The sequence below is a fragment of the Geotrypetes seraphini genome, chromosome 4, assembly GCF_902459505.1.
Source record: "Geotrypetes seraphini chromosome 4, aGeoSer1.1, whole genome shotgun sequence".
Lineage (NCBI taxonomy): Eukaryota > Metazoa > Chordata > Amphibia > Gymnophiona > Dermophiidae > Geotrypetes > Geotrypetes seraphini.
The window spans coordinates 301,490,126-301,634,304 of NC_047087.1; positions in this window are offsets into that span (position 1 = coordinate 301,490,126).

Sequence of the window (144,179 nt, forward strand, 5' to 3'; positions counted from 1 at the left end):
AAATTTCAGTGCGTCTTATGAAGCAAAGGTAACTTTTTTTTAAACACCCCCCATCCCCCACCCCAGTGTACCTTTTTATAATGACCCACTCCTTGGGGGTACACAGGCTGACTGCTGCCCACCGCTGCTCCTGCTCCATGCTCACCGCCGCTGCTCCCTGTTGGCCGACGCTGTGCCGCAACTAAAAGAAGGGAAAGGAAGGGCAAGCGTGCAGCAATTGCACTTCACTGGCCCACAAGCCTTCCTCTGACGTCAGAACTGACGTCAGTTCTGACATCAGGCGAAGGCTTGTGGGATGGCGATGTACAATCGCTGCATGCTGGCCCTTCCCTTCTTTGAGTTGCAGCGCAGCGGTGGCGGACTGGGGCCAGAAGAGGAGGAATCGACGGATGGTAGGTAGGGTTGAGCATGCAGGGAGGGAGGAAGGCAGTTTCCAGCACAGCGGCGGCAGACCGGGGTCAGAGGAGGAGGAATCAGCAGAGGGTAGGCAGGTTTCAGCGTGCAGGGGGGAGGAAGGCAGTTTCTGGCACAGCAGGGAGGACAAAGGCTGGAAGGCAGTGAGGGCAAGGAGGCAGGAACTCGGGACATGGGAGGGAGGGAGAACGAAGGACAAAGGCTAGAAGGCAGTTAGTGGGAGGGGGCACGAACTTGGGACATAGGAGGGAGGGAATAGAAAGAGACAATTCTTGGGCCTGAGTGAAGAAAGGAAGGAAGGAAGGAGACTCATCAAATCACCAGACAACAAAAGTAGGAAAAATTATTTTATTGTCAGTTTTGATAATTTATATCTGCTTTGTGTATTGTGTGTATATAAAAAATGAAATGAACAGCCTGACAGGGAAGGGGAGACAGGGTGGTATATATTAGTACACAATTTCCTTCAGAATGTTTTTTTTCTGGTTTTCCTACTCTAAATCTAGGGTGCGTCTTATGGTCCAGTGCGTCTTATGGAGCGAAAAATACGGTAAGTGTGAGATCATTTGCAAGACTGGTAGGGTTGGCATACGCGGTGTCTGCTTTGAGAAGTCAGAACCAAGTCTGTTCACAAGCATATCTGGCACTGAATAGCAGAACATACCTTGGCACTATGGATTGCTTTACACAGTACTCTACAGGCAGACAGCTCCTCCTGCTGTACTGACACAGCCTTTTAGAAATTTCAGATCCTGGCACAGTAAACGTGTGCCAGAGCACAAGAAGGCCATCATGAATCTAAAAAGTAATTGTAGATGGTAACACAGGCGACAGGAAAGGTCTCCGATGAAAAGTTCCAAAGACACAGCTAAGGAAAATTTCCCTGTGGATGCCCAGAGCTTGGCTGTCTGATTCAATTTCTGTTCGATACAAAAACATGCTACACGCATTGTAAAACAAAGTCTTTTCCCTTCAGATTTTATTCCAAGTTTTGTACAGCCCATTAAGTTATTGGAACATTAAGCACTGTTCTAAATAATTCAGGTCAAACCAATGATCAACTCAAAACATTTTTCTTTCTCATTTCTGTTCCAATTTTTGTGAAATAAAGGTCTGCTAAAAGTTTATAAAGCTTCTAATTATTTCTCACCTGTAGACATTTTTTTTTTCCTAGGCATAGAATGGCAAAAGTTATTTAGGGATTTGGGTTTACTGTATTCCTGTGACTTTTTGTTATTAAATGCTGGTATTATAAGTAATACAAAATACAATATTGTCCATACAGCAATGTATGATGGAGGACTTAACAGCCTAGGTGACAATTTTATGTTTTATTCTGTCTCAGAGAGTGGTCAATCTAGGTAACACGTACCGAGCAGATCCCAAAAAGTAGATTTTTCCAGGCAGTGGCATACCTAGGGTATGTGACACGGGCCAATCACTTTTTAACATCCACCCCATATAAAAAAGGGATCTGAGGAGCACCCCCTAGGAGCTGTACCCGGGGTGGACCACCCTACCCCCCCCCATGGTATGCCACGACCTGAGGAAGGGTATTTTGGTGTCCAAAAATAGTAAAAAATGTATTAAAATTAGTCCAATAAAAAGATTACCTTATTTCCATTTTCTATTTATAAATGTTTATCAATACAGATAATATTATTTTATTCTTAAGCAACAACAACAAAAAAATTTTTTAGCTTTAGCTATCTCTGGTTTCTGCTTTCCTCATCTTCTCTTCACTCTCAATTCCACCCAGCATCCACCCTTTTTCTCTGTCCCTTCCATTTTACTATCTCCACTCCTTCCTCCTTGCTCTGGCATCTCTCTCTTCTCCTTTCCTTCCCTCCTTCCCACCCCAACTCGCTCCATGGTCAGGCATCTGCTTCCCTTCCTTTCTCTCCCTCCCTTTCTTCCTGATGGTCTGACATCTCAGTCTCCATCCCCTATGCCCTGGCATCTCTCTCCTCTCCTTCCCTTCCATCTATCCCTTCCCCTTCCTGCTCTGGTATTTCCTCTTTCCTTTCCCTCCCTCCCTCTTTTTTCCCTGGTCTGGCATTTCTGACTCCTTCCCTCATATCCTGGCATCTCTTCTTCATGTTACTGTACATCCTGGATTAAAATAAACAAGGCTTTGACTCATACTGCTGGCTCTTGTGAGTTGCTCATTGTCCATTCCCACTGCTTTCTTTGCTGTTCGATGTTTGTGGGATCTTGTCCTGTTGGACTCTTCTTGTGGTATCTCTTCCTTCCCCTCCATGGTCTGGCATCTCCTTTCCTTCCTTCCTTTCCCATGGTCTGGCATCTCTCTTTCCTCTCCTCTCCCTTCCCTGGTCTTCCTTCTCTCTCCCTGTCCCCAATCAGGTTCAGCATTTCTCTCCCCTCCCCTCTCTCCCTCTGCTTGTCACCCCCCAGTCGGAAGCACAATGTTCAGAAGTCGTTGCTTTTCCGGCGTTGGACCTTTCTCTCTGTTTCCAAGAAGACAGGATCCAGCAGAGTGGAAGGCCTGACTCTGGCAGAGCAGAAAATTTTGAATGCTGCCACTGCCAGAAGAAGCTCTCTGAGTCAGACCATGATGCTGGCCCTCACTCGGAGCACTGCCATATAGGCTGCACCCAGGATGGACTGCCCCTCCACCTCCCCCTTCCTTGGTATGACACTGTTTCCAGGGATGGCTTTCCAAAATCTGCACTGGCTAATATTTTTAAAAATGGAAATGAAAAATTGGCATTTGGTACTTGAAGTGATGATATTCATGGATTGGTATTTTTACTATCTGTGTGCTTCTGTCATTAGTGTTTAGTTCTACCGTATTTTCAGATTCCTTCCAGGCGTATGAACTTTTTTCCTGAAAGGAACAGTGCTGTGGACTGAAGGTCTCTATCTACTATATGGTGCTAGGACTTATTAACTTTCATAGGGTTAAGGATACGTATTTTCTGATTTATTGTTATTTATTTATTTTTCTGATCTTTTTGGTCCACATGAATTGAAGATTCAGTTATTTATTTATTTATTCACTTATCATCTGCTCCTTGGTTAGTGGGCTTTTATTAAGCTCTCCGTTTTGAACAATATGAATTGCACTTTATCTTACTAGTCATTTTTTTCTCTATTGAATTGTTTTTCCCTATTTTCAATAACTTGAATTGTTGATGAGCACTTGCACCTTGCATTTTGCAGTCTGTATTATATGTTATATAGTAACATAGTAACAAAGTAGATGACGGCAGATAAAGACCCGAATGGTCCATCCAGTCTGCCCAACCTGATTCAATTTAAATTTTTTTTTTAAATTTTTTCTTCTTAGCTATTTCTGGGCGAGAATCCAAAGCTTTACCCGGTACTGTGCTTGGGTTCCAACTGCCGAAATCTCTGTTAAGACTTACTCCAGCCCATCTACATCATTCCCTCATTATGACTAAATTAGATTATTGCAATTCTCTGCTCATTAATATAACTCAAAAAGAAAAAAGAAGGCTGCAACTCATACAAAACACCGCCGTGAAACTAATTTACAAAGCTAAAAAATATGACCACGTTACTCCGCTGTTGGTTAAATCTCATTGGCTTCCTATAAGCCATCGCTTCACCTTTAAATTGTTGCTTTTGGTGTTCAAAGCTTTAAATTACAATGAACCCCAATTTATTAACAGATGGCTTATCCCATATAGTACAACACGCTCACTTCGTTCATCCTCAACTAATCTTCTTACAGTTCCATCTATTAAAATGATAGGAACCAGAAGACAGGACATGTTCTCAGTTAATGCACCTCAATCGTGGAATCTTTTACCCCAACACATCAGAGAACTAAAAGACCTAACACAGTTTAAAAAAATGCTAAAAACTTTTCTTTTTAAAGATGCGTATGGTTATTATGAGTAGTAAAAATTGATAATCTTATATACATTTTCGGTTTCTTCTTTTTTTTTTTTTTTTATTAAAACAGCCATCTTTCACCCACCTTTTGTTTTTCCCTTTTATGTTTCTTCTTCTCTTCTATCAAAATTGTAACTATTTCCCCATTTAGCCTCACATGTCTTGTATGTTTTACCCTCACATTATTGTGAAATTAAGTTTTTGATCAGTTTGTAAAGTATGTTATATGTTTACACAACAAATTTGTTTTTATGTCATTTTTAACATTGTACTTGTTTCATTTATTAATACATGTCATTTTTATTGTACATCGCCTAGCAAATTATATAGGCGATTCATCAAGACTTAATAAACTTGAAACTTGAAACTTACACCCTCCCAGCCATTGAAGCCCTCCCCAGCCCATCCTCCACCAAATGGCCATATACAGACACACACCATGCAAGTCTGCCCAGTACTGGCCTAGTTCAATATTTAATATTATTTTCTGATTCTAAATCTTCTGTGTTCATCCCACGCTTCTTTGAACTCCGTCACCGTTTTACTCTCCACCACCTCTCTCGGGAGCGCAATTCTTGATTATATTTTTGATTTGCACATTAGATTCAATCCATATGTCATTGTTATACATCACTTTGCACTTTATATTATTATACTATCAAATTGGAGTGTACCATTTTATATTGTATTTATTATTGGGTTGGTTTCTAGGGAGTGTATGTATTTATTGTGCTTTTTTCACATTTTTTCCCCCTGGTGTATAAGTCTGATATAATTTGTTTTTTTTCTGGGAGTGTGATTTGATTCACATGTTTGATAATTTCACAATGGACTATGGGGCAGTTCTCATTGAGACTGCTGTCTGGTGCTGGTCACCGATGAGACAACGCCCGAGCCACAGGTTTTCGTTTGTTTATCAAGGGCTCATACGGACGTCCTTTTATTTAAAGTATTTTTGATTTTTTTCTTTGAATTTTTTTCCCTGTTCAAACTTTCTTTTTTTTTTTTATTTATAATTTTTTTATTGAGCAAACCAGTACATACAGAACTTAACAGAGTAAATGGACATCCATCAATCCAGAAAAAAATCGCCCTACCGGGCATACAGAGAGCAAAGGTCATAAACACAACCAAGATCAGATGTCTCAGGATCAAGAGGTGCTCAATACAATTTTTCATGTAAAACCCTCTGAAAACCCCCCCTGGACAGATCGTAACACCCCAATACTATAACATATATTAGAATACACCGTAGAAAACCGGATCCAAACCAACCCCAACCCCCCACCCACCCCTACTCCCGACCTGTGAAATATATAGATATACGAGATACACAAAATAGACAAAATGGGGTTTAAGTGTGTTAGCCAATTTTTCATTTCCATTTTCAGGACAGTATTGGCTATTATCCAAAGGGTTATATATTTTGTAATATTTTTAAATACACTTTTCCTCCATCGCGTCTAAACTTTGACTGCATCTTCTGACAACAGATTCCACAGCTTAATTAAGGGCTCCTTTTACTAAACCGCAGAAGAGCTTCTTACCATATAGGCCGGTGATGTAAATTCTCCAACGCTCACTCCTACGAGCATTGGAGAATTTACCTTGCTAGCCCAGGGTAAGAAGCTTTTCCACCGTTTAGCATTGTTAGTACAATCATTGGTTCTTGGTCAACTCGGTTATTGCAATATTGCTCATCTTGCTTCGAAGACTGCGTACAACACGCAACGCAACCGTTAGACTGATTTATGACTTGAAGCAATGTGATCACGTTGCCTATTTCTATTGTCAATTGCCTGGGTTGCCGGTTGAGGCGCGGTTTAAGTTTGGCTGTATTGGTTTTAAGGCCATGACAGGTCTTATTCCAGAATATCTTATGGAATCTTTTATTATTACGAATTCCAACCGTTCCAGGAAATCTCATGCACTTTTCTCGTTTCCATCGGCAAAGGGATGTAAATTATAAAAATTCCAGCAGCGTCTGCTGTCTTTTCAAGCAGCTTCATGGGCTAAGGACCTGAATCACATATTTACATCTTCTAACTCTTACCAACAGTTTAGACGTTATTGAATCTTTTGGAAGTTAGATGCCTGTTGCTGTATTCTTCTGTACTTTTTTATTTTTTGTGAATCGTAGCGGCATTTGCAGTATAAGATCATAAGAACATAAGCATTGCCTCTGCCGAGTCAGTCCATCACGCTCCCGCAGCGGCTCTCCAGGTCAATGACTTGTAGTGATCTATTACTCATTATACCCCTGGATCCCCTTTCCCTTCAAGAACTCGTCCAATCCATTTTTGAAACCCAAAACCGTACTCTGCTCAACCACCTCCTCTGGAAGCGCATTCCAGGTGTCCACCACCCTCTGGGTGAAGAAGAACTTCCTAGCATTTGTTCTAAATCTATCTCCCCTCAAATTTTTTGAGTGCCCTCTAGTTTTTGTTGCCCCCGCCAGTCTGAAGAATCTGTCTCTCTCTACCTTCACTATACCCTTCATGATCTTATAAGTTTCTATCATGTCCCCTCTAAGTCTCCGCTTTTCCAGGGAAAAGAGCCCCAGCCTCTCCAGCCTCTCAGCATACGAGAGGTTTTCCATGCCCTTTATCATTTTTGTTGCTCTTCTCTGGACCCTCTCGAGTATCGCCATGTCTTTCTTTAGGTACGGCGACCAGTACTGGACGCAGTATTCCAGATGCGGTCGCACCATTGCCCTGTACAGCGGGAGGATAACTTCCTTGCTTCTGGTAGTGATACCTTTTTTGATAATGCCCAACATTCTGTTTGCCTTTTTTGAGGCCGCTGCGCACTGCGCTGCCGGTTTCATTGTTTTATCCACCAAAATAGAAGTGAGTTTTATGTTATGTTATGTTTAAAACCTAATGTAAATGCTGTGTAAATTAAATTAAAGCTTTCATTCATATCGTCTCAGTCAACTGTTCTCCATAAGGGTGATGCTCTAACTTCTTTATCATTTTTGTCACTCTTCTCTTGACCTTTTCTAGTTCTGGTGAATATGCATGAGATAAATTTGCATATATCACAGACCCAATATATGCAACATTACCGCATGCATTTTCATTCTGGATGCTTTCTATTTATTTGCAGCTTGCCTAAAGTTTTTGACAACAAAAAAAAAAAAAGTAAAAAAAAAATCCTTTCACTATTCTGCGATAAGCACTAATGTGTGCTTACCGGAGCGAGAAAAGGCTTTCTGCCGGGCGTGCTCAGGCATCCCCGTGGTAATTTTGAGAAGAGCACGCGTTATCCATATGCAAAAAAAATGGAGAGTGGACACGTTCTGCGCTAATTGGTACGAACAGCTACATTGTTCCCTGCTAAGCAATCAGTGTGTGATTAGAACATGACGGCAGAAAAGGGCCTCGGCCCATCCAGTCTGCCCACACTAATGGCCCACCCCCTAACTACCTCCATGAAGAGATCCCACATGCCAATCCCATCTTTTCTTAAAATCTGGCACGCTGCTGGCCTCAATTACCTGTTGTGGAAGATTATTCCAGCGACCAACCACCCTTTCGGTGAAGAAATATTTTCTGGTGTCGCCATGAAATTTCCCACCCCTGATTTTCAACGGACGCCCTCTTGTTGCCGTGGGTCCTTTAAGGAAAAAGAGATCCTCTTCCGCCTCGATACGGCCCGTGACATATTTGGACGTCTCGATCGTGTCTCCCCTATCTCTGCGTTCCTCGAGTGAGTCCAGCTGCAACTTACCCAGTCGTTCCTCATACGGGAGATCCTTGAGTCCTGAGACCATCCTGGTGGCCATTCGCTGAACCGACTTAACTCTCCGCACATCTTTTTGATAATGCGGCCTCCAGAATTGTACACAGTATTCCAGATGGGGTCTCACCATGGATCTGTACAACGGCATTATGACCTCGGGCTTACGGCTGACGAAACTTCTACGGATACAGCCCATGATTTGTCTAGCCCTGGATGAAGCTTTCTCCACTTGATTGGCAGTCTTCATGTCTTCGCTAACGATCACCCCCAAGTCACGTTCTGCTACAGTCCTTGCTAGGATCTCACCATTTAGGGTGTACGTCCTGCATGGATTTTTACCGCCAAGGTGCATGACCTTACATTTTTTGGCATTGAAACTTAGTGTATGATCACTGTGATCAAAGGATAAGCATCTTCCTTCGGTTCCTTCCTTAAGGACCATTAATACTCAGTGAAATACGATCTTCTCTGTGACGGCCCCCCCACATATGGAATTCACTGCTGGCTTACTTGAGAGAAGAAACTAAGGCCCTCTTTTACAAAGGTGCGTTAAGCATTATAGCGTGCATTTAGTGCACGCTAAAATCAACACATGCGTCCATAGGATAACATGCACGCATTTAGCGCGCTAAAAAGCATAGCGCACCTTTGTAAAAGAAGGGGTAACAAATAAATTCAAAGGCAAAACTAAAACGTTTTATCTTCAAGGATGCATTTGAAACGTAAAGACACAAGGCCACTAAATTAGATACTGTATTTTTCGGTCTATAAGACGCACCTGATCATAAGACGCACCTACATGTAGAGGAGAAAAAAAACCAAGAAAAAAAAAATTTGGTTCAGAATTTTTTTTTCTTAGTTTTTCCTCCTCTACACCTAGTTGCATCTGGTGGTCTGGGAAGTGCGTCTGGTGCTAGTAAGCACGCAGCCCACAGCCCCCCTCCCCCCGGTACCTTTTCTAAACTGGCGGTGGTCCAGCGCGGTCTCCTGCTGAAAGGCAGACTTTCTCATTGCAGAACGGTACATAATGCAGGAGCGCGACCTCTGCGCTTCCTGCCTGGTCCCGAGCCGCTCCATGATTGGCTGCGTCTTACGGAGCAAAAAAATATGGTATGTCTTAACTTACTGTTAATCCCTATCTCTACGAGGGTAGTGTAGAGGTGATGCCATCAGAGTGAAACCCCTAGGTGGGTAGTTGGGGGAGGGTTAATAGAGTGGGCAGACTTGGTGGGCTATGGCCCTTTTCTGCCGTCATTTTCTATTTTTCTATGTTTCTATATGTTCTCCTTTTTTTTTTTTTTTTTACTTATTGTAGTTCTTCCCACCGCCCTTATGTTTCTGAAATTGTCTATTTGTCCATGTCGAAGGTTTTTTGTTTTGTCTTGTTTTTTCTTTAACTCCTCTACACACTTAGATGCTCATTTCAAAGGTGCACTAAGTTTTTTAGCGTGCGCTAAACACACGCTTAGCACACCTTTGTAAAAGAGGGCCTTAGACACATTTAGACACAAAGTACCATAGGTTTCTGTGGTACTTTGTGTGTCTAAATGCTTTGAAAATGAGCCCCATTTTTAATCTGTACATCGCACTGAAGATGTGATAATGCGATATAATAACAAAATGTAATAAACTTGGAAACGTGGATGAGTCATTTCCACCTTACACGCACTAATGGCCATGCACTAATGGGAAAGTTAGCATGGAATAGTGGAAATAGAAATATCGGCCATTTTACCCCACAGGAAAGTTGCCATTAGCACGCTGGACTGACCAGCATAAGGACACGTTGAAGCCCCTAACTCTGAAGTTGTCTTTTGTAGGAGACACTCCCTAAGGCACCCTGGTGAATCATGGTGGCATATCGGATTGACTCACCTGTGGAGGCTATAGGGCACATTTTAACAAAAGAGATCGACGTCCAAAAGACAGCATAAACCTGCATTTGGACGTCTTATTAGTCAAAACGCCCAGGGAGCGTTTTCAAAACTGACTTTCCAGATGTCTCTCTAGTTGTTTTTTTCTCCAGTGCATCTAAATCTTAAGGGGGGCATGTTAGAGGTGTGTTTTGGTTGGGCCAATTCTTTGGCTGATTCAGAAACAGCGATTGATGTAACAACAAGTTGCATGAAAATGATTTTTGCGGAGATTCGCTGTAATCCCTTCCTATCGGTCACTGTGAGAGCGACTTTGACACATGTTCAGAGACGGTTTGGGGAAGCCCGAACAGCTGAGCGGCAGTAGAAAGCCCCATGTCAGCCTCCTGCCACTCAGCTGGTGAGGCTTTTTTTTCTTTTTTAATGGCATAGATGTTGTACCTATGTTACACATGTACAATATCTATCCCCATTAAAAAAATACCTGGTCTATCTTTGGCCGCTAGAATCTTAGCCGGTTAGTCCTGAATATCAACATGGTTGGCTAAGTTTTTAGTGGCCAAAAATAGACCGGATGTTCAGTTCCAGTCACTGGAAATGAACCAGCATTGAATATCTGGTAACCCTAGCCTGGCTAAATCCCACAGTCTGAATGTCGGCCCCAATATGATTACCTCACCAGTACAGATGTGCGAAGTTCTTTAAATGTTGTTCCTCATATAGCTTGATGAACCGCTGTAAAAGCCACAAGTGGACATCCAACTCAATAAAATTTTTGAACTTAAAAAAAACCGAGGACATCCACTGCAGGTTTAATTATCACACATACTCAAATACAAACCGAGATTTTTATTTTTATTTTTTGGGGGGGGCAAATAAATGGCCCAATAATGTGGGGCCTCCCTGGCTCTGCACTACCCTGCCCCCTCCTGGACCTATTGTGGGCTTACACAAGGCCTACCTTAAGCCCTGGTGTTCCAGCAGTGAGCTGGGACAGGATACAGGAGGGATTGCTTCTGCCCCAGCTCATTGCTGGACCACCAGCAGGGCAGGATTAACCAATAGGCCATGTAGGCACGTGCCTAGGGCCCGAAATGGTCAGGGGGGCCCGATGAAGGAAGGCATCAACATTGTTTTTTCCAAACAGCATCGATCGGCAACGCAGCGCCCCCCCCCCCCCCCGATCGGCAACACGGGCCCCACCCCGATCGGCAACGCGGGCCCCCCCATCGACGGAAAGTAAGGCAAGCAAGCAACGCGGGTAAAAAAGGCAACGGGAACTGTAATTGTGCAAGCGGTGCTGCTTGCCCAAAGCTTCCCTCTGACACAGCTTCCTGTTTCTGCCTGGGCGCATGGTGGGGTGGGGCGAGGCAGGGGGCTCAGTGTACTTGTGTGCCTAGGGGCCCTCGACAAATTAATCCTGCCCTGACCAACAGGGTGTAAGGTAGGCCCCGTGGAGGCCCACAATGGGTTTGGGAGGGGGATGGGGTGATGGAGAGCTGGGGAGGAAGGACAGGACAGGGATGGCAGGAGAGGACACCTCAGGGAAAGCAGGAATGGGGATATCAGGAATGGGGATAGAAGGAGAGAGAGGATAACCAGTACTTGAATATAAACTGGTAGGACCACTTCATTTTCGGAGCAGCAGCTGTAAATCTATGAAGGTATGCGCATATGTATGCATTTATTTTTTACTGGGCCAACTGGGGAAACTCTGATGCCTCTCCTCTGTGAAACTAGGTCAGAATCTGGCATTTGCCACCAGAACTAACTTGTGGCAGGGCAGGAATACAAATTAAACGTCCTTGCTATCTGCTAGAAAAAAAAAAATGTGCTGAATTCTGTGCGGTTTCATGGCGAGAAAGAAATATATATTGAATCATGCTCTGGATGACACCGACTTCATAACCTTATACTGTTTTGCTAACATAATTCATTAAAATGAAATTTGCTAAAGACAGCCAAAATGACTGAAAACATAAAGGGAGGAGCTGAGAAAAATATAAAGAAAAAAAGAAACAAATCTTTTCTCCTTCAAAATCTGTGAGACGAAAAAAAAAAAAAAAAGAAAAGAAAAAAAGCTGAATGATTGTCATTTTATCTGCAATTGGAAGCCCCGCTGTGGAAATGATTTTCCTATTGCTATGCAAATGGTTGGCATGTGAGCTAGAAGACAGGTGATTTAGACAAAGTGCAGACATCCCACATTTAATAAGTATTTCTAAGATGCTTATCCTACAGTCTGTATTGCAAGAAGTTACATTTTGTAACAGTTTAATCTGATATTGTAGTATTTTTTTCCTCTTAGAATAGGACCTTGGAGATGATACAAAAATATATCTTATAAGTTTGATGCTTCTACAGAAGCAGACTTTTTCTATTGATGGGACCTCACACAGGCTTTGAAAGAACGTTATTCTAATTTATTTCATAGTATCATGTACATTTGCATGCGTGTTATTAATGGAACTGATGCTGGGTTTATAAGAGATGTTTCGTACCTTAAACGGATCTGTCCTATCCATCAAAATATTGCATTATTGTAGATAGATTTTTATTTTTTATTTTTTTTAAACAAGGACTTCTTGGAAAACATTCATAGTTTCATGGTTTATTTCAGTTTTGATTAAAAGCTTATCCAAAAGTACAAAGCGTTGTACAAAGTATTATTTTTTTTTTTTTGTAATTCTTTATTCTTTTTCATTTCTTACATCAAGTGAAAAATACATATTAAATACAATTATTTCATATCACTTGAATTACATTCAATTACTCTTATAATATAAAGTAAAGAAACCCCTTTTTATCAGTATTCTAGCTCTAAATACATTAAATTTATTTACCCTCCCTAACCCCCTATATATTCTATCCATGTGCTAAGATATCTGATCATTAGAGAAATTAGCCAATGGTCCCCAATAGCTGGGAGGCGGGCATTTTAGTTCAAAAAGTTTTATTGATTTTATAAAAGAGGCGGGCATTTTAAATTATTACATACATGAACTGATTATTAGACATACCTGAACTAAACAAACATACTTAAGACTTGAAAACAATGGGAAAAGAGGGAAGAACTACAATTTTATAGAAAGAATACATAGAAGGAAAATACAATATCAAAAGGGAAAAAGTTGAAAATTGCTGGAGTAGATACGTGTATAAATATCAGTTATGGGCATCTTTAAATAGCAAGCACTTTAAATTACTTTTGAATTTCTACAAGTTTCGTTCGGCTCTAAGGTATAAAGCAGGGGTAGGGAACTCCGGTCCTCGAGAGCCGTATTCCAGCCGGGTTTTCAGGATTTCCCCAATGAATATGCAGGAGATCTATTTGCACGCACTGCTTTCAATGCATATTCATTGGGGAAATCCTGAAAACCTGACTGGAATACAGCTCTCGAGGACCGCAGTTCCCTACCCCTGGTATAGAGGGAGAGAGTTCCAAATTAAAGGGGCAGTAACTTAAAAAAAGAGGGCACGATGAGTATCAATTACCTTTAAGGATGGGGCATTCAGGGAATGCTGCGAGGTATAATTGTTCTTCTGTGCTCCAATGACATTTAGTGAGGACATCATCTTGCATGTGAGGCCTACAGTGTTTGACTAGATAAGAAACCGCAAAAAAAAACAAACCCAAAGGAGGCAAGATTTATCCTATATAATAAAAGGTTAGTGGCGCATGCGCTTTTAAAAAAGCGTGATTACTGCCGCCCTGGTGTGTGATCCTTGGCCGTGTTCCATTTTAGAACCCGGCCAATGATCACTCTGGCCACTCCCCTCCTCCCGCCCTCACTCACCCTGGAAGCCAGGCAAGCTCTCTTCCTGCCCGCGTCCTCGGCAGGGAACACACCTCGGCCCTCATTCGCCGCCGCCGCCACTGCTGCTGATCCTCCTGTAAAGAGCAGCCTGCGATGGTGGCCGGCTTTAGCGAACCTCGCAGGCCGCTCTCCAACTCGGTAGCACGTTCCCTCTGACGCGATCCCGTGCATCAGAGGGAACGTGCTACCGATGCTTCCCGCGGGAAGGGAAGGGGGAGGGACCGAACGGAGCAGGCCAAATCACATTAAGAGAAGGGAGGGGCCGAACGGAGCAGGACAGCTCACTTAAGAGAAGGGAATTGCTTCACAGGGACCTGGAGGGGAAGGGAAATACGCTGCTGCTTCTGCAAAGGAAAGTGTGTGGGGGGGGGGAGTGAGGGAGACAGAAAGAAATACAGACAGACAAAGGAGGCCAGGGAGAGACAGACAGAAATAAAGACAGACAGACAGACAAAGGGTGCCAGGGAGAGAGAGAGAAAAATAGCAGGAGGGAGAGAGACAGAAAGGAAGGAAGGAAGAAAGAGACAGGAACAGGGAGAGAGACATAAATAAAGAAAGACAGACAGGCGTATATTCTAGCACCCGTTAATGTAACGGGCTTAAACACTAGTAGTCAATAAACTAGCAGACAACAACAGATCTACAAACTAGTAGTCTGATATTAAAAATATTTTTTTATTATTCTAAAAAGTAAACGTCCACATGGTCATTCTTCATACAAGCTGTATCAGGGGCAGTCCAGCAATTTTCTACATTTTTCATTCCGTATTTTTCTGACGGAACAAAGAAAGTGGATAATCACAGGACTAAGGCCCAAATTCTGTAATTGGCGCCTAATGTCAGGCACCTATTTCAGAGGGGCCCAACTAGATAGGTGCCTATCTAAATTGAGTAACAAGCTCAGTTAAGCTTTTTAATCAGCACTAATTGAACCTTAGGCGCCTATCAAGAGCGTTTCTGTAGCAAAGGCGCCTCTAAAAATTTAGGCGGCCTTCAAAAAAATAGGCGCTATGCACGTTCGGCGTGGGCGTGGCTTCGTGTTAGGTGACTTGTTACGGAATCGCTGCTCTTAAGCGTGCTTAAGCGCTCGCATGGGCGCCTAACTTTTAGTTGTGCCTAGAGCTGGCCTATTTCTTGGGCGCCTCCAAAATAGATGCCGCTCAGCGCGATTCACTCAACAGCGCCCAATTTTACTTGAATCACGCTGAACGGTTCTTTTTTTTTTTTTTTTTTTTTGAAGTATCTTTATTAGCAATTGTAATGGGAACATACAACCAATAATGGTGAAAGCATAGAAAAACAGAACGGTTCTTATAGAATTTGCCCTTAAGTGTTTAGCCATCGATGGAGACTGCCCCAACTTTGTTGGCTGGACAGAACTTTTCTTTTTTTTTATTTATTTTATTTATAATTTTATACAATATTCCCAAGCATAAACATCTTGTACAGAAAGATTGTATTAAGACAAATAAAAAGGAAGAAAATAAATTACAATACAGTATAGAAGGTATTAAACATCTTAACATCTTCTCCTTATAAAGACAATCTCTAGTCCACAATTATTGGATCCAAGACTTCAATAGGGTGAGAAAAATCAAAAAGATCATAATAATAATCTTAAACTTAAGAAAATCTAAGTGGATGACATCGCGGGGAGCTTAATCATGAGTTTCAGTTGTTACTTCCATTTTTTCACCTTTCTCAAGATGTTTCAACGCCACAAATTTAGTTACCGTATTTGCTGGCGTATAAGACGACTTTTCAGTACCTTAAAATCCTCCCCAAAGTCGGGGGTCGTCTTATACGCCGGGTACTGTTTTACATGTCCTTACTTTACATTACAGAGCTGCACGGGGACGCCCCTAGGGTCGCGGGGATCCCGTGGGGACGCCCCCTAGGGTCGCGGGGATCCCATGGGGACGCCTCCGAGGGTCGCGGGGCTCCTTCGGGGCTGGATGCTCAGTCTTCTGGATGTACGCGGCTCTTCTTCTCCCTACCTTCTCTGCTTGCAGCACAGAGCCGAACGGAAGTCTTCCCGACGTCAGCGCTGACGTCGGAGGGGAGGGAGGGCTTAAACAAAGCTTAAACAAAGCCCTCCCTCCCTCCGACGTCAGCGCTGACGTCGGGAAGACTTCCGTTCGGCTCTGTGCTGCAGGCATGGCAGGTAAGGAGAAGGAGAGTAGCCTCGCGGTTCGAGTGGCTACCAAGAGAGAGGGGCGGCCGCCCCGCCCCGGTTGCAGCACAGCCGGCCAGGTTCCCTTACTTTTGTGGCACTTCCCCGACCGACCGACAACAGCCCCGGTCCGACAAACCTCCCTGCCCTGTAGCCGCGAATCTAAATACCTTCTTACAGCAGCTGTAAGAAGGTAATTTAGATTCGCGGTTAAGGGCAGGGAGGTTTGTCGGACCGGGGCTGTTGTCGGTCGGTCGGGGAAGTGCCACAAAAGTAAGGGAACCTGGCCGGCTGTGCTGCACCCGGGGCGGTAGAGAAGGTGTGCGGAAGAAGGGGTAGTCTTATACGGCGAGTATAACACAAAACTCTATTTTTTAACTAAAAGTTGGGGGGTCGTCTTATACGCCCAGTCGTCTTATACGCCGGCAAATACGGTAGGTGTGTTGGATCAAAGAAAACATATTTATCTGAACCATAATGAACAATACATTTACAAGGAAATCTTAGGAAAAATTTTCCTTCCACTGAATTTACTCCAGATTTTAATAACAGAAACTGCTTTCTTCGTTTTTGGTAACATCTGGAAAAATTTATACTTTCTGACCCAGGAACTCTTTGGTTCTATTTTTAAAGAACATCTTCATAATCCAGTTCTTATCTGGCATCATTACAACTGTTACCAGCAACGTCGCAGGTTTAACTAATTCCTTCATTGAACTTTCCAGTAGTGTAGTAATGTCCAATTTTGATTCCTGTTGTCCCTCGTTGATCAATTGCTGATCCAATTTTCTATCAGGCAGGTAAAATACTTGTGTAAATGGTGGAATTAATTCTTCTGAAAGTGAGAAAATCTCCAAAAAATATTTCTTTAACATTTCCCTAGGAGACATAGATGAAATCCTGGGGAAATTTAGAAACCGCAAATTATTGGCTCGTTGGCCATTTTCAATCATTTCCAGTTTCATCCTGATATTTGTACTATCTCTAATCACAGTTTCTTGTACTTGTTTAACCCCTACTATTTCACTTTCATTTTTTTCTGAGATGGTTTTAACTGAAGTCATTTCTAATTGCAATTGAGTCAGTTCTTGTTCCTGCTTGTCAATTTTCATTTCCAGTACTTTAATTTGTGGGTTCAATGAGTTTCCTAATTTAACTACTAAGTCCCAAAGAGACTCCATTGTAGTTTCAGTGGGTTTTTCAACCAAAAAAGAGGAAGTCTCACCTGCCAAAGTTGTGGGTATCAAGTCTTGTTGTACCTCCGTTTTCCTTGATGTTCCAGCCGCAGTATCTCTCTCCAGACTCAAAAAGTCTTTTGATAGATCCATAACATAGCTGGCTGATGAACCAGCATCCTGGGCTACCGGCTCTGCCTCTATGGACGTGCCTGGTGCCTGTGGCGAGCTAGTATGCAGCGGTTGGGGGGGGGGGGGAGTGTCTCTTACTTCCGGGCTCAGCGTGACCTCTAGCCCTTGGATCCTAGCGGCGTCACCCCGTACCGCCGAGTCCTGCGGGCGATTCCCCGAAGTTACCGGCTCCCTCTGAAGCCGAGTCAAGAGCCGTTCAATAGTGAGAGGAGGAGGATTTTCAGAGCGCTGCGAGGCTCCGGCGGCACTTCTCCCTCTCCTCTTAGGCATAAAAGGAAATTCTCAGAGCAAGCTGAGTGATTTTGAACAGGTAAATTCCAAAATCTACCGAACGCTCGGGAGACGCTTCCGAAATTCAGCCACTCGCGGCCATCTTGGATGGACAGAACTTTTCAGCGGCCCCTCATACTTCTTTTCAAACAGACACCTCGATTTCATTGCCTGCATTCAACGTCATGGCACATTTCAAAAGAAGATGCCTCTGAAGTACTGATTGATTAGCGTCATTAGTTTTTAATTATGCCTGTTCTGCAGGATGCCCTAAATGTATCTTTAGTTTTATTTTAAACCATTTATCTCAGATAAAATCCAGCAGCACATTTAAGGTGATTGCCTTTCTCAATTCTGCTCTGTCTCCTGCTGTCAAAACAACATATTGCTCTACAAACTTTCCAGAAGTTTCCATCTCACATGGTTCTTTTCACCAGTCTTCAGCTCTATCTCCCTGGCTCAAAAAACTCAGATTGGATTTAGACATCAGTACCAGGTGGATATTTTTGAAAGCTGCTTCTCAAGGTAAAACAGCATTATAACCTACGGAAAGGTAAATGTCCACCCTCTGTGCAGGAACATTTCCAAGCGTCATAATACAACAGGGAGAGCTTTAACGGTATTTTTCAGAGGCAACTCTACGTGTGGTGATAAGTCAGGGGAGCCACCAACATTTGCAATTTTGAAGTTTTAAAACCATGCGCATTTATTTGGATGGAAAAAAGTGTGGCTAGAAAAGCGCAAATCTTTGATGATACTATTCTTGGGGGCAATCAAAGTAAGACTACTCATCGTCTTGTTTTGATTATTGATGCAGGCTCTGCAGGTAAAAAGTGACCACAAGACTTGGACCAATGCAAAAAGTTTGATTAATGCCTTTACAGTTAGCATAAACTAAGTACAGTGACTAAGAGGGCAATTCTATGTGCTTATAAGTGTCAACATTTACATTCTTGTTACATATACAGTATAAGGGGTCCTTTTACTAAGCGCGTTAACTCTGCTAATCGATTTAGAATATAATAGGCACCTTAGCATTTTGCGCATGCTAAATCGGTAAGCGTGCCTAAGTAAAAGGACCTCATAATGGGTGCCTTAGCATTTAGCGATGCCAATCTTTAGCGCGCCTTAGTAAAAGGACCTCATAATGGTTGCCTTAGCGTTTAGTGCATGTCAATATTTAGCGTGCACTAAATCGGTTAGCGCGCCTTAGTAAAAGGACCTCATAATGGGTGCCTTAGCATTTAGCGCATGTCAATCTTTAGTGCACACTAAATCAGTTAGCGCGCCTTAGTAAAAGAACCTCATAATGGGGGCCTTAACATTTAGCGCATGCCTATCTTTAGCGCGCACTAAATCGGTTAGCGCGCCTTAGAAAAAGGACTTCATAATGGGTGCCTTAACATTTAGCGCATGCCAATCTTTAGCGCGCACTAAATTGGTTAGCGCGCCTTAGTAAAAGGACCTCATAATGGGTGCCTTAGCATTTAGCGCATGCCAATCTTTAGCGCACACTAAATCGGTTTGCGCACCTTAGTAAAAGGACCTCATAATGGGTGCCTTAGCATTTAGCGCATGTCAATCTTTAGCGCACACTAAATCGGTTAGTGCGCCTTAGTAAAAGGACCTTATAATGGGGGCCTTAGCATTTAGCGCATGCCAATCTTTAGTGCGCCTTAGTAAAAGGACCTCATAATGGGTGCCTTAATATTAGCGCATGCCAATCTTTAGCGTGCACTAAATCGGTTAGCGCACCTTAGTAAAAGGACCTCATAATAGGTGCCTTAGCATTTAGCGCATGCCAATCTTTAGCGCACACTAAATCGGTTAGCGCACCTTAGTAAAAGGACCTCATAATGGGTGCCTTAGCATTTAGCGCATGCCAATCTTTAGCGCACACTAAATCAGTTAGCGCACCTTAGTAAAAGGACCTCATAATGGGTGCCTTAGCATTTAGCACATGTCAATCTTTAGCGCACACTAAATTGGTTAGCGCGCCTTAGTAAAAGGACCTCATAATAGGGGCCTTAACATTTAGCGCATGCCAATCTTTAGCACGCACTAAATCGGTTAGCGCACCTTAGAAAAAGGACTTCATAATGGGTGCCTTAGCATTTAGCGCATGCCAATCTTTAGCGCGCCTTAGTAAAAGGACCTCATAATGGGTGCCTTAGCATTTAGCGCATGCCAATCTTTAGCGCACACTAAATCAGTTAGCGCACCTTAGTAAAAGGACCTCATAATGGGTGCCTTAGCATTTAGCACATGTCAATCTTTAGCGCACACTAAATTGGTTAGCGCGCCTTAGTAAAAGGACCTCATAATAGGGGCCTTAACATTTAGCGCATGCCAATCTTTAGCACGCACTAAATCGGTTAGCGCACCTTAGAAAAAGGACTTCATAATGGGTGCCTTAGCATTTAGCGCATGCCAATCTTTAGCGCGCCTTAGTAAAAGGACCTCATAATGGGTGCCTTAGCATTTAGCGCATGCCAATCTTTAGCACACACTAAATTGGTTAGCGCGCCTTAGTAAACGGACCTCATAATGTGTGCCTTAACATTTAGCGCATGCCAATCTTTAGCGCGCACTAAAACGGTTAGCGCACCTTAGAAAAAGGACTTCATAATTGGTGCCTTAACATTTAGCGCATGCCAATCTTTAGCGTGCACTAAATCGCTTAGCACGCCTTAGTAAAAGGACCTCATAATTGGTTCCTTAGCATTTAGCGCATGTCAATCTTTAGCGCGCACTAAATCAGTTAGCGTGCCTTAGAAAAAGGACCTCATAATGGGTGCCTTAGAATTTAGCGCATGCCAATCTTTAGCGCGCACTAAATCGGTTAGCGTGCCTTAGTAAAAGGACCTCATAATGGGGGCCTTAACATTTAGCGCATGCCAATCTTTAGCACGCACTAAATTGGTTAGCGCGCCTTAGAAAAAGGACTTCATAATGGGTGCCTTAACATTTAGCGCATGCCAATCTTTAGCGCGCACTAAATTGGTTAGCGCACCTTAGTAAAAGGACCTCATAATGGGTGCCTTAGCATTTAGCGCATGCCAATCTTTAGCTATCACTAAATCAGTTAGCGCGCCTTAGTAAAAGGACCTCATAATGGGTGCCTTAGCATTTAGCATATGCCAATCTTTAGCGCGCACTAAATCAGTTAGCGCACCTTAGTAAAAGGACCTCATAATGGGTGCCTTAGCATTTAGCGCATGCCAATCTTTAGCGCTCACTAAATCAGTTAGCGCGTCTTAGTAAAAGAACCTCATAATGGGTGCCTTAGCATTTAGCGTATGCCAATCTTTAGCGCGCACTAAATCGGTTAGCGTGCCTTAGTAAAAGGACCTCATAATGGGGGCCTTAGCATTTAGCACATGCCAATCTTTAGCACGCACTAAATCGATTAGTGCACCTTAGTAAAAGGACCCCATAAGGGATGCCTTAGCATTTAGCGTGCACTAAATCAGTTAGAGTACGCTAAATCGGTTAGCATGCCTTAGTAAAAAGACCTATAAATGTTTAGAATACATACGTGTGTATCTGCAAATATTTTGCCCAAGCCCTTCCTTTAAATATCATGGAGTGCAGAAAACTAGCCCATTTGGAGGCATTGAGGGGCATAATCGAAAGGAACGTCTGTCCATTTGCGTCTAAGTCGCAAGTCGTCCAAACTGAAAAAACAGTCAAGGACACATTTTCAAAAAATGCGTCCAAAATTTTTTTATTTCGAAAATCGTCTAACTATACGTCCTACCTTGATCGTCCAAGTCACTAAATCTTCCATCTTTATACCACATTTTCGTCCAACTTTTCATCCAAGTCCAAAATGCCTAGAACAAGCCCTGTTGGATGTGGGAGGGGTCTGCAAAGTGATGAACTGAACACCCAGAAATGGTACCTAAGTAGTGGGATACCTTACAGGGCACTGCTGTGAACTTCACAAAAAGGGTGCCATGTCTTCTCCTCCCTACAGCTCCCTTATAGGTGATGGTGAGCCCCCCAAACCACCTCCAGAATCCCTTAGACCCAGTTATGTACCACCCCAATAGCCCTTATGGCTTCAGGAGCCACTTATATGCCAGTACAAAAGGGTTTTGGGGGTGTATAGGGGAGTGCACATGTTTAAGTATCAATGCAGTGATTACAGGGGCTTATGGGCATGGGTTGGGTCCTCCTCTCCATGGGTCCCTAACCTACCCTCATAACGGCTTAAACCGCCTCTGCTGGATAACTAGGCTTTCCTATGCCAGGCGGCCAGGTCATGATGGTCTGGAGGCTGAATTTTAAAAATGTGATTAATATTTTTATGGGGGTGTGGGGGGGGGGGGGGTCGGTGATCACTGGGGTAGTGTGTGGGGGTCTGTTTTATGTGTTTTCAGTGCTTATCTGGTGACTTTAGATGGATTTTTGTGACTTAGACCATGTTTTAAATGGTCTAAGTCACAACGTCCAAGTTTCATCAATCCTGGGCTGTATAACTTTCGGTTATACTTGCTGTACGACTAAATCTAAGCCGGCCCATGTCCCGCCCTCGACACTCCTCCCGAAACGCCCCATTTAGCTTTGATTGTTCAGCGGCACTATGAAGGCCTAGGTCGTTTAGAAATACGTCCAAAACCCGTTTTTATTATCGGTACTTGGATGTATTTGGGAAATGTTCGTCCAAGTGCCGACTTAGGCCGGTTTTTGGACGTTTTTCTCTTTCTATTATGAGCCCCATTGCCTTTGGTAAAATCCAGATGGCTCTTGAAAAGATAGAAAATTAATTTTTGACATCAGAAAAAGGAAATTTCACCCATATTGAAAATAATGAAAAAATTCCAGCAAGTTGCTAAACAGTATTTATTTGCTGGATTTCTTTTCTGCTACTTAAAAATGTTTATGAATGTGAAGATGGTCTTACTGCATTTAGTCTGTCATAATTTACATTTAAAACAGGCGTGCAGGTCTAGTCTTGAGCTTGGGTCTGTTTTATTAATTCACCATGTCTTTCTTTCAACAGTAGATTGCACTGAAATGAACGGAGCTGCCACTTGTCCCTCATTAGCACTGATTAAGGCAGTCTCATTTTGCATGTAAATATGTCACCATCTTTCATCTCCAGCCATTGCTAGTTTTTTTTTTTTTTTGCTTTAATAAATTTTCAAGAGCAATTAAAGTATGCTTCTAATTTCCTTTCTTTTAATGTGTCTCAGTTGAATTTTCAAATGTTGGTGGATTTGCAATGGCATAAATCTTACCAATCCGTTCTCTTGCAAACGAGTTGCTCAGTTCAATTAAAGTGTTTTTGGCGTGAGTAGAAATCGAACTATCTGTCTAGCTCAGGGGTCTCAAAGTCCCCTCTTTGAGGGCCGCAATCCAGTCGGGTTTTCAGGATTTCCCCAATGAATATGCATGAGATCTATGTGCATGCCCTGCTTTCAATGCATATTCATTGGGGAAATCCTGAAAACCCGACTGGATTGCGGCCCTCAAGGAGGGACTTTGAGATCCCTGGTCTAGCTGATTCCGGTAAAGGTGCTGATATACTCCCAAGCATATTTTAAACACTAACTGCCCCATACCCAGCCCTATTCAACCAGACAGAAATGGCACCAGTCCCGTTAAATAGCGCTAAGCTGGCTAATTGTGAATATTAAGTGGGTGATAGCTGACTATCGCTGTTGAATATTCACAATTAGTAGCTAGCCCGATCACCAGCTATGCCGCGAGCATACCCGGTTAGTGCCGATATGTATTGGCTTACCGGCTAAGTTTAATGGTGAGATAGACCTGCATAAATCTTTAGCTGCTATGCTAGTTTCCAAGTTTATTGAAGAATTTACTACTTGGCCCATAAAATAAGCGTCTGAGTTAGAGAGTTGCGCGGGGACAGAAATCCCACCCATCGCTGCCCGTCCCCACCAGGATCCTCTCCATCCCCACCTGATCCCGCCAGGATCCTCTCTGTCCCCACCCGTCCCCGTCAGGATCCTCTCCATCCCCACCTGATCCCGCCAGGATCCTCTCCGTCCCCACCCGTCCCCGTCAGGATCCTCTCCGTCCCCACCGTGAAACTAGCCCTATGTTTCTAGCAGCCCCTCCCCCCCAGATTTTATGAAGACACCAACACGATTCATTCAAAGCTCTCTGACTATCACTGAAGTTTTTTCAACCAGTGCGTTCTAGTCATTGGTTTGTCCCCCGATGAAGGCACCCAAGGATGCCGAAACTGGGCTCCTAGTGGGGACCTTAATCTTCAGTTTTGTGATGTTGAGATTGAAATTTTCATTAATAAACAGTCCCGTTGGTTGAACTTTTGGACATCTCGCTTGCCTTTTTTGGTTTAGAGATAGGACCATGGAGAGACATCAGGTTTTTCTACTTGTAATACCTCATCTGGAATGTTCCCTGGATTCATTTTTGAGGGCGAGGGGGCGGCCTTGCTTGACAAATGTCCCAACTGGGCCAGGTCTACAGTTCCCCCTCCCCTTTATATAACTCTGGCACTCTCATGTCTCCACCCAAGGAGAAAGGATTAAAGGGTAGATTCTCCTCCCATTTCTCTCAGGAACTACTATAAAACTTCACTGAATTCAACTTTCTTGAATTTCTCACAGCTCTGACCTCTTCATATTAACAGAGATCACAGAACTCACTCTCAAAAATCCTTCACCCCTCTGTCGCCTGTGATCTGATCACTAACAGATTTAGTGAAGACCTGTCCGGGTAGTTGCCTAGTCAGGTCTCTTGAGCATGAGACCTGACACACATTTATTAAGTTCAAAATAAACAAGGAAAAACAAGCCCACGGTAGATGTGCAAAGAGTAATAAACTCATTTTTGCTCAAGGTTGACGTATACTGTTCCTTCCCCATGTGCACGCATTACCTTCAAAATTAAGTGGCATTGGCCAGGATTGGAGACATCTACAGGAGGCTGGAAAGACTTTCACACACTTCAGATTTTTACTCCCCCGCCCCCCAAAAATTTGAGTCCACACCACCACAGAATTGCTCTGAATCAATTCTCTTTACTAGATACTTTCAAATAGAGAATGACATGGTGACAAAATTCATCACCGTTCCCGTCCCCGCGGATAACCGCGGGAAACCATCTTCATGTCATTCTTTAAGGAGAGAGGGAAGAATCAGAGTATGAATGGCCACAACCACTGACCCGCAAGCTTTGCTTTGAAGAATGCTGGTGTAGAAGGACTGAGGTTGAGACAGACACTACAGAATGACAGTCTCTGGTATCCAGAGCAGATATTGTGATGTCATAATGCCTCATTCCACCAGTGCCTAAGAGCCAATCACATCAGTGATGTCACAATGTCTTCATTATCCTTGGCTCACATAAGAATCAGAGTATGAATGGCCACAACTACTGACCCGCAAGCTTTGCTTTGAAGAATGCTGGTGTAGAAGGACCGAGGTTGAAATAGACACTAGAAAATGACATGGGATTATTTCCCGCGGTTATCCGCGGGGACGGGGATAGTGATTAATTTTGTCACCGTGTCATTCTCTACTTTCAAATAACTCAAGACAAACAGGGACAATTTTTCAGCAGATGCAGACACTAGATTATATATAAAAATTACTCTTTCCACAGCTTCTCTCTCAACAGAGTTTTTCTCTCTGGTAAGAACAGAGTGTTCTCATTCCTTTCAATACTTAACTTTAGCACTGTTTAAGACAACTTAGATGGAACTGCCTTCCTCCCACTATATTTTTAGATTCTGGGGATTCCTTGCAGATTGATTTCTCCTCTAAGATTTTGGGAATCCTTTTCGATTCCTCTTTCACCTTTAAGGATCAAATAAATTATTTGGGCAAGAAATGTTGTTTTTTTTCAGTTTACGAATGCTGAGGAAGGTTAGATCTCTTTTCCATCAACGCCATTTCTCTGTCTTGGTTCTATCTATGATATTATCTCGGCTAGACTACTGTAATGCTATTTATCTTGGTGTTACAAAGACCTGTCTCCAAAGATTACAGTTGATTCAGAGTACCGCTGCAAAGCTGATTTTTTGGAAAAAACAAATTTGATCATACGACTCCATTGTTGTTGGGCCTTCATTGGCTCCCGGTTTATCTTAGGATTCATTTCAAATGTGCATGCATTACCTTCAAAATTTTACATGGTATTTTCATTCCTCATAAGAACATAAGAAGTGCCTCTGCTGGGTCAGACCAGAGGTCCATCGTGCCCAGCAGTCCGCTCGCGCGGCGGCCCAACAGGTCCAGGACCTGTGTAGTAATCCTCTATCTATACCCCTCTATCCCCTTTTCCTTCAGAAAATTGTCCAATCCCTTCTTGAACCCTAATACCGTACTCTATCCTATCACGCCCTCTGGAAGCGCATTCCAGGTGTCCGCCACCCGTTGGGTGAAGAAAAACTTCCTAGCATTGGTTTTGAATCTGTCTCCTTTCAACTTTGCCAAATGCCCTCTCGTTCTTGTAGTTTTCGAAAGTTTGAAGAATCTGTCCCTCTCTACTTCCTCTGTGCCCTTCATGATCTTGTAACATTTATAGATTTTCCTAGGCTGGAGGTGCTCAACAATTCACATGTTCTCTTCCATCTAAAAAAGGAATTAAAGGAATCAAGAACTTCAGCCTTTCTTTGGTTTTTAAATTTTCTCAATTATGGAACGAACTCCGTTTAGCTTTGAGAAGCCCTAGCCCTTTCTTATTCTTCCATAAATCTTTTTTAAACTTTTTTATTCACTAAACATTTTGGAAATTCATCTTCTTTTAATTTTTCTTGTTTTCTGTTAGGGCTCTTTTTATCAAGCCGCGCTGGCGGTTTAACATGCGTAATAGCGCGCGTTAAACCACCGGCCGTGCTAGCTGCTACCGTGTCCTCTGGCCAATGCGTTCCAGAGCTTAACTATTCTCTGAGTGAGAAACTATTTCATCTTGTTGATTTTAAAAGCATTTCCCTGTAACTTTGAGCGTTCCCTAGTCTTTGTAATTTTTGATGGAGTTAAAAAAAAAATAAAAAATTGATTCACAGGATTTTGTAGACTTCAATCCTATCTCCCCTCGTCCGTCTCATTTCCAAGCTGAAGAGCCCTAACCTCTTTAGTCTTTCCTTATACGAGAGGAGTTCCATCCCTTTTATCATCTTGGTCGCTTTTCTTTGAACCTTTTCTAGTTCCACTACATCTTTTTTGAGCTATGATAACCAGAATTGAGCATAATTCTCAAGGTGAGGTCGCACCATGGAGTGATACAGAGTGATAAAGAGTCATTATAACATTCTTAGTCTAATAACTCCTAGCATCTTGTTAGCATAGGACCTGCAAAAAAATTTATTAAAATGCCCTAAATATGGCCCTATTAGATCTGAGCTTAGCTTGTAGGGAACTCCTACATTAAAACATGTTAAGACCAAATTTTAATGCATTATTTATTTGGGAGGGGGACACGTGAAGGTAAAAAGTAAGGGCTCCTTTTAGCGATATAGCACGCGTAATAGCGCACGCTAAACCGCCGGCCGCGCTAGCCGCTACCGTCTCCTCTTGAGCAGGCGGTAATTTTTTGGCTAGCGCAGGGGTTAGCACGTGATGAAACGTCGTGCGCGCTGAAGCCACCACTGCAGCTTCGTAAAAGGATCCCCAAATGTTTCCCATACACACCACATGGGAAGACGTTTAGGGTTCTTTTTGCAAAGCTGCAGTAGCAAGTCCCAGTGCAACAAATGCAACGCAGCCCATAGGAATTGAGTGGGCTGTGTCGCATTTGCAGTGAGGGAATTGCTACCCTGACTTTGTAAAAGGAGCCCCTAGTGCGAAGTGAAGCTTTAACCAATGTCACACTTTCTTCCTTATGTAAGGCATAAAGCTCACAAAAGCTAGTCACTAATTTATGAAACTAGCACACTAAATAGATATCAACCAAAATCTTTTTTTTCATCTTCTATATTTTGGCACGCTCTTTGGATTAATTGCGCTAAGAATTTTTTGTAACCCATTGAACTGCATCTGAGATGAAAAATAAATAAGCAGATAGAACACAGAAATGTCTTGGGTGACCTTTAAAATGGGTTAACGTGGCATCCACAGTACTAATGCAGTTTCGAAGACGACATATCATGCCCAAAGATTAAATCGGTTGCATCTTCTGGAATAGAAAAAAAGAATAATCTCATAAATATAACACACAAGCAAAAAAGACTTTACAGAACCAGCACTCTGGAGGATTTGTCTGAAAGTACTTAATTTAAGAAATTAATATCCGTGAGGCTTCTTTTTAAACTGTCCCTTATAGTATGGATTGCAAAATTTATAATCACATTTCAAATGCCGTGGAAGCCATTTTAGAAGTCTTGAGTGATTTTTGCATGTTGATAATAGTGCAGGGGTGTCAAAGTCCCTCCTCGAGGGCTGCAATCCAGTCGGGTTTTCAGGATTTCCCCAAAGAATATGCATGAGATCTATTAGCATACAATGAAAGCGGTGCATGCAAAAAGATCTCATGCATATTCATTGGGGAAATCCCGAAAACCCGACTGGATTGCGGCCCACGAGGAGGGACTTTGACATCCCTGATATAGTGCATTCTAATTTGAGCATGTTCACCAGTATTCTATTTTAAGCTGAATTAGGCATGTGTTAGTATCTAACCCAGCTTGGTAAAAGACCCCCTAGAAATCTACTATTTCAGGGGTACACCGACAAATCAGCACAGGACAATTCCGCTCTGACAAATGCACCCCGCCAATTGCACGCATGGACAAGTGTTCACAGGACAATTGCGGCCTGTGAAAGATATCTGAAAGGCCCTGATTTGCTGAGACTCCTCAGGCCCCGTCCCTTGGGAGGGTCTTAAGGCGCCTTAGGTCTAGAGGAAAGAAGGGACAGGGGAGATATGATTCAGACGTTCAAATACTTGAACGGTATTAACATAGAATAAAATCTATTCCAGAAAAAGGAAAATGGTAAAATCAGAGGGCATAATTTGAAGTTGAGGGTTGGTAGATTCAACTGACAAAGATTCAGCTGACAAAGAGGAAGATAAAAGAAACTGGAAACAAAAAATGAAAAATTACAAAAATCTGATAAAAGAAAAGCGTTACAAACACTACGCTCAGAAAATAGGAGCAGCCAAAACAAACAGCAGAGAATTGTTCAAATCAGTGAACAGACTAACAGACACTACACAGATCCTAAAAAATCACAATGAGCAGATACCTCCGGTTAACACCCTCGCCACCTACTTCAGCAAAAAAGTCACAGACCTAAGAGCCACTATACCTGCCCCCTCACCTGACTTCGAATTCCACTTTAGCCCGCAGGAAAGGGAGTCCAGTGTTGATATGATCTGGAATCAATTCGAGCCCCCCAATTGGAACCAGTTCCTCACCTTATTCAATAAATACACCAAATCAAATTGCCTATTAGACGAATGCCCATCCAAGATCATGCAAGTTGCAGAACCTGAATTTAAAAGGGATCTATTCAACTGGGCAACATCCTTTCTTAAAAATGGGACATGCCACGAGTCTATGGGACACATACTGATCACACCCATCCCCAAAGACCAGAAAAACTCTATCACCCTGACGTCTAATTACAGACCCATAGCGAGTACCCCCCCTGTTCACCAAACTGTTGGAAGGGCTGGTCAACCTGGAATTAGTAAACCACCTAGATAAATTCAATCTCCTAAACGAACATCAATCTGGTTTCAGAAAAGGATACAGCACCGAGACAGTCCTAGGCTCTATCCTCAACCACCTATACGATCTCTTTAGTAAATGTACCAGCGTCCTGATCCTACAATTAGACTTTAGTAGTGCTTTTGACCTAGTGGACCATCAAATAATGCTGAATTGCCTAGACGCAATGGGTCTCTCAGGAAGAGTTTGGAACTGGTTTCAAGGCTTTCTAACGAAACATTCTTATCAAGTGGTCTACGATGGGAACTATTCTATCTCCTGAAAAAGCCCTTTGGGAGTACCTCAGGGTTCCCCTCTGTCTCCCACCTTGTTTAACATCTATATCTCTTCTTTAGGTCACCTACTACAAAAGCTAAACCTAACATACTACATATACGCAGATGACATCTCTATTCTAATTCCTGTGACCAACGTGACCAATGCCACCGTAAATCACATCTCCCATATCATGACTGAAATTGAACAATGGACTATCAATTTCAAACTGACTAAAGAAAAGTGACCACGTTAGTCCCTCCTACAGACTGCTGCACTGGTTGCCAATAGAGGCACGTATCCTATACAAGTTCTCCTGCTTCTGCTATAAACTGGTTTGGGGATTGGCCCCCAACTATTTACTGTCTCACTTCAAATTCTACTCCCCCACAAGGACAACCAGAAACCACAGCCTCTTTGCCTTTTTGAAAATCGCTGGTTGCAGATACCGAACCTTTCTGGATAGAACATTCAAGTTTCAAGCTGGTAGGCAGCAAACCGTGGCTAGGCTACCTCATTAATGGCGCCAAATTGACATACGGCGCCTTTCGGAAAGAAATAAAGACCACTCTATTCAATAAATTCATCTCCTAGCCAGACTTCCCCCCCCCTTTTCAAAGCTACCGCTTATTTTACCGATTCCACTCTTCCTCACTAATGACACCCTGTACTCACTGTCTGTTCAATGTTCTCTTCACAATTTGTATCCAGCTTTTCGCTGTTTATTTTACAACCATCTCAATATAAGTTGTCAAAAAAAAAAGTATATCTTTCCTCTTGCCTATTTGACACAGTAATTCACTGTAATCTCTTCTTTATCTGTACACTGTAATTCGCTGATTGTACAGCTAATTTTCACTGTGAACCGCCTAGAAGTCGCAAGATTATGGCGGTATAGAAAAATAAAGTTATTATTATTATTAAGAGTAATGTAAGGAAATTCATCTTTACGGAGAGGGTGGTTGATGCGTGGAATGCGCTCCCGAGGAAGGTGGTGGAGAAGAAAACAGTGACAGCATTCAAACTAGCATGGGATGAACACAGAGGATCTCTAATCGGAAAATAATGGGTATACATTGAAGGAACTAAAGCCTTGCACGGCCTATTTCCCGTATATGTACTATTCAGTTCAGGACAGTCTGGGGAAGGTTTCAATGGCTGGGATGGTTAAGATGGGTTGGAGTGAGCTTTGATGGAGACTCCAATAGATGGAATCTAAGCACACTACTGGCCCAGAAATATCTATGAAAAAGGACCACTTAAACTAAATTAATTTATGGAGCATGTATGGTTAGGCAGACTGGATGGACCACTCGGGTCTTTATCTGCCGTCATTTACTATGCTTTTTTATATGCTGGACGTAAGGGGATCTCAAGCCCCCATATGGCTGAGTTGAAGACCCTTCTACCACCATTGGGCCTCCTCAATCGGTCCTTTAAACAACTCCCGGGGCAACTCCGGAGGAACACCTCCAGGGCACCCCCAACAGAGAGGAGGAAGGGAGTCAGCAGGTCATCCTTCCTCTCTCCACCGGCAATTCCTCCATGCGGCTGAGTCGAGGCCCCTCCCAGAACCATCGGGCCTACTTAATTGGCCTTTCTTGTGGACCAAGAGGACCAGAGGACAGTCCCTAAAATAATTTAAATAACAGATGTTTTCTCTAACTGTGTATGCTAGAATGATTGATTGCTTAGACTTAGAGCAGTGTTCTTCAACCACTGGTCCATGGACCGGTGCCGGTCCACAGAAATTTCCTGCCAGTCCACAGGGCCAGCATTTGCATCAGGCCCAAAACAGAGTTCTTCAACAGCTGGTCCATGGTGCGATCGATGCAGCGTTATCTTCGAGCCAGCTTCCTCTTCCTCACTGATTCAGTGCACAAAGCCACGAGCAGTGGCTCCTATGCGTGTCCTGCGCCTGAACAGGAAGCCTTCTCTCTGACGTTGCAACGTCAGAGGGAAGGCTTCCAGATGAGGCACGGGACGTGCAAGGATCCGCTGCCCAAAGCTTTGTGCACTGCATCAGTGAGGATGAGGGAGCCGGCCTGAAGATAACTCCGGGGGGGGGCGGCATAAAATGTCCAAGCGGGAGCAGGCCAGAAGGTAAGGTATAGCATGGAGGGAGGGAGACAACAAAGGTAGGGGGGAATGCTTTTATTTTTGAATTTAGTGATTGAATTATGTCAATTTTGAGAATTTACATCTGCTGTCAGTGTGCTTTGTGTAGTTTAATGTTGTGGTTAACCATTATGTGTTGTTAATAAGATTATTGCGTATCTGTGAAAAATGAATATAAAAAATAGTGTTACAATTAGTACTATTATGGGGGCGGGGCCTGGGGTGGAGATTGGGTAGAGATGGGCGGGGTCTGGCCCACGACTTAGCCCAGTGTTCTTCAACCGCCGGACCACAGACTGATGCCGGCCCACAGAATAATTCTTTTATTTCTGCCAGTCCATAGGTGTAAAAAGGTTGAAAAACACTGGCTTAGAGTACCCTGTTCTATGAGTAGAAATTGTGTATCTGCTAGAATGATAGATTGAATAGAATACTGGTTTTAAGAGTAGAAGTTGTAACTACAAAAAAACCCAAACCCTGCTGTTAACTGCATGTACCAAAATGAGCGCTAAAAGTAAATATAGTGCTAGTAAAATAAAGGCATGAAAGAATCCTGCACACGTTGTGATAGGCAAGGCGGGCTCCAAGCCTAGGGTTCTCAAGTATATGTAACTGACCAAGCGATTAAGTTGAGGCTGGCAGAAATTTTCATGCGGTGTTCGCTATGATTGTTGCCAGCCATCATTTTGGTATTTTCTAGTGTTTTTATTGCAATACTTGGAGAGGTACAGCCAGAAGGAAAATGGAGGTATTGATGCCCCTGTATAAGACTTTGGTGAGACCCAATTAGAATATCGTGTACAATTCTGGAGGCCGCACCTACAAAAAGATATAAAAAAGATGGAGGAAGACTACCAAAATGGCGCATGGTCTTCGTCATGAGGCGTATGGGGACAGACTTACAGATCCCAATCTATATACTTTGGAGGAAAGGCGGGAGAGGGGAGATAGGATAGAGACGTTGAAATAGGGAATGAAAAAAAGTGCAAAATCACTGGACTATGTGAATAGCACTCAGTGGAGACTGCCAAAACTTTGTTGGTTGAGCCGAGAACTTTTTCTGCGGCCCCTCATATATGTCCAGCATAAGCATCCATTTACAAACTGGAACATCCAAATTATAAACGGAGAAACGAGGGACATAGGACTCTGTGTTGCAGCAGAGGAATGCCCATCTTATAAAATGGTCACAAGGACTTCCAGCAGAGCAAAGGGGGAGTCCAACAGCTAGAACAATAGATTGAAGATCAGTGGACCTAAGTTCAAACCCCACTTCAGCCGTTTGTGATTTTTTTTTTAAATTTGTCTTTTATCTTTATCTTTATTTAAGTTTTTCATTAAACGCTTATCCAAAGTATTTCATTAAACGCTTATCCAAAGCATTGTACAAAATATTTAAAAATAGCTGGAAGATAAATATTTCAACTTATTAGACATACATGAACAATGGGAAAAGGGGGGGAGAACCTCAATTTTTATAGAAAGAATACATAGAAGGAAAACCCAATAGAAGATGGGAAAAGGTTAAAAATTGCTGGAGTAGAAATGGGAAAAAGTTAAAAATTGCTGGAGTAGATACGTGTATGATTGTCAGTTATAGGCATCTTTAAAGAAGAAACACTTTAGACTGCTTTTGAATTTCTGCAAGTTTCGTTCGGCTCTTAGGTATAGAGGGAGAGAGTTCCACATTTGCAAACCCTCTAGATCAGTAGTCTCAAACTCAAACCCTTTGCAGGGCCACATTTTGGATTTGTAGGTGCTTGGAGGGCCTCAGAAAAAAAAAATACTAAATGTCTTATTAAAGAAATGACAATTTTGCATGAGGTCAAACTCATCAAATCTTTCCTTTTAGCTAAGTCTTAATAATAATATTGTCATTTATAGCTAAAGAGACATATGATCAAGATACGGTTTTATTTTACTTTTGTGATTATGATAAACATACCGAGGGCCTCAAAATAGTACCTGGCGGGCCGCATGTGGCCCCCGGGCCACGTGTTTGAGACCACTGCTCTAGATATAGAAAAATACTTATTGTACCCAAATGCAGACCACTTACAGTAAATAACGTTCAGGCTTGTAGGTATCATTTATTCAGGTACAGTAGGTATTGTTTTTTTTGTTCCTGAAGGTCTCACAATTAAAAAAAACAAAAAATCACAAATCTGAATACATTGGTTTTTAGTTTGTTGCACTAATCGTTAAACTTCTCCCAAGATCTGCAGTCAGCTTTCTTAAGTTTCAAGTTTATTAAAAAAAAGTTTATACCGCTTAATCAAATTTCTAGGCATTGTACAGAAATAAAAAGTATCTTAAAAACAAGTTAAAGTTAAAATACTAAACAGAACCAGGTTAGGTTAGTAGACACATACCAAAACATATATATTAAGTACACACAGTTAGGAAAGAACTACAATCTTTGAGAAAAAGAGCACAATTAGGGGAAAAACAATAGGTAAGGGTAAAAAAGCTATAAAGCTTGTTTTTATCCCAAAGCATCTTGGAACAAGAATGTTTTTAATGTTACTTTCAATTGCTTTAGCACGGATTCGATTCGTCAAGGATTAGGCAGCGAATTCCAGAGAGAAGGTGCAGTGACAGCGAAATTGTTGGATCTCAGCGTGTTGATTAATTTTAATGATGGTACGACAAGGAGATTCTGTGACGTAGAACGAAGCGATTGAGTGGGACTATAAGGAATTAGGAGTCTATCAATGAACTCTGGTTGATTGTTTGAGCGAGTTGTAAAAGTCAATACCCAAAGCTACCATAAATCCCAAAATCCCTTAAAGTTTCATATTCAGGAGGAGAGAGAGAGGAGCAACAGCTATTGGAGATGTCTTGCCTTAATCCTTCCAGTGGACAGCTGCTCAATGAAAACACCCTTCTGTAACCTGGATGTGTCAAATGGCAGGTCTACATGTAGACTCTTCCCCTTCTGTGATCAGAGTTGGACATTCATATTTGAGAGTGGCACGTTGACAAAATTCGTCACCGTTCCTGTCCCCGTGGATAATCGCGGGAAATCATCTCCATGTCATTCTTTAAGGAGTGAGGGAAGAATCAGAGTATGAATGGGCCCAGCCACTGCCCCTCGAGCCTTGCACTGAAGAATGCTGGTGTAGAAGGACTGAGGTGGAGATAGACACTAAAGAATGACACCAGATGGTTAGAACATAAGGCCATAAGCGTTGCCATACTGGAACAGACTTAAAGTCCATCAAGCCCAGTATCCTGTTTTCAACAGAGGCTAACCCAGGTCCCAAGTACCTGGCAGAAACCCAAAGAGTAGCAACATTCCAGAGCTGAGATTGTGATGTCATAAAGCCTCATTCCACCAGTGCCTAAGAGCCAACCTCATCAGTGATGTCACAATGGCTTGACTATCCCATACTTGGCTCACATAAAACATAGGAATTGTCAGAAACCCAAAGAGTAGCAACATTCCAGAGCTGAGATTGTGATGTCATAAAGCCTCATTCCACCAATGCCTAAGAGCCAGCCTCATCAGTGATGTCACAATGGCTTGACTATCCCATACTTGGCTCACATAAAACATAGGAATTGTCAGAAACCCAAAGAGTAGCAACATTCCAGAGCTGAGATTGTGATGTCATAAAGCCTCATTCCACCAATGCCTAAGAGCCAGCCTCATCAGTGATGTCACAATGGCTTGACTATCCCATACTTGGCTCACATAAAACATAGGAATTGTCAGAAACCCAAAGAGTAGCAACATTCCAGAGCTGAGATTGTGATGTCATAAAGCCTCATTCCACCAGTGCCTATGAGCCAGCCTCATCAGTGATGTCACAATGGCTTCATTATCCTATACTTGGCTCAAATAAGAATCAGAATGGGCCCAGCCACTGACCCTCAAGTCTTGCACTGAAGAATACTGGTGTAGAAGGATTGAGGTGGAGATAGACACTAAAGAATGACATGGGATGGTTTTCTGCAGTTATCTGTGGGGACGGGAAACGATGATGAATTTTGTCACCGTGTCATTCTCTAATTCATATTTCAATCCCTCCCTAGTCCCACCTAAAACATGGCCATTTGCTATATGATTGTACTCCAGTGTTAGACATCCATATCCTGTCTTTGTAAAACCGTGATCTGGATGTCTTTATACCAGTTTTTTGATGCCAAAATAAGAATAGAGCTTCTAAAATATCACCCTGCGGCCTCTTTTACAAAGGCGCGCTAGCGGATGCGCTGCGCTAACGGCTCCGAAGCCCATAGAGGTATAAAGGGCTTCGGGGCTGTTGCCGCACGGCAGCCGCTAACGCGGCTTTGTAAAAGAGGCCGATAGTATTCTATGAATTGTAAGAGCAATCGTGAAAAATTCTCAGACTTGTTTCTTATATGAAGCATTGCAGATACAGTGGTGCCTCACACAACGAACTTAATTCGTTCCAGGAGCAAGTTTGTTATGCGAAAAGTTCGTTATGTGAAACGCGTTAAGCGCAGTGACTAACGACTGCCTGCAGTGCCTGCGCGGAAGGATGCAATACATCGGCAGCGATCGTGGAAGCTCGGGCGACTTCGTTGTGTGAAACGAAGTTCGTTGTATGAATCATGACATGAAGTTCGTTGTGTGCAGCGTTCGCTGTGCGAGGCGTTCTTTATGCGAGGCACCACTGTATAAGATAATAATAATAATTTTATTCTTGTATACCGCCATACCCAATAAGTTCTAAGCGGTTCACATCCGTTAATTAAGATCCGCGATGACACACGGATTTACAAAATTTTAACAAAGTTACAGGCAACGAAGAGGGGAGCGTGGGAACGCTTTAACAGAGATTAAGCAGAGGTACAAGCAATAAAGAAGGTAGGGTTGGAAGGTATGAGATAACGAGAGAGAGACCAAGTTGGGGGGGGAGGGGAAGTGGGGGAGAAGGAGCGGGGTGAGAGTGGGAAAGGGGAGAAGCAGAGGGAGGGGGGGGGTTAAAGGACCTAAGATAAGACTTAGGCTTTCTTTTACTAAGGTGCGATAAACACTAACGCCTGCATGTTAGTTTATGGACGCGTTAGCTTTTAGCGTGCGCTAATTCGATTAGCGCACCTTAGTAAAAGAAGGGTTAGTCTGCCCATAGATTCCTTGTCAGTAATATAGGCTTCTGACTTTTGTATCCATATCATACCATAACTGCAGAGGTTTCAAATACTAAACCATATATTGAAGACATCCACATTGTATTTACAACTCATGAAAAGTCAGATTGTTGCAGTTCCAACCGCATTTGACCTATGAGTCATAAATAATTTTAATAATTCTGAACATCAAGATCACTATGAATTATGAGTGTTTCATTAGAAGGCATGCAGGATCAATAGATGCTAAGGGGGTCTAGATAAGCACATTTCCTAATTACTGCTCAGAACTCCATAAATCAATTGAACAGCACACTTTTGAAAAGTTTTAAAAATGTATCTTAGAAAAAAATGAGTGTAATTGTATCTCAGTGGAAAGCTCCAGCCTATCTCCTTTCATATAACATCTTAGGAAACTGCAATTCCAACTTCAAAAGGAGTTATAGAAAATATCAGTTTTGCATAACTGGCTTTGACACATTTATTTTTGAAGACCAGATGAATCAATCTCTCTGTTTCCATTCATTTATCATATTTTTTTTTTTTTTTTATTCAAAACTCTCTCCCCGAAATAATCAGGAACGCTAACAATCGACTAATATACTCATATTTCAATATGATCTTCATACTGTAATTCTATCTAACAATGTTAGAAATGGATTTTTAATGTATGGTACATTGGGCTGTTCTTTCAAATTAATTTAATAAACTACTGAACGTGAAAACATAATTTTTTTCTCTAGCAGCCTTTCTCAAATAAGATTTTTTTTTTTTTTTTCCCCAGACTGATTCCCAGTGGATCAGTGCCCACATCCTTCCAAAATAAATAAAAAAAATAAAATCCCAATTTTATTAATTAGCATCTTCATTGGCTGTTTTAGCTAAGGTCATTATTACTTTTCTATAGCGCTGCTAGACATATGCAACGCTGTCCATCAAAACACAGAAAAGAGAGTCCCTGCTCAGAAGAGCTTACGATCTAGTTAAGACTGACAAACTGGGCAGATGATATTTTCTTTCTCAAGGGACCCTCGGCCACAAGAGGGCACCCGCTCAAACTCAGGGGCGGAAAATTTCATGGCGACACCAGAAAGTATTTCTTCACAGAGAGAGTGGTTGATCATTGGAACAAGCTTCCAGTGCAGGTGATCGAGGCAGACAGCGTGCCAGACTTTAAGAATAAATGGGATACCCATGTGGGATCCCTACGAGGGTCAAAATAAGGAAATTGGGTCATTAGGGCATAGACAGGGGGTGGGTAAGCAGAGTGGGCAGACTTGATGGGCTGTAGCCCTTTTCTGCCGTCATCTTCTATGTTTCTATGATGGGTCATTTGGCCTTTATCTGCCATCATGTTTCTATGTTTCTGTAACCAGAAAGTTCTATGACATCACAATGCAGGTGTAAAGAGCCTTAGCCTATAGGAAGAGGAGATGCAAATGTTAAGAGCCTTAGCCAATAGGGAGAGGAGGAGAGAGTGGCTGCTGCAGACACCAGAAAGTATTTCTTCACAGAGAGAGTGGTTGATCATTGGAACAAGCTTCCAGTGCAGGTGATCGAGGCAGACAGCGTGCCAGACTTTAAGAATAAATGGGATACCCATGTGGGATCCCTACGAGGGTCAAGATAAGGAAATTGGGTCATTAGGGCATAGACAGGGGGTGGGTAAGCAGAGTGGGCAGACTTGATGGGCTGTAGCCCTTTCCTGCCGTCATCTTCTATGTTTCTATGTTTCTATCAAAACAGAGTGCTCAGGTGAGGAAATGATAAGACAGATATTAGTGCTTAGCGTATGGGTTGGAGTTTGGTATTGAAAGCGGCTTCAAAGAAGTGGGCTTTGAGTTTGGATATGAATGCTGCCAGAGATGGAGCTTGACATACCGAGTCAGGCAATTTGCCTCACCTGCGTACGTCCCAGTTTAGCAGGAACTTGTCCAGCTTAGTCTTGAAACCCTGGAGAGTGTTTTCCCCTACAACAGACTCCAGAAGAGCGTTCCAGCTCTCCACCACTCTCTGGCTGAAGAAGAACTTCCTTACGTTTCTATAGAATCTATCCCCTTTTAACTTCAGAGTGTGCCCTCTCGTTCTCCCTACCTTGGAGAGGGTGAACAATCTGTCTTTATCTGCTAAGTCTGCCAATCTCTCACTGTACGGCAACTCCTCCAGCCTCTTAACCATTTTAGTCGCTCTTCTCTGGACCCTTTCGAGTAGTACCGTGTCCTTGTTCATGAACGGCGACCAGTGCTGGACGCAGTACTCCAGGTGAGGGCGCATCATGGCCCGGTACAGCGGCATGATAACCTTCCCCGATCTGTTCGTCTGAAATAATATTAAAACATAGAATGCAAATTGGCACGTAATGAAAAAAGATGACATTTTTTTCAGCTACAGTGGCAAAATAAGACTCAGAATTTAGGAAGTTGGTTGGTTGGGCTGAGAACTTTTCAGCACCCCATTGTATGTAATAAAAGTGAGCCAAGTATGGGACAATCAAGCCATTGTGACATCACTGATGAGGTTGGCTCTTAGGCATTGGTGGAATGAGGCATTATGATGTCACAATCTCAGCTCTGGAATGTTGCTACGAGGGGGTGCTGAAAAGTTCTTAGCCCAGCCCAGAAAAGAATGATGTGGATATGGTTCAGTCAGTGATCTCAAACAACGTCAAAACAAAGAATTTTGTCTCTGCAAACTGGCACTTAACGAAATAACACACTTTTCAGCTAAAGTGGCATAATAACACTCAGAATTTAGGAAGATGGTTGGTTGGGCTAAGAACTTTTCAGCACCCCTTCATATGGTGCAGCAAAGTAGAAGGGACAGAGACTGGAGCTGACCATAGAGGAGAAGGGTACAGTTTAATGTAGAGAAAGTTAAGACTGATGATTGAGAGAGCCTTAGCTTACAACAGGATGAATGGCTACAGGTGGTGCAAGTCTGGGATCTTTTTATTTTTATTTTTTAAAAATCTTTATTAATTTTCAAATGTTAACAGTGCCATACAATGAATTTAAACATAAACACTACACAGAACGCACTTTAAATACACAAATAATTGAGAGCTCGGGATCCAAGATGGCGATCTGAGACAGGACGCGCTGAGCTGCGTGTCCCAGGATTGTGCTTTTTCAACTTTTCTAACGGTAATTACTTACCGCGATGCCGAAGAGACGGGGCCGGAGTGCCGCTTCTGCCTCGCGGCGTCCTGGAGCCCCGGGTCTCGGAAATATTCAAGAACTCTTGTGGCGCATGCAGGAGGTCGCAGCGACGTCGGATGGCGGCCCGCGGAGAACACAGGGAGGCGAAACCATCGTGGATGCTCCTGGGCCCGATACCACACTGAGCCCCGACGTTAGGGCACCGCCCCCGCAACCCCAGACGACCAGCTCTCCCAGGGGCGGGGAAACCCCGGATTCACTGGTTTTTCTCCTCTCCAGAGGCAAGGGAAGATTCACTGGAGAGTTTGGAGGCTGGGGCCCACTTTTCCAGGGCCCCTATGGAGGTATCTGGGGGAATATCATCTCAACATGAGGGGGAAGGGCTGAAGACATCCCCCGAAGGACTTCAGAACGGTGAGCACTCTACATTTACACAAACCTCAATTGAATTGATTAAACCTGCAGAAGTGACTTTAGACTCTATCTGGGACTTATTGGCTGGTTTTGTTAAAAAAATTACTCCTACACTTCAACAAATTGAAGGGAAAATTAAGGAACATGATAAGGAATTGAAGGATTTAAGAAAAGAAACAAATACTTCTAACTCATCTGTTCTAAAAATGGAAAATAGAAATTGTATCATTGAAACAAATTCAAGAGGCCTTAGTCAAAGACAATATTAACCTAAGGAAGAAGACTGAAATGCTTGAGAACAATTCACGCAGTAATAACTTAAGGTTAATTAACTTTCCAAGACTTGAGTTAGTAACACCTAGAGATATGCTTAAGAGATATCTAGTAGAGAACTTAGAGATATCCGAAGATTCATTACCACCATTTTCACGGGTTTATTATTTGCCTGATAAAGAACAAACTCAACAACCAGAAGAAAAATCTTCAGATCAAGAACCCTTAAATATATCACAGATTTTAGACACATCTGAGAAGGATTTAGCATCACCAGCCACCATGATTATTACTTTAGCTTTGCCAATTGATAAAACATGGTTGTTAAAACTTTTCTTTAAAAATAGACAAAAAAGCTTCCTTGGGTATAAAATACAAATGTTCCCAGATTTGGCACGGGAGACGCAAAGGCGCCGCCGTGAATTTCTTCTGTTGAAACCTGGGGTTTTATCTTTGGGGGCAACTTTTTATTTGAGACATCCGTGTAAATGTATTGTATATCACCGTACTCTTAAATATGTGTTTTTTGAACCATTACAATTGACAAATTTCGTGGCTATGTCTCGTCTGAATGTTAACAATCCTTGAGCCCTATATTTGGGATATTGTGACCCCATCTCAGTGCTATAGTTCTCAGTTTCTTAATATTATAACTTTCTTTTTTGATAATTTCGCCAATTTTCTTTAATTCTTGGATCTTAATTGTGGACTTGAGCATAAATAGTATATTTGTTTAATTTAGGAATTATATTACTATTGTATTTGATTTCTATTCTATTCTTGCTTTCTGTACAAGTGTTATACTTGAAATTTAAGTTGAAAACAATAAATAAATAATTAAAAAAATAAATAAATACACAAATAATTCAAAAAACAATCATTTTCTCCCCCCCTCCGCCCCCATAATTAATAGAAGAAGTGCATATTTAATTTCAATAATATAGATAATTAAGTATAGCAAACAATAATACATTCCCCTCCCCCACCCACCCTGGATGTGTAAGGAAGTCAAACAAAAGGAAAGATACATGACAGTTATTGTGACTCAATAAATGCAGTCATTGGGCTCAACACCATTTTGAATGCGTTACTATATCCCAAACATTCTGCGTTCATTTTTGTAACTGGAACATAGGTTTGCCCATCAGAAAGTGTAATTCAGTCGATCATAACTCTTCCAGTTACTTGTAACCATCTGGATGGCTATACTCGTCATTATCAAGAAAAGCCGGCTTTTTATTTAATTTAAAATGTTATAATGCTTCTGTATTGCTCCATGGTGAGTCCTCACCTTCAGTATTGCATGCAGTTCTGGTCTCCTTATCTCAAGAAAGAAATAGCGGCGCTAGAAAAAGTTCAAAGAGCGGCCAAGATGGTTTAGGGGATGGAACCCCTCTCGTATGAGGGCAGACTGAGACGGTTAGGGCTCTTCAACTTGGAAAAGAGACGGCTGAGGGGAGATATGATTGAAGTCTACAAAATCCTGAGTGGAGTACAAGTTGATCAATTTTTCACTCCGTCAAAAATTACAAAGACTAGGGGGACACTCGAAGTTACAGGGAAGTACTTTTAAAACCAGTAGGAGGAAATAGTTACATTCGGAATGCGTTACCAGAGGTTGTGGTAAGAGCAGTTAGCATAGCTGGGTTTAAGAAAGGTTTGGATAACGTCCTGGAAGAAAAGTCCATAATCTGAACTTTTGTGAGGCCCCTGCAGATTGTGAGACCCTAAGCTGTAGTTTATTTAGCTTATAGGTAAATCTGGCACTGCGTGTATCAAAAGGCTAAACCACTAAAACCCTATAGACTTAAATGGCCAATACAGTCCAAACGCAATACCAAAAAAAAGAAATTGGCTCACAATAGAAGATCTTCCCAAGAGGGAAAGTTTGAAAGAAAAAATTACAATTAAATGATGTTAATATTAAACGGGCCTTTAATACATGGGCCCCTTACATGTGACGGACATCAGTATGAATAACACATTAATCAATTCTTAGAACTTTTCCTATCATACATACTCTGATTCCTATATAAACATTTTCCACACTATCCAATAAACTTCTTATGTCATTATTAGGTAACTTCCAATCTGTAAACCGTATATACTGATATTCTCCACTATATTCTCTTATCACTTGATTCCCTGATATGTAATTTTCAAAATTGAATCCTCTACCATACCATGTAATGTATAAGAATCACTGTTATGTAATTTATCTAGATAATCTTTATTACGCAATTCTTTTGGTAATGTCCAAATCTCCTATAATTTGTATTCCGCTTTGAACAATATATAATGTAAAATATATTCGAAATTAATTTTCCTATGAACTGTTTTCCTACCTTCTTCTACTCTATGTTTATAACCTAACTAATTTATTTTTCTCAAGTACTTTAGCAAGAATGTGAGCCTTTGGGACAGTCAGGGAACTCTAAGTACTCTCTCTTCATCTTAATTAATCTTACTTATTGCATTTCTTCTGTTTCAACTGTAAACCGCTTAGAACTTCACGGTACAGCGGTATATAAGAAATAAAATTATTATTATTATTATTATGAGCCTTTCGGATGGCACGCAAAGTTTCTTTGGCTCATGGATGACAAGCATCAAGCAGACAGAAGTCTAAATGAGTGCTGCCTCATACATCATATAGTCCTTAATAAACGTGTGAAAAAAAACATAAATAATTTAATACCTTTCAAACGTTCACTCCTGGAAAAAAATAAATATTCTCCCAAGACGTAATAGTATAAAGTGCTGAGGTATAAAGTGCTTCAGGAAAAAAAAATAAAAAACGAATAATAATCCTGGAATAAAGCGCCAGTGCAAACTTTAAAACTGTGTGTCAAAAATTAAATAGAATAACACCCTAAATAATGGCTGAATAATAAAAAAATGAAAAATGCATAAACAATTGTGAATCCATGAGTTACTGCCTGAGCCAAAGAAACTTTGCATGCCATCCAAAAGGCTCATACTGATGTCCAACATATAAGGGGCCCATGTATTAAAGGCCCGTTTAATATCATTTAATATTATTTAATTGTAATTTTTTTCTTTCAAACTTTCCCTCTTGGGAAGATCTTCTATTGTGAGCCAATTTCTTTTTTTGGTACTGCGTGTATCAGTCACACTGCTTCCTGCTAGCAAAGAGCGGCTCTGGAAAAGTGCACGGGTGGAGGAGTTTGGGGAGTTTTTAGCTGGTGGGAATTGGTGTAGGCCTGAGCTCAAAGTAGGTGGGTCTGGGCCCATCCATGGCTAAGCCACTGGTACAGGTTGTCTAAAGTTAAGAACTAGGAAGCTGCAATCTGAGTGTGGAATCTATATTGGCAATTTTACGCATAATTGCAGTTATAGAATGCTAGCTAGGTTGGTATATAGGCACCATTAAGGCACAGCAGCTTACGCCATGTCTATGGTTGGTTTAAATGTCTACAACACAACTCCAAAAGAAGGAGATGGATTAGAAAGGTTTTCGGTCAGGTTTCAGTACCGAAACAGTCATGGCTTCCTTAGTTGATTATTTGCACTCACTATTCAATCAAGGTACAAGCGCTATGATTTTGCAACCTGATCCAAGTAGTGCATTTGATTTGGTCGATCACATCATTCTGCTGGATTGTTTGGAATCCATTGGGATCTCGGGTATTGTCCTGAATTGCTTCCGTGGGTTCCTGGGCAAAAGATCCTATTTAAGGATGATACCCTGTCCTATTGTTGAGACAACTCCTGCGAAGTCCCTCAAGGCTCCCCTCTGTCCCCCACCTTGTTCAACATTTACCTTGTTTCTGTGGGAAATCTTTTACAGAGCTTGAAGCTCAAATTATATATTTATGCAGATGACATTACTATAGTCATCCCACTAACCTGTTTGTCATCTGAGTTTACAAATTTACTAGCAACTATTTTAAAGCAGATCGAATTATGGATGGCTGCTTTTAAGTTGAAATTAAACTCAGAAAAAACAAAATTTTTCTTAGTAACTCCCAATGATAAAATCAAAAATACAATGATACATGTGAATGGGTTGGATTATAATATCGAACAGTCCTTAAAAATATTGGGAGTAACTCTGGACAAACACCTTACTTTGGATAAACATTCCGATTTAATATTTAAGAAAGGCATCTCAGTGCTCTGGAAGCTCCGCACCATCAAGAAGTACTTTGACGAAGCTTCTTTTCGTTTGTTATTCCAATCTTCTATTTTAAGTATTTTAGACTACTGTAACATCATCTATCTGGGTGCTTTCAAAGAAAACCATCAATAAATTGAGAGTTCTTCAGAATATGGCTGTCCGCCTCATTTTCGGTCTAAAAAAATGGGAGCATATCTCCCCCTTTTATCAAAAGCTCCATTGGCTGCCATTTGAATCCAGAGTATTATTCAAGTTCTCATGTATCTGCTTTAACCCCCAGAGACCCAAATATAGAAAAAAACGTAAAAAATTTTTTTCGAACGTTCACATGTTGTTATAGGAGGCTTGTGATCCCTAAATCAGTGTTTTTTTTTTTATTTTGACATTTTAGTAACTTTTGGGGAGGATGTTGTAAAATTGCAACGCTGGGCCTGTAAGGTAGCAGAATTTCAATAGTGTCACTCTCTCTCTGAACACATGTAAGGAATAATTAAAAGTTTATTTGTACTTTACAGCTTATAAAGACCCACCTAAGTTTATGTATATACACAACAACAATAGTATAATAAAGAAAAAAGTAATTTTTATTATCAATTTAATACAAAAAATGAGTATCATATAAAAACGCAAATTTTTCCCTGTGAAGCGCCCATTGACTTCTATCAGCGGTAATCAAGAAATTTCGTGTTTTTGCACAAAAAATTTCATGTTAGCGCAAATACGGGTAAAAACGGCCACGCTATGAAATAGCACTTGTGCTATCTTCATAGCACGGTTTTGTGAATCGAGCCCTATATGTGCATGTTTTATTTGTTCATTTATTCAGTTATGGTAGTTCCAAAAACAGTTATTTTGCTCTGAAAAGCACAGGCGAACATTGCACTTCCTGCAAAGTGTGTTGGTATAGCCTTTTGCACAGTGTCGGCACCGTCCTCTATCGGCTTTGATGGGAAAATGTCCAATCATGTCCTTGCAAACTTCCTTTGGAGGGTGTGCATTTGACTTTTTGGCTGTCATGGCAGCTGAAGAACCTCCATCATCTGTAAACTGCCTCTTTTGGGAAGTCAAGGTGCCCCCTCTTGATGAAACTGGGCTTGCAGATGGTCGCCCTCGCTTTGACACTGACCCAGCCGTTCCGATCAGGATAAGAGAAGATGCCAACTGGGCCTGAAACATTCTCCTGTTTAGCATCTGTTTCTTTGGGATATCCAAAGCTTTGCAGTCCCTTTTGTACAGGAGCCAAGCATTGATCACAGCTAGGTTAATGGTGTGCCAGAAGATGTAAAGGTACCAGCGGTAGGACTTCAGTGGAAACTTGTATTTTGCTGCAAATGAGTCTAACAAATCCACTCCGCCCATGAATTTGTTATAGGCAGCCACGATATAAGGCCTCTCAACTTCAACAAATCTTTTGGCAGTTTTGTCCCAGCGTTGAATCTTCTCCACTGGTTGTGGGCCAGCAAAGGAAGACACAAGTGTAACCTGTCTGTTGTCAAACCATTTCACAGCACAAATGTTGTGATTTGACTCCACTCTGACATCAAAGCTTCCTCTTCCCTTTTTCTTCAAGCTTTTCTCATCCTCAAGATTACAGTTTGGAAGGCGCACTTGTCTGGCTGTTCCTGTGTAATGAATTCCACAATCCAGCAGCCTAACTATCAATGGGATGCTGGTGAAAAAGTTGTCTGCATAGATCTTGTAGTTGTGACTATGTGGAAGTGTGGAAGCAAGTTTCATCACAACATCCCCTGATAGTCCAAGTTCAGATCTTGCCCATATTCCATTCACACTGCCTTGGTACACATCAAAATCACAAAGTATACCAGAGATTCCAGTCCTTGCCCACAGCTTGAACCCCCATGGGTTTGGCTTGCCACGCATGTACTGTTTGATGCTGCTGAATTTCCCCCTGAAAGGGATCATCATTTCATCAACAGAGTTATGTTCTTCAGGGACCACTTTTAGGCATTTCTCTCTGAAAGCATCAAGCCATGGTCTGAGTTTCCAGAGTTTGTCACTTTTTTGTTCCATCTCAGACACGGTTAGATTGTTCACAAAATGTAATGATGTCAACAGAGACTGGAATCTGTTTCGTGACATTACATCAGCGACAGGACTGTATCTTGTGTCTGCTTCCCAGTACATACGGACTCCAGGCATTTGGACAAGACCCATCTTCAGATACATGCCAATCATCTGCTCTATTTCCTTTGTGTTTGTGTTTATAGATGATCCTTTCTTCTGAAAACTGTACTGATTTGTGTTATCTGCCAGAGCGTTGATCATATCTTCTGTCACAAACTTCTGAAAGTACTCCAGTGGTGTGCAGAGGGAATGGACATCATTACTCCAAAGCAGGCAACAGGGTTGTATGACTTCATGGCCAGATAAACAGACCTATTTACACATTCAACCATCCAATGGTGTTGCAGAACTGAACAATAGGTTCTATTAGTAATGTACATGAAGTTTTAAAAAGAAAAAAAATGGGGGAGGGTTTATTTTGTAGCCTTAAATGTGATGTTGTAATATTACAACACTGGGTCTCAGGGGAGTGCAGACAAAACCTTGCTATCACTTTGACCCACTGTTGTAAAATTACAACATAGAAATAACCAGCTCTAAATCTCTTAAAATCAGTATATTCAATGATGTCATAAAATCTGCATGATCTACACATATTAATGATCACATAAAAAAATATTTCAAGCTTTTTACTTACTTTAGTCCTGATGTATCCCGTCCAAAACAACAAGATGATATACTCCAAAGCAGGCAACAGGGTTGTATGACTTCATGGCCAGATAAACAGACCTATTTACACATTCAACCATCCAATGGTGTTGCAGAACTGAACAATAGGTTCTATTAGTAATGTACATGAAGTTTTAAAAAGAAAAAAAATGGGGGAGGGTTTATTTTGTAGCCTTAAATGTGATGTTGTAATATTACAACACTGGGTCTCTGTGAGTTAAAGCAGTTTTTGGTATGCTTCCAGGTTATCTCATACCTCTTTTTACCTTGAGTTATTCTAATAAGAGTTCCCGAAGAGTACACCTGTTCGCACAGCCTTCAATAAAACTCTGTCATTACAAAAGGTTCCTTGAGAGAACCTTTTCCTTTCAGTCGGCCAAAATGAACACATGGCTTGCAAAAATTGTTTCAGAAGCTTCCTCCTATCTTGACTTTAGAAAACAGATAAAAACACATCTATTTAACAGGCCAGAATCTTAATGTTGTTTATTCTCTCTACTAACTTTTACTCTTTGAAATTGTTTCTATTTATTAATATTGTTAGCATTTTGTTATGCAGAATCTTCAGAAGATTTTAAGAACATAACCAATGCCTCCGCTGGGTCAGACCCGAGATCCATCGTGCCCAGCAATCCATTCCCGCCGTGGCCCAACAGGTCCAGGACCTGTGCAGTAATCCTCTATCTTTACCCCTCTATCCCCTTTTCCAGCAGGAAATTGTCCAATCCTTTCTTGAACCCCAATACCTTACTCTGCCCTATTACGCCCTCTGGAAGCGCATTCCAGGTGTCCACCACACATTGGGTAAAGTAGAACTTCCTAGCATTTGTTTTTAATCTGTCCCCTTTCAACTTTTCTGAATGCCCTCTTGTTCTTTTATTTTTCGAAAGTTTGAAGAATCTGTCCCTCTCTACTCTCTCTATGCCCTTCATGATCTTGTAAGTCTCTATCAATGTATGATAATAATAATAATAATAGTTTATTTTTGTATACCGCCACACCATCAGTTCTTGGCAGTTTACACAATAAATTACAAAGTATTTAAAATACAGAGCCAGATAACAGTGTCTTATAAAAGGAAATACAATTCAATAAAAGATAGCAACTGACAAAGTACAACCCTAACTCATTCAAACAAAATATGCACAATACAGATTATTTATACTAAAATAGATAAGCTTCTATAAACCTTATTCCATAAAAATAAGAAAATCCATTTATCAAATTGATATTGATATCTATTAAGTATTGTACTGTTTAAATAGATAGGTCTTAAAATCTTTCCGAAACTGCTGATAAATGAAACCTGGAGTAATAAGAACATTCAAGCATGTATTCATTACTCCTGTTTGAAACGCCAGAGTTCTATCTAAAAATTTCTTAAAACGGCATGCTTTCGCTGAAGGAAAATAAAACCAGCCAGCTCTATGTATATTTTTTTTTGCATATAAAAAATCTAAAATGAGCAACAAGATAAGATGGGGCCAACCCAAATAAGACTTTGTAGCAAATACATCCAAATTGTACGCATTTGTATTGTACGTATGTACTGTGATTGATTGTTGTAAACCGCCTAGAACTCTCAGGTATGGCAGTATATTAAAAAAAATGATTATTATTATTATTATTATTAAAGCTCAATCAACACAATGGCTTCTATTTACAACACACGATAAGTGTTTGTGAATGAGAGGAAAAAGGATCTCAGAAACCTGCTCAGAAACTGACGATATAAACTGGTCTGAGACTTACCCCCCTCTTTAACTAAGGTGCACTATGCTTTTTAGCGTGCGCTAAACACTAACATGTGCATGTTATCCTGTGGGCATATTAGCGTTTAGCGCACGCTAAACACGCACTAAAATGCTTAGAGGGGCATAATCGAAAGGGACGTCTAAGTCCGTTTACGTCCATCTCGCAAGTCGTCCAAAGTTAAAAAGAGCCTAAGACATAAGAACATAAGACTTGCCTCCACTGGGTCAGACCAGAGGTCCATCCTGCCCAGCGGTCCGCTCCCGTGGTGGCCCATCAGGTCCGCGACCTATGAAGTGATTTCTGACCACTTCTATAACCTACCTCAAGTTCTATCTGTACCCCTCTATCCCTTTGTCCTCCAGGAACCTATCCAAAATTCTTTTTTACCCAGAACCCCTGTACAGAGTTCTGGCCTATCACATCCTCCGGAAGCGCGTTCCATGTGTCCACCACCCTCTGGGTAAAAAAGAATTTTCTAGCATTTGTTCTAAACCTGTCCCCTCTCAATTTCTCCGAGTGACCCCTAGTGCTTGTGGCTCCCCACAGTTTGAAGAATCTGTCCTTATTCACTTTCTCTATGCCCTTTAGGATTTTGAAGGTTTCTATCATGTCCCCTCTAAGTCTCCTCTTCTCCAGGGAGAACAGCCCCAGCATTTTTAACCTGTCAGCGTATGGAAAATTTTCCATACCTTTTATCAGCTTAGTCGCCCTCCTCTGCACTCCCTCGAGTACCGCCATGTCCTTCTTGAGGTACGGCGACCAGTATTGAACACAGTACTCCAGGTGCGGGCGCACCATTGCACGATACAGCGGCATGATGACTTCCTTCGTCCGGGTTGTGATACCCTTTTTGATGATGCCCAGCATTCTGTTTGCTTTCTTTGAGGCTGTCGCACATTGCGCCGATGGTTTCAGTGATGTGTCAACCATCACCCCCAGGTCCCTTTCCAGGTTACTCACCCCTAGCAGTGTTCCCCCCATTTTGTAGTTGAACATCGGGTTCTTTTTCCCTACATGCATGACCTTGCATTTCTCCACGTTAAAACTCATTTGCCACTTTTTTGCCCAGTCTTCCAGTCTCGTTAGGTCCCTTTGCAGGTCTTCACAGTCTTCCGTGTTTCTAACCCTGCTGCAGAGTTTGGTGTCATCAGCAAATTTGATAACCTCACATTTTGTCCCCGTCTCCAGATCGCACTGAAGCGACCTCTGATGCGGTGGGGGTGGGCGGAGCTATCTCTCGCCGCTACCCCGATCAGCCTTCCTCCCTTCCTGGCTGCCCTTGCGTCTCTCCTCCCACCCTTCTCAGCCCTGGCTTCCTCCCTTCTGCCTCCCGATCCTGCCCTGTAAGTACAAGAAAAAAAATAAGTAAGAGCAAGTTTGAACGCCGCGGCAGCAGTACAGTACAGATACAGTGCAAAGACACATTTTCAAAAGAGACGTCCAATTTTTTTTTACTTTCAAAAATCATCTAATTATACGTCCTGCCTATCTGATCATCCAAGCAGCTAAATCATCCATCTTTACACCACATTTCCGTCCAACTTTCCGTCCAAGTCCAAAACGCCTAGAACAAGCCCTGTTGGACGTGGGAGGGGTCTGCAAAGTGATGGACTGCATACCCAGACATGCCACCTAAATAGTGGAGTACCTTACAGGGCTTCTCCTCACTACAGCTCCCTTATAGGTGACAGTGAGCCCCCCAAACCACCTCCAGAATCCCCCACTTATCTACCACCCCAATAGTCCTTATGGCTGCAGGAACCACTTATATGCCAGTCAAAAAGGGTTTTGGGGGTGTATAGGGCAGTGCACCATGTTTCAATATCAATGCAGTGATTACAGGGGCTTATGGGCATGGAAACCCTTCTCTATGGGTCCCTAACCCACCCCCAAGATGATCTAAGCTGCCTCTGGGCTGGACGACTAGGCTTTCCTATACCAGGCGGTCAGGTGATGATGGTCTGGAGGCTGGGGGGTTGGTGATTACTGGGGTAGTGTATGGGGGTCTGTATTATGTGTTTCCAGTGCTTATCTGGTGAGTTTAGGTGAGTTTTTGTGACTTAGACCATGTTTTACATGGTCTAAGTCACAACGTCCAAGTTCCGTCTAGGCTCTGTTGTTAAACTTTTGGTTATGCATGCTGTACGACTAAGTCTAAGCCAGCCCACGTCCCGCCCAACTCCCGCCCTCAACACGCCTTCCGAAACGCCCCGTTTATCTTTGGACATTGAGCGGCACTATGAAGGCCTAGGTTGTTTAGAAATACGTCCAAAACCGTTTTATTATCGGTGCTTGGACGTTTTTGAGAAATGTTCATCCAAGTGCCGACTTAGTCCGGTTTTTGGACGTTTTTCTCTTTCGATTATGAGCCCCTTAGTGCACTTTAATAAAAGAGGGCCTTAGTTCCAGATTTCGATCATTGATCATCGGGTAGCTAAGAAGAAAAAATTAAAAAAAAAAAAAAAAAAAATTTAAATTGAATCAGGTTGGGCAGACTGGATGGACCATTCGGGTCTTTATCTGCCGTCATCTACTATGTTACTATGTTATATTAAAAAAAAACCTCTCGTGTATTCATGACACTTTAAAATTTATTTTAACATTTTCTTTTAGCTTTGTAAACCGGTCAGGTGTACGTCGATGGTCGTATATCAAAATTTAATTAAACTTGAAACTTGCTCTTTTTAATTAATATCTTTGTGCTTTTTTAAAATTTTTTTCTGTTTCTTTTTTTTTTTTTTTACTTTTTTTACCTTATATCATTATTAGCATATACCCCCTCCTTCACAAAGCCACGCTAGCATTTTTAGTTCTGGCCGCCGTGGTAACAACTCCAGCACTCATAGTGCTCCTTTTACTAAGCCGCGTTGGAGCATTGCTGTGCGCACTAGATGCTAATGCCAGCATTGAGCTGGCGTTAGTTCTGGCTGTATAGCACAAGGTTAACAAGCGCTAATCTGCTGTGTGCGCTAAAAACTCTAGTACAGCTTAGTAAAAGGAGCCCATAGAATTCCTATGAGCATCCGAGCTGTTACCTCTGCAGCCGACGCTAAAAACGCTAGCACGGCTATGTAAAGGAGGGGAATAGTGCCTATAGATACTAGACACTCATTGTTCTTTCTATGTAACTGACCAATACATTAGCATTGACATAGTTGGGTAACAATAAAGTGCCAGAGAATTCAACCAGAGGGAAGTTTTATACCTGAGGCAATTCGTTTTAAACCTTCAGGAGGGAAATAAAAGCCAGGCTGTTCAAGAAATATGTCCAGGCAAACTCCTGATACAACCAATTATCCTGACTCCATCACAAGACTTCAAATGTTACAGCCAATAGCTTCCTTGTAATCTTCTGTAAATGACCAGAATCTCTTCCTTTTGTAATCCGCTTAGAACCGCAAGGTATTGGCGGAATAAAAGAAACTAATGTAATGTAACCTGAGACCCTGGTTTTACTGCCCTTGTTTATGTATTGCTTGAGCGGTTGCCATTGTTTTCCGTGTTATCTGATTTTTTTCCACTTATCCAACAATAGGTCGGTCTGGTTTACTTTGGATAATTGAGACACTACTGTATATACTGAAATGCTTAGGGTTTTAAAAAAAAATCAATTTTAGGTTTTCTAGTCATCATATCCAGCTTTATTTTATAACACTTTATTGAAGGACTCCAATAAATATACAATAACTAGTCTTTAAGCCCGTTACATTAACAGGTGCTAGAATAGATGTGTGTGTCCATCTTTCTTTCTCTCTCTCTCTCTCCTTGGCCGCTTTTTTTTAGCACACCCCTCCTCCTAAAGCAGCCCCCTTTCCCTCTCTCCCTGGCCCCCTGTTGTGCCATGCCTGTCTGCTCTGTAGAAGAACCCAGCAAACAACACCCAAAATGACTGAAGGATGACAGTTCCACCCCCCTACCCTAAACCCACCAGCTCCCTAAAACCAAACCCACCCCAACCCACTTCCCCCACTGCCAACCCAACCCCCCCTCTTACTCCTCAATACCAACTCTCGCCCCATCCCACCTAGGGCAACGGAGTCACTAATGATGTGAGAAGGGCCCCCAACTTCCCCCCCCCCAGGCTCCCCCCCCCCAGGAAACCATCCCTGGGCCAAGATGAAAAAGTGCATCTATACTTCACCCAACCAAGCATTCCACATACTCATTCACAGTCAGCTGCATGTCCATCGGCAGGGGGAGAGAGGGAGAAGGAACTCCAAACCACTGAATATCCACAAAGGGCTACCAAATCCACCACCGACACACATACCCCTTTGCTCAAATAATAAAATAACATGCTCACCCACACAGGCACTCTCTGAGCTGATGCGCCCGATTGAGCCTGAAAGGTCCCATGGCCGCCGCTAGCGCCGCGAGAGGGAGCAGGGCCTGGGCGGATGAGAGGAGCCGCTGCAGCGTCTAAAGAAACTTTGGCCGGTAGGGCCGTATTGCATGAGGTGGAGAGCACCACAAACTCCACTGAATCTCCAGCCCCAATTCTAAGTATTGCTTTCTGTATCTATCAGCCGCCGCGGCCTCCTCCCGGCAGCTGCCGCTCCGCAATGCCTTGCCGCAGCAGCGTCTAAAGACACTTCAGCTGGTAGGGCCGTATTGTGAGGTGGAGAGCAGGGAAGCTTTTCTGGCGCGCATGCGCACTCGTGCCACCGCGACAGATCAGGGAACACGCGGCGCGAGTGCGCATGCGCGCTTAGCGTTTTATTATATATGATATAATACAATAAAATAATCATTACATTTAAATTCACCATATAAATTTTATCATATGTCTATCATTCCTTCAAAATATATTTCCAGGTTACCCATTACATCTCAATACACCCCCCCCTGTTTCCTTCTCCCTTCCAATACCCCCATACTCCTCTCCCCCCTTCCCCCCATTGTTTTAATAATAATTATAACATTGTAATAAATGAATTAAACAAAAATACAATTCAAATAATTCCACATATAGGGCTTTCATTTACGAAGCCGTGTTAGCGGCTTTATCGCACGCACCTTTTTAGCACGCGCTAACCGAAAAACTACCGCCTGCTCAAGAGGAGGCGGGTAGCGGCTCGCGCGGATGGCAAATTAGCGCGCGCTATTACGGGCGTTAAACCGCTAACGCGGCTTCGTAAACGGAGCCCTTAGTTTTCAGTTTGCATTTGAATTTTACGGAAGGGTAGTCAAATTTGCATGTTCATCTCTGTGATATGATTAACAAGTTGCACGGCCTACATTATTCTCGATGGAAAGCAGATGTATTGGCCTGGAACTTGTTACTGCACAATTAGAAAATTGATTGTCCTACAGCTGACCAGCTCCCTGACTGAGCTGAGTGTGCTTGTTGACAGTCAATTAATGGGAATATTTTTTTAAAAAAGACTAATTTTGGCTATAAAACAAACGGGGCATCTAACCAGTCTGCTGGTTGGATTGACAGTGTCTGAAAAGCTCTGTGTTTCCCTTGGTAGGCTGTAGTCAAAAAAAGGAAAATTATGTAAAAGCTATACTGATCTTAAAAGAGAAAATAAAAGGAAAAAACATGACTCATAATTAGAAGAAAAAATGGAAAGCAGATGGGGCTATCATATTTTGGGGGGGGGGGGGGAGGAATGTGGATCAGACTGTCCCTAGCTATTATGTATCTTATATCGCATGCCTTATATATTACACATTTATTCTACTGTGCAAGATGTGCAATCAGGGGACAATTTTAAGGGTTAGCAACCAGGAACTTTTAAATGTTTGTCATTTCTCATGTTGTTTCTGGGACTGTTTGTGTTTTCCGTTAAATTATCATGGGAGCAATGTCATTAAGATTGTGCACTCTTCCAAAATTATCAGGAAAGGGGATTTTGGTCTCCAAAAGTTAAAAAATGTATTAAAATTAGTCAAATAAAAAAATTGCCTTATTTCCATTTTCTATTTATAAATGTTTATCAATACAGCTGCAATGCTACTTTATTCTAAAGCAACAAAAAATATATTTTTCTACCCTTTTGTCATCTCTGATTTCTACTTTCCTCATTGTGAGGGAGACACAACCAACATTCCGGAACCCGAGGAGATCGTAAATGGAGACCAAGATATTAAGCTGGTCAAATTAGAGGTACGCCAAGAGGATGTCCTCAGGCAGATAGATAGGCTAAAGAGCGACAAATCGCCAGTTCCGGACGGCATTCCCCCAAGGGTACTCAAGGAACTAAGGAATGAAATAGCAGAGCCACTTCGACAAATATGCAACCTATCCTTAAAAACTGGAGAGATCCCGGAGGACTGGAAAATAGCAAATGTCACGCCCATCTTCAAGAAGGGTTCAAGGGGTGACCCAGGAAACTACAGGCCGGTGAGCTTGACCTCGGTCCCGGGAAAGATGATGGAAGCGCTGGTTAAGGACAGCATCTGTGAACACATTGAAAACAATGGACAGCTAGAGTCGAGTCAGCATGGCTTCTGCAAGCGTAGGTCATGCCTTACAAACTTATTGTACTTCTTTGAGGGGGTAAACAGCCGGGTGGATAAAGGGGAATCTATAGACATCATTTACCTTGACTTCCAAAAAGCCTTCAACAAGGTACCACACGAAAGACTGCTTAAGAAGATATGGAACCATGGGGTGCAAGGGGAGGTCCACCGATGGATCAAAAACTGGCTGGCGGACAGGAAGCAGAGGGTTGGAATAAAGGGACATTACTCAGACTGGAAATGGGTCACGAGCGGAGTTCCGCAGGGGTCAGTGCTGGGACTGCTCCTGTTCAATATCTACATAAACGACCTAGAGGTGAGAACAAAATGTGAGGTCATTAAATTTGCGGATGACACCAAACTATACAGCAGGGTTAAAACCATGGAAGACTGCGAAGATTTCCAAAAGGATCTAACGACACTGGAAGAGTGGGCCAAAAAGTGGCAAATGAGCTTCAACATAGGGAAATGCAAGGTCATGCTTGTGGGGAAAAAGAACCCGATGTTCACTTACAAAATGGGGGGATCACTACTAGGGGTAAGTAACCTTGAAAGAGACCTGGGAGTGATGGTAGACACAACACTGAAGGCGTCGGCGCAGTGCGCCACAGCCTTAAGGAAAGCAAACAAAATGTTGGGTATCATTAAGAAGGGTATCATGACCAGGACGAAGGAAGTCATCCTGCCACTGTATCGTGCAATGGTGCGGCCGCATCTGGAATATTGTGTCCAGTACTGGTCGCTGTACCTCAAGAAGGACATGGCAGTACTTGAGGGAGTCCAGAGAAGAGCAACTAAGCTGATAAAGGGTATGGAAAATCTCTCATATACTGACAGATTGAAACAGTTAGGACTGTTCTCCCTGGAGAAGCGGAGACTTAGGGGAGACATGATAGAAACCTTCAAGATCCTGAAAGGCATAGAGAAAGTAGACAGGGACAGATTTTTCAAATTAAGGGGAACCACAAGTACAAGGGGGCACTCGGAGAAATTGAAAGGGGACAGGTTTAGAACAAACGCTAGGAAGTTCTTTTTCACCCAGAGGGTGGTGGATACATGGAATGTGCTTCCAGAGGCTGTGGTAGACAGGAGCACATTACAGGGTTTCAAAGAAGGTTTGGATAGGTTCCTAGAGGACAAAGGGATTGAGGGGTATAGATAAGTGTAGAGGTAGGTTATAGGGATAGGAGTAGAGGTAAGTTATAGGAATAGGAGTAGAGATAGGTTATAGAGCTAGTCAGGGACCACTGCTCAGGCAATGGGCCTGATGGGCCGCCGCGGGAGCGGACCGCTGGGCGAGATGGACCTCTGGTCTGCCTCAGCAGAGGCAGCTTCTTATGTTCTTATGTATGTCCCATCATGTGAGAGATTGTTTCCTCAAGGGAGGGATACACCAGAGGCTACCCATTCCAAGGATCCCTAAAGGATGAGTAATAGGTAACTGGGGTTAAGCAGAGAGTAGCCAGGTCAACTAAGTTCCTACTGGGGTGGTTCTAGTCATAGTGGAAGACTAGAAGGATGGTGTTAGGAACCAGTTACCCCTATTTCCCTAGGGTATTGCATTGTCTAATAGTAAAGAAGACTGGATGACATTGCCATTGGACTTGAATAACTGATTTTCATCCTCATTTGTATACAAGTGAATCACAGAGAAAAGGGGTGATTTGTAAAGAAAAGAGAATCCTAAAGCATTAAACTGGACTCCTGATAGGAAGGGGATCTTTAGCTTTGACCCTTTCAGCCCTTAGGGGACATTTTGAGGGGGGATCAAGAGGGACCTCGCACTGAACTGAAAGGGTGGCTGATTAATGAACTCCCTGTAGAAAGGAGCATAGCTTGAATTCTTGGAAACAAGAACTCCAGGGTGACCCCCAATGGGAGGAATACTGGCCTAGTGCCTAAGACACTCGGCCTATACCCTTGGTAGAAAGTGAACGGATATTCGGCCTATACCCTCTGGTAGGTGGGGCCATTGGTGCGACAATTTATTGCAGTGGTGGGATCAAAAAACTGCCAGACTAAGCTGTGGATTGTGACCTCTTGGGGAAGGCGCTCTTACTCAGCATCCAAAGGTAATGGGTACCTAAGCTGAGGAAGAGTGTGCTCAAGGGGGGAGGCTCCAAATTTGGACAGATGGGCGAGTTTGCTTAAGAGATCTGTACTTGTTTTTTTATTCTTGTTTGTTCCCACAGGACCATGGCCTCGAAGGGACTAATAAAGTGGATGTTGGGGCAGCTGAATGCCCAGAAGAAGGCGGTGGATAGATGGCTCATCAAAGCCATGGAACAACAGGCCCTACAGCAGCAACCACTTTTGCAATTAGTGGAAATGCAAGCCCGGAAGCTGAAGACCTTGATTACTAGCCTTCAACAAAAAGAGGTACCAAGGAGCCTGGAAAGAGGGGACTGTAGTACTAGGAACAGAGTGGCAATGAGGTTTAACCCTCACTAAATTGGGTCCTTTACCTTTGAGAGGGTGGCCACAGCTGCAAGTTGGCCCCTAGAATAATGGGCTGTCCGCATTGCCCCTTATTTGTCAGGGGAAGCTCATCTGCTTATAGGGCTCTGGACAGCACGAAAAGCCTTGGACTATGCCACAGTAAAGGCTGATATCCAGGACCGATTAGGCCTCACGAAAGAGAACTATAGAAGAAAGTTTAGAGGTCAAATCTTTTCAAAAGGGGACAGACCAAGGGCACTGGCTCTGCATCTTGGGGATCTGGCCGCCTGGTGGTTAGAACCAGAAAAATGAACAGGACAAGAAGTAACCCAGTTAATAGTCCTGGAATGTTTTTTAATATACTCCCTTCATTATTAAAGATCTGTGTGACTAGTGAGCATGGGGCATTGACGCCATTTGTGAAAGCTTCAGGTTTGAAAATAATTCTACATGCAAAATGACACCAGCGCAAGGTTTTAAAATTATAACCAGGATTTATTGAATTATTGGTTCTATTTTCCCATTATTAGATCAAAAGAATAGCATAATTGCTTACGTTGCGCTCATGGGAGATCATCATCGTGGCCAAAGACTGGCCTTCTCACAATGGTCTCGTTTTTCTATCTCATTACAGTCTATTATATAACTTTTGGTTTAGTGACATCATCAAGTTTGACGACCAATAACATTTCTATGGGTGGTCTCAAAGTTTAAACAAAGAAACATTCCTCCATGTTTAAAAGTTATACAAAGTTTTCAGATGATTTCTGAATTAACATTAACATTCAAAAGAATTCACAATTATTAACATGGTAAATTCTCAGTCCTTCCATGCTGACAAGTTCTGAGCCTTAAAGAAAAAAAACTCCTAAGCTGACAGATTCAAATTGCACAGCCTTACACAGAAAGCTTACTCAGGAGAAAAAAGGGGGGTTAAATCCCCCTCTCCTCTTCCTGAAGCGTGGGCTTCCAATGCCCCCCTTTTCCCTATTCTTGAGACTGACTCTAATCATTTCCAGATGTCGTGCTCAAGAGTTTTTCTTAATGTTTCTGCTTATAAAACCATTTATATAAACCATTTATATTTTACATTCATGTCACCACATATCACATCCATGGGCCCCAAACATTCATAATTTCATTCATATCTTGGCCATTCATACTTCATACATTTTATATCTCAGTTTGGAATATGGAATTTAATATGCTTTTCCTAACTAGCCTGAGCACATCTGTTTTCAATTAGAACCACGAGGCTAAAGGCGGGAAGCTGAACAAAGAACAGAAACTATTCACTGGCACAAGATGCTGGCCTAAGACAGGACAGTTATAGTAAAGAACCTAAACTGGACTCCACGTAATCATGATTTCCACCATGATTTAGCTCAATAGCAAAGTACACAAAAAAACACCATTCTTTTCCTTATATTAATCTTTAGTGTGTTTTTTCTTCTGGCCTTAGCTACATTATATTTAAATGTTTTATTCACCTGTTTTTCGTACGCTTCTATTTGGGCGTGGTCCTTAACTGACACAGAATTGTCTCTAACTAGAATTACCCAGAACCATATGAAAAACTGGCGCTACAAAAATACTGCACTATCATGCTTCTGACATCCATCTCAATATCGTCCCATTAAACAGCACCCCCTGCTGGCCACGAGCCACTACTCCTCACTAGGCAAGGACCGGGGACACTGGATGAAGCAGTGCTCTTGGCAGAACATTATATGGAAGCAGATGAGGGTTGGAAGGAAAAGGAGGAGCCTATATGAAAGAGACTCCCAGCCAATCCAGAAGAAGGGAAGGGCAAGCCCAAAACTCCAAGGGTTAATGAAGAGGGTTCTAGGGGAGGGAGAATGAGCCTTAAAACCTAGGAACCTTGATTAAGTGAGAAGGCCCTGACCCCAAACCTAGGTCTAATATGCACCCCAGCTTGAGATGTTATGCATGTGGGGAGGAGGGCCACTACCAAAGGAATGGTCCCCAGATGGACTGTTCATTTTCGGGTACAGGGATAAGGCAGATGGGGAGGTCTCCGGGAGGGAAGCCAGCCCTAAAGAAGGGGATTCTGGTGGCTGGGATAGAAATTGAAGCCCTTATTAATACTAGTAGTAATCAGTCCCTTATGTCCGGAGCCTTAGCAAGAAGGTTGAAGGTTGGAAAAGGGGTTAGGGAGTTTCAAAGGGATAGCACAGGTTTGGTATGGGCATGGAGATGTTGAGAAGGAGCCTGTATTGAAATTGGTGTAATCTGGGGTGGGGGGGGGCAGGAGGGAGGGGTAAAATAATTCCCTTGAGGGTAGCCATAGTATAAAAACTGCTCTGGCCTCTGATATTAGGAAGAGATTGGGGAAGAATGGAGGAGGTTATGGCAGTTCGAGAGACTTGGGTGGCCACTCAAACTGAAGATTTTAGTAAGAATGAGGAGGAGTTGACCCTGGGGAAAATCTTTCCTTTTTCGACCCAAGAGGTCCTAGGAAAAGATCAGAAAAGTAGGACCAGGAGAACAGAAAAGTGGAAAGGAGTTTTGTCGCCGATCAAAGGAGAGGCTCGTAGCCAGGAGTCCATAGATGGTTTCCAACATTTTTTCCCAAGAACAAGCGGAAGACCCAACTCCTTTTTTAAAAAAAACAAAACATTTTTATTATTTTATTTAGTTACAAAACTGTAATACATTTCATTGAAAATAACAAGTTATTACAAAGAATACTCTATCTCAAACAATAATATTAGAGAATCATAGCTATACCCTACTCCCTTCCATCAATTATTAATATAGACAATATTAAACATCTTTAATATGAAGAATTAATATCCATATTTTCAATACCTTTCCCTACCCTATCCCCCCATCCCATCCATTATACAATAATAAAAATGTTTTTTTTTTTAAAAAAAGACCCCTCTTAAAATGTACTGGGACCAGATGGTAGAGGACCCAGAAAGTAGGGGAGGGGAAGGGGGAAGTTACACCCTACTTTACCAAAATAGGCAAGCTATTATACAGAGAAGAGCGAAAAGAGGAGCGAGAACAACATTAACAGCTGATGATTCCTAAGGTGTTTAGGAAGACACTTCGGACCCTAGCCCAGGAGTGGGCAACTCCGGTCCTCGAGGGCCGGAATCCAAATCGGGTTTTCAGGACTTCCCCAATGAATATGCATTGAAAGCAGTGCACGCAAATAGATCTCATGCATATTACATTACATTACATTAGGGATTTCTATTCCGCCATTACCTTGCGGTTCAAGGCGGATTACAAAAGGTTAATTTAAAAAAAGCAGAGTTACAATGATTAGCCATATTCATTGGGGAAATCCTGAAAACCCAACTGGATTCCGGCCCTCAAGGACCGGAGTTGCCCATGTCTGCCCTAGCCCATGATCATCTCCTAGGTCATAGCCTGAAACTGAGTGGCAGCAGGTTTAGGACAAACGTCAGGAAATTCTGTTTCACACAGCGTGTGGTGGGTGCTTGGAATGCGCTCCCGGAGGAGGTTGTGGAGGAGACTCCTGTACTGGGATTCAAGAGAATCTTGCATATCATATTGAGGGATACAGTAAATCCGGGTCTCCAAAAAGGAGTACCTAAATGGGCCACCGCGTGTGCGGATCACTGGACAAGATGGACCTCGGTCTGATCCGGTGAGGGCGTTTCTTATGTTCTTATCCCCTGTTGGGCCATTTGGAGGTCACAAAAAATGAGCTGGTTAAATTCAGCTTCCAGTGGTGTCAGTCTCAGTATGTTTTACATTAGAGTACAGTGCTCCCCCGTGAATTTGCGGTTCACGGTCCCGGTCATTTGTGTCATTTTCCGACCGAGAAGGAAAGGCAGGAGAGGGCATCCGAAGTGCCGGCAACTGAAGGAAATCACTCGCTGTAAGCTCTGACCGCCTCTTCCTGTACTAAAGTCAGGCCTCACCAATCAGGAGCTGCTTTGACAGGAAGAGGCGGGTGATTTCCTTCACTCGCCGGCACTCCGGCTGCCCTCTCCTGTCTCCCCTGCCTAAAAACCGTATTCACGGTTTTTCTACATTCGCGGGGGTTCCTGGAACGGAACCCCCAAGAATATCGGGAAATTAAGGAAATATTAAGGGAATATTAAGGAAAAAGAAATGTCTCCAGTGACCTGGCCATCCACATAATGAGGTAAACCAATCTTCACTGACAAACCCTCCCATGACTAAGAACATAAGAATAGCCTTACTGGGTTAGACCAATGGTCCATCAAGCCCAATAGCCCTTTCTCACAGTGGCCAATCCAGGTCACTAGTACCTAGCCAAAACCCAAGGTGTAGCAATATTCCATGCTACCGATACAGGGCAAGCAGTGGCTTCCCCCGTGCTTTTCTCAATAACAGACTATGGACTTAATACGAGCTGTGGGTTGATGATATAGCGTTTTTATCCAGTTTGTAAAAAATGGGCCAAAATTATACCACTTCAGGAAATTGAAAAAGAAAGGCCACTCCACTCGGTCAAAGGCTTTTTCAGCATCAATAGCTAGGCCTATTACAGGGTCTGACATTGTTTTAGCATGAGCGTTAATATAGTAAAATAGGCGCAGGTTGTCTCCTATATATCTTTGTTTAATGAACCCTGTTTGATCTTTATGTATAAGCAATGGGATTATTTTGGTAAGTCTTAATGCAAGTAATTTTGCCATTATCTTGTAGTCTAAATTGTTAAGCTCGTATTAGGATTAACAATTCTTTATCCAATAAATTTCCCCTCCATAGAGGTACTCGACAAGGCTGTCCTCTCTCACCATTACTATTTAATCTAGTGTTAGAGCCACTCCTTTCAGCTATACGACAAAGTCCCTCAATTAAAGGTATTCCCTCCTCTGATCGAGATTTCAAATTAGCAGCTTATGCTGATGATGTTTTACTTTTTCTGAGAGACCCTTTACTCTCCCTTCCCAATCTTATTCACATTATCACTCAATACTCCCTCCTTTCCGGATACTCTGTTAATTGGGAGAAATCAGAGATCTTCCCTCTAAATGATAATATACTTCCATCAGATTTGGCTCACTTTCCTTTCTCATGGTCACATGAAGCTGTGAAATACTTGGGGATTTTAATACATAAAGATTCGGTTCATGCTCAAGATCTTAATATATCTAAAGTCAAAAATCTAGTTCTAAACACTACATCTTGATGGACTCCATTTTTTTTATCCTGGTGGGGTAGAATTGCATCCATCAAAATGACTCTGGCCCCTCAAATTAATTATATCCTTTCTATGCTCCCTCTGTTATGCCGGAAATCATTATTTAATTGGCTAAATATGAAAATATCTGAATTCATTTGGAACAAGAAAAAACCTCGAATTGCTCTCGCCAAACTGAAAGCCTCTAAGATCAACGGTGGTCTCAACTTTCCTGATTTCTATCACTATTATATTGCTTCATTAGCCAAATATGGAGCTTACTGGCTCACTAACTCCTCCACTCAAAATCTTCCCACTCAAGATCTTCCTGCCTGGTTTGAAATGGAATGTTTTTTATGTACGCCTTTACACATCTCATGCTTACTAACGGTGTCAATACCAAGGCACTTAAAGAGATACTCTTTATTGGGTGCAACGCAGCATGCTCTTTATCTTATAGATACATTGACTGAAATCTCAGTTAATGTTAGTCCACTCATGTCCCTTTGGAACAATCCCAAAATTCAAAATCACGACAAATCTCTATCATGGAAAAGGTGGCAGCGGGCAGGTATATGGTTTGTCCATCAATTGTCTACCCTCAACTCGTTAGTTCCATTCGATATACTGTGCTCTACATACTCGCTGCCTCCTTCTACTTATTCACAATGGCGTTCTCTCACTGGAGTGTTGCCTTCTTTGCATATACGATTTGACTATATGACTTCCAAAAATACTATTTACAACTGGTCTTCTCTGTCTCTATTAAAAGGCAAGGCGATATCATCCTTCTACAATATTTTAAGAGATCACTCCTTCACTTTTTCACCTCACTCTATGAAGCACTGGGACGCTATACTTACCACTCCGCTTTCTAACATTGATTGGGAGCTTTTCTGGTCATCGACAAATCGCCCGCTTTTATCTTCTAGAGTATCACAATCAATGTACTTTCTTATGTGGCAGGCAATATGGACCCCACTTCGCATGTGGAAAGCTAACTTAAAGCAAGACTCTGTTTGCTGGAACTGCTTGAAAGAGGAAGGAACTCTTGATCATATGTTATTTCATTGTACTCTAGTCCGCTCTTTTTGGACATATGTCTGGAACACCATACAATCTATTACTAACTGCTCAGAAGAAATCTCTATAGACATTGTAATCCTTCGCTCTCAACACCCATGTTTCACACAATCAAATTGTCCACCTAAACTCATTGATACCATGTTGGTGACTGCTCTCATGCACATTCTTAAAAATTGGAAATCACCCTCGCTATTAGATTATACCTTTTGGTGGAACTCTCTGAGTATGTATCATAGATTTGAATCCTATGCATATGAGAAGAGAGTTACATTCCGAACCTGCATGAACTTGAAATACAACAAATCTCCATGGTCATTCTTAGACTCCTATGTACGCTCATCTTCTTAGACACTCCTGTTATCCTTTTCTTCTCCTCTCTTCTCTCTTTCATTCTTCTTTCCTTTTTCTTTACTGCTCTCTCTCATCTTTATCTTATATATCCCTTACATACATTTTTAATAACTGGAGCCTTTGCTCCTATACAGTTAAACATAGATTTATATATTTTATATACAGAAAGCTTTATTTTGTTTCTATGTACTTTAAATGATTCTTGTATCCTTTAAAATACTTAATAAAAATTATTGAACTTAAAAAAAAAAAAAAAAAAACAGACTATGGACTTTTCCTCCGGGAGCTTGTCCAAACCTTTCTTAAAACCAGCTAAGCTATCCGCTCTTATCACATCCTCTGGCAATGCGTTCCAGAGCTTAAAAAAATATTTCCTCCTATTGGTTTTAAAAGTATTTCCCTGTAACTTCATTGAGTGTCCCCTAGTCTTTGTAATTTTTAATGGAGTGAAAAATCGATCCACTTGTACCCGTTCTACTCCACTCAGGATTTTGTAGACTTCCATCATATCTCCCCTCTGCCATCTCTTTTCCAAACTGAAGAGCCCTAACCTTTTTAGTCTTTCCTTATACGAGAGGAGTTCCATCCCCTTTACCATCTTGGTCGCTCTTCTTTGAACCTTTTCTGGCACCACTATATCTTTCTTGAGATAAGGAGACCAGAATTGAACGCAATACTCGAGATGAGGTCGCACCATGGAGCGATACAGGGGCATTATGACATTCTTAGTCTTGTTAACCATCCCTTTTTTAATAATTCCCCAGCATCCTGTTTGCTTTTTTGGCCGCCGCCACTCATTGGGCGGAAGGTTTCATCGTATTGTCTACAATGATGCCCAGATCCTTTTCTTGGGCGCTAACCCCCAAGGTGGACCCTAGCATCCGGTAACTGTGATTCAGGTTATTCTCCCAGTTCATGGAACTTTTTCTGTGAAATTGAGTAGCTTGTCTCATGTAAACAAGATACAGTAAAGTATACCGAGCCTTATAATTTGCCGCACTGCAATTCCCTCGCAGCCAAGATTTCCCTTTTGCTTTTTGCGATATCCACATTGCCTGTAGTTGTCTGTTTTTCTGAGTTTGTGTTCAGGGAAGACCTCCAAAATCCATAGATGCCTAAGCTTATGTTTCTAAACTCTATCTTTTTGTCTCTGGAAAATACATTAGGCAATCAAATTGCTTCTCAATATATTCCGAGGTGACTGTTCTGTGAGCGTGACCTTTCTAAGTCTTGTAAACCAATCAACCCAAGGTTTTTGATTCTTTCATTTTCCACATGGAATGAGAACAATATTAAAACTTCATGTCTGACTGCGGAATGGTACAAAAGATTTCCATTTAAAATGCATTGGCTGACTCTCAGGGACTTTTTGCGTGCTCTGCTTCGAATGTCAGGTACAAAGGGGGGGGGGGGAAGTGGCTGGCAGGGGCTATATCACTTAATTAAAAATTCCACAATTTGAGATCTAACCATGGCTGCAGGATTCCAGCAGCAGTGTTAAATTTTGCATGAAAATCAAACGGCGGCAGCCTGTCACAATTCATATCCCAGATTATTACAGGAGGAAAATAATGTTCAGAACGGCTCCGGCGACAGCACTGAACACTCACACCATGCAGAACCGCCGGTAACGCGCTGCTCAATTTTCAGTGTCGTAAAAATGAATTTCAACTCTAAGACTATGCTCAAATGAATGAACACAGTAAAAAAAAATAATAATAAAAAATCCCTAGAATTCTTTTATATGTACCATAAAAGCCAGACATGAAATGTATCCTACAAGTAGGCTTTTGACAAGCATTATCCTACCCAAAACCTGCAAACTAACAAGTGGAAATGATATGGCATGGTATTGGTTACTTTATGGATCTTTTGATGGTTTGAATTTGATGGTAGAAACATGTTATGAATCCAAAAAATAAATAAAAAATCAGATCTTATGTAGCTTATGTAACTTTTAAACATTTCAATGAAAGCAATCCCAGGAGTTTTAGGGAAGTTCAAAACTCGTATATTCAATCTTTGGTTGTAATTCTCAATCTTTAATTGCAACAGTCTTATATTCTTGAAGAGACTGGACCTCGGTTTGTATTTGAGTTATTGATTTTTTTTTTTTTTTTTTTATCTCCAAGTTACTTTGATCTACAGATCTAGCTCTTTCATCTATTTTCCCTCCCAAAGCAAGTACCTCATTGGATGTCTTTAGCGCTGCAGCGCCAACTTTCTGTAACGTTTTCCAAATCGCTTTAAGCGTCACCTCCTTGGGGGAACTTGTCTCCTCTGGTGCAATTTCCAGCGGCGGAAGCTCATCCGCCTTAGGACCCTCCTCGGTGGAATTGGCTACTGCAACTCTGGCAGAACCAAGATTCCACGCCTTCAGCAGCGGCCCACACTGGACGAGGAGGAGGAATTGAAACTGGGAGGTGACAAAGATGTTTCGTGTCCCAGTAAGGCAGGGCCTACTCCTCCCTCTTTCACAGCGGGGGACCAATGCCCCGTTCCTCGGACAGGCTCCAGCAAGAGACCGCTCAATTGGCTGTTGGTTTGCAGATTGCGAAGGTGTCGCGGAGGAAGCAGCTTTGTATAGCACAGGAAAAAAGGAACGCCAACAGAATCACAGAGAGTGATCTCTCAAATGCTGGCACAGTGTCGACATCTTGGCCATTCCCCCTCGAAGAAATGTTTCTTATGAACAGATGGGAAAAGGGGAGAAGAAAGAGGGAGGCAATGGTACACATGAATAGATGGGAAAGGAAAACAGAGAAAAGCAGATAAATTTTGAAAAAAAAGCAGAAAAATGAAGAAAAAAAAAATGTTTAAAGTCAATGCCAAAGATTGATGTAAGAAAAAAAGTGAAGAAGGAGAGAAAAACAGCAAATGGATGAGAAGGCCCTAGAAACAGAGTTAAGAGCACAGACAGAAGGAAGTGCAACCAGAGACTGGGAAAAGATGATTAGAAAAATAGGGGGAAATGATTTTATTTTCAATTTAGTGATTGGAATGTGTCAGTTTTGAGAATTTATTTTTGCTGTCTATATTTTGTACTGTTCAGGAAGAAATTATTTTTTTTTTTCTATCTCGCTGGGGTTCTACTGCATGTAGAGTCTGGCATCTTAGGGTATTAATACTTTTAGTTTGTGGTCCTATATTTGCATAGGGTTATCTGTGTTCTGCATGTGTGACCAAGGCCAGGCGCTCTGGTAGGAATGAATGTTGAGAAGCATACATTGTGCTTATATGTAGTTTAATTTTGTGGTTAACCATTATGTATTGTTAATAAGTTTATATTGTGTGCATATATGAAAATGAATGGAAAAATGTCATTACAATTAGTCCTATTATTATGGGGTGAGGTCAGGAGCTGAGCTTATGTCCCCGTCCCCATCCCACCAAAAGAAGTGTTCCACTGCCTAAGAGATAAATTATAATTTTAGCCTAATTTGTGCAACAAACACATTTGTTATTTGAAAGAACCTTGTAAAGTTTTGTCATGTCAGTACCTGCAAGGACTAACACACACTCTCATAATACAACACTGGTAGTTTTAAAGGCCTGATGTGTTTTAGGCTTATGTGTGTTTTAGTTTACGACAGGGGTGTCAAACTCAGGCCTGCGGGCCAAATTTGGCCTGCAGGGTAATTAAATTTGGCCCACAAGAAAATGCCATGTTCCTTCTCTCCCTCCATCTCATTGCCCATCTCTCTCCTGGCTTCCTAGTCTCACCTTCAAAGCAGCCTGCAGAGGATCGCCGGTCAGCTGTGGCGATCCTAGCAGGCTACTATAGCCTCCGAAGCACGTTCCCTCTGCTGTGGTCCCATACATCAGAGAAGGGGTGGGACCGCAGCAGAGGGAACGTGCTATGGAGGCTGAAGGCAGCCTGCTAGGATCGCTACAGAACATAAGAATTGCCATATCAGGATCAGACCCTGGGTCCATCAAGTCCGGTGATCCGCACACGCAGAGGCCCCGCCAGGTGTACCCTGGCATAGTTTTAGTCCCCATATCACTGTATGCTTCTCAAGGGAGATGTGCATCTAATTTACCCATACCCGTATCACTCTATGCCACTCTTAAGGAGATGTGCATCTAGTTTACCCTTTCTATGTTTCTATAACCATAAGGCTCTATGACTTCATAATGCAGGTGTAAAGAGCCTTAGCCTATAGGGAGAGGACATGCAGATATTAAGAACCTTAACCAATAGAGAGAGGAGGAGATAGTGGATGCTGCAGATGGGAATACTGGATGGTCCATTTGGCCTTTAGCTGCCATCATGTTTCTATGCTTCCGGCAGCAGCACTCTGCTTCCGGCAGCAGCAGGAGGCTATTAAACTCTATGAAAGGAGCAAGCCTCAGGCAACTGGTGTTGGAACCGACAAGGGATCAGGCAATACTGGACCTGATACTTACCAATGGAGAAAGTGTCACAGAGGTCTCGGTAGGCGACACATTGGCCTCCAGTGACCACAACATGGTATGGTTCAATATCAGGAAAGGTTTCACTAAATCTACTACACTAACCAATGTCCTCAAATTCAAGGACACAAATTTCAAAGAAATGGGAGACTTCGTTCACCAGGCGCTACAAAGCCAAGAAGAAACCGATAACGTGGAAGACATGTGGTCGACTTTGAAAGCAACCATACAAGAAGCAACAAACCGCTATGTAAAATCAGTAAGTAAACGGCGAAGGAACAATAAGCCACAGTGGTTTACTGCGGAGATCTCAGACCTGATCAAGGAGAAGAAAAAAGCATTCATCTCTTACAAACAATCAGGGAAGCAGGACTCTAGAGCAGACTACCTGGCCAAATCAAAAGCCGTCAAAACAGCAGTCAGGGAGGCTAAATTCCTCATGGAGGAGTCTCTAGCAAAGAACATCCAGAAGGGAGATAAATCCTTCTTCAAGTATATCAGTGATAGAAGAAAAAACTCAGGCGGGATTGTACGTCTTAGGAAACCAGATGGAGACTATGTGGAAAAGGATTCGGAAAAAGCCCAGCTATTAAATGAATACTTCTGCTCAGTCTTCACCCGAGAAGCGCCAGGGCTCGACCCTCAGCTACAGACAAGGGTTGGCTCAGTTGACCCGTTTAGTAACTTTGAGTTTACGCCCAGCAGTGTCTACGGTGAGCTGTCAAAGCTCAAGGTTAACAAAGCAATGGGGCCGGACAACCTGCACCCCAGGGTGCTTAGGGAGCTGAGTGATGTCTTGGCGGAGCCACTGTCCGCGCTCTTCAACCTCTCCCTTAGTACAGGCAGCATCCCGTTGGACTGGAGGACGGCTAACGTCATTCCACTCCACAAGAAAGGCTCAAAGATGGAGACAGCAAACTACAGACCAGTGAGTCTAACATCGATAGTGAGCAAACTAATGGAAACTAATCAAACACCAATTAGATAAGATCCTGGATGAGGAGAATCTACGGGATCCCCGACAACATGGATTTACTAAGGGGAGATCCTGCCAATCCAACCTGATCAGCTTCTTTGACTGGGTAACGGGGAAGCTGGATATAGGGGAGTCCCTGGACATCGTGTACCTGGACTTTAGCAAAGCATTCGATAGCGTACCACACCGCAGGTTACTGAGCAAGATGAGTTCTATAGGATTAGGTAACACATTGACGAAATGGGTTGGGAGCTGGCTTGGAGGTAGGCTCCAAAGGGTGGTGGTGAACGGCACCCCCTCCGAAATGACGGAGGTGATTAGTGGAGTACCACAGGGCTCAGTCTTGGGCCCAATCCTATTCAACATCTTTATAAGAGACTTGGCAGAAGGGCTTCGAGGTAAAATAACATTATTCGCCGATGACGCCAAACTGAGTAATGTAGTGGGCAAATGCACAACAGACGAAGATTCAGTGCCCGACAACATGATGCACGACCTACTCCTACTGGAGCGATGGTCTAGGACATGGCAACTCAACTTCAATGCCAAAAAATGCAAAGTTATGCACCTGGGCAGCCAGAATCCATGCAAGTCTTATACCCTTAATGGCGAGATCCTAGCAAAAACGGTAGCAGAACGAGACTTGGGGGTAATCGTCAGTGAGGACATGAAGTCTGCCAATCAAGTGGAGCAGGCTTCGTCCAAGGCAAGACAAATCATGGGCTGCATACGAAGGGGTTTCGTCAGTCATAAGGCGGAAGTCATTATGCCATTGTATAGATCCATGGTGAGGCCCCACCTGGAATACTGTGTGCAATTCTGGAGGCCGCATTATCGCAAGGATGTGCTGAGACTGGAGTCGGTGCAAAGAATGGCCACCCGGATGGTCTCGGGACTCAAAGATCTACCATACGAAAAACGGCTTGACAAATTACAGCTATACTCGCTCGAGGAGCGCAGAGAGAGGGGGGACATGATCGAGACGTTCAAGTATCTTATGGGACGCATCGAGGCGGAGGAAGATATCTTCTTTTTCAAGGGTCCCACAAAAACAAGAGGGCATCCGTTGAAAATCAGGGGCGGGAAACTACGAGGTGACACCAGGAAATTCTTTTTCACTGAAAGAGTGGTTGATCGCTGGAATAGTCTTCCACTACAGGTGATTGAGGCCAGCAGCGTGCCTGATTTTAAGGCCAAATGGGATCGGCACATGGGATCTATTCACAGGGCAAAGGTAGGGGAGGGACATTAAGGTGGGCAGACTAGATGGGCCGTGGGCCCTTATCTGCCGTCTATTTCTATGTTTCTATGTTTCTATGTTTATATAACCATAAGGCTCTATGACATCATAATGCAGGTGTAAAGAGCCTTAGCCTATAGGGAGAGGACATGCAAATATTAAGAACATAAGAATTGCCATCTCTGGATCAGACCCTGGGTCCATCAAGTCCGGCGATCCACACACGTGGAGGCCCCACCAGGTGTACCCTGGCATAGTTTTAGTCCCCATATCACTGTATGCTTCTCAAGGGAGATGTGCATCTAGTTTACCCTTAAATCCTAGAACGGTGGATTCTGCAATTACGTCCTCTGGGAGAGCATTCCAGGTGTCCACCACTCGCTGCATGAAACAGAACTTCCTGATATTCGTCCTGGACCTGTTCCCCCTCAGATTCAGTCTATGTCCTTTTGTCCGTGTCACATTGGACATTGTAAATAACTGTTTTCCCTGCTCCATTTTGTCGAATCCTTTCAGTATTTTGAAAGTCTCGATCAGATCCCCTCGCAGCCTCCTCTTCTCAAGGGAGAACAACCCCAGTCTCCTAAGTCGTTCCTCGTAGTCCAGGTTCTCCATACCTTTCACTAGCTTCGTTGCTCATCTCTGCACCCTCTCTAGCAGTTTTATATCCTTCTTTAGGTATGGAGACCAATGCTGGATGCAGAATTCCAGGTGTGGTCTGACCATGGCTCTGTAGAGCGGTATTATAACTTTCTCTGATCTACTGATAATTCCCTTCTTTATCATGCCTAGAATTCTATTTGCTTTCTTCGCTGCTGCCGCACATTGCACCAACGGTTTCAGGGTCCTATCTATCAGTACACTCAGGTCCTTTTCCTTTCAGTCTTTCCCAGAGTTACACCTGACATACTATTCTTGTGATCTTTATTTTTTCTGCCTAAATGCATCACTTTGCATTTTTCCACATTAAAATTCATCTGCCATTTATCTGCCCACTTCTCCAATTGATTCAAGTTGCTCTGGAGTTCCTCGCTGTCCTTCTGCGATCTGATTGCCCGGCATAGCTTTGTGTCGTCTGCAAACTTGATGTTCCTTCTTCCAGGTCATTTATGAAACTATTAAATAAGATGGGTCCAAATAACGAGCCCTGGGGTACACCGCTAGTCACTTTTTCCCATTCTGAGAACTTTCCATTCTGAGAACTTCCCACTCTCTGTTTTCTGTTCTCTAGCCATTTGCCTATCCATCTTAGTATATCTCTCTCTATTCCATGGCCTTGTAATTTCCTGAGAAGTCTTACATGTGGAACCTTGTCAAATGCTTTCTGAAAGTCCAAGTATACAATATCCACCGGTTCTCCACTATCAATTTGTCTGTTCACTGTCTGCTTTGAAGGTGAGACCAGGAAGCCGGAGGACGCTAGAAAGAAGGGGGGAAACATGCAGGCCTCGGGGGGGAGGGGACTGGGGAGGGGGGGGGGGGGAAGAGAAAGAAGCACAGAGAAAGAAAGGAATGACAAATGGGTAGGAGACCTGGCAAGCGAGTTATCAGAAGACAACCAGAGCCTAGGACCAACATGATTTGAATAATGACCAGACAACAAAAGGTAGAAAAAATTATTTTATTTTCTGTTTTGTGATTACAATATGACAGATTTGAAATATGTATCTTGCCAGAGCTGGTGTTAGACAGCAGGCGTGAATTAGGACTCATTTTAGAGCACTGGTCTTCGACCTGGGGGCCGCCGCATGAGCAGACTGCTGGGCACGATGGACCACTGGTCTGACCCAGCAGCGGCAGTTCTTATGTTCTTATGTTAAGAGAGAGGAAAAGTCTTTTTTATTTATTTTGTTTACATCACAGAGCCTGCGTGGGATTGGAGAGGTTGTAACCCTACGGGTTCCTTTTACGAAAGTGCGCTAGCGTTTTTAGCACACGCACAAGATGAGCGCGCGCTATAGCATGTGCAAGCCGAAAAACTACTCCCTGCTTAAAAGGAGGTGGTAGCGGCCAGCACCCGCGGCATTTTAGCGTGCACTAAGCGCGCACTAGCGCACCTTTGTAAAAGGAGCCCTATACGTCTACTAAGACTAAAGGGTCCTTTTATTAAGGTGCGCATTTAGCGTGTTATAATCTTTAGCGCGCGCTAAATCAGTTAGCGTATCAATAAAAGGACCCCTAAGCATCTTAATAAAACATTTGGCCCGCGACTTAGCCTATGTTTTAGATTTCGGCCCCTTATGTGATTGAGTTTGATACCCCTGGTTTAGGAGAAGCTAACACTAAACACCGTTACCAATAGCATCCTTGTTGCTAACTAAACTGAAACAAGGTTGAAGCCTCGAGGATACATTACATATAACAAGCGTGTTTTCTAAACTGTGTAGTAAGCATGTACATTCATTTAGAAATATAATGGAATAAACACATAAATAAAATAGCAAAACAAGCTCTTTTAAAATAGATTAATAATTAAAAAAAAACCTAAATACAAGTAAATGTGTGCATTTTATGTAAGACCAACACTTTTAAAATACAATAAGTCTCTGAATTCTTATTAATAACGTTGTTATGCTTTTGCTAACCAATGATGAATAAAGTAGTTCTTACCATTAAAAAAAAAAAAAAAAAAAGATTAATGAATTAAAAAAAAAAAAATCTGAATTACAACAAGGATGTCAATATTGTCTGCTGGGTCGATCCTTCCTGCCATCCTCTGCTCCTTCCCTTTATATAATGGGTAAAGGCGCTCAGAGAAGAGGGCAATTTTCAGTTGCTTATTTTACCTGGCTGCTTAGTAGCTCATTTAAAGCTTTTCTGAAAATGCTCATCCTTCTCTTCCCGAGGACTGTAGAGAATTTGCATCTCCCTAAAATGTCATAATAAAGCTGTTAGACTGAACAAGGTGGCCAAGGGACTGTTGCCACCCGCTCTATACTCCCCATGTTCATGACAAGCAAAGACTCCGTAATTCTCCTTTCTTTTGCTTGGCCTATAAAACCCTTTGTTCAAGTTGCTACTGAGCTTGAATTCCGGAACAGCTGAAGTTTGTGGTGAATAGCCAGTTCTCTATTTTCAGAACAGCAGGATCCAGTGGTAATTTTATCCCACCGCTTGCCTGGACTTGTAGGGGGTTTTTTTTTTTCTTTATTTCTTTGCTTAAATCCCTACATGAACTGGAAATAAAACTAAGAGAAAATCTGCCATGGCTGGATAAAGAAAAAGAAGACCAGAGTTAACTGACCTCATTAGGAGACCTTTACGTATGGTACAGTTATCTTTGACACTTCTTGGTCTAAAAATCCGCTTAGAGCAGATAAACTGTTACTAATTATGACCGGAATTGCAATACAGATGATAACGAGACATTAGAAACATTGGGATGTTTGAATTTTTCATTCTGGTGGGAAACTATGGACTCCTTTTACAAAGGTGCGGTAACAGTTTTAGTGCGATCTTAGCGCATGCTAAAATGCCACGTGCGCTAGCCGCTACCGCCTCCTTTTAAGCAGGTGGTAATTTTTCGGCTAGCGCACGCTAATCCGGTGCGTGCACTAGAAACACTAGCGCACCTTTGTAAAAGGAGCCTTGTATGTCAGTATTATAGGTTTGAAAGAGAGATGTCAGAAAAATCGGGGGAGGGGGGTGTCGAAAATTTAAAGAAACATGGGGTCCGCTAGATACATATGTAAATTTTCTTTAAGCATACTTGCATAAAATGTACCCTTTTGGACTTGGTTTCAGTTCAAGATCCTTTTATACGCATAAAGGAAGTGGGTGGGGGTGGGCTTATTTTGAGGCGTTGGGGGGGGTTGGTCTTAAGTTATTTATGTATAGTTCCTTGGTGTTTTCTGAACGTATTGCTCATTTATGTAAATTTTCTTACACTGTGGGGTCCTTTTATCAAGCCGCGCTAGCGTGGTTAGCGCGTCGGACGTTTCATCACGCGCTAACCCCCGTGGCCGGCTAAAAAACCAACACCTGCTCAATGCAGGCGTTAGCGGCTAGCGCAGCAGGCGGTTTAACGCGTGTTAAACCCCCTACCGCAGCTTGATAAAAGGACCCTTGTGTATCAGCTATATTTTGCTATATAAAATTAATAAACAACTTTTAAAATAAAAAATATGCACCCTCTCCCCCAAAGTCTATACAGGCCACCTAAAGTTCGGCACCTATATAAGTGCACTGTGACCAGGCATGAGTTCACTACTAGTGTCAAATCTGTACTTGCCCCAGCAACAACCCCCCCCCCCAAACAAAAACAGCGTTCCACTGACTATGAGTTAAATTATATTTTTAACCTAATTTGTGCAACAAACACATTTCTTATTTCAAAGAACCTTGTAAAGAGTTGGTGGGAACCAGGTACTGTGAAAAAAAAAAAACAGGGTGTTCCAAGATCTAATGAACAAAGTGTTTTTATTTAAGTTTATCTTTCTCCTTTTGACATTTCATGAACATCATCAAAATATCTTACCAGCAGGGCAGGATTAACCAATAGGCCGAGTAGGCACGTGCCTAGGGCCCAAAATGGTGAGGGGTTGCCCGATGAAGGAGGGCATCAACATTGATTTTTCCAAACGGCGATGGACCCCCTCCAGCATCGATCGGCAATGTGGGCCCCCCCCCCCCCCCCATCGACGGAAAGTAAGACAAGCAAGCCACACAGGTAAGAAAGGCAACGGGAACTGTAATTGTGCAAGCGGTGCTGCTTGCCCAAAGCTTACCTTTGATGCAGCTTCCTGTTTCTGCCTGGGCGCATGGTGGGGCAAGGCGGGTCAGGGGGGGCCCAGTGTACTTGTGTGCCTAGGGGCCCTCGACGAATTAATCCTGCCCTGCTTACCAGAGCAAAAAGACACATAGAATCTTCTCTCCTACAAGTATTTTAAAGCCAGTAAGCCCTAATAAAGTTCATAGACTTTTGGCTCAAGTCTGGATTCAAAACAGCACACAAAAAAAAAGGGGGGGGGGGGAACCCAACATTCTTTTTTTTTTTTTTTTTTTTCTGTTCAAATCACTTTCCTGCAATCATGCAGGCTTGAGGCCTGGACTTACACCAGTATACTCCAACCACACCTCTACTTAATACCACCAGTAACTTTAAACATTGCTTTTATGCTCACAGTTCATGCAGCATAGCAACTGAAGAACACCACTCAGTGGTGAGTTTAACCACTGTGTCAAACCCAATAACATAGGATCTAACTTCCCACAATGATCAGCTTAAAAAAAAACGGGTTTTGGACGTATTTCTAAACGACCTAGGCCTTCATAGTGCCGCTCAACGTCCAAAGCTAAACGGGGCGTTTCAGGAGGCGTGTCGAGGGCGGGAGTTGGGCGGGACGTGGGCCGGCTTAGTCTTGGTCGTACAGCATGTAGAACCGAAAGTTTAACAACAGAGCCTAGACGTGTGCTGTGCTGGGTTTAAAATCAGTTTTCTGCCCAAGGCACAATGCATCTGGTCCGGCCTTGGTTTCTGAATCCACCCGTCCTAGCCTAGCAGAGGTTTTCTGGCCTGATCTCATGTTGCTATACCTTGAGCTAGGAAACGATAAACGATTACCAGCACTTTTTCCTTCTCCACTCAAGAATCTGCGCTAATCTCGCTATGTTTTTGTCTATCCTTGGCTTCTCCAGGTCTCTCTTAGTTCTCAGAGGGTCTTCCCTGGGACAGCACCTAGCCCATATAGGTGCCTAACTTAGGCCCTCAGTTACTAAGCCACGGTAGAGGTTTCTACCGCTGCCCTGACTGCTAAATACTCTGACACTAATAGGGAGAGTGTGGTGCAGTGGTTAAACATAAGAACATAAGACTTGCCGCTGCTGGGTCAGACCAGTGGTCCATCGTGTCCAGCAGTCCGCTCCCACGGCGGCCCTTAGGTCAAAGACCAGCACCCTAACTGAGTCTAGCCTTACCTGCGCATGTTCTGGTTCAGCAGGAACTTTGTCTAACTTTGTCTTGAATCCCTGGAGGGTGTTTCCCCTTAAAACAGTCTCCGGAAGAGCGTTTCAGATTTCTACCACTCTCTGGGTGAAGAAAAACTTCCTTACATTAAAGCTATAGCCTCAGCAAGCTGAGGTTGTGGATTCAAACCCATGCTGCTCCCTGTGACCCTGGGCAAGTCACTTAATCCCCCCATTGCTACAGGTACATTAGGTAGATTGTGAGCCCACTGGGACAGACAGGGAAAAATGCTTGAATGCCTGAATAAATTCATGTAAATCATTCTGAGCTTCTCTGGGAGAACAGCATAGAAAATTGAAGAAATGGTTTCAGCCTCTGATAATCAGAGCTGGTATTGTGACATCATAATGCCTCATTCCACCAATGCCTAAGAGCCTCATCAGTGATGTCACAATGGCTTCATTGTCCTTTACTTGGTTCACTTTTGTTACGTTTTGATTTCTAGAGTAGTGCAGTGGTTAAAGCGACAGTTTCAGCACCCTGAGGTTGTGGGTTCAAACCTATGCTGCTCCTCTTGACCCTAAGCAAGTCACTTAATTCCCCCATTGACCCAAGAACGATAGATAGAGTGTGAGCTTGCTGGGACAGACAGGGGAAAACGCTTGAGTACCTGAATAAATTCATGTAAATCGTTCTGAGCTCCCGTGGAAGAAAAGTATAGAAAATTGAATAAATAAATATATAAGTAATACCGCTTAGATACCGAAAAGTTCTCACTATTGGCACCAGCATAATCAATAGAGGGGCACACTGTTGAAAAAGAGAAAATATCTCATTATGACCATGGGAGCTGCGCAGAGCATTGAGCGTACCAGCCGGGGATAAAAACCTCTTACCGTGGTTTTGTAAAAAAAAAAAAAAAAAAGGGGGGGGAGGGAGGTTTAACATGTGCTGCATTGAGAAACTTTCCCTAAATAGAAAAAAGTTTTAGCAGTTGTCAATGCAAACGGTCAAGATGTTAAGAGCAATGAAATAACATTTAATGCCAATTATTAACATAAATTTACAAAGTTGGTCATGTATTTGCATAATTTGCAGTATCTTCTATCTCAGAATAAACTAATTACATAACGATAAACTCTACAATAAGCAAGGCTTTGCACTATATCCCGACATGTCTTGAGTCATCTGCAAATATGTGTCTGCTTCTAATTAGGATATGTAATAATTTCATTTAAGTCTTTGAACATTATGACCCTGGATTTACTGCGAGCAGGACTTTAAAAAAATATCCGCCGAGATGAATTTGTTTATTCAGGTTAACTAGATGTTATAAATTCAAACTCTGTAATCAACCATATGAAAAGAATGCTTTCTAAATACAGACTGTGAAGACTTTAATACATCCAAATGAATTTGTATCTCTTGTGATCTGAAACTTGAATGAAATATGCCTCTCATACTCAGCTCAGTGCATTCATCACTAATAATAAAACCCTACCGGAGGCATATGCACTCCTACCTCCGTGATCCGTAGCTCCATGACCGGCAGAGAAATGCTGCCCGTTCCAACACCACGCGTGATAAAAAAATGAAAAAAAAGTAGGAAGGTAGGTGGTAAAGTAGGCAGGGACATTGACAGACTGACAGAAATAGAGACACACACACTGAAAGACTGGTAGGTGGGAGTGAAAGACACACACAGAAGGACAGGGGGCCAGGGAGAGAGATTGAAAGAAAAAAACAAACAAAAAAACCAGACAGCGGACAAGGTGAGAGAGACGTAGAAAAAAAGACAGACGGACAGCGGCCAAGGAGACAGACAACAAAAAAAGACAGGCAGACATACAGTAGCCAAGGAGTGAGACAGCAAAAAAAGAAAGTCAGACAGCGGCCAAGGAGAGAGAGAGACAGAAAGAAAGAAAGATAGACAGACAGAAAGCGGCCAAGGAGAGAGAGAGACAGAAAGAAAGAAAGACAGGCAGACAGTGGCCAAGGAGACAGACAACAAAAAAAGACAGACAGACATACAGCAACCAAAGAGAGAGACAGCAAAAAAAGAAAGAGAGACAGCGGCCAAGGAGAGAGAGAGAGACAGAAAGAAAGAAAGATAGACAGACAGAAAGCGGTCAAGGAGAGAGAGAAAGAAAGAAAGAAAGAAAGAAAACCAGACACACATATCTATTCCAGCACCCGATAATGTAACAGGCTTAAAGACTAGTGGTTGAATAAAAGCACAGTTAGTCTTATACACTAGACAAATTCATATCAGACTGTAGCAGGTGCAAAGTAAAGGCACAATCGCAATCACTCACCCAAGCCCTCCATATAATTCCTCAAATGAAGCAATATAGTCAACATAGGCAATTGCAATATACATTTTTCTTAAATCCTGTGGGGTGGGGGTTTTTGGGGTTTTTTTTTTTTTTTTTAATGGGCTCAATACCCTTGTTGACCACTGAAAAACTAGACACTATGGAAACAAGACAGAAAGAAGATTCACTCATTTGAGCTTTGGTGTTGGAGAAGGATTTTAGGCATGCCATGGACCACCAGAAGAACTAACAAATCAATTCTGAAAGAGATCTAACCAGCTATGTCACTCGAAGCACAAATCATTGGGTATACATTGATGGAACTAAGGCCAGTACTGGGCAGGCTTGCACGGTCTGTTTCCCGTATATGGACATTCAGTTGAGGATGGACTGGGGCGGGCTTCAATGGCTGGGATGGCTTAGGTTAAGATGGGATGGCATGAGCTGTGACAGAGACTTCAGTAGATGGAACCTAAGTACACTACCGGGCAGAGCTCTGGGTTTATGGCCCAGTATTATCTAAGAAAAAGGACCATTTAAATTAAATTATTAATTTATAGAGCGTATATGATTGGGCAGACTGGATGGACCATTCGGGTCTTTATCTGCCATCATTTACTATGTTTTTATTTTGGTCACACCATCAGAAGAGAGAGATCACTGGGGAAGGAGATCATCGTTTGGGAAGATCGAAGGAAACAGGCAAGGAGGGCGACCTGCAATCAGATGGCTGGACATGTTGAAAACAACCATGGGAATGACGCTGGAAGGAACCTATCATTTTCGTCGCCCTCCTCTGGACCGCCTCAAGTCTTCTTACGTCTTTCGCCAGATACGGTCTCCAAAACTGAACACAATACTCCAAGTGGGGCCTCACCAATGACCTGTACAGGGGCATCAACACCTTCTTCCTTCTACTGACTACGCCTCTCTTTATACAGCCCAGCATCCTTCTGGCAGCAGCCACTGCCTTGTCATACTGTTTTTTCACCTTTAGATCTTCGGACAAATCATCTGTTTCCATTCTTTCCTATGGGGAAATTCGTTTTGATATACGAGTGCTTTGGATTACAAGAATGCTTCCGGAACTAATTATGCTCGCAAACCAAAGTTTTACTGTAATTGACACGAAAGACAATGGTCAAAATCTTGAAGCGAGTTCTGTAAATCACAGGCAGCCAATGCTCAGACACACAGAAGTGGAATGACAGGATCAAAGTTACTCTTATTAAAACGTAACCGAATAGAGGTGCTTGGTCCCCTCCCACAGGTTATGTTCCTTTGACGGCGTAGCCTCTCAGTTCCGGAAAAATTGCAATGCCAAGTGGTTTCATTAAATCCATCCCAGAAAAAGGATGCTGCTCCAGACAGCATATAACGGATGCTACTAACAAGCTGCTAATTTGACCATCACTGACAGAGAGATTTAAAGTTTCCCTCTCAAGAACTGCAAATTTCATGGATCAAAGTGCCAGTCTGTTGATATGCGATACCTGTCTTCATACCATGCATCTAGGGCAGGGGTAGGCAATTCCGGTCCGCGAAAGCCGGAGCCAGGTCAGGTTTTCAGGATATCCACCATGAATATGTATGAGATGGATTTGCACGCACTGCCTCCTTGAGATGCAAATCTATCTCATGCATATTTATTGTGGATATCCTGAAAACCTGACCTGGCTCCGGCTCTCGAGGACCGGAATTGCCTACCCCTGATCTAGGGGAAAGTGTATGTCATTTTTAAATCAATAGCATATGATCTGAGCTATTATAAACCATTTGTTTAAAAACCAGAAATGCTGCAGTAAGCAGAGCGCAGCACTGCCTTTCATCTTGTTATCAAAATGGGATTGGAAAGCCTTTTTTTTTTTTTTGGAACTGTCTTTCCCCCATAGTTTTAATTTTCACATCTCAGCAATCATTCCGCATAAGCAGCTGTGTTTTATATCCTACGCCGGGCATTCGGTACTGAGCTAAGATCAAAATGTTTCTTCCTCCATCTGTCATGCTGGAAGGTACACTTGATTTAAAAAAAAAAATAAAAAAAAGAAGTCAAGAAAAAAAGGACAAAATAATGATCAGATTAATCTAGCTTTCCAAATGTCATTAACCTCAAAATAGGGGAGATTCACAGAAGCCTCTTTTGAATTGAAATCAAAGCGATGCAGAGCAGACATAGGAAAGTAATTTGCAGTGTGTTCTGCAACCCAGTATCAATTTCAAAATAACAATTTGATACAAAGAATGCCTTTTTTCACAGTGCATTTCATGGAGTGAATAATTAAACATACTGCCTCCCCATGCAATAATGCTTATGAAACTTGGCTTGCAGCAAATCACACCCAGTATAAATTATGAATTAAGCAAAGCATGCTAGCCACAGATACTGGATAAAGCGCCAGGACAACTGTCACGCTTCTGAGTCATTAACAAGTGACAATCAGTTTTGGGGCAGCCTGAAAGGCTACTGAAGGCTTCCCCAAAACGGCCACTTTTCTATCATATAAGGGCTTTTATATTTTTGCTGAACCATAAATTAATTCAAGATGAATTACGTTCATTTCATTTTGCAGTTATGCTCATACGTTTGCGTACACACCTGGCAGAATTTTTCCAAGATTTGTACTCTTTGCGGGCAATAGGAGTGATCAGACAAAACACATTTCTTTTATGTTTTATGAGTTTCAAATTAAACCAGTATGCATCACAGAATAGGTTATCATCAAGCAAACTGTAGCAATAAAGGAAATAATATAGTAACCCTATTCAAAAGTTATAGAAACATGATGGCAGATAAAGGCCAAATGGCCAATCCAGTCTGTCTATCCACAGCATCCACCATCTGCTCCTCTCCCTATTGGCTAAGGCTCCTTACAACTGCATTGTGAGGTCATAAAACTTTAGTAGCATAGCAACATAGAAACATGATGGCAGATAAAGGCCAAATGGCCCATCCACAGCATCCACCATGTCCTCTTCTCCCTATTGGCTAAAGCTCTTTACAACTGCATTATGATGTCATAGAACTTTAGTAACATAGCAACATAGCAGCATGATGGAAGATAAAGGCCAAATGGCCCATCTAATCTGCCCATCCGCAGTAACCATTATTTCTTTCTTTCTCCGAGAGGCTCTATTGATCCCCCAAATCCAATCGGCAGGAGGTATGCCCACTCTCTCCTGCAGTCAGGTCCCATCAATCCCTCAAACCCCCCACCCCCACATCCCCAGACAACCCGACAGCCTACCCTAACACCCCTTGACATCTCTTGACAACATAATAGCCCATCCCCCCCCCCCAACACCTGATCAGCTGAGCCTGCAGTGGCATCAATTTTTAGGCTGAAATATAGGCAAGCATTTTGCAGACTAGTCTTCAGGTGTCTGTGGAGACACGTCATGCAAACTCGATCAAGGCCACTTCCAGGTGAAACCACGCCCAGCCTTAAGCGAGCTTAAGTGTTCCTATGCATCACCCTAGAACATCAATAAACATCTACAGTGTTAACATGCATCCTGATTGGTTGCCAGACAGCAGTAGGACACCTATCACCACCTACAATCAGGACACCCATTTGCAGAATCAGCCCCTAAGTGAACATAAGAACATAATAATTGCCACTGCTGGGTCAGACCAGTGGTCCATTGTGCCCAACAGTCCACTCACGTGGCGGCCCTTTGGTCAAAGACCAGTGCCCTAACTGAGCCTAGCCCTACCTGTGTACATTCTGGTTCAGCAGGAACTTGTCTAACTTTGTCTTGAATCCCTGGAGGGTGTTTTCCCCTATGACAAACTCTGGAAGAGTGTTCCAGTTTTCTACTACTCTCTGGGTGAAGAAGAACTTCCTTACGTTTGTACGGAATCTATCCCCTTTCAATTTTAGTAAGTGCCCTCTCGTTCTCCCTACCTTGGAGATGGTGAACAACCTGTCTTTATCTACTAAGTCTATTCCCTTAATTATCAGATGGAATTTTTCCTGGATTTATTTAGGTCGATTTAACTGAGACTAGCCCTACATGCGTACATTCTGGTTCAGCAGGAACTTGTCTAACTTTGTCTTGAATCCCTGGAAGGCGTTTTCCCCTATAACAGCCTCTGGAAGAGCGTTCCAGTTTTCTACCACTCTCTGGGTGAAGAAGAACTTCCTTACATTCGTACGGAATCTATCCCCATGAGCTATGTGAATAGCGAGGGACCCTTTACGGCCATGAAAATAAGTGTTGGTAAGGGCTCCCACTCTAATGGGAAATTAGCATGGTCAATTAGTTGAGAATATTGAAAATGCTGCCATTTCATAGCCATGCAGAAAGTGGCCTCAGTACGCAGGGATTCCACACCCTAATAATACCTCAAGCCAATTTTTAGCTCAGCTTAGTAAAAGGGCCCTTTAGATTGTAGGAATGCCTGAATGCAACTATTCTAGACCAGGGGTGTCAAAGTCCATCGTCGAGGGCCGCAATCCAGTCGGGTTTTCAGGATTTCCCCAATGAATATGCATGAGAGCTATTAGCATAGAATGAAAACAGTGCATGCATATTCATTGGGGAAATCCTTAAAATTTGACTGGATTGTGGCCCTCAAGGAGGGATTTTGAGACCCCTGATTAGATTATCAAAACGATTTCCATGATTGTCTGAAAGATAAAGTAACAAAAATGATATGAAGTTTTCTATTGTTGAGTTTAATTTTTGAGAAGAGAATACAGCATGCCACCTCAGTCTAACCTTAAAATTCAGATCCTTCCCCTTAAAGTCTGGTTTTCCTTCATTTTCATTACATTGGGCAAAACCTTCCACACAGAGGCCTACGAGCAAAACTCACAACGGCAATTTGCAGCAAAAAGCCATTTGACATCCCCATGTCAATTAGGGGGTCTTTTACTAAGGGCTCCTTTTATCAAGGTGTGGCAAGCGGTTAACGCATGGAATACCGCGCGTTCAACCTCCTGCCTCGCTAGTCGCTAACACCCCCATTGACGAGGCGTTAGTTTTTTGGCTTGCCGCGGGGGTTAGCGCCTGATGAAATGTCCGACGCGCTAACCCCCGTAGCGCACCTTGATAAAAGGAGCCCCAAGGCGCGCTAGCCAATTTAGCGCGTGCTAAATCGGCTAGCATGCGTTAAATCAGCTGGCGCGCCTTGTAAAAGACATCTAGCTAGACGACTAGAAAGAACTTGGAAAAAAACAGGAGAACTAGCCGACCGTAACAACTGGAGAACTAACATAAAAATCTACAAACAAATGTTAAAAGACAAACGTAAAGCATTCTACTCCACTAAAATCAACTCATCTTGTAATGGTTCACAAGGAATCAATACAAAAGAGCTATTCAACCTGATCACAAATTTATTTGACACCACTCGCTACACCTCACCCACACACATTAAACTACCCTCTGCAAATGACTTAGCTCTGTACTTTGATTCTAAAATTAAGAACCTTAGAATCCATTGTTCAATAAACGACTCTTGTGATCATCAAATAGCGAACACCCAAGGAAATGATATACCGGCAAACATGATCTGGAGCTCCTTTCAAGATTTAGAGTGGAATGATTATATCAGATTATATAACAAATACTCTAGATCCTATTGCGTTCTGGACTCATGCCCCCCAGAAATTATGAAAAGCAGCACCTTTAGAATTTAAATTATCACTGATGCAATACTTGGCTTACAACCTAAACAATGGGAAGTTCCTCTCTAATAATGGTCACATTATTATAACCCCAATTCTAAAAAATCGTAAGGTATCCTCAGCCCTAATATCCAACTATAGACCGGTAGCTTCCATTCCGTTTATTATAAAAATTATGGAGGGATTGGTTCACACCCAACTGATGGGTTATCTTGATCAATTCTCTCTCCTCCATGAAACTCAATCTGGTTTTAGGCCATTATTCAGTACGGAGACAGTAATTGCGGCTATCTTAGACAATTTGCACCTACTGTTTAGTAAAGGCCTTAATGCCCTGATAATGCAATTCGATATGAGTTCTGCCTTTGATCTAGTGGACCACATGAAACTGCTGCAATGCCTAGATGCCATTGGTATCCGGGATAAGGTGCTGAACTGGTTCCGTGGCTTCCTTATATCCCGCACCTATCAGGTTCGTTTTAATTATGAGCTTTCCGACACCTGGAGCAATCCATTTGGTGTGCCCCAAGGCTCTCCACTATCCCCATTGCTCTTCAACGTCTACATGTCCTCCCTGGGCACGAAGCTAACCCAGCTGGGGATAAAACTATTTAGTTATGCAGATGATTTTACGATTATCATCCCATTCACCAATTCTGTCTCCGAAACTATTCCCAAAGCTTCAGAAGCTATAAACATGATGGAACAATGGATGACAAACTTTAGGCTCCAACTTAATTCAGATAAAACGACTTTTCATTGCTTCACCACATCCACTTGACATTAAATCACCCCTCTGTATCAATAACCTTAGTTACCCTATCCAGCCCTCCATAAAGATACTAGGTGTAACTCTGGATCAATGCCTAACCATGAAAGACCAAGTAGATTCCTTAATCAGAAAGGGATTTTTCACTCTCTGGAAACTCAGATCCCTTAAAGCTTATTTTGTTACATCGGTTTTTAGAATCCTAGTCCAATCCCTCGTACTAAGCCTGCTTGACTACTGTAACATCGCCTATTTGGCAATTTCCCAAAAAAATATGCGACGCCTACAACTGTTGCAGAATGCGGCAGTCAGACTAATCTTTGGACTAAAAAAATTTGACCACGTGACACCCTACTACCGGCAGCTACATTGGCTGCCGATGAAGGCACGCGTAAAGTTCAAATTTGCCTGTTTCTGCTCTAAAGCATTACACGGACTTGCCCCCAAATACATTACTGACCTTTTCTCCTTCTCAACCAACAGACACAAGAGAAGTTCACATTCCAACTTCGTTTCCCCCCCAGTGAGAGGTTGCAAACTGGAAAAACACCATGAATTCCTTCTCTCACACCAAGCAGCATCATGGGGTAAAGACCTAGAACAATTACTTTCGCCCTCTACTTATGAGGAATTTAGGAAACGTCTAAAAACACACCTGTTCCTAAAACATCTTGACAACTGATCCACTTATCTCTTTCCTCTCAATAGCGACCTACTGTCCTTTTGATCACTTTTCTCCTCAACAATGAATTTCCTGTCTAATTACTTCTCTTTCTTCTTCCCCTCTTGAAGTCAGTCAATTTGTACCTTTGCTTAATCTTTTGTAAACCGCATAGAACTTCACGGTATTGCGGTATATAAGCTGTTATTATTATTATTATTATTATCTTTAGTTACTAGTTTGATGAAATGAGTCAAGAATTCACCAATGGGATGACCGACTTATTGGAACTATAAAGGGCTTTAGTAAAAATACGGAACATTTGTTCTGAATTTAGCTGCAAATTAAACCCCAAACAGATACACCCGTTCAGGAAAGAGACGTATGAGCTGCTTGAAAAGGAAGGGCACGGAGACTATGTCTTGCTAAGTACTGCACTCTTATCGGCAATCTGAAATCAAAGGAAACAAAATTAAATATGCTCTCGCATTAAAGCATTGGAGGAGAACTCGGCTAATACCAGATAATGAACTGTGGGAGGGAGGGAATTGGGGGCGCATATTTTCTGGTCGATTATACGTGACTAATGCCATTTGTTATTCTTTGCATGTGTGTTTGAAATGAAATCAAATGTTACTGTTGCGTCGCGGAAGAAAAGAGATCGGTATTCGAAAGACTGCTACATTAACCCTTCACATCCCAAACCACAAACCCTCGTATCAGGAAAGAAATCCAAAGCTCAATATGGGGAAGAACTAACCTGCATGACACTCTCCGCCTTGTAAGCTACATGCCGAAGAGGGAGCCCCACCTATGTTCTGTCCAAGCTCCGCCCCCTACATGTGTCTCTCATTTATACGTTGAGCCACTTAACTGTGCTCTTACATGCTAACCCCCTCTTTTACTAAGGTGCGCTAACCGATTAGCGCACGCTAAACGCTGTAGGGTCCATAGACTAACCTGCATGCGTTAGCGTTTAGCGCGCGCTAATCGGTTTGCGCACCTTAGTAAAAAAAAGGGCCTAACTCTTAGATACAGTGGCATAGCGAGAGTGTGTGGCACCCTTCCCCTGCTTCTTCCCAACCCCCCCCCCCCCACTGCGCGCAACCCCTTCCCTTCCCCTGTAAGTCTATCATTTTTCTGGCGCGAGAGGCATCACAAACTTGCTGCCCGCATCATGTCTTCTCGTAGAATTCTATGAATTTTGGAGCATTTAGTGTTCCGGGCCGCGGTATAAACATCTACCGTGGCTTAGTAAAAACCGGGTGGGGGTGTGTGCGTGAATTAATGCTAATGTAGTTTAATCGGGATGTTTGTTTTTCTTGTGTATGTTAGCTAGGGTATGATCGTATTTTTATTATAAGTACTAGTTTTTTTAGCCCGTTACATTAACGAGTGCTAGAATAGATGTGTAGACTTAGGCATTTCTTTCTTTCTTTCTTTCTGTCTCTCTCCCTGCCCCCTTTTTTTCTTTCTTTCTGTCTCTTTCCCTGGCCCCCTGTCTGTCTTACTTTCTGTCGCTCTCCCTTCCCCCTGTCTGTCTCCCGCCGCCGAGCTGTCTTTCCTTCTCTGACGACGGGGACCGCCAGGGCCTGGGTGTGGCGGGGAAAGGGGGTATTGCCTGGCCGGGGCCAGCCGAATCCCGGGCCTGCTCTCCTTCCCCTAAGTGCCAGCCCCTCACTCCGCGCCATCTAGCGCATGTGCACTCGTGCCGCCACATCCCGACAGATCAGGGATCACGCGGCGCGAGTGTGCATGCACGCTTAGCGTTTTATTATTATAGATAGTCAGACTGTTCTTTCATTTTATGGACTTCTTTTCATCTTTTTAATTATGCAAGTTTGACTTGTAAACTGCTTTGCTCTCATAAGTAGTATGTCAAGTTTAAAATAAACATAAATGTTTGTTTCTTTGTCATTAGCTCAGATTAGTTCATTGACCTCTTAGCTTGATGTAAGTCTTAAAAGAAATTACGAGTGAAATATGTTATACATGGTACAAGTGATTCATGTTTGTTCTCCTTAACATGCAACAAAAATATAATTTAGCTTAAGTGCGCTGCTTTTTTTGTTCAAATAATATTGTTTACTAAGTCACAAAACAATCAACCTGTCATAGCATAAAAGCCTCTGCAATCTGCTTTTCCCCACTGGGACATTTGAAATATTCCATCCTGCCGATGGGCTACCTGCGGTATCTTTGCTATTTATCATCTTTACACCAGCTTAGACATAGTGCAAACGTTTTCGGCAAGTGGTGTTGGAAAGGGAGGCATCTGATTCCAAAATTTAGTTTTCAGAACAGCATCTCATTCGAGCTTTGCATATAAAGTGATGCATGAATCAAGTCAATTAAGTGAAACATCTTACCTAGTCATTACCAGATACATTAGTGAAAGCGCAGCAACGTGGAAACGAAGGTTTACAAATGAAATATTGTCGGATACTCTGACGCATTTCTTCGCTGACACGTTTAGTAGACGATTACAGAGGGGCGCTGAAAAGTTTTCAGCCCAAGCAACCAACTTCCTAAATTCTGAGAGTTATTTTGCCACTTTAGCCGAAAAGAGCGTCATTTTACTTCATTAAGTGCCAAATTGCAGAAACAAAATTCTATGTTTTTTTTACATTGTTTCAGATCTTTGATTGAACCATATCCGTCATTCTTTTCCTGCTTGGGCTGAAAACTTTTCAGCACCCCCTCGAATATTTATATGTGCTTATTTTTTTTGCATTTATTGACTGATCTCAGGGTGGAGAATATTGGTAATATTGCAATAAATTCACAGATAATAAGCATTGACATTGGGGGTGAAGGTCATTGGTTTTATAAAAGGGCATCTAAGCTGGGAAGAGAAACGGGTACCATTGTTTTATATCTGCAGCCTATGTGCCTTTGTGCTTTTATAAAATTATTTTCAGACAGAAGTAACTTTGAACATGGGTGTGCCAATAGAAAATCAGTGCTGATCAGCCCTGGATTAACCATTAAGCAAAATAAATAGTGCTTATTGCTCCAAGAGAAGGGGGTACCACTAAGTTTTCCCCCCCCCCCCCCCCCTATGGCTTCAGTATCATGCCCTTAACTCTTTCACTATTATCTGTCATACCTATTACCAACATAAATTTCAGTGGTTTTCTAATCATTATTTCCTAAGCAACAGCAGCAGATGAATCCAGAGACTAGTGGGATAGCACACATCTACCAGCAGGTGCAGATAGAGAAACTGATTAACAGATGGTCCTATTGGCTGGCATGCCTCCTGTATCTTCAGTATGCTCTATCTCCAGCAGGCGGACGGTCACTATTCAACTAGCTCCTGGATTCTGGCAGTGACTGGTCAATTCTTTTTTTTCCTGTTGAGAGGTCTCTTCAGGGAGACTGGGGTGTCTGGCTGAGTGGTGCCAGCTATAGGAGTTACACCTGCCCCCCCCCCCCCGGACCCTGCTCCACCTTCCCCTCCGGTGGATTGAGGGGTATTGTTGGTTCTCACAGTTTTCTTCTTTCCTAGTTTTTTTTTTAAAAAAAGACCAACGTGCTGTAGCTGAACTGTACTTTGCTACAACTACCAGGTTTTTTTTCTGCTTCAGCTCGGGTGAGAGAAATTTTTTTTATAGTAGTAAATTTGGTTTTACTTTTTTGTTGTTCTGGCCGGTGGTTTGTGAGTGCTGCGTGCATTCTCTATCTATCTATTTGGCTCATAATCAAAAAAACATTGACATCCAAAAAGCATCCTAAATCAGCACTTGGAAATCCTAATCACCAGGATATCCAAGTGCCGATCGAAACCGTCTCTCTGTATGTCAAGTGAGGTGTTCCAGCCTCTGTGTATCCAAAGCATAAGACGGGAGGGGTGGAGACATGTTTTGCTGGGCGGTGTCAAGAGCAAGTTCAACATGGACGTCTTGCAGAGATAATCAAACATTTTGCAAGACATCCTGGACGAAACTTAGACGTTTGGAACTAGACCTGTTTTAGAAGGGTGTAAGTACCACAAAGGTGCCCGAACTGATCATATGACAACTGCATTCATTAAGGTAAGACACCCCCCACACCCCCACACACACTCCTCCCAGTGCTCAGTAACCCCTTCCACCACATAAAAATGACATCAGCATGGGGGGAAGCCTAGTAGGTGTCTTAAGTAGCCTGGTGGGAGGGTTAGTAAAGTATAAGACAGGAGAGTCAAATCCACCACATGGTTCCAGTATTTACTTCAGAGTTTTTGCATGGCATCATTGATGTAGCCATCTATGATTCAGCAATCATGATTTGAATGTACGTTCCATTGCGGACCAACTCATTCATATCTACTTTGTGACTTCTAAGACTCCTGAGGCAGGTCTTTCTGGCTGAAACATGTACATGTCGACTCATTGAGTTGTTGGATGAAATAAAGGACATTTTTATCATACATTTGAGTCCACCAGTCTGTATAGGACAATTCCACTTCTTGTCTCACGGGAGAATTAGTGAACCATAGAGAGGAGGACCCAGGCCCATAAGCCACTCTAACTACTACGTTTATGGTAGAATGTGTGAGCCCAGAAGGAGGAAGTGACGTCATCGCCGCGGATGGAAGCTTAATCAGTAAGCTCCGTTCGGGCCCGGTGATCTAACTTTTAAAAGCAGTGCAAACGGCGCATTTTCTGGCATCCCGGGTGGTGGTGAGGTGGGGGAAGACTCAGGGAACCCCATGGCAACGCGCAAGAAAATTCCCGGCGACAAACCCGGCCAGCGCACGCTGGAACAGGCACTGGGTCGGGTGGCACGTGGTGGAGCGGGCCCGGAAACCAGCAGTGGGGAAGCGGCGCGCTTGAGTGGTGCTATCGCGGCGGTCGCCGACATGCTGGTTGAGCCCGTGCAGGTGGAGGTCCCGCCGGAACCGCTTACTAAAGCGGATATGCAGCGCTGGATAACGGAGGTAAAATCAGAAATTTCGGCTGTGGCGGTGCAGGTCCGGGAAGCGGTGCAAGAGCTGCGCATTGATTTGGTAGAGGTGGGCACCAGGGTTGAGGTGGTGGAGATGCGGTTGGACGGCTGCGAGGAGAAAGTGACTGAGGTGCAAAGATCCTTGGAAACTGCCTCTGCTGACTATCAAATCCTCCTGGACAAAGTTGAGGATCTGGAGAACCGCACCCGGCGTAATAATTTGAGGGTGCGGGGCCTACCGGACTTGCCAGAGTTTAAAGACGTGCGTGCTACCACCATTAAGCTGCTCAGGTGGCTTTTACAAGATGATACCCTGGAGCTGGGACTGGGGCGGGCACATCGAGCCCTGGGTCCTAGGACCTCTGATCAACCTAAGGATATCGTCCTTTGCCTCCTGAGCTTCACCCTTAAAGAGCAGATCTTCCGCAGAGCCCGGGAGATGGGCACAGTTACCTGGGAAGGCCATAGGTTGGAGTTTTATCAGGACTTGGCAGCGGGCACGCTCCAGAAACGTAGGGCGTTCAGAGAAGTGACTAAAGCATTGCAACGTAGTAATTTGCGCTACCGCTGGACTTACCCTTTTGGGGTGGTGATCACCATAAATGGAGTCCATACAAAAGTTACTACAGTACGGGAGGCTCGTGGTCTGCTGCAACAAGCGGGTACTGAACTTCCGGAGGAGGTTGCTCCTGCTGGGGGAGCGGTATCTCCCAGGGCGGCGCCTCCCACCCCCTCCCGATGGCAACGAGTGGAGAGGGGATCTCGGGGCGGGAGGGGCGGCCGAGGAGGTGGACCCCCACCGCCCCCCCTTTTGGTTTCTGCCTCTACATCCAGTGCCCCCCCCTGAGGGATACCAGACGGTGTTTGTGTGTGTGAACCCCTCCTTGGAGCTGGGTGTCTGGACATGAGTAGTGGACTGGTTGTGAGCGGGGGTAGTCCGTGGACTGGCTCTAGGGGGGGGTGGGAAGGGGGAAGATGGAGTGATGTATCGAGCTCCCGGTGCAGGTGATCGAGGCAAACAGCGTGCAAGAATATAAGAGCAAATGGGATGCCCGTGTGGGATCCCTTAGAAGGTTAAGACAAGGGAACCTGTCACCAGGAGTGGGATCCCTAGGTTAGTAGACTTGGGGGTGGGTCAGTAGAGTGGGCAGACCTGATGGGCTATGGCCCTTATCTGCCGTCATCTTCTATGTTTCTATGTTTCTAAGATCCCCTAGCATAGTAAGGGCGGGGGGGGGGGTGGTACGGTACATCCATTATGGATAAGTGGAAAGTGATGCATGCAAATATTCCTCTCCTCACCAAACTGCTCGAGTCTATCATATCTACCCAGCTCTCTTCCTACTTAGAAAGATTCTCCATCCTCTTACCTTACCAATATGGCTTCAGACCCAACTTCTGCACTGAATCCCTTTTGGCCTCTCTAATCTCTAAGGTTCAGCAACTGCATTCTCGTAACAAGTTTGCTGTCCTTCTACAATTCGACCTCTCCGCAGCTTTTGATGTTGTCCACCACGACATTCTAATTTTCCAACTCTCCGAGATAGGCATTAGCTCCATAGTTCTTGATTGGTTCTCCAAATTCTTGCGCTCCCGTTCTTACATGGTTAACTTGAGCGGCACCTCATCCTCCCCCTGGACCCCGACTTGTGGTGTCCCACAAGGCTCACCCCTCTCCCCAATCCTCTTTAAAATTTACATGTCCTCCCTGAAACTACTCCAACTATCCCCCCTTGAAACTCTTTACACTTACGCTGATGACATCCTCGTCCTCCTTGAGACCGACTCGAACCTCACTAACCTCTCCACGAACATATCCTCATGCATAAAGAACCTCCAATCCTGGGCATTCACAATGCATATGAAACTAAACGAGTCCAAAACAAAACTCCTTTGGCTCGGCCAAAAATTAGACCATCTACCTTCCTCCATCCCATTGTCCACCGGCCCCCCATTACAGCTCGAGTTCTCAAGCAAAGTTCTGGGTGTCACCTTAGACTCTTCTCTATCCTTCAACGAACATCTCCAATCCCTGGTGAAGAAATGCTTCTTAAGCCTTCACATGCTAAGGAAAGTCAGACCCTATTTTCACCAAAAACACTTTGCAGTCCTAGTACAATCCATCATCCTCTCCAGATTGGATTGTTGCAATTCTATCTACTTCAGCCTAACCAAGAAAAGCCTCCACAGACTTCAGCGGATTCAGAACGCCGCAGCTAAGCTTGTTTTTGCGAAAAGCAAATTTGATCACGTCTCACCACTCCTGTCTAAGCTCCATTGGCTCCCAGTAATCCCCAGGATCCACTTCAAATGTGCGTGTCTGGCCTACAAGATCCTACATGGCATCCTTCCTGCCGTTATCCCTCTATCCTGGAACTCCCCAACCCCTACTTCCTCCAGATCCTCCCAAATTTTTAAACTATCCTTCCCTTCCATAAAAGGTATTTCCCATGTAGGCAAACTTGGGTCATCCCTCCCCTTTAGAATCACTGAGATCTGGAATAACCTCACCTCCCCTCTCCGAACCTCAAGCTCCCTCCAACTCTTCCGCAAACACCTAAAAACCTGGCTATTCTCAAAACTGTAACACTTCCCCCCTCTTAGGCCTCTCACCTTCCCCCTTTACACCTAACTCTTTAATCTCTCCACTGTAGTTCCTCTCTCATCTTTCTTCCTGTAAACCGTGCCGAGCTCCGCATTCGTGGAGATGGTGCGGTATATAAACCCAAGGTTTAGTTTAGTTTAGTTTAGTTGGGAACAAAAATGTGGATAAGTGCAAAGTGATGCATGTTGGGAACAAAAATCTCATGCACGAATACAGGATGTCTGGGGCGGTACTTGGAGAGACCTCCCAGGAAAGGGACTTGGGAGTTCTGATCGACAAGTCCATGAAGCCATCTGCACAATATGCTACGGTGGCAAAAAGGGTGAACAGAATGCTAGGAATGATCAAGAAGGGGATCACGAACAGATCCTAGAAGGTTATCATGCCACTGTACCGGGCCATGGTGCGCCCTCACCTGGAGTACTGCACTGGTCGCCGTACATGAAGAAGGACACAGTACTGCTCGAAAGGGTCCATAAAAGAGCGACTAAAATGGTTAAGAGGCTGGAGGAGTTGCTGTACTGCGAGAGATTAGAGAAACTGGGCCTCTTCTCCCTTGAGAAGTCTGCTATTGAAATTGCCGCTCTCCGTGATTTTTTTTCATGCAATAATGATATTCCTCCGCACTTACTGAGTCTTACCCTCTCTTTTACTAAGGTGCTTATGCTTTTTAGTGCGCGGTAAATATTAGCGTGCGCTAATCACACGCTAAACGCTAACGCGTGCATGTTATCCTATGGATGTATTAGCGGTTAGCACACGCGTTGATTTAGCACGCTATAACACTCAGCTAAGCAATGGAAGGACTGTGTTTAGGGCATCCTCTGGACATAATCTAACACTGATGCTGATACATTAGAGTAGCGATATAAAGTTCCATACAATAAACGGCACTACTCTGTATACTAAGAGGTTATCACATCCATTAAAGCACCACTAAATAGGAGTCTCTTGCTGATACTATAAGAATTATCACAGATTCAGATTCAATGGGCATGCAAATGAAGAATAATGAGATAATTAGCAATTCTCACAGTATCAACTAAACTGTAATAAGAAGTAAACACACCGTGATAGGCAATTTAGACTAAAAGCTTGACATCTGAAGGGTGGCGTTAGCTGAAGAAATGTATCAGGTATAAAGCCCACAATCGCGCAGGATATTGAGTGAACCATTACACTTTGCCTGCAACAGTAGAAGGAGAACGAGACAGACAGAGGTCATAATAGCAAAGCAGACAGGATTAGAGAGCAGAGGGAGTCGCCATTATAGAAGAGGCTAGGCCCAGAACTTTCAGCCTCACAACCATTCTCTTCATACTTCCTGAGAGTGAAGCAAACTAGAAGCAGAGCACTATTAAGACATATGCAAACTAGGCATGGGCCTAGGGAGCAAAAGTTTAGGAAAATTTCCTTATACGGAAATATGACTTCTAGTGGTATTCTCATATAGGGTTACCAGATTTTCTGTTTGGAAAATCCAGATCCATCCACCCAGCTCCATCTATCCACGCCCTCACAGGGATGGGAAAACAAGTTCCCGCGGGGACGGGGAAAAATGTGTCCCCGTTTCATTCTCTAACTCTAAAGAGGCCATGGTCATGTGGTGGGGGGAGGGGGGACTTTGGGTATCCTCTTAAAAATTCTCATCCATACTGAGAACAGAACAGCCCTATCACCTTCTCTAAAAGACATTTCAGTGTGTAGCAGTGTCCTCATACTACGTACGCCTTTGCAATATTTGAATACAGAACTTGCACTGCTGTGGGACTAGAGAACTTAATGTTCCCTCTCATACAGCTGCAAACATATTGGATTTATCCAACAAGGCATTCATAATGTAACAAACTACCCATAACAGTTCAGGGTGGGAGGATCATCTTCGTGGCTTATGACAGGGCTTTTTATTTGAAAAAAAAAAAAAAATACAATCTGTGAAGTGTCAAGCTGCTGTTGCTTTCTTCTGCTTATGCGGTGGCAGAAAAACTTTGAAGCAAACCCGAGACTTGCAAGTGATTTAAAAAAAAAAAAAAAAAAAAAAAACTATAAAAGATTTTGGAGAAGAGAGGATTTTATGCCCATGATTGAAGCAGGAGTTTGCCTGGTTCACCTAGGGCTCCTTTTACGAAGGTGCGTTAAGGCCTTAACGCGCGGAATGGCGTGCGCTAAAATGCCCCACGCACTTGCCGCTACCGCCTCCTCTTGAGCAGGCGGTAGTGTTTCGGCGAGCGTTGTGTACACTAAAACCACTAGCGCATTTTTGTAAAAGGAGCCCTTAGTGAAGCGTTTCACTGATTTTAGTGAAGTACTCCGAATCTGAGGTTTTTCCTATCCTAGTTAATAAAGTATAACATGGGTATTTTTTTTTTTGGAGGGGGGGGGTGTATCTACAGTCAAACCCTGGTTTGCGAGCATAATTCGTTCCAGAAGCATTCTTGTAATCCAAAGCACTCGTATATCAAAGCGAATTTCCCCATAGGAAATAATGGAAACCAGATGATTCGTTCCACAACCCAAAAACTTTAATACAAAATACTGTACGTACTTATATTGCAAGACCTCACTCGTTTAGAACAGTCACTACACTCCTGCAGTGTCAGAGAGAGAACCATTGGCTCAGTTGTGATGACGTGACGTGTGTATACTGTATGTACTCGTATTGCAAGACTATGCTTTTTTAGAACAGTCACTAAACTCCCGCAGCGTCAGAGAGAGAAGAACCATCGGCTCAGTTGTGATGATGTGACGTGTGTATACTGTATGTACTCGTATTGCAAGACTTTGTGTGTTTAGAACAGTCACTAAACTCCCGCAGCGCCAGAGAGAGAAGAACCATCGGCTCAGTTGTGATGATGTGACGCGTGTATACTGTATGTACTCGTATTGCAAGACTTTGTGTGTTTAGAACAGTCACTAAACTCCCGCAGCGCCAGAGAGAGAAGAACCATCGGCTCAGTTGTGATGATGTGACGCGTGTATACTGTATGTACTCGTATTGCAAGACTTCGCGTGTTTAGAACAGTCACTAAACTCCCGCAGCGTCAGAGAGAGAAGAACCATCGGCTCAGTTGTGATGATGTGACGCGTGTATACTGTATGTACTCGTATTGCAAGACTTCGCGTGTTTAGAACAGTCACTAAACTCCCGCAGCGTCAGAGAGAGAAGAACCATCGGCTCAGTTGTGATGATGTGACGCGTGTATACTGTATGTACTCGTATTGCAAGACTTTGCTTTTTTAGAACAGTCACTACACTCCCGCAGCGTCAGAGAGAGAAGAACCATCGGCTCAGTTGTGATGATGTGACGTGTGTATACTGTATGTACTCGTATTGCAAGACTTTGCGTGTTTAGAACAGTCACTAAACTCCCGCAGCGCCAGAGAGAGAAGAACCATCGGCTCAGTTGTGATGATGTGATGTGTGTATACTGTATGTACTCGTATTGCAAGACTTCGCGTGTTTAGAACAGTCACTAAACTCCCGCAGCGCCAGAGAGAGAAGAACCATCGGCTCAGTTGTGATGATGTGACGCGTGTATACTGTATGTACTCGTATTGCAAGACTTTGCTTTTTTAGAACAGTCACTACACTCCCGCAGCGTCAGAGAGAGAAGAACCATCGGCTCAGTTGTGATGATGTGACGTGTGTATACTGTATGTACTCGTATTGCAAGACTTTGCGTGTTTAGAACAGTCACTAAACTCCCGCAGCGCCAGAGAGAGAAGAACCATCGGCTCAGTTGTGATGATGTGACGCGTGTATACTGTATGTACTCGTATTGCAAGACTTTGCTTTTTTAGAACAGTCACTACACTCCCGCAGCGCCAGAGAAAGAAGAACCATCGGCTCAGTTGTGATGATGTGACGCGTGTATACTGTATGTACTCGTATTGCAAGACTTTGCTTTTTTAGAACAGTCACTACACTCCCGCAGCGTCAGAGAGAGAAGAACCATCGGCTCAGTTGTGATGATGTGACGTGTGTACACTGTATGTACTCGTATTGCAAGACTTTGCTTGTTTAGAACAGTCACTAAACTCCCGCAGCGTCAGAGAGAGAAGAACCATCGGCTCAGTTGTGATGATGTGACGCGTGTATACTGTATGTACTCGTATTGCAAGACTTTGCTTGTTTAGAACAGTCACTAAACTCCCGCAGCGTCAGAGAGAGAAGAACCATCGGCTCAGTTGTGATGACGTGACGCGTGTATACTGTATGTACTCGTATTGCAAGACTTTGCTTTTTTAGAACAGTCACTACACTCTTGCAGTGTCCGAGAGAGAAGAACCATCGGCTCAGTTGTGATGACGTGACGCGTGTATACTGTATGTACTCGTATTGCAAGACTTTGCTTTTTTAGAACAGTCACTACACTCTTGCAGTGTCCGAGAGAGAAGAATCATTGGCTCAGTTGTGATGTGTGTATACTGTATGTACTTGTATTGCAAGACATGCTTGTATATCAAGTTAAAATTTAATAAAATGTTTTGCTTGTCTTGCTAAACGCTTGCAAACCAAGTTACTTGCAATCCAAGGTTTTACTGTATACTGTATATAAACAATTACTTGTGGAAACCGGAAGCAAACTGTGTATCACCAAAATGTAACAAACTTATAGAATGGACACAGTAAGATGGATGATATCTGACTGATATAATGAGAAAAAAAAAAAGACCTCAAATACCCCTGTGTCAAAAACATAAGGCCTCTTCTATTAAATTGCGCTAGCAGTTTTTAGCGCGGTGAGCCGCGCTGAATGGCCCGCGCTGCTCCAGATGCTCAAAGAGTTCCTATGAGCGTCGGGAGCAGCGCAGGCCATTCGGTGCAGCCCCCTGTGCTAGAAACTGCTAGCGCAATTTCACAGAAGAGGGGGAAAGTTCTGCAAAGACATTCAAATGGGTCAAAAGGAACTATCATTGGCCTAAAACAGGGGTGTCCAACCTTTTGGCTTCACTGGGCCACATTGGCCAAAAAAAAATGTTTCTGGGGCCCCACAAACTTTCAAACGCTGAAGCAAGACACAGGAGGGAGCCGGCAAGATGGTAAACACCCGGGGGCAGCAGAGGAAAACACTGCATCGCCCTCAACCGGGGCTGCACAAAATACTTCACGGGGCCGCATGCGGCCCTTGGGCCGCAGGTTGGACACCCCTGGCCTAAAACCTCATTTTCAACACAGACGTGTTTTTTAAAAATAAATTCAAAATGTTAATAAATATTTTTGTGCATAACAATACACAACAATTTTTTTTTTTTAGTCTTACCCCCTCTTTTACTAAGGTGCGCTAATCGATTTATCGCACGCTAAACACTAACGCATTAGCGCACCTTAGTAAAAGAGGGCCTTAGTTTATTTACTGAAAATGTTCAAACAGAGAAAAGCAGAAATATCAAAACCAAAATAGTTCCAAGGATATTCAAGTTTCTCCTTGACACTTTATTGGGCACGGCTCTAAAATTTCTTTGTACATTCCGGAAGGATCTCTCGAAGGTTTCACATTCACATTGGTGGAATTTACCACGTCTTACTTATAGATATGAATGTTACAATGTCAAGCGAAAAGGTTTGGATAATGTTCAAATATCCTCACCTACAAAATGGTTAATGCTCCAAAAATATTACGTTACATTACATTGGTGTCTTCTATTCCACCAATACCTTTCAGTTCTAGGCGGTTTCCAAAAGAATTGGCCTGGGCATTCCCAGGGAGATTACAAGGTTGATAGTTCCTTTCTATCCCATCTCCTGTAAACTTCTACCTTTCATTGTAGTTCCTTTCTGTCCCATCTCCTGTTAACATCGGGATCTGGATAGTCCCTTCTGTTGTCCTTACCCCCCCCCCCTTTTCTCTGCACCCACCATTAATAAAAACCAAAACACCTTATTGTGGTAAATAACCGCAGCTCTTTATTGAATCACATTAACCAATAAATTAACTTGCATAAATTAACATCATTAACATATTGAACATCAATTGACAATCAACCTCAGCAAGCTCCTCCCGAGCTACCCCGTGTAAACATTACTTTTGCCCCCCGACCCCGCCACAAACAGCAAGTGTCTGAGGGGTGGCATGACCTCATGCCCCTTTAACCCGGGTCACCTGACCCCAAGGCACGGCTCCCAGCCGGCCCACCGCTCATCGCCGGATGAGCCCCAGCACCCAGTAGCTCGGGAGACCCACCTCCCAAGCCACGAAGACCTCAATCAAAGGGTGGGAAGGTGGGACAAAAAACCGCCTTGGAGGACCTGCAACAAACCTAGTCCTCCAAGGCTCGTTCTAAAAACTCCTATGCAGAACGCCCCATTTACCTAACTTATCCAATCACTGACCCTCCTTTTGGCGCGAGCCCTTCCCCTTTTCCTTACTAATTCTACCTTTCTAACGGTTCTCCACCCCCCCCCCACCCTAGCTTGTCTATAGGCGATATGAGGGCTCCTTCAAACCATGCCGAGCTCTACGAATGTGGAGATGATGTGGTATACAAACCTAAGATTTAGTTTAGTTTAGTTTAGTTGGAAAATGCATTAGGATCTGGGGAGTCAGGAAGGTTTAGTTAGATCAATTGACAAATTTCTTGAATAGCATAGTTTTCAATTCTTTCCTGAAGGTTTTGTAGTTGGGCATTGTGATCATCAGATTGGAGAGGTGGTGGTCTAATCTTGCTGCTTAGGTTGCTTTCTATGCCTTTGACTGGGGGGGGGGGGGGGTAAAGTGTGCCTTTGGTCTGATGTCGGATCCTGATTCTTGTACTACTCAATCTTCTTCCAACACGTAGCTTGCAGTGTACTTGTGTTGATGAAACTTTTATTTTTTTATTCATTCATTTATTATTATTTTTTTTATGCATAGAGTTCTCTCGTTACATATGTAGCAATTCGGTTAATCGGTGTAACGCTAAGGGCTTCTTTTACTAAGGGGCGCTAGCGTTTTTAGCGCATGCAGGAAATTACTGCGTGCTACGCTTCTAGAACTAATGCCGGCTCAATGCTGGCATTAAGGTCTAGCGCAGGGGTAGGGAACTCCGGTCCTCGAGAGCCGTATTCCATTCGGGTTTTCAGGATTTCCCCAATGAATATGCATGAGATCTATGTGCATGCACTGCTTTCAATGCATATTCATTGGGGAAATCCTGAAAACCCGACTGGAATACGGCTCCCGAGGACCGGAGTTCCCTACCCCTGGTCTAGCGCGTGACAATGTAGGGTGCGCTATTCCAGTGATTCCCAACCCTGTCCTGGAGGAACACCAGGCCAATCGGGTTTTCAGGCTAGCCCTAATGAATATGCATGAGAGAGATTTGCATATGATGGAAGTGATAGGCATGCAAATTTGCTTCATGCATATTCATTAGGGCTAGCCTGAAAACCCAATTGGCCTGGTGTTCCTCCAGGACAGGGTTGGGAACCACTGCGCTATTCTATGCGTTAAAGCCCTAGCACCCCTTAGTAAAAGGAGCCCTGAAAGGGAGGTTGGTGGAAAATGCTTAACTGGCTAAGAAAACTGTTGAAAGTTAATCAAAAAGCAGATCTCTATTGACAGAAATGTCCACACAGCAAAGCTGAAATGAAAGCTGAAATGCTCTTATCTTTTCCCAACGGTGACCTGACCATGTCACAACAGGCTTCCTCAGGGGAAAGTACCGCTGTGCCGCTCGTCATACGAGATTACTACTATTAGGTCTTCGCCAACTACGCTTAATTGCTGCCTATTTTCACCGCCAAAACGGTTCGCTTGCCAGTTAAGCATTTTCCACCAACCTGCCTTTTTAGTGTTACGATGATTAACCGAATTGCTACAAAAGCAACAATATCATCCACCTGACTGTGTTCATTCTGTAAGTTTATAGTGTGACATTTCCGACCCTAAAGTCAGCCCTGTCACTTTGAAAGACAAAGCGGCAGGCTCCCCCTTAAGCAGGAAACGGCAGGCACATAAAGGGAATAAGCCCAGTTCTTACTGAGTTGTCTATGTGAAACAGGTATTCAGGAAGATCCCGGTAATTAAGGAAATCTCCTGGGTGGCCACACGGGGAGCCAGAGAGAGCTGAAGCCTGCTCCTCACTCTGGCAGGTTTGGGTGTGGCCCTGGAAAACTTAATGGCGACGAATGGAATAGGCTCTCCGTGGAAGCTGTGAAGGCAAAGATACCTTTGAAGTCATGAAAGCATTGGACAAGCACAGAGAGGATCTCTGAGGGAGAGGAAAGGATTGTAGAGCTGTGCAGGTGCTTGTCTTATCAGTGATACCCCAGATGTTCATCAGCTTGTGACTCTATTGGTTTTCTTCTATCCAACCAGTTCACTTAAGCCAAGGATCTCAAAGTCCCTCCTTGAGGGCTGCAATCCAGTCGGGTTTTCAGGATTTCCCCAATGAATATGCATTGAAAGCAGTGCATGCACATAGATCTCATGCATATTCATTGGGGAAATCCTGAAAACCTGGCTGGATTGCGGCACTCAAGGAGGGACTTTGAGACCCCTGACTTAAGCCTTCCTATGGTTATGCATGTGTTGAAGATTATATTGACTCCTGATCCAGGCTGGTCAGCTGAAACACGGCCGTGTCGAGTCCTTTATTGACACCTTGATCCTCCTGTTTGAAATAAAGTGTGAGCTTAAAATATAGGTGGATCCTGCTTTTCTGTGTGCCTCACACCTTGCTTCTTTAAACTTATACAATCCCCATCCATGTTAGGCAATATCTTCTCCTTATCTGTTACTTAAAACACTGGCTCCAGCTGTGATTTTTATGGCTATTTAATAGATGGACATTTGTTTTCTGAAGATAAAGAATTACAGCAATTTAGTTATCCAACTGACCTTATGGACAGCCCCGGTTTTAAACTTGCATCCCAAAGCAATGTAACATTTCCTGTTCTTGATTCTACCCATAATGCAGCATTCAGACCTGTTCTTCATTCTACCCATAATGCAGCATGGCCTACCCATAATGTAGCATTCAGACCTGGCCTAAAATCCTCCTCTTAGAACTGGTAATTTGGCAGCTCTGAATTTATAAAGCAACAAGCTTGAGGATATTTTGATGACATGCAGAAATTCATTAGCCGTTCCAGGTAATCAGTTGCAAAATCAAGGTGGTGAGTAACAGCAATACTCCAAGGGGAAAAAGAAGTCAAAATGTTGGTTGGTTTTTTTTTTTGTTGTTTTTTTTTACAAGCAACACAACTGCAGGTAACATAGATCAAACCAACATTTACTTGAGGGTCAAAGATTATTCCACTAACATTATTCACAAAAATGCCCTTTTCGGCTACAAGAGAGAATTCCATATGGTGCTGTTTAACTAACTGAACATCCAATCCAATAGCAATCTGAAAGGTGCAGCTGGATGACCTTCCAAAGGGCACTTCTGAGCTTTGCTGTATAATGAGATTGCTCTACTCGGCTTATTGCTTATCCTTGATTACAGAGGTTTTAGCTTAATTGTCTACACTAAAGATTATCCGGGATCCAGGTTGTCAATTTTTCTATCTGAAGAATCATTTCTGTAAATAGAAAAATAAAGTGGACCTGTGAACCTGGGGAACTGGGTCTGATTGCCACTGCGGCTTGTTAAGACTTTGTCCAAATCACTTAACCCTCCATTGTTCAAGGTACAAAATAAATACCTATATATAATACAATACAATATAATTTTTATTTGTATACCGCCAATACCTCCATAAAGTTCAGAGGTTTACATAAGTAAAACCAGTGTTACAATATGTAGGAATTATTAGTAACAAATGCATTAAATAGAGAGGTCTTTGGGTCTTTTCTGAAACATTGAGGCCCTCTTTTACAAAGGCACGCTAAGCGTTTTAGCGCAGATTTAGCTCGCGCTAAATCAATGCATGCGCTAACCGCTAATGCATAAGTAGGATAACATGCATGCGTTAACACTTAGGGGTCCTTTTATCAAGCTGCGGTAGGGGTTTAATGCGCGGTATTACGCGCGTTAAACCGCCTGCCGCGCTAGCCGCTAACGCCTGCATTGAGCAGGCATTAGTTTTTTAGCCGGCCACGGGGGTTAGCGCGTGATGAAATGTCCGATGCGCTAACCCCGCTAGCGCGGCTTGATAAAAGGACCCCTTAGATTGCTGGTTAATATTAGCTGGTAATGCTTTCCGCAGTTTTGCTGCTTGATATGCCCGTGTGGAGTTAAGGGCTCCTTTTACTAAGGCGCGCTAGCGTTTTTAGCGCACGCAGGAAATTACCGTGCGCTACGCTTCTAGAACTAGTGCCAGCTCAGTGCTGGCGTTAAGGTCTAGCGCACGCAGCAATGTGGCGCGCCCTATTCTGTGCGTTTAAGCCCTAATGCGGCTTAGTAAAAGGAGCCCTAAAAGTTCTATTGTATGTAATGTTCCTAATGACTGGATACCGAAAAATACCATTGTTTCTTAGGTTCAAAGATGGATTATTAGGAAATTTAATGAGATGATTAAATTCTGTTATGGAAATTTTTAGTTGTATGTATTAGTTATGGTTTATTGAGTTTTGATTGTTTTACTGTTTTACTATTAGAATTTTTATTATTAGAATTGTTATTTTTGAGATGTTGATTGTTATCGCATTTTATGAAAAAAAAAAATTAACTTTTGCTTTTATTCTTTCCATTCCTGTTTTTAAATGGAGTTCTTTTCTTAATGAATGTGAACTATACATTGTAAACCGCGTGGATCCTTTTTAGGCTGTTATGCGGTATATAAAGTTTTTAATAAACATATAATCAGGAGTTTCTCCAAGCTGTATTTTACATAAAATACAGTATAAATTAAAAAGTATTCTCACTTAATAAGGTTTTTGAGGCTCTTGCAGATGAGGTGGTAGACTCAAGAGCAATGTAAGGAAATGCTTCTTTACGGAGAGGGCGGTGGATGCCTGGAAAGCGCTCCCGAGGGAGGTAGTGGAGAGGAAAACAGTGACAGAGTTAAAACGACATTCTGGGGGAAGAGCAAACTATACAGGAAGGATGGACTCCACCTCAGCGGAGACTGAACAAGGCTACTTTCAAGCAACATCAAGAGAGAAATTGAGAAGTTTTAAAACTAGGAAGAAGGGAAAAGCTAACAGTTGACCAACAGTTGATGGTTCAGGAACCGGTATACCCAGAGGATACCATGCAGGAAGATAGCGGGGAAGACTCACCTGATCATAGGCAAGACAGAAATCCTGACGGATTGAAAGGGACACAAGAGGGAAGGAAATGCAAGAAAGTAACAGGCCGCAAACTCAAGTGTATGTACAGGAATGCAAGAAGCCTAAGGAATAAGATGGGGGAATTGGAAGCTATGGCATAAAAACCTTGACATCATCGGCATCACGGAAACATGGTGTAACAAGGAAAACATCTGGGACACTGTGCTACCGGGATACAAGCTATACCGCAGAGACAGAGTAGGTCAAAAAGATGGGGTATTGCCCTATACGTCAAAGAGGGAATTGAGTCTACTGGAGAGAACACGCTGGAAATGAAAAATAAGGTAGAGTCTTTATGGGTCAAAATTCTGGGAACAAATGGAACAGAAACAAAGATCAGTATCTACTACTGACCCCCCAGGGCAGTCCGAAGAAATTGATAGAGAAATGACGGACAAGATTAAATGCAACTGCATGGGATGCAATGAAGTTATCATGGGTGACTTCAATTATCTGGGGATAGACTGGAACCTAGGCACCTCCGACACAAGATGTAGATTTAGAAGGGACGCTGGGAAACAGTGATCACAATATGATCCGCTTCGACCTGGACGCAGGGGTGAAACATCGGTCCAGAACGACAGCCACGGCACTGAACTTCCGAAAAGGGAATTACGAAGGGATGAGACTCATGGTGGGGAAGAAGATTAAGAAAAGGATAAGCACTGTAAAAACGCTAGAGCAAGCTTGGCCCCTTTTTAAGGATACAGTCACTGAGGTGCAAAATCTATATATACCACGTATCAACAAGGGATCCAAGAGGAAAAAGAACAAAGAACCGACATGGCTCACAGTAGAGGTGAAGGAAGCAATCAGAGACAAGAAAACTTCGCTTAAGGAATGGAAAAGGTCAGAGATGGACGAAAAGTGGAATAAACACAAATAACATCAACGCAGGTGCCATAAGTTGGTAAAAGGGGCCAAAAGAGACTACGAGGAAAAAATAGCCAAGGAGGTGAAAAACTTCAAGCCGAGACTACGAGGAAAAAATAGCCAAGGAGGTGAAAAACTTCAAGCCGTTCTTTCGATATATTAAGGGGAAACGACCCGCAGAAGCAGTGGGACCATTGGATGACCATGGAATAAAAGGAGTGCTAAAGGAGGACAAAGCAATCGCTGACAAACTGAACACATTTTTTGCGTCTGTATTTACCGAAAAGGATATATACAGCATACTAGAACCCATCAGGCTATATGCTGGTAATGAAGACGGGAAACTGGCAAGGTTGACAGTCAGTCTAGAAGAGGTATGCAGGCAGATTGATAGGCTTAAAAACGATAAATCCCCGTTACCGGATGGCATCCATCCGAGGGTAATCAAGGAACTGCAAGGGGCTATAGCTGAACTGTCGATCAAATCAGAAAGTATTCCGGAAGACTAGAAAGTGGCGAATGTTATGCCGATCTTCAAGAAAGGTTCGAGGGGAGATCCGGGAAACTACAGACCTGTGAGTTTGACCTCGGTACCGGGAAAGATGGTAGAGTCACTGATAAAGGACAGCATCATTGATCACCTTGATGGACACGGGCTGATGAAGACCAGTCAGCACGGTTTTAGCAAAGGCAGATCATGTTTGACGAACTTGCTGCACTTCTTTAAGGGAGTAAACAGACAGATAGACGAGGGCGATCCGGTCGACATTGTATATCTGGATTTTCAGAAGGCGTTCGACAAGGTTCCGCATGAACTACTACTTCGTAAAATTGCGAGCCATGGAATCGAGGGTGAAATACTCACGTGGATTAAAAACTGGCTGAAGCATAGGAAACAGAGAGTGGGGGTAAATGGACAATACTCAGACTGGAAGAGCGGCACCAGTGGGGTACCAGTAGGGTGCCACAGGGCTCGGTGCTAGGACCTGTGCTCTTTAACATCTTTATAAACGATCTGGACATAGGTACAACGAGTGAGGTGATTAAATTTGCGGACGATACGGAGTTAATTGGAGTTAATCGGGGATTGTGACCTGCAACGTGACATAATCAGGCTCGAGGAATGGGCATCAACTTGGCAGATTAGGTTCAACGTGGATAAGTGTAAAGTGATGCATGTCAGTAACAAAAATCTCATGCATGAATACAGGATGTCCGGGGCGGTACTTGGAGAGACCTCCCAGGAAAGGGACTTGGGAGTTCTGATCGACAAGTCGATGTGCGGTGGCAGTGAAAAGGGCAAACAGAATGCTAGGAATGATAAAGAAGGGGATCACGAACAGATCAGAGAGGGTTATCATGCGACTGTACCGGGCCATGGTGCGCCCTCACCTGGAGTACTGCGTCCAGCACTGGTCACCGTACATGAAGAAGGACACGGTACTACTCGAAAGGGTCCAGAGAATAGCGACTAAGATGGTTAAGGGGTTGGAGGAGCTGCCGTACAGCGAAAGATTAGAGAAACTGGGCCTCTTCTCCCTCGAACAGAGGGGATTGAGAGGGGACACGATTGAAACATTCAAGGTACTGAATGGAATAGACTTAGTAGATAAGGACAGATTGTTCACCCTTTCCAAGGTAGGGAGAACGAGAGGGCACTCTCTAAAGTTGAAAGGGGATAGATTCCGTACAAACGTAAGGAGGTTCTTCTTCACCCAGAGAGTGGTAGAAAGCTGGAACGCTCTTCCGGAGGCTGTTATAGGGGAAAACACCCTCCAGGGATTCAAGACAATTTAGACAAGTTCCTGCTGAACAAGACCGTGTGCTGGTAGGCTAGTCTCAGTTAGGGTGCTGGTCTTTGACCAGAGGGCCGGCACGTGAACGGACTGCTGGGCATGATGGACCACTGGTCTGACCCAGCAGCGGCAATTCTTATGTTCTTATGTTCAGGTGGATATTTAAAGCAATTCAAGAGGCCCGAAACAAGTCTTTTGTTTCTCGCGCACCTCCGAGCAGCAGCTCTTCAGGATTTCCACGTCATTGTCCTTTTAAGGACAGGTGTTTAAATTAGGTTCTCTTCGTTGATATACCTCAACAACCAGGACTCCTGACGAAGGAGTGTTTCCCGAAACACGGACCGTGTTGGGTCCCGTGTACTTACACAAGAGGACTAAGCTACATTGCATCTACTTTAATAAAGATTACACTTTTATACCTTGTATATCAGTTCTGCAGTATTTCCTGTTTGTTTTGTTGCTTGTTGGTTTTTTGTTGGTTGTTTTTTTAATTGCAGATTGGTTGGATTGTTTTTTTCATTAGGTTGAATCACCTGTTCAAGGCTCACCGCTAATTTTCAATTGCACTTAAATGGTTAATGCTGTTTAAAAAAACAAAACCCCACAATTAGTGCTGAACTGAAAACCAGCTGTTTTGGGGGTGCTTCGGGACAGAGCTGGTACTTACCAATTAAGTGCCAATATTCAGGTAACTGCATAAATGGGACCACATGGAAGCCATTATCCATAGCCAATTAAGTGCTAATTAATGCTTCCTGCAAAGTATCAGAACAAACAGTGGTGTAGAAAGGGGGAGGGGGATCCGCCCCAGGCACCATGTTGGTGAGGGCGCCTGCACCTCTCCTACTCTCCGTTTCTCCGCCTCTTCCCACTCCTCCCCTTCCCCCCCTACATGCTCCTCGTGATTGCATCCTCTTTCCCGCTGACGCCGCTTCTGAGTGCTGCGCATAGGAAGTGGCGTCAGAGGGAGAGCCGACGGGGTCGCGAGGAGCACCTTGAGATTCTTGTTGCTTGTGACGGTGAACATCTAGAGGTACGGGGGAAGGGAAGGGGTGCGCACGGGGAAGGGGCGCCACTGCACTGGATGCCTCTCGCCCTCGCTATACCACAGGGAGCAAAATTCATATGGACTTTCTGTGTGAAAAGATGACACCTCTATCACTTCTAGTAGCACATCAGAATATATACTGCTCAGGGAAGGAACAATTCCGCATTTGTAAACTGACCTTCTGAGTATATTCCAATATCTATCTATTGCTTAAATTCCACCATTTTCTAAGTCTTTACCCCTATTATCTTCGTCCTGTTCGAGTGAGTCATGGTCATTGGACTGAGAAGGAGTCCCAAACTAGACACTTTATTAATAATAATAAATAATAATAATAACTTTATTCTTATATACCGCCAACAATCTTGCGACTTCTAGGCGGTTTACAATGAAGAGAAACTGCACAGACATCGAATTACAGAGTGTAGCAGTGAATATCTGATATTAACAGCGGCATGGCTTAGTACAGGGGTCATGCCTTGGGGGGGTGGGGGAGGGGGAATTGCTAAGACATTCACGGGCCGTATCGAGGTGGAAGAGGATCTCTTTTTCCTTAAAGGACCCACGGCGACAAGAGGGCATCCGTGGAAAATCAGGGGTGGGAAATTTCATGGCGACATCAGAAAATATTTCTTCACCGAAAGGGTGGTTGATCACTGGAATAATCTTCCACAACAGGTAATTGAGGCCAGCAGCGTGTCAGATTTTAAGAAAAGATAGGATTGGCATGTCGGATTTCTTCATGGAGGTAGATAGGGGGTGGGTCTTTGGTGTGGGCAGACTGGATGGGCCGTGGCCCTTTTCTACCGTCATTTTCTGTTTCTATGTTTCTATTTGGAACAACAGATTGAGACTGGGCATTGGGGGAGGAGAGGCAGGGATGTTGGATCCTTTTTCCATCAGGGTCTTAAGTAGTCATGCAAACAGAGCTGCCAGGGTTTTCTGCTTGGTATTGGGTGACAATGTGGGGGAGTATTTTTAGGCTAGTCCCTTTAAAAGATAGTGGATCTGATATGGGGTCTGCCATCCTTTGCTACCGTAGCCAAGATTGCTTCATGTTCACGGCCACAGAAGTGCACACCATTACTGTGGAATTTTACTAACCCGTGTTATCAAATAACACAGGATAGTATACCTTCCAACATAGTTAGGATTATCCTAAGCTCCAGGAAAAAGAAGGACAGATTAAGACATCAAGGTTTTACTTCCATTGAAAGCAACGGAAGTACGAAGGACAATGGAAGTAAAATTTTTATGTCTCGATCCATCCTCTTTTTCCTGGAGCCATATGATAACCCTACACAAAGTAGACTGACAATTTTTTACTGTCTTTTAGTAAATAGACCCTTAGTTGTTGTTGTTGTTGTTGTTTTTTTTTTTTTGGGGGGGGGGGGGTTCCAAAAAGCAACTGCTTCTCTGATAAGGTGCATAAGATATCACAGCGAGTAGAAGAGGAAGAGATTTTGTTACAATAGGAGAACGATGATGAAGATAATTGCTAGTATTTTTTTTTTTAAGTTAGCTTTTCCTATAAAGGTTTTATGCCACTACAATAAATATTCTCTCTTCCACACTGTGTCTCCAAAGAGCTGGTTGCAACAGAATTCTGGAATAAAGAATGACAATCATCTTTGATTTGCTTCTTTCATTCGCTAAGAGATCCGATATTAGACGGCCCATTCTTTCTCTGCCTGCTCCTGCATTCCCAGATGGTAGATGAGCAGGACTTCATTTTTCATCAAGGGAAGCATTTATTCTTTTCTAAATTCTCTGAAATTAGGTTGAACGCTGGCAGTGGAATTCATTACTAGGGCTCAGGTTATGTTGTTGGATAATTCATTCCCTCCCTTTGTCAATCATCACCGAGTCCAGAGAGCCAAAGAGAGATTTCATAAAGGTAGAACACTGATCAGCATCGCAATATGCTTACAATCTATTGAAAGAAAAGAATTTAAGGCAAGTTTTATATGTAACTAAGGGGTCCCGTAGTAATTAACCCCTTCATGGGAAGATGGCCAAGATTCATTACCTGAATCAATATTTCCACTTGATGTGCACAGCAGACAGATAATCTCGATTTGCGGTCATGTCTGACCGTAATTGAATTTAATGCCATCATTGTCTGAAGTCCCAGCAAATAAATGTTAATGCCTGCCATTATGAGGTTACAAAGCAATTTCTCAAGGTACAGATCTTGTCCATAGCCATTGTGTTATTGGTGCTGGCCGATTAAAGTATATCCTTTTTTCTCAATATTTTTTTACAGCGGTGTCTAACTCTAATCCAAACTTCACTTAACATTGAAACTTCCAGATTTGAGCGATGTCCTCCTTTTGGGACATCCTGCAGGCTTCCTTCAGAATGCAACAGACTACTGTGTATCATATCTTTCCAGTAGAAGGAGAACCTACAGATGGTTTTTCTTCTCGGCTTTGAGCAGCAACAACAGTAAAAAAAAAATATTTGTGTCACACTTCCTGAAAATCCCAAATTTAAGAAGAGAATTTGCACAGACCGCTCAGTTTTGTTTTGTTTTTTTCTTTAAATATCTTTATTGCTTTTCCAAACTAGCAACAGTGCATTTACAATTACACGGACATATAATAAATCCAGATAAAACACTTTCAACTTTCAATAAACCATAAGCGATCATTTTTACCCCTCTCTTCCTCCCACCCAAATAGCAAACTATAGATTCCATCAATAACCTCCCCCCCCCCAGTTAACTTCTGTAAAAGTCAAAGAAACCCCCCCTCCCTCCCACCCTTTGGATGTGTAAGTTATAACCGTTCAGTTATTATTGACAAAGTTTGCCAACGGGCTCCATATTAATTGAAATAACTTAAAATTTCCCCTTTGATCAGCAATCATTTTTTCCGTCCTATAACAAAGACATAGTGAGTGCCACCAGAATTTAAGGGATCCTTTTACAGAGGTGCGCTAGGGCCTTAACGCGCGGAAATTGCCGTGCGCGCTAGCCGCCACCTCCTCCTTTTAAGCAGGCGGTAATTTTTCAGCTGGCGTGCGCTAATCTTGTGCGTGCGCTAAAAACGCTAGCGCACCTTGGTAAAAGGAGCCCTAAAATTCAAGCTCTTCCAATTTGATGTGATCATTTGTATGGCTAGACCAGTCCTAATTCCTAACAATCTGTTTTTCTGTCCATCTATTGGTGGCTTAGGGGATAACAGTGTCCCACAGATTACTGTTTCATAAGATAAAGGAATCGCTGTCTCCATAACCAGATTAATATGTCCCCATATTGATTTCCAAAAGTTGAGTATCAAGGGATCAATAATAATAAAGCGCATGCGCACCTAGAGTTTTGTGATTCCTGGCTCCGTGAGGTGTGCCTCTGTGCCGAATTTGATTTTCGAACACGGAGGCAGGCCAGAACACTGCCACTGGCCTCGCCGTAAAACAGCCTAAAGTATGCACGAGCGTGCGCCTAGGTATCTTTAGCTTCCCCGGTCCAGTGCACCATCGCCTGGTTGTGCGACGCGTCCCCCCGGAGCAAGAACGAGGTGCTGAGCAGCGCGAGCCGCTCACCGGCAGCAGCCGCTGCTCTTCCGAAGCGCCCCGGGGAGACAGGCAGCTGGGCAGGGCCTGAGCAGGAGCAGGAGCAAGGGCAGGGTCCCCGCGGGGGGAAGGCGGCAGGGGGCCCCCTCCAGCACCATGATCACCGGCGGGCGAGGAGCGGAGTGACAGGAGCCGGGCTCAGGGGCACGGGACGCCACCGGGGAAGGGAGGGTTTTCAAGCGGGAAGCGGCACGCGCCTCTTCTCTCCAGCGAAGGGGCGGCGGCACCACCTGCTGGCAGCGATCCAACAGGACACCCAAGCGGAGGGGAAGGGGCTTTTGATTCTTTTCCTCCTCCAGAATGCACGCAAAATACCGCTGCTGTTGCTGCACAGGAAAGTTGGGGGGAGGGAGGGAAATGCTGCTGCACAGGGAAGTGGGATAGAGGCAGGGAGAGAGACAGATAGACAAAGGACATAAAGAAAGACAGGGGCAGGTAGAAAGACAAACAGACATATATTCTAGCACCCGTTAATGTAACGGGCTTAAAGACTAGTAATAGAATAATAGGTGATCCAGCGTCCCTATATCATTATGACAGTGCCAGCATCTATTAGATTTTGAACTATCTAACTTTTGCAATCTAACAAGGGTCCAACCTCTCAGGTTTGCTTTCTCCAAGATGTTCTACCTAAGGAAAAGAAACAGATGGATGGAACAAACATTCACAAACTTACTTCTGAAGAGGAATTCTGGTAACCCTAAATAGAGACTTGACCACTAAGGCATGTTTAATTCCTTTCCAGAGCAAGTAGACACTTTTGCATGGTTTTATACACTCTTGATGGATCTTCTGCAGCAACATCTCCCCCGTCTAATCTACTTATCATTCCATACTTCAGGCATCTTTCACATATGGGAATAATGTCATATGTATAATATAAGAGCATACAGTATATACTTGAATATAATCTGGTCCAAATATAAATGAGGTGACCTTCCCCCCCCCAAAAAAAAAAAGGGAGAAAAAAGGTTGACTCGAATATAAACCAAGATTAGAAATTTGGGTAGAGAAAATTTTAAGAGAAGATAGGGCAAACATGCTATTAGTCTCAGAAAAAAAAAACTTGCCTCTCTCTCTCTCTCTCTCTTTTTCTTCTGGTTAACAAACATTTTGCAAGCTATGAAATAAATGTCCCACAGACAACCCTACTGTTGGTTTCCATAGACTTCAGAGGCTCCCCACAGAAATGTATTTAAGGATGTATACATGTCACTTATAGCCTAAGTGGTTTACATTCAGGTACACAAGCATTTCCCCTATCAGTCCCGGTAGCAAAAGTGAGCCAAGTATTGCCCTGGGTCACAAGGAGCAGTGGGGGTTTGAACCCACAACCTCAGAGTGCTGAGGCTGTAGCTTTAACCACTGCATCACTCTAGAAATCAAAATGTAGCAGAAGTGAGCCAAGTATAGGACAATCAAGCCTTTGTGACATCACTGATGAGGCTCTTAGGCACTGGTGGAATGAGGCATTATGATGTCACAATACCAGCTTTGGTTATCAGAGGCTAAAATTTTTCACACTATTTATTCAATTTTCTATACTGTTCTCCCAGGGGAGCTCAGAATGGTTTACATTAATTTATTCAGGTACTAAAGCATTTTTCCTGTCTGTCCTGGTGGACTCACAATCTATCTAATGTACCTGGGGCAATGGGAATGTCAAGGTCACAAGGAGCAGGGCGGGGTTTGATCCCACAACCTCAGAGTGGTGAGGTTGTAGCTCTAACCACTGTGCCACACACTCCCCATGTTTGCTCATGAGGGCAGGATCAAAGAGGTTTGCACCTGGGAAGGGGTGCTGACAGAATATCATTTGATGGAACTTTGTCACTTGTCTTTGACAGTTTCATAGCCTGGAGTGCCGGACTTTTATTCCACTGCAGGTTCATGCCCCGGCAGAACCAGCCTGTTTGCAATCTGGTAAAAGCAGCCATTTTAAGCCTGTTTGGTAAGCTGACAAGAGAGGTTAAGCACAGGTGAAACAGCACAGGTGATCCCAGAGAAGAGGGACTTGTTTCTTTTTAAACAAATCCTTCTGTCACCCCCTTCTCCGGCATTTCTTTCCCTGGGATTGCACAGACATACGGCAGCTTGCCAGTTTGTGCTCAAGGAAGTTGCTGCCGCGATGCTGTTTAGGGCTGTGACCGCCGACAGCGGATGCTGATCTGGTGCAGGGCCTTGAGTATCTGCGCATGCTCAAAGCCTGCCGGCTTTTGCCTTTTCTGAGATTCTTGGAGGGGGCGGGAGCTGGCAGGTCTTGAGAATGCGCAAATGCTCAAGCTAACCCCTCCCCCACCACCACCAGATCAGCATCTACCGTCGGTGGTCACAGCCATATTCATCGTCGCAGTAGGAGCTTTCTTAAGCACAAACCGGTAAGCTGTTGGCTGTGAAGGGAGGGGGCACGTATGCAGGATAATGGGCTCCGAGGTTTGAGTGCAGAAGGAAAAGGAGGTCAGGCGTTGACTGAGGTCCTAATATTTGGGCTATTTTTTTGGACCAAAACTCTCAGTTTATATTTGAGTATCCTGTTTCCAACACTTGTCAATCTAGGTCACAAGTACCTGGCAAGATCCCAAAAGAGTAAAACAGATTTTATTCTCCTTATCCTAGAAATAAACTGTAGATTTTAAGAGCATAAGAATTGCCGCTGCTGGGTCAGACCCGTGGTCCATCCTGCCCAGCAGTCCACTCCCGCGGCAGCCCCTTAGGTCAAAGACCAGCGCCCTAACTGAGACTAGCCCTACCTGCGTACGTTCTGGTTCAGCAGGAACTTGTCCAACTTTGTATTGAATCCCTGGAGGGTGTTTTCCCCTATAACAGCCTCCGGAAGAGCGTTCCAGTTTTCCACCACTCTCTGGGTGAAGAAGAACTTCCTTACGCTTGTACGAATCGATCCCCTTTTAACTTTAGAGAATGCCCTCTTGTTCTCTCTACTTTGGAGAGTGAGCAACCTGTCTTTATCTACTAAGTCTATTCCCTTCATTATCTTGAATGTTTTGATCATGTCCCCTCTCAGTCTCCTCTTTTCAAGGGAGAAGAGGCCCAGTTTCTCTAATCTCTCACGGTACTCTTCCCTGGACCCTTTCGAGAAGTACTGTGTCCTTCTTCATGTACAGTGACCAGTGCTGGACGCAGTATTCCAGGTGAGGCATACCATAGCCCAGTTCAATGGCATGATAACTTTCTCCGATCTGTTCATGATTCCCTTCTTAATCATTCCTAGCATTCTGTTCGCCCTTTTTTGCCGCTGCCGCCACCATGCATTGCGCGGACGGCTTCATTGACTTGTCGACCAGCACTTCCTTGGGGATCTCTCCTGTATTCGTGCATAAGATTTTTGTTACCGACATGTATCACCTTACACTTTATCCACGTTAAACTTCATTTGCCATGTTGCAGCCATTTCTCAAACCTGTTGCAGGTCTTCGCAATCCTCCTGCATCTTTACTGCTTTGAATAACTTCGTATCGTCTGCAGATTTAATCACCTTACTCGTCGTACCAATTTCCAGGTTGTTTCTAAACATGTTGAAGAGCACCGAACCCTGCGGCACTCCACTGGTGACTCTTTTCCAGTCTCTCTTAATAAGGGCTTATGAACTTTTCCAAACCTATTTTTAAACATTGCTAAGCTAACTACAACTTTTTCAGGTGTATTAGTGTTTTTCGATAAAGCTTTAATTGCTGCTATGACTTCTTTTAAAATATCTGGTTCTTTTTTTGGCACCAGTTTCCAGTTCAATTTCCCCTCATTGCCTTTTTTGTATAAATTTTCTACATATTCTTTCCATCTCTTTCTAATGCTTCCTGGATCATTCAATATCATTCTGTTGGCATCTTTAAGCATACCTAATTAAGGCTGGAATTTTTGCTGCAATCTTTTAACATCCTGATACTCTAACCTGGTATTTCCATTTACATGTTCCGATTCAATTTTCAGGCAATTTTCATTCTTTGTCTTGCCAAACTTGGGGTTCCTTTTACGAAGCCGCGTTAGCAGTTTAACACACATAATAGCACATGCTAAACTGCCGGCCGCGCTAGCCGCTACCGCCTCCTCTTGAGCGGGCAGTAGTTTTTCGACTAGCGCGGGGGTTAGCGCGTGATTAAAAGTCACGTGCGCTAAAGCCGCTAACGTGGCTTCGTAAAAGGAGCCCTTGATGTTGGAAAAACTCGGTTGATTTCTGATACTTTTTCTCTGTCAGCAGAACGTTTTGCTTGTCGTCTTTGTTCTGCGACCTTTCTGGTTTCTTCTGAGATCCAAGGCAATTTCTTGTCTCTCTCTTCTGGAGTGCTTTTTTTTATGTAGCTTCATCACTAATTATTATTTTGACGTTATTCCATAACTCTTTGGGCTCTCTATCTCCTTTATCAAGACAGGCAAATCTATTGTCTAATGTTATCCAATAGTCTAATGGAATATTTTCAATCTCATATTTTGGGAGGTCTCTAGTGATCTTCTCATGAAGCTTTACTTTGATCTTGCATGTCAAAAGTTCGTGACCTCTTCCACAATCAGCTCCTGGTTTAGTCCTTGCAGTCAGAACTCCAGATTTCCATCCCTGTGCAGACGTAGTTAATTTGATTTTGACACATACCATTTGAAAAGGTCCGTGTGTAGTGGTGATATTTGTGGTGTTGGAAATGCGTATTCGTGATTGAGAGTTGTCTCGTTTTGCAAAACTGTACAAAGTTATCACCAGCTTCATTTCTTTCTCATGCCGTGCTTTCCAACCACTGCCTCTTCAGGTGTACTTCCTACTTTTGCACAGAAGCCCCCCATAATGATCAGTAAATCTTGCTTCGGTGTTTGGTCTATTTCATTTTGAAGTGGTTCATAGAACAATTCAAATTCGTCTGATCCTCCAAGCCCCTGACCCTTTCTAAAAGCCCCTCTGCCCGCTTCGCTTCCCCTTCACCCCCTCTACTTCCTCCTCCTCCTATCTTCCCTCTTCCCCCTAACTTATATTGACAACTGATCCCTCTTTATAACTATCAACTTCTGTTTCCATTACTGTATACCATCTAGAACTGAAAAGGTATGACAGGATATAAATAAAGCTTTATTATTATTATCCTCATCTTCTGTGTCTGTCATTTGAGCATATACTTGGATCAAGGCGACATTGATCGGCTTTTCCTGTAGATGGATTGACATGACTCTATCACTGTTAACTGGTTAGCACAGGAATACCGTGTGAGTTCTTACCACCTACAAAATGGGTATTAGTAAGGACAAAAGTCTATAAATGGTGCTTAACTCCTTAGGTGCCTAGGAAAAGAGCATCTTCTTCATGTCAATCAGGAGCCATTTGTAGAGTCAAACTTAGCTGCACCTAAATTGATTGACCTGTTTCATATTAAAACTTATCTAGACAAAGTGCAAGAATGGTTGCAGGATTCTGTAACCGGTGCTCTAGAATGATTGACAGGCAATCCGACTTGAGTGTCGGTTACAGAATCGTGGCTTTGTAGAGTCCCTGCCCCTCAGCTGACGGGGGAGGGGGGAATTCCCCTGCCACGATCGGCTGCTGTGGTCTAGCGGCAAAGATAGGTGGCTGATATGGAGGCCAGGGTTTCCCAAGCCTACCTTTCAGCCACCTGTCTTGGCGTGATTCGTGGCAGGCAATCAAACAAGTTTCATCATCTTCCAGACACGTGGCTTTTTCAAGCATTGCTCAATTTTGTTTGCCACTAATATATTAGCTACACAATTTTCATAATGGTGTGATCCAACTAATGCATTTTCGGTGAGGGAGAACTGAATGTTGCAATGATGGTTCTCCGTCCCACTGATCTTAGCCCTAATGACCGGTGTGTGAGTGGGTACTGGTAAATTTTTAATAAAAAAATATATTTTCAACAGATAATTTTACAATATTGGCACATTATTTTTTTTTTTTTGTTTCTAACATCAACATATGGTCATTAATACGAATAAGTAGAAATATTGGCCATTTATGGTTGCGGTAAAAATAGCCTTAGTGAGTGTGAAAACCCTATGGAAAGGTGTGCTAAGGCCTCTTTTTACTGCAGCTTAGGCCCTCTTTTACAAAGACGCGCTAAGGGGCTCATAATCGAAAGAGAAAAAACGTCCAAAAACCGGCCTAAGTCGGCACTTGGACGAACATTGTCAAAATATGTCCAAGTGCCGATAATGAAAACAGGTTTTGGACGTATTTCTAAATGACTTAAGCCTTCATAGTGCCACTGAATGACCAAAGCTAAATGGGGCATTTTAGGAAGAGTGTCGAGGGCGGGGGTTGGGCGGGACGTGAGTCGGCTTAGATTTAGTCTTTCAGCATGTTAAACAGCCCAGCATAGACAAAACTTGGACGTTGTGACTTAGACCATTTAAAACATGATCTAAGTCACAAAAACCCACCTAAAGTCACCAGATACAGACCCCCACACACTACCCCAGTGATCACTGACCCCCCCATCCCATAAAAATCGTAATCACACCTTTAAAATTCAGCCTCCAGACCATCATTACCTGGCAGCCTAGTATAGGAAAGCCTAGTCGTCCAGCACAGAGGCGGCTTAAGCCGTATAGGGGGTGGGTTAGGGACTCATGGAGAGGAAGACCCATGCCCATAAGCCCCTGTAATCACTGCATTGATACTGAAACACGTGCACTCCCCTATACACCCCCAAAACCCTTTTGTAGTGCCATATAAGTGGCTTCTGCAGCCATAAGGGCTATTGGGGTGGTAGATAGGTGGGTCCAGGGGATTTTGGAGGTGGTTTGGGGGGCTCACCATGACCTATAAGGGAGCTGCAGTGAGGAGAAGACATGGCACCCTATTTGTGAAGTTCACAGCAGTGCCCTGTAAGGTACCTCACTGTTTAGGTACCATGTCTGGGTGTTCAGTCCATCACTTTGCAGACCCCCTCCCTCTAGGCGTTTTTGACTTGGACGAAAAGTTGGATGAAAATGTGGTATAAAGATGGACGATTTAGCGACTTGGACAATCAGATCGGCAGGACGTATAGTTAGACGGTTTTCGAAACCAAAAAAATTTTGGACATATTTTTCGAAAATGTGTCCTAGGCTGTTTTTTTTTACTTTGGACGACTTGCGACTTAGACGAAAATGGACTTAGATGTTCCTTAAGATTATGCCCCTCCGCGCGTTTTAGCGCAGATTTAGCGCACACTAAATCAACTTGTGCGCTAACCACTAATGCATCCATAGGATAAAATGCACGCGTTAGCGTTTAGCACACGTAATATTAAGCACGCACTAAAAAGCTTAGCACACCTTTGTAAAAGAGGGGGTTAGTAAAAGAACTCCTTAAGGTCTTCCTCCAATTTTGACTGTGCTTTTTGTTTTCCCTCTTTATGTCCACTTCCCTTTTTTCAGATTTCTGCTTTATTGGTGCAACAAGCAAAATCCTTTCATGGAAATTCTGGGAAAATATTTGTCAATGGATTGCCAAAAAGTCAACATTTCATCTCTAAATTTGTGCTTCCCCAACCCATTAAAAAATAAATAATTTTACAGCAAGCATTAAGATGTTTTCCTCAAGAAATTGAGACTTTCTTCCATGAGAACTACTGAGCACTTCTGTAGTGATGACAAATCCTCCCAATTATTCCACTACATTAACTCGGTCTGTATGCAACTGTTAAAAGATGGAAAATAAGGGCATTGAAAGGATAATCAGTCCTTCAAAAGAAGATATACAGTAACCATTTTGTTACTTCATAACAAAGACGCTAAAATGATAATAGGCATTGGGTGTAATGCAGTCTGGGGGAAAAAAAGTATGTTCTCAACTATATACAGTATTACCAAAAGAATAACTTTACTTTTTACCATGCCATATATTGTAAATTCATGTGACAGTATGTGTTCATCCCCTCAACGTTGCTACCATTTCAAGTGGACACCACTTCACCAAATAGTGCAACCTTAAATTGTTAGATCCGGTTCATAGACAACACCGCGAAAGACAAAGACGCGCGCCGACAACTGAGCGCAAGACGGAGGCGCGCGCCAAAGAAAATTACTGTTTTTAGGGGCTCCGACGGGGGGGTTTGTTGGGGAGCCCCCACCAGTTTACTTAATAGAGATCGCGCCGGCGTTGTGGGGGGTTTGGGGGGTTGTAACCCCCCACATTTTACTGTAAACTTAACTTTTTCCCTAAAAACAGGGAAAAAGTTACGTTTTCAGTAAAATGTGGGGGGTTACAACCCCCCAAAACCCCACAATGCCCCCACAATGCGGCGCGATCTCCCCGTTGGAGCCCTAAAAACAGTAATTTTCTGCGTCGCACGCCTCCGCGCTGCGCTCATTTGTCTGCGCGCGCCTTTGTCCCGGCGCGCTTTTGACCTGACACCGTTAGATCCAGCCTCCTGTCCTGTTTCTTCAGTTCGGGATTACCTTTTATACAGATAAGTTTTTAGACTCTGGCCTAAAAAAACTACTTCGATCTGAGTTCACCTGAGGGCGATAGCTGTGTTTCATGTCTCCCTAGACAACAAACCTTTATCGCACTTCATGGTGTCCAAGTTTACGAAGGGACTTCTTCACACGAAGCCTCCAATCAAGCCTCCCCCAGTCCTCTGGGATCTCAGTGTCATCTTATGTACTCTCATGAAACCCCCAGCATGTGGTGTAGTGCTAAAAGCTACAACAGCCTCAGTACCCTGAGGTTGTGGGTTCAAACCCATGCTGCTCCTTGTGACCTTGGGCAAGTCACTTAATCCCCCCATTGCTCCAGGTTCATTAGATAGATTGTGAGCCCACCGGGACAGACAGGGAAAAAATGCTTGAGTAAACCATTCTGAGCTCCCCTGGAAGAACAGCATACTCATTTCATACCATGGACCATCGTTTACTCATCAAGAGACTGTCTTCCATTGGCATTTCTGACCAAGTGCTAAACTGGTTTAAATCATATTTTCAAAATAGAAACATAGAAATAGACGGCAGATAAGGGCCACGGCCCATCTAGTCTGCCCACCCCAATGGCCCTCCCCTACCTTTCTCTGTGAATAGATCCCACTTGTCGATCCCATTTGGCCTTAAAATCAGGCACGCTGCTGGCCTCAATCACCTGAAGTGGAAGACTAGTCCAGCGATCAACCACCCTTTCAGTGAAAAAGAATTTCCTGGTGTCCCCGTGCAGTTTCCCGCCCCTGATTTTCCACGGATGCCCCCTTGTTGCCGCGGGACCCTTGAAAAAGAAGATATCTTCTTCCACCTCGATGCGGCCCGTGAGATACTTGAACGTCTCGATCATGTCACCCCTCTCTCTGCGTTCCTCGAGTGAGTACAGCTGTAACTTATCCAGCCGTCAGCCAAAGTTATTTTCAACAATTCATCAAATAATTATGCAAACTCTTTTGGCATCCCTCAAGGCTAAATCTTGTCCCCTCTTTTATTTAATATTTTTTTGTCGCCCCTACTCACTCTAAGTCAATCCATTGGATTCTCCTCTTTTGCCTATGCAGATGACATCCAGCTTTTGTATCCATTAAATATAGCTGATTCCAATGAGATAATAAATATAAATAATAAAGCAAATAAGTCAATGGCTTAAAGACAATATGTTGGCCCTGAACGCAACCAAATCTTCAATAATGTTTTTTTTTCCATGGAAAAAGGATCCTAGATTCTCATCACAAATACTCTTAGATAATTTCCACTACAAAAAGTAACAACGACGAAAATATTAGGAGTATTATTAGACCAAGAACTTTCTTTTCATGATCAGATTAGTTCCGTAGTTAAAAACTGTTTCTATAAGTTACGTCTTAGGCTTAGATCTTTATCCAAAGCCTTAAAACCAGAAGCTCTTAACATTCTAATTCATTCTTTGGTTATTTCTAGGCTGATGTTGTTTTTCCTTAAATGTACTTTTAGGGGTCCTTTTATCAAGGCGCGGTAGAGGTTTAACGCGTGGAATAGCGTGCGTTAAACCACCTGCCGCGCTAGTCGCTAACGCCTCCATTGACGAGGCGTTAGTTTTTTGGCTTGCCACAGGGGTTAGCGCGTGATTAAATGTCCGACGCGCTAACCCCGCTAGCACACCTTGATAAAAGGAGCCCTAAATATCCTTAAAGATTGTTCTTCACTCCTCTTCCCTTTTGTATCGCTAATTACTTGTGTACACACATTGTATGTTTATTTGTAGAAATTGTTTTATTTTGTCTCCCAATTTTAAATTGTCGTGCGCATTCAAGTATTTGATATTGCGTGTACAGCAAACTTTTAATAATAAACTTGAAACATTATTTTTTTCTCTTCAGTTGTTTTGCTCCAGTTTTTATTTTTGGAGTTTCTGCATTTCCACTATAAATTAGTAACGTCACTTTTTTGCCTTTAAGCTGGTGGCTCGGCTCTCGGGTCGCTCCTCCCTCCAGCCTCAAAGTCATGCTTTGCCTGACAGCCGTTCAAAATTGGCGGCATCCTGCTTTCGCTTTGGGTTTAGCGTTGGTTCCTGAGGAAGGGACGCTTTATGTCTCATGCTTGGTCGAAACACTTAATGAAGTCTACTGTTCAATGAAGTAACTTCTACCACCAGAGCGCTAACCTGAGTGGAGAAACAAGCGAAAGTGCTTTTCCCACGCTTTGCATTTTTCATGCGGAGGAGGCTGTGACCGCTCCCGTTCACCTCACTGGAAAATACATTTTTTGTCACAGAATTTCTCCATCAGCTTATTCAACCCCTCTTTTACTAAGGTGCTCTATGCTTTTTAGCATGCAGTAAATATTAGCGTGCACTAATCACACACTAAACGCTAACGCGTGCATATTATCCTATGGACGCGTTAGTGGTTAGTGCCCGTGTTGATTTAGCGTGCGCCAAACACGCGCTAAAATGCTTAGTATGCCTTAATCTAAGGCCCTCTTTTACTAAGGTGCACTAGCCGATTAGCACGTGCTAATCAAATTAATATGTACTAAACGCTAACGCGTGCATGCTATCCTAAATAGTGGGGTACCTTACAGGGCACTGCTGTGAACTTCACAAAAAGGGTGCCATGTCTTCTCCTCACTACAGCTCCCTTAAAGGTCATGGTGAGCCCCCCATACCACCTCCAGAATCCCCTGGACACACCTATCTACCACCCCAATAGCCCTTATGGCTGCAGAAGCTACTTATATGGCAGCACAAAAGGGTTTGGGGGTGAAAAGGGGAGTGCACATGGAGAGGAGGACCCATGCCCATAAGCCCCTGCAATCACTGCATGTTTCAGTATCTAGTCAAGTGGATCACTAAAACCATCAAACGACTGAGAGTCATCCAAAATGCTGAAGTCCGTCTCACTTATGGCCTCAAGAAATCAGACCATGTAAGCCCATAGTACAAAAAACTACACTGGCTGCCTGTGGAAGCAAGGGTCATTTTTAAGTTTGCTTGCCTTTGCTTCAAAACCATGACAGGTTCATCCCCAACCTATCTGTCTCACCAATTCGAATTCCCAGGCACAACTAATACACGCAGTACCTACTTGTTCGCTTTCCCATCCCTAAAGGGCTGCACCTACAAGAGATATCTCGATAGAACACTATCTTTCCAAGCAGGCAAATAGAGCAAATGTTTTAACCAACTTCTTCTCAAATGCACTTTCGTACCAAACGTTTAGAAAGTCAATAAAAACTTTATCTCTTTGACAAATTTCTCTGACCCCACTTCAACCTGATGTACTTCCAAAACACTTCCAGATAAACCTGACTAAACATAGCATGCCAATGTAATTTCAAAAGTTCTCTGTAAAGTCGCTGTCTGTATACAGTCTCTTCCCTTGTAAACTGCCTAGAACTGTCTGTGGTATGGCGGTATATAAAAATAAAGTTATTATTATTATTACTAGTCTTATAGCCCGTTACATTAACGGGTGCTAGAATATATATGTGTATGTCCCTGTGCAGTATTTTCCTCCCCCCCCCCCCATACCTTCCTCCTGAACTCCATGCCCTACTTATGATAAAATGCTTTCCGGGTTTCTGTCTTTTTTTTTTTCCCCTTGGCTGTCCACTACCACCCCTTGCCTGCTCCACCTGTCCATTCTCCCTTCCTTTTACCTCCCCTGTGTCCTCCACCACCCCATCACTGCTCACCTTATCCAGCAGAAGCACTTCTCCCTTTGTTTTACCTCCCCCTGTCCATCATCACCTCCTTCCTGCTCCCCCTGTCCAGCAGTAGGCCTGTCTTTATTTTTCTGCCCCCCCCCTCCCTGTTCATCAGCACCTCTTCCCCTGTCCATCAACCCCTTTTCTGTCCTCCATTTCCGTGTGTTGCAGCATTTCCCTCCCACCCCACTTCCCTGTGCAGTATTTTCCTCCTGAACTGCATGCCCTACTTATGTTATTTTTTTTCGGGTTTGGCTGCCACGGCCGACATCCGACTCGGGCCGCCGCGGTCGACATCTGTCTCTGGGTGGGGGGGGGGGGGAGGAAGACAGAGAGCGGAGAGGCAGTGGTGCGTGAGGAAGAGAGAGAGAGCGGAGAGGCGGCGATGGCAAAGTTATTGTAAGGGAGACGCTGCGTCTTTCAACAGGGAACAGGACAGAGCATAAGCCGCACATGCGCACTTCCTATGTGTCGCTACAGCTCACGGAAAACTGGCGCACACTTAGGAAGTGCGCATGCGCGGCCTAGCGTTTTATTATATTAGATTATATTAAATAAGAAAGTTTTAAGGCTGGACTTAAACTTTGTGAGGGATGTTTCATGTCGCAGGGAGGGTGGAAGAGCATTCTAAAGGGTGAAGGCTGTTATGGAAAAAAAAAAGGTCTTGCGTGCGGAATTATATATTATTTATCTTGAAGAGGGAACAGTTACGAGGTTTTGTTGACTAGAACGTAGAGATCGGGCAGGAAAGTAAGGAAGACAAAGGCGTGCCCAGACAATTGAGCGCAGCGCGGAGGCGTGCGCCGCTCAAAATTACTGTTTTTAGGGGCTCCGACGGGGGGTTTGTTGGGGAACCCCCCCACTTTACTTAATAGACATCGCGCCGGCGTTATGGGGGGTTTGCGGGGTTGTAACCCTCCACATTTTACTGTAAACTTTATTTTTCCCCTAAAAACAGGGAAAAAGTGAAGTTTTCAGTAAAATGTGGGGGGTTACAACCCCCCACAATGCCCCCACAATGCGGTGCGATGTCTATTAAGTAAAGTGGGGGGGTTCCCCCTCACGACCCCCCATCGGAGCCCTAAAAACATTAATTATGAGCGGAGCGTGCCTCCGTGCTGTGCTCAATTGTCTGGGCGCGCCTTTGTCCCGACGCGCTTTTGACCTGACACCGGCAACCAATAAAGGGAGACATGATCGTATTTTTTGGCCTTTGAGAGAAGTTTGACTGCCATATTTCTCTTTTGTCCTCGTTTTTCAGAGTACAGTGGTACCTTGGTTTGCGAGCATAATTCGTTCCAGAAGCACGCTTGCAATCCAAAGCACTCGTATGTGAAAGCGAATTTCCCCATAGGAAATAATGGAAACTCGGACGATTCGTTCCACAACCCAAAAACTTTAATAGATAATACAGTACTGTACGTACTTGTATTTCAAGATCTCACTCGTTTCGAACAGTCACTACACTACGGGGGAATTGGGCATGAGAAGAACATAAGAATTGCCGCTGCTGGGTCAGAGTCCACTCACACGACAGCCCTTTGGTAAAGGACCAGAGCCCTAACTGAGTCTAGCCTCACCTGCGTACGTTCCAGTTTAGCAGGAACTTTGTCCAACTTTGTCTTGAATCCCTGGAGGGTGTTTCCCCCTATTTGAATCCCTGGAGGGTGTTTCCCCCTATTTGAATCCCTGGAGGGTGTTTTCCCCTATAACAGACTCCGGAAGAGCCTTCCAGTTTTCCACCACTCTCTGGGTGAAGAAGAACTTCCTTACTTTTGCTTTTATTACGCTCAGCCACGCCCAGCGTGAGATGTGCACGCTTGAATCGCAGGTGCATGTATTACGTTCAGCCGCGATCATATATTGTGCATATATGTGCGCGTACTGCAAGACGACGCTCGATTATCGAGTTAAAATTTAAGAAATTGTTTTGCTCGTCTTGCAAAACACTCGTAAACCACGTGACTCGCTATCCAAGGTTTGACTGTATTCATGTTTAGATTTGTAAGTCTTGCCCACATGCTTTATGATGGAATCATAGACCATTTTAGTAGCTACCTGCTGGATCAGTTCTACTTTTTTTTGTGTGTTTTTGAAAATGTGGTACTCCAAAGAGATCTCACTTGAAATTATATAGCGACTACCTCACCTTCTTTCTGTTAGCCATTCATTGCCCTATGCTGCGCACAAGTATCCATTTCGCTTTGGCTGTCACTTTATCTCTCTGTTTAACCACCTGAAGTTCATTGGATGTGATTGTCCTCTCGTCTCAGGTGGAGTTTGTTGGAAGTGGGGAATGCCTGCCAAATTCAAGAAAACTAGAAATATTATTGTTGATACTATCGGCCAAAGCCTGACAAACCTGTTCCCTGCCTCACTTTTTACATAACATAACATAACATTGTGCTTATTGACCGCGGAACCAGAAATTCAACGTGGTTTACAAAAAGTTAGAAAAGTAAACATGTTACATGAAATAAGATGATTCGTTAAACAGTCAAATATTTAGAAAAAAGATAGGTCTTCAATTGTTTTCTGAAATGGCCATAGGAATGGGTAGTAAGCAACAATATTCGGAATTCGTTGTCATGAAGAGCTGCCTGAGATGCCAAAGTATGATTCAGAAATTTCTTACTCCTGCAACCCTGCACAGGTGGAAAATTAAACAAAGGATGAGTTCTTCTACTATGTCTGTATGATGCTAAAGAAAATCTATTGACTAAGTAAGAAGGAGCTGTACCAGAAACAGCCTAGTTGAAACAATACCCGGGCATCCTTCCCCCTCAGAATATTGCAGGGCGGGCCCCCTTCAATCCATCTCTCTTCGTGGTTTGAATCAAGCAACGTGGCCCTCTGTGTGAAAAGCTTGGGTCCCCAATTTAAACACCAATGGTTTGCACATCACAGTAAAAAGCACAGGCCCAGATATAGGGAGTGGCCGCAGGATGACTAGATTGATTTATAGTGCCTAGATCAGTGGTTCCCAAACCTGTCCTGGGGTCCCCCCAGCCAGTCAGGTTTTCAAGATATCCCTAATGAATTTGCATGAGATAGATTTGCATACCTGTCACTTCCATTATATGCAAATCTCTCTCATGCATATTCATTAGGGATATCTTGAAAACCTGACTGGCTGGGGGGTCCCCCAGGACAGGTTTGGGAACCACTGGCCTAGATAGAAGAAAAACCAACGCCTTCGAGCTGTGGTGCTGGAGAAGACTTCTACAAATCCCATAGACAGCTAGAATCACCAACAAAAATGTTCCTAATCATATAAACTCAGAGTTGTTCCTGGAAGGCAAGATTACCAGACAGAAATTGACCTATTTTTGGATATTTGATGAGGGTGAATTTATTAAAAAAGGAGGTGCTACTTGGAATGGTCAGTGGTAAAAGAAAGCAGGGAGGTTGACCAAAGGCCTGTTAACTGGATACCATCAAGAATGACATGGGAATGAACATCAAGCAATTGAAAGAAGCCATGGAATACATGGAAGCATGGAGAGGACTGGTCTACAGAGTATCCAAGGGTCGGATACAACTAAATGGATATTAGTCATCCTTCAAGCATTTTCCCTGCTTGAAGTAGCTGTATGTAAAACTGCTTTGAATATGGTTTTATAACTACAAAAAGGCAGTATGCAAGTAGTAGTATTGTGTAGGAAAAATAAAATAACTAGACATTAGTGAATCAGACCCTAAATGTTGCAAGTAAAGCAATTTACATTTCTGTTTTGATAGCAGGTTTATCTGCCTGGTATCTCTGTTCCTTAATCGTTTTCTTCCATTGTGAAATTGAAATGATTATTAAGAATACATTAGGAAACGCTGCATTACTAAAGAGTTTAGAATAATTGATTTTAATATTAGCAAGCAAGCTATTTTCTGATTACCGTATGTAATAAGTCATGCGGCTTTAAAATGGAATTAAATTATTTGTAGGTATATGGAGCAGAACATTTTGCAAAGCTATTTTCCACTGTCATTATATTGAAAAATAATTAGTTCCTGCAACTGAATAGGTAAGCAATCTAAGCTAAAACACCAATTTTGATAGTGTTTAGAATTTCATTGACTCAGGGTGAAATCTATGGCTAACTGAAACAGAACTATATAATTATTTGCCAGGATTAATACTCCGTTGACAAAAGCACGGCAGGTCCTTATGTCCAGATAATCTCACTGGCCTTATTTCTAACTATCAGCAAGGTTGGCATGCAATCGGCCAAATCGTGCACTCAGCACTGTTGCTCTTACCCCTCATGGACTAGCATGGAACAATGATGACACTCAGGCATTTATCGACTCATGTGGAATTTATTTGGCCGCAGCCATAACAGCACAATTACATCAAACTGTTATCAACTGAACATAATAATCAAGCATGAACGGTGATGACCTGTACAAAGTAACCGCACTTCTGACAATGGCATAACACACAAGGTACATCACCAGGCAACATATAACCAACCGATGATCAGGCGCACAGCATATGCTTCTCTATCCCCGCACAATGTGGGGTGCCGTACAAGCAACCCAGGCTCACCGGACCCTTCCCGTTCAAGGAGGTGTCCCCTCATCAGCGGTACGTAGCTGTGAAGATCATAGCCTGGCCTCCCTGCCGTCCAAGCAAGGCGACGTGCCCCATGTCTTAACCACTGTAAAGATGTATGCCTTCTATCCATATGCTGTGCTTACCTGCCACTACCCGTGATAGCGAAACCTCGCTAATCGCGGGTTCCCCCCAAGTGTCAAGGCTGCGGCCCCTCAATGCCATCCTGTATTGAACTGGTGAATATATCCAGAGCGATGTCGGAGCGGTGTACCCCATCCGGGCGGTACAGACGCGGACAGCTGTCCTATAGCCAGCGGGCAAAACTTTTGCCCTGAACTTATTGAGTATCTTGCAAGTTATCTCCACGGCTGTGTGAGATCTAACCAGGGTATATATGGGACTAGAGGCGGCCACACAGGTGAAGGAACAGCAGTGAAGGGTGAGAGGAAGGGAAGCCGCGTCTCGCTCGGGATCACCGTATCGAAAGGGCGACCTCCCTTCCGCTCACCCCTATCCCCTAACCCACCCCCCACCCCACCGTCGATTGGCCCTTCCTTCTCCTCCCTTCCCCCCCTCCCATCCTTTCACTCCAGCTTTGGCCGATTTGGCCGCACTCCTCCCTAGATAGGATCGGAGCTTGTTCTTTCTGGGAAAATCCCTCCATCAGCTAGGTCATTCATGTTAAAGCTGCACCTCTTAGGGGAGCTTTTACTAAAGGGTGCTAAGGTTTTAACATATGAGTAGCTTGTGAGAACAGTCAAGATATTGAAGGGAATTGACTTAGTAGAGAAAGAGAGATTGTTCACCCTCTCCAAGGTGAAGAGAACGAGAGGGCACTCGTAAAAGTTAGAAAGGAAAAGATTCCGTAGAAAAGTAAGGATATTCTTCTTCTCCCAGAGAGTGGTAGAAATCTGGAACGCTCTTCCGGAGGCTGTTATAGGGGAAAACACCCTTCAGGGATTCAAGAAAAGGTTGGATAAGTTCCTACTGGAACAGAACATACGCAAGTAAGGCTAGACTCAGATAGGGCGCTGGTCTTTGACCAGAGGGCCGCCGCGTGAGCGGACCGCTGGGCACGATGGACCACTGGTCTGACCCAGCAGCGGCAAATCTTATGTTCTTATTGAGAAACAACCGCATTAAAACCCTTTGCAGTGTTTTGCTGCTTTTCTCGCGCGAACCAACGCATTGTTGAATTTTTTAAAATACTTTTCAGAGGGGGAGGTCATGGACGGAGAATGGGTGTTCTTGTATTATCCGGTCCGTGCATTATAATTAGCACACTCTAACTGGATAATGCGGCATTAGCATGGTGACACCTAGCACCATCTAAATAAGAGGCGCAAGGGTTCGTGCATTAAGTTTTTCCAGGTCTTACATGCTAACGGGCACATTAGTGCATGATCGGCAAATTTAAAAAGGCCTAAAAAAAAAAAAAAGCATTACATTACATCTGGGCTTATGTCTTCATTGATTACCCCACAATATTCATCTGATGGTGGTCAGCATTTTTTTTAAACACTGATTGTCGCTGGCTAAATTACGCCCTGATATTCGGTGCTGGGCCATGTCCAGGCACCGGTACTCAATATTGGGGCATAATTCTGGGTTGCCTGGCCACCTAGAGCTTATGAGGGCTCAGCTGATATTCAGCCTGGCCACAAAAGAATTATGTGGGCCCCAGCTGAATATTGGGCCTGAACCCACCTATCCTCTTTTACTAAGGTACGATAACCGATTAGCGCGTGCTAAACGCTAACGCGTCCATAGACTAATGCGCACGTTAGCATTTAGCGCAGGCTAAATCAATTAGCGGACGCTAATTGGTTAGTGCACCTTAGTAAAAGAGGGCCTAAGTAAACTAAAAAAAGATATATCCTGTGTTCCTGCCCAACTACCCCCAAAATGCCTTCTCCCCCACCAGCCCTCCTTTCCCCAATGTGTAGATAGGCTACCTGAGCCTACCTGCATAACTGGTGATCCAGTGGGGAGTTATTGGTGGCAGGAGCATGCTCCCCCCCCCCCCCCCCCGCTTTCCTGAAACCTTTGCTGGCACTTCCAAAATGGCTGCCACAACCTCTCGCAGCAGCTCGTGGTATTATGGCAGCCATTTTATAGTTGCTAGTGAAGGGACAGGAGCATGGGGGCCACATTCCTGCCCCCAATTATACCCCACTGGACCACCAGGTAGGCCTATAGGGTCTATCTATACCTCGGGGAGGATGGACAGGCAGGGATCTTTGCTGTGGGTGAGGGGGACAGAGGGAGGAAGGGGAGGGAGCATTTCTTGGGGGCAGGAAGGGGCACAGGAGATTTTTTTTAAAACCTACTTTGCAGGTTCCAGCCTGATATTCAGCTGAGGCCCACATAAGATAAGTGGGTGAATTTACGACAGCTTATCTTATCTTTTCAGTTTGGCGGTATATAAGAATAAAAATTATTATGTGGGCCCCAGGTGAATATCACCTCAGCTCCTCCCCAGCATTGCCCCCCCAGCCCGGCCCTGATTGGTCTACTTTTTCCAGAGCCAGTCAGAGCCAAAATTCAGTGGTTGTACCCTGCTTAGTGCGGCTGAATATCAGCGTTTGGGCCATGAAAGGCAATTTAAGTGGGTCACAGCCTCTCTGGCCCACTTAAATCACTGAATATTGGCCCCCTAGGATTCATTTACTGGCTTTATGAAGGAATTTGCTCAAGGTGGTGTGCAGCAGGAATCAGTCATACATGAGCAATAGACAATTACAGGAATAAAAATATTCAAATTGCACTATACAGTAATTGATGTGGAGAAAAACTGTCGTTCACCACTCAATATATCAAAAGAAAAAATGAGCACAGTATAATATTTAACGGTGAAATGAAATTTATAATAATAATGAGGAAAAAGACTCAAATACCCCCAGTGTCCCAATATTTTAAAGACACGTTCAATGGGGCAGAAAGGTACTATCATTGGTCAAAAAATCCACCAAGGAACGTTTTCTTTTTGTTTCTAATATTTTTTCTATTATTTCATTTTGCATTATTTTTTCTAATTTTAAATCCTGTAGTGCTTTTTGTTAAGATCTTGCTTCAGGCAAACTTCAATGTGATGTTAATATAACTGCGTTTCTGAGCAAACAGTTGTAAATAACCACGCATTCACTTGTAAATGTTAATGTACATAAGAGCATAAGAATTGCGCCCAGCAGTCCGCTCACGCGGCGGCCCCCAGGTCAAAGACCAGTGCTCTAAAATGAGTCCAGACTCACCTGTTTAGCAGGAACTTGTCCAGCTTAGTCTTGAAACCCTGGAGGGTGTTTTCCCCTACAACAGACTCCGGAAGAGCGTTCCAGCTCTCCCCCACTCTCTGGGTGAAAAAGAACTTCCTTTCATTCGTACGGAATCTATCCCCTTTCAACTTTAGAGAGGGCCCTCTCGTTCTCCCTACCTTGGAGAGGGTGAACAGTCTGTCTTTATCGACTAAGTCTATTCCCTTCAGTATTTTGAATGTTTCGATCATGTCCCCCTCGCAGTCTCCTCTTTTCAAGGGAGTAGAGGCCCAGTTTCTCCAGTCTTTCACTGTACGGCAGCATTACAATGCCAACATTTTTGAATAGATAGTATCGGGTGTGAGCAAAGATAGAGTAACAGAAGTAAAAAAAAAAAGTTGTTGTTAGATGCCATCGATTTGTGCTCGAGCCCTTGCGACTTAATGACTTGCGGATCTAAAAAGAAATCAGTTTTGTGCTAGACCGGAAAGGTAGTCAGGGGACTAATTTAATGAAAGTTGCGCCTTAAGTCAAAATGGTGCTTGAAAATGATCTAAGCGAGGATAGGAGTCGTTGAAATGCCCTGCTATAGTATATGCAGCTAGTGCCACTCCTTCTATGTGTGTGACTAGAAAGTTAGTTAACTTCTTCCATTAAAGACCTAGTTGAAGATTCAAGCTTCTACCTGCTTCCTGAAGTATTGTGTCAAGCGAAGTCTTTCAAAAGGTGCATTCCAGAGTGTGGGGGAAGGCTCCGGGTATTGAAAACCATTTGCACAATATTAAAAATGGACACTACTTCTATAATCCAACTTGTTAATTAGATTTACTACTTAAGTAATTGGATTTAATAGTATGACTGTTGACTTTTAATCACATTATATTAATTAACTTCTAATGGGGACAAGCCTCAGACTTAGGAGAACATGTTTCCCAAAATGGGATTACTTACACATTGCTCTCTTATCTCCCTATAACATCACCAGCTATTACCCCACCTCCCTACCAATATATATAAATTAACTATTTTATTCTAATTCTCTATTTTTTTTTTTAATACATTACATTAATTTTTATAAATAAAAAATTCAAAATACTCACGTCTCCTCTTTTATTAATTTGAATCCTGAAAAACTTATTAAATTTAAACAACAAAAAGTATTTTGGTATGGGATATATATTACTTGAACTAGATCAGCAAGCCATTTTTGAAACTCGGGACCGCCTCATATCAAACCATATATATTACCTAATCAAATTCAATCAAGATATCTCATCTCAAATTCTTATTCAATTTCACTGCAATTCATTTCCTTTTATTGTTAACTAGCTGATGCCCCGGCGTTGCACGGGTATTTAATTATAGCAATAACACTGTAAATGGATTCAAATAAAGATACTTTATAGTGGTGAATGAAAGTATTTTTTTACAGCTTAATAAAAAGTACAATATTCAAATTAAAAAGTGAAATATTTGACAAAATGAATACAACAATTTTAGTTTCACCTCCTGGAGCAAGAACATATAAATTCTTGGGTGAAGAGACCCCCAGAACATATCACCCCAGTTAGTGAGGGATCTGCATACCAAGTTTCGTTCAAATCGGTCAAGCCGTTTTAGATTTACTGTGAGAATGGCAGCTGTTTACATTTTTTCCATTGACATGAATGGGTGAAATCTGATGTTCTGTTTGTAGCTCCGCCCACGTGTGCAGGTGGGCCGCGAGACCCCCAGGACATATCACCCCAGGTAGTTGGAATTACTGTGAGAATGGCAGCTTTTTACATTTTTTTCCATTGACATGAATGGGTGAAATCTGATTTTCTGTTTGTAGCTCCGCCCACATGTGCAGGTGGGCCGCGAGACCCCCAGAACATATCACCCCAGGTAGTGAGGGATCTGCATACCAAGTTTCGTTCAAATCGGTCAAGCCATTTTTGAATTACTGTGAGAATGGCAGCGTTTTACATTTTTTCCATTGACATGAATGGGTGAAATCTGATGTTCTGTTTGTAGCTCCGCCCACGTGTGCAGGTGGGCCGCGAGACCCCCAGAACATATCACCCCAGGTAGTTGGAATTACTGTGAGAATGGCAGCTTTTTACATATTTTCCATTGACATGAATGGGTGAAATCTGATTTTCTGTTTGTAGCTCCGCCCACGTGTGCAGGTGGGCCGCGAGACCCCCAGAACATATCACCCCAGGTAGTGAGGGATCTGCATACCAAGTTTCGTTCAAATCGGTCAAGCCGTTTGTGAATTACTGTGAAAAATGGCAGCTTTTTACATTTTTTCCATTGACATGAATGGGTGAAATCCGATTTTCTGTTTGTAGCTCCGCCCACGTGTGCAGGGGGGTCGCGAGACCCCAAGAACATATCACCCCAGGTAGTGAGGGATCTGCATACCAAGTTTCGTTCAAATTGGTCAAGACGTTTTTGAATTACTGTGAGAATGGCAGCTTTTTACATTTTTTCCATTGACATGAATGGGTGAAATGTGATTTTCTGTTTGTAGCTCCGCCCACGTGTGCAGGAGGGCCACGAGACCCCCAGAACATATCACCCCAGGTAGTGAGGGATCTGTATACCAAGTTTCGTTCAAATCGGTCAAGCCGTTTGTGAATTACTGTGAGAATGGCAGCTTTTTACATTTTTTCCATTGACATGAATGGGTGAAATCTGATTTTCTGTTTGTAGCTTCGCCCACGTGTGCAGGTGGGCCGCGAGACCCCCAGAACATATCACCCCGGGTAGTGAGGGATCTGCATACCAAGTTTCGTCCAAATTGGTCACAGTGAGAATGGCAGCTTTTTACATTTTTTCCATTGACATGAATGGGTGAAATCTGATGTTCTGTTTGTAGCTCCGCCCACGTGTGCAGATGGGCCGCGAGACCGCCAGAACATATCACCCCAGGTAGTTGGAATTACTGTGAGAATGGCAGTTTTTTACATTTTTTCCATTGACATGAATGGGTGAAATCTGATTTTCTGTTTGTAGCTCCGCCCATGTGTGCAGGTGGGCCGCGAAACCCCCAGAACATATCACCCCAGGTAGTGAGGGATCAGCATACCAAGTTTAGTTCAAATCGGTCCCACAGCTTTTTACATTTTTCCCATTGACTTGAATGGGTGAAATCTGAAGTTCTTTTTGTAGCTCCGCCCAGGTGTGCAGGTTGGCCGCGATACCCCCAGAACATATCACCCCGGGTAGTAAGGGATCTGCATACCAAGTTTCGTTCTAATCAGGCAAGCCGTTTTTGCGTTGGCAGCTCTTTTACATTTTTTCCATTGACATGAATGGGTGAAATCAGATTTTCTGTTTGTAGCTCCGCCCAGGTGTGCAGGTTGGCCGTGATACCTCCAGAACATATCACCCCAGGTAGTGAGGGATCTGCATACCAAGTTTCGTTCAAATCGGGCAAGCCGTTTTTGCGTTGGCAGCTGTTTTACATTTTTTCCATTGACATGAATGGTTGAAATCTGATTTTATGTTTGTAGCTCCGCCCACATGTGCAGGTGGGCCGTGAGACCCCCAGAACATATCACCCCAGGTAGTGAGGGATCGGCATACCAAGTTTCGTTCAAATCGGGCAAGCCGTTTTTGCGTTGGCAGCTCTTTACATTTTTTCCATTGACATGAATGGGTGAAATCCGATTATCTGTTTGTAGCTCCGCCCACTTGTGCAGGTGGGCCGCGAGACCCCCAGAACATATCATCCCGGGTAGTGAGGGATCTGCATACCAAGTTTCGTTCAAATCGGTCAAGCCGTTTTTGCGTGATCACGGCACATACATACATACATCCGATTTTATATATATAGATTATAGTTCATCCCATTATTTTCATCAATTTATGTATCTTACATATTTCACTAATTACCCAAAAATGTTAACAATGTTATTAATACTTAAAGTGCATAATTTAAAGTGCTCAGTGAAAGTGCTACAGTATTATAAATACAATAAATACACAAAAAAAATGTTCTGAAACAATCTTGAATTCACTAAATCAATGACTTTCCTATCAAAGTTTTAAACATTTCTTCAATCGTTCATTTGAAAAAAAGTTCATTAGCAAAAATTGAGTTCGTTTAGAAAATAGTTCAAATGACAAGAAGGAAGTTCATTTGCAAAAAATAAAGTTAATTTAAAAATTCATATAAAGAGAGGGAAATTCATTGTAGCTTATATCATCAATGACATTCCTATCAGTGTTTTAAACGTTTCTTCAATCATTCACTTGAAAAAGTTCATTAGCAAAAAATGAGTTCATTTGAAAAATACTCAGTAGCATAGTAAGGGTGAGTGGCATCCAGGGCGTTGACATCCCTCCCCACACACCCCTGCCACGTATGCACACCCTTCCCTTTCCCCATACCTTTTTAAACTTTTTGGGAGGGTGAGCAGAATGCTGCCCACATCGGTGTCAGCTCACCCTGTGACATCACTTCCTGGGTGCGGGTCCTGGAAGTAAAGTCAGAGAGAGTAACAGTGCCGATGCGGGCAGCAATCTCGTGCCAAAAAGGTACGGGGAAGGTAAGGGGAGCACACGCATGTGGCAAGGAGAGGAGCGAGGAGTGGTTGGGGGCGGAGAGGAGGAGAAGTGCTGCCGCACCCTTAGGAAGGCCGCGTCCAGGGCAGACCGCACACCCCCTTGCGCCCCCTTTACTATGCCACTAGGAATACTTCTTGGGAGAACCTTGGTGACCTTGGAGGTATGTAGAGTGAGGTCATGCTCTTCAAACAGTCTGGGCCATTTCATCACCGGCAGGAGAAAGCCACGAAGCCGCCTGCTTAGAGTGCTGTGGTCCTGTTTAGAGTCTCGCGATGGGAAGGAGGGAAGGGAGAGTAGCGGTCTGTCCCGGGTGCTCGGCCTGGCATCATGAACTTCTTCGGCTAGCAACAGCATTTACAATTTGCTGCTATTGCCAGCTTCAGGCCTTCCTCTCTGCCGGGTCCTGCCTACTTCCTGTTTCCATGAAGGCAGGACCCGACAGAGAAGAAGGTCCAAAGCCAGCAACAGCAGCGAATTGTGAATGCTACTGCTGCCCGAAGAAGTTCATGATGCCAGGCCTTGTATGACAGAAGGAGGAAAGAAGCAGAGGGGGAGAGACTTGCTGCACCCAACTAGAGGGAGAAAGAGAAGGAGAAGGAAGATGAGGGAGGGAATGAAAGGAGATGCCAGGGCTTGGAGGGAAGGGAGGGAGGAAGAGATGCCAAGGAATGGAGGGAAGGAGGAAAGTATGCAAGACCAAGGGAAAAGGAAGGGGAAAAGGAAAGAGGAGATGTCAGAGCATGGAGAGATGGAAGAAAAGGAAAGGAGAGAGATGCCAGAGAATTAGGGAAGGGAAGATACCAGATTGTGGGGTGGGATGGAAAGAAATGAGAAGAGAGAGATGCCAGAGCATAGGAGAGGGGGTGGTGACAGAGAGAGAGAAAGAAAAAAAAAATGGAGAGGTGGTAGAACTGAAATCAATCATGTACAAAGGAGAGAAGGGGCACAGGATAGACAGTTTATGGAAGGAGCATAGAAAGAGGGAAGATACCATATGGAACGTGGAGAGGGCGACTGGATGGAAGGGACAGAGAGAGATGGCAGACAGTGGGTGGAAGGGGCTGATGCTGCTTGAAAGACAGAGAGAGGACAGATGCAGGCTAGAAAGAAGAGAGTGATTAAAGCAGAAATGACAAAAGGTAGAAAAAATATTTTTTGTTGCTTTAGAATAAAATAGTATTGAAGTTGAATTGATAAAACTTTTTTAAAACAGAAAATAAGGTAATATTTTTATTGGACTAATTTTAATACATTTTTTTTAGTAACTTTTAGAGACCACAACCCCCTTTCTCAGGCCAGGACAGTATAATGCAACAGCAGTATACTATCTTGACCTGAAGGAGGCTATGGCCTCTGAAAGTTAATTGAAAAATGGATTAGTCCAATAAAATGGTATAATCTTATTTTCAATTTTTGTTTTATTTCTATTTGTTAATTTGTAAAGTGGTGATTGTCAGTATTTTCAAATTTACATCTGCTGTATATATATTTTGCAGAGTATTAGGGGGTAATGTGTCATTGTTTCTGTGGTGTTTCACTGTTCGCAGTTTGGCTTCTTGGCGGTTCAGTTTAACCTTTATCAGCATATTTCTATTTTTAGTTTGTGATTACTTATTCCATACTGGGTGAGGGTGTATCTGTGTTCTGTGTGTATGAAAGACATGGTTTTCTGTTAGTGTTGACTAGCCTTGTTTGGCGAAATGCATCGGGCATGGTTCTTGGGAGCACTTTGAATAAACCTGATTTGAATCTCCTTATTGTCTGCCGAACTTCTTTTGTTTCATGTTGGATTCTTTGGTGGACTGCTTGCCTTGTTGTTTCATTGCAAGTTAACATACATGGAGTGGAACGTACTAGAGGAGTTACAGATTTGGTTGTTTATACATACATATGGGTTACAGTTGGTTGACGTAGAGTGAGGCAGTTGAGAGGCGTTGTAAACTTGGTTATTAATATAGACTTTTATTTCGGATAGTATTACTGCTTTACAATATATTTGAACACTTTGATATACGTATGGAAAGAGTTCAGAGTTGAAGTCCTGGGTATGTAGGTGGGAAGGGAAGGAAGGGGGATTTGTTCAGAGATGTTTGGGGGTTGCATAGAAGAAAAACTGACAACTGGTATGCTAATCTTTCTTTGTTTTGAATTTAAAAAAAAGAAATAGAAGTGAATAAGAAAACAGATAAATGGGGGCAGGGTATAAGCGAGGTGTGGGGGGGCAGGGCCAGGGGGACCCCAGTATATTTGTGTGCCTAGGGGCCCCCAAAGAATTAATCCTGCCCTGACTGTCATAGTGTGTGCAGAACGGTTCATAGACAACCACGCGAAAGACAAAGGCGCGCGCCGACAACTGAGCGCAAGACGGAGGCGCGTGCAAAAGAAAATTACAGTTTTTAGGGGCTCCGATGGGGGGTTTTGTTGGGGAGCCCCCCCCAGTTTACTTAATAGAGATCGCGCCGGCGTTGTGGGGGGTTTGGGGGGTTGTAACCCTCCACATTTTACTGTAAACTTAACTTTTTCCCTAAAAACAGGGAAAAAGTAAAGTTTTCAGTAAAATGTGGGGGGTTACAACCCCCCACACCCCCCACAATGCCCCCACAATGCGGCATGATCTCTATTAAGTAAAGTGTCGGGGTTCCCCCCCATGCCCCCCCATTGGAGCCGAAAAAACTGTAATTTTCTGCGGTGCGCGCCTCCGCGCTGCGCTCAATTGTCTGCGCGCACCTTTGTCCCGGCGCACTTTTGACCTGACACCGTGCAGAGGTTCATAGACAACCGTGCGAAAGACAAAGGCGCGCTTAACCCAATGGAGACATCGCCTTAGACTATGACTGGAAAATATAGTGAAAGATGTAGAAGCAGATTTTAGACAGGGCGTCCAGGTCAGGACGTCTCAAATCCTTCTAGTATTTTAGAACAAGATCTGCCAACCTAGAGTCTGTTCTAAGATATATTAAAAAACAGATGTTTCCAGTTATCTAGAACCATAGATGTCTAAATATCTACAGGATTGGAACCGCTACATAAGCATTGATGTGCTGACACATTATTTATTTATTTAGATTTCTATTCCAGTCTCCCAGGAGCTCAGAACGGGTTACAATAAAATTACAGGCATTCGTAGAAGAGACAAGTGAAGAAGACGTAGAGAGAGAAGGGGAGGGGGAGCAAGGGTAGTATAGGAAGGGGGGAGGGAAGAGGAGGGTGGAGAATGGGGGAGAGGGAGGGGAGGAAGGAGAGCAAGAAGGAGGCTGTCCGTTAGGACTGTTCAATTGAAGAGATGGGTCTTCTGATTTGAGCAGTTGCCGCACTGGAATATGGTCACCCAGATATATCAAATGCTGTGGTTAAACACCTTTTATGCTTCCCCTCTTGATGACGCCATATAGGCGAACCTCAGGCCTGGGTAGAGGGGAGCAGAATATTACAGCATTCAGATTATGAGCACGGGGTGTGTTCCACTTGGCTGATCTCTCTGGAAGAGCTGTTTGAAGAACAGATCACCATATTTCAGCTGGGGCGTCATAGTGCCTGCATCCAGACAGATAAGTGCCTCACACCAGCTTCTTTTCACTAATATATTTGCACGAATAAGGACATAGACGTGTGATGATGGTCCCCTCTTTGGCAGCTCGTGTACAGGAGATTTGGGCTCGGAATGCTTCTTATACACATTTTATTGGTTGAACTGTGTGATTTAGTTGCGTTTGTATGCATATGGATTATATCCTTTTAAAAAATATTTTAAGTGTGATATTTTTTTAAGTGATATTTTAAGTGTGATATTTTTAAGTGTGATATTTTTATTTATTCAAACAACTTGATTTGAGAGGTTGTTCTGAAGTACCAACATATATGTCAATGTGGTGGAACACTGTGCATTTTTGTCTAGCAAGAAAGCGCTATGCCAGGAGCTTGGCGATCACTGAGCAACCCACCCCACAATAGTCAGGTCCACTGCAAGTAGCCACAGAATCCATGAAAAGACAGCACTGAGGCCCTGATTCGATGCCTAGATTGGCACACCTAGCCGCTGCCAGGGCAGGATTAATTCATCGAGTGCCCCTAGGTACACAAGTCCACTGGGTTGTCACTACAAAAGATATCATAATTTATTGGTATCTTATCAATCAGCTCTCTGGGATCTGATTTTCCATCAGCTTTTTATTATTTCAACAGCGGCCTGCGTTAAAAACCAATCCTAAAGCAGCTTGATAAAAGGGGGCCTTAATGTTCAGAGATGGACCTTGTTGAACAGTTTAACACTTGGTTTTGAGCAGTTGACATGTGCAAATACATAATTCCTCGTCAACTCTTTTTCATTGTTTTCCCTGCAGTGGCTTTTACTTCTGTACCTCAGTCAAGTGCCTGATTTTGAAATAAAGTACTCTCAGAGACAATACAATCTGTTGCAGAATTATTTTTACATCTGTTTATCGATGCATTTCTTACAGTTCCCACATGCATTGATCCAAGATTTACATTGCAAATGATAAGCAAATCAGACTGAGGCAAGAATGAAATTCTTCTCAATTGCCCACGAAGTGGTTGAATATTCACATTCATCCCAGCCTTCGTACAATCAGGAATTAACTCAGACGGAAGATGAAGATACAGAACTTCCCTCAAAGAAAACATGTCAAGAAAGTTAGTCAGAAGGATTTGAATGTTGGGCTCCACGGATGCTTTTCATCTTCAAGTGGGTTCATAGACAACGGCGCGAAAGACAAAAGCGCGTGCCGACAATTAAGCACAGCATGTGCCGCCGCGCCGCTCTAAATTACAGTTTTTAGGGGCTCTGATGGGGGGTTTTGTTGGGGAACCCCCCCCCAGTTTACTTAATAGACATCGTGCCGGCATTATGGGGGGTTTGGGGGATTGTAACCCTCCACATTTTACTGTAAGCTGAACTTTTTCCCTAAAAACAGGGAAAAAGTGAAGTTTTCAGTAAAATGTGGGGGGTTACAACCCCCCACACCCCACACAACGCCCCCACAACGCGGCGCAATGTCTATTAAGTAAAGTGGGGGGTTCCCCCACACACACCCCCGTCGGAGCACTAAAAACAGTAATTTAGAGCGGTGCGGCGGCGCACGCTGCGCTCAATTGTCTGGGCGCGCCTTTGTCCCGGCGCGCTTTTGACCTGACACCCTTCAAGTGTGCTAAAGGAAAAAAATTGCAACAACTTCAGATCTGGAAAATGAAATTTAGCAGATTCATTGCAGAGCCATGTTTACCAACAGCGTGGAGGGGCATAATCAAAAGATACGTCTAAGTCCGTTTTGGGCCTAAGTCGCTAGTCGACCAAAGTCGGACGTGGGAAAAGGTCCATTTTCGAAAAATACGTCCAACATTTTTTTTTCCCCGAAATTCGTCTTAACTGTACGTCCAGCCGTCTGATCGTCCAGACCGCTAAGTCGTCCATCTTTGTACCCCATTTTTGTCCAAAAATTTGTCCAAGTCAAAAATGCCTAGAAAAAGACTTTTTGGATGTGGACGGGGTCAGAAAAATGATGGATTGGACACCCAAACATTGCGCCAGAGTAGTGGGGTACCTTACAGGGCACTGCTGTGAACTTCACAAAAAGGGTGCCACATACACATCTCACCACAACAACTTTATAGGTCATGGTGAGCCCCCCCAAAACACTCGCCAGAACCTATTAGACCTACCTGTCTACCACCCCAATAGCCCTTATGGCTGCAGGAGCCACTTATATGGCGGGTATATAAGAGTTTGGTTTTTTTTTTTGGGGGGTGCACATGTTTCACCATGCATGCAGTGGTTAGAGTGGCTTATGGGCCTGGGTCCTCCTCTCCATGGTTCACCAGCCCACCCCCCCAGCTCACCTCTGTGCAGCTCTACTAGGTTTTCCTATGCCAGGCTGCTAGGTGTTGATGTTCTGGAAGCAGATATGTAAAGTTGTTATTACGATTTTTATGGCAGGGGGAAGGAGGGGGGTGTCAGTGATTACTGGGGGAGTGGGTAGGGGTCTGTACTTTGTCCATACAGTGGTTATCTGGTCACTTTGGATTCCTTCTTATGACTTAGACTTGGTTTTAGATGGCCTAAGTCACAACGTCCAAGTTCTGTCTAGGCAGTGTTGAAAAACTTTCGGTTATACATGCAATACGATTAAGTCTAGGACGGCCCACGTCCCGTCCAAATCCCGCCCTCACCACTCCTCCGAAAATGCCCCTTTGAGCTCTGGGCGTACCGCAGCACTGAGAAGGCCTAAGTCATTTTTAGATACGTCTAAAACCCGGTTCGATTATCGGCACTTGGACGACTTGTCTCACTGATCGTCTAAGCATTGATTTAGGCCGTTTTTTAGACGTATTTCCGTTTCGATTATGAGCCCCTAAAGATCCATTTTTCTGGTGGATACCACGTCATGAGAACCAACCATGAGTCTATGTGAGTGTGATGCAGGGGTTAGAACTACAGCCTCAGCACCCTGAGGTCGTGGGTTCAAACCCTGTGCTTCTCCCTGTGGCCCTGGGCAAGTCACTTAGGGGTCCTTTTACTAAGGCACGCTAATCGATTTAGCGTACGCTAAATGCTAAGGCGCCCATTATAGTCTATGGGTGCTTAGCATTTAGCTCGTGCTAATCTTTAGCTCTTGCTAAATCAATCAGTGCGCACCCAAATCGGTTAGCCTACCTTAGTAAAAGGACCCCTTAACCCCCCCAGTGCCCCAGGCACATTAGATAGATTGTAAGTCCGCCAGAACAAATAGGAACTAAGAAAAACCTCCACAGACTCCAACGGATTCAGAATGCCGCGGCCAAGCTCATCTTCGCTAAAAGTAAATTTGACCATGTCTCCCCGCTCCTGGCCAAGCTCCACTGGCTTCCGATAATCGCCAGGGTCCACTATAAATGCGCCTGTTTAACTTTCAAAATCCTATATGGTATCCTCCCTCCCTTTATCCCTCTTTCTTGGAATTCCTCAAATCCTAATACCACCAGATCCTCCCACAAATTAAAACTATCCTTCCCCTCGCTAAAAGGCATTTCCCACACAGGAAAGCTAGGGACCTCCCTCCACTTCAAAATCACTGAGCTCTGGAACAACCTTACCTCCC